The sequence below is a fragment of the Salvia hispanica genome, chromosome 6 (assembly GCF_029641045.1).
Source record: "Salvia hispanica isolate PSC_SH4W2 chromosome 6, Shi_PSC_v1, whole genome shotgun sequence".
Lineage (NCBI taxonomy): Eukaryota > Viridiplantae > Streptophyta > Magnoliopsida > Lamiales > Lamiaceae > Salvia > Salvia hispanica.
Genome location: NC_142697.1, coordinates 43,481,993 through 43,584,021, shown reverse-complemented (window position 1 = coordinate 43,584,021; position 102,029 = coordinate 43,481,993). Strand labels below are relative to the sequence as shown.

Below are 102,029 nucleotides of genomic sequence, written 5' to 3'. Positions count from 1 at the left end.
TTTGCTACAGTAAATTTTAGGGTAAACATACTAATAATCTGTCAATTTGGGGATGTGTTTGAATAGTACTCCAAAGCGTGTGGAGTGGACTAAGACTAAGACTTTTTAAGTCCACCTCAATCCATTATAATAAAACGTGTAAATCCAATATGACACGTTCGATAGATCGTGATAGAAAGGTACGGCACTAATAGTGGGTGTTACACAATGGATAAGATAGAGAAAAAAGTGGTTAAGAGTACGTTAGTTGACAACCTCAATAGAAAGTTAGACATACAAAAAGTAAAAGTGGAAGGTAACAAAAATTTTTTTTGATGAATCAAAATTAAGGTTGTTAAGAAATAGTATAATGCAGAAAATATAAGGTTATTGCACAAAGTACAGACGGGGAGAATTATAAATGCACTATTGTAATATGCTTGAATGATACTCTCTCTGTCCTACATAATTCGTCTCAGTTTTCCATTTCGGTTCGTTTCACATAATTTGTCCCACTTCACTTTTATCATTTTTGATAGTAGACCTCATATTCCACTGACTCATTTCTACTCACATTTTATTATAAAACTAATATATAAAGGTCGGAATCACATTCCACTAACTTTTTCAACCCACTTTTCATTACAATTCTTAAAATCCGTACCCGGTCAAAGTGTTATCTGGGACAGAGGGAGTATCTGTCAATGGTTACACATCATTTTATAAGCTCCCGTTCTAGCTATATATGGAAAATATACTCTAATTATACAAATTTTTTATTGATTTGATTTTCCATAATCTTTAATTGATTTTCTTCATACTTCTTGCCATAATTTCGTCTTTTGCTTTCTTGTTCTCCAATTAATTGATTTCTCCGTTCGAATATTTCCCTTCAAGTTGTGTATTGAGTTTTTTCGACACTTAACTTGCATGGTCTTTACTTTGAAAAAATAGTTTATACCCGTATTCAAAAGTTCGTAATTCAATTTTCATTGATAGCTTATGATCGTATCATAGAGCATCTTCAATCCCTCATTGTTAGTTTATACTCGTATGAGGGAGTTATCTTTTCTTCACGGAAAGTTTAGACTCATTTAAAGGAGCTTCTTCATTTATCTTCATTGAAAGTTTAGGCTCTTATAAAGGAGCTCTTCATTCATTATCAGTGAAAGTTTAGACTCGTTCCAAGGAGCTTTTCAACTTTTTGTTGACAGTTTTAACTCGTGTCAAGAAACTCTTCAACTTGTTGTTCACAATTTTAACTCGTGTCAAGGAGTCAATCTAGATAGTTTTTACTCATGTCCGGGAGTCACCTTAGACAGTTTTAGCTCGTATCCAAAAGCCATCTTAGACAGTTAGTTTTAGCTCATATCCAAGAGTCATCTTAGATAGTTTTTGCTCGTATCCAGGTGTCATCTCATTTTTTTAACAGTTTTTACACGTATCGAGAAGCTTAATGAGACAGTTTTGACACGTGTCAAGAAGCTAATTCTGACAATATTATTAAATTAATAATATATAAATGATATTATACATTGATTTTTTTATAAGAAAAAAAAAGTTCCATTTCAGCTTTTTTCTCCTAACCATGCCTAACAGAATAACTGAAAATTTCATCGAATTTTAAATTTTCGGATAGGATATTCGGGTTTTGGATTTTAATACGCCCAAATCAAATTAGATTATTGATTACAGAAGAACTGACTATAGTAATTAATTTGACATGGGGTACAAATATAATGGCAATAAATGAAGGGATTAATTTTTGTAAAACAGATAAAAATGTAAGATACAGTACAAATTTTTCATGAGCCTCGCAATTTCGGGGCAAAATGTAAGAGCACCTTTGGAGGATGTTTCGTCGAAACAATACTAAAACTACTTTTTTTCCGAGAAATTTCGTTCACAAGCGTCACATTACCCTATCACAATGTCACACGTCTTTTTAAGAAAAGTATTTCCATAAATAAGAAATGAGATATAAAAGTCAAAATACAACAACGCGTATATATAATGTTATTTCAACAAAAAGACATTGATATAGATTTTGCAAGCTCAATTTCCCAAAGTAGTCAAGTAATTAGAATATATGTTAAAAAAAAATCTATTTTAATCATCCTGTTAGTTAAGTTCGTCCACCAAATTCAGGAGCACCATCCATTTTTCATCATTCTAATTCTATATGTTCCAAACAAAATATTTGGAATTGGAATACAATTCTTTGTCAATTAGTACAAATTATCAAATAGTACAATATTTGATATTAAATTGGAATATTAACTTTAAATTTAATTTCATGAAATCACAATTACGATATAATTTCAATTACATTATACCAATCATCATAATTCATAAATTTACAATCACGCAAAAAAAAAAGAATAAAATATGGAGGTTTATTATTCTTCAACTACATCCATAGGCCCAAAAATAATTAGGCCTGCATGGAATTATCTCGATCTCGATAATGTTATGTACTACTACTATAGTAGGCCTTCATACATATCTACTTGAGCTCAAGCCCAGTAATCAGTAAATTTACAAAAATTTATTAAATGGGCCTATTATCGAATAAGACTTCATAGTATTTAATTTAACCGTCTCAAACTTTGCTATCCATTTGTTTAAAGTGGGCTGAAGCCCATTACTAACCATTAGTAATCTTATACTTACTATTAATTATTCCTTAGACAAAACAAAATAATTTACTTTCAATCACAATTAGTTAACCATTAGGCAGTAATTATTTTACCTCCTACTATTTGTCAATGCATTATTGGGGTGCTCAGCTACTCAAAATTAAATTAGCTCAAGACCAATCAATACGAAATTAGCTCAAAACTCCCCGTTAAATAATCTTACCTTAGGAAATTTTCAAAGCTAATAAAAGGAAATTTACGATAAATAAAGCCAAGTCCGTTCAATCACAATAGTACTCCCTTCGTCCCAACTACTTTCCTTTTTAGCTTGTCCAACTAAGATGACTCGTTACTTAAAATGAAAACACCTTTATCTCTACTTTATTTCATCTTTCTTACTTTACTCTCACCTTACAACACACGAAATAAATTTGCATAAAATTTCATGCCGCCCAAGAAAAGGTCATCTTCCTTGAGACGGAGGGAGTATAATCTTGACGCTAATCCACCTAATCGAATATTTGCATAATAAATGAAGTGGACCAATCAGGTAATTGGAAGGGAAAAGAAAAAATGGAAAGGGAGGAAATGACGAAAATGGGCTCAGGCGATTGTTGGGTAGGGGAGGCAGGCTAGAGTCCAAGAACTAAGAACGACAGTGACGTGTTAGGGGGTTAAGTGGGTCCCAGGAGACGTCCTTGGTCCGGTCAAAGGGTCAGAGCCAGTCAAAGGAGGGGCTGGCCCACTCTGCTGTCCTAGCTGGCAAGATGCAAAGCATAAAAAGTTCGATGACGTGGCATCCCCAGCTTTAAATGCCCTGACTACCCCCAGCAGCTGAAACTGACGCCTGTATTTTTCCCATTGCATCCAATTATTAACTTTCAACTCTTTTTTTTTCAACCTACATTATCTTTAATAAAATACTTATTCCTATAATTAATGTCGTCTTACTTTAATGACTCTAGACTTCAATTTTTAAAATGTATTTGTAACTTCATTAGCACGTACTCCATCCGTCCCCGATTAGGAGTCACACTTTGAATGGGCACGGATTTTAAGAATATAAAGAAAAGTTGGTTGAAAAAGTTAGTGGAATGTGGGACTCATTTTTTTATATTAGTTTTATAATAAAATATGAGTGAATTGAGTTAGTGGAAAGTGAGACCTACTTACTATTTATGGTAAAAATGAAGTGTGACTCTTAATTGGGGACGGACCGAAATGAAAAAGTGTGACTTTTAATCGGGAACAGAGAAAGTAATATATGGACATTTCAAGTTCATAACATAATACATTCATTTATTCAAACTCCCTCTATCCTCTACAAAATATATTTAATACTCTTAGAAAAAAAAACATATACTACTACTCTCTCTGTTCCATAGTAATAGAGTCATTTTGCCATTTTGATACGTTCCGTAGTAATAGAGTCATTTCCCTTTATAGTAAAAGTCAACACATTTTTCCACACCTACTTTACTCTCTCTTACTTTTTCCTCTCTTCATCTCTCTATCTTTATCATTTTCCACTTTATTCTCCATTTACTTAACTCAACTAACACAATTTTTCTTAGTCTCCATGCCGAAAAGAAACGCATTCATTACTATGGAACGGATGAAGTACTTTTTTATCTCTTAAAAATGAAACATTTTCTAGGATGGAAACAATATCATCTCAACTTTTTCATTTCTCTTATATTCTCTCTTCATTAACTTACAAAACAATACTACATAAAATCACGTGTTGAAAAGCAAATGTTTCATTTCTAATGGGACGACGGAGTATTTCCTCTCACTTTAAAAAAATGCTACTCCCTCCGTCCTACTCAAGATGACCACATTCTTGAGTGGCACGAGATTTTAGAAAGTGTTGTTAGGTGGAATAAAGTAGAGAGGAAAAAGGTAGTTGAATATTTTAATGAGGAGAGATGAAAGAAAATTGAAAAGTGACCATTTTGATTGGGACAAAAAAAAAAGGAAATATAGTCATCTTGAATGGGACGGAGGGAGTATATAATTTGTGAACCTCACGAGTTTAATTGCGGTAATGATAAAGTTTGAAAGGAAGATAAAACAATAGGTAAAATTGGATTGAGAAAAAATTATGAAAGTAAATTAAAACAAGACTAATTTAGGTTAACGTACCAAAATGAAAAATATGACTATTCTTATTTGGTGTTACATAACTTAGTCACCAAAAAGGATTATTATTAGTTGCACTTTTGATGTCGATGAAACTTATAATAACAACATCGTATCGTTTGTATTTGTAGTTTCTAGTATTACATGCTCTCTAATTATTTATCTCTCGTTACTCATCTTCTTCTTCTCTCTCTCTAGATCCTCTATCGCACATGTTGCAATTATCTTCAACGATACATACATAAAATTTACTAGTACCTCACAAGTATTAATAATAGCTCGAGCCCTCTTTATTAAAATTCTGGCACCGTCATTAGTACATTGTTTGTATCAGTCTATGGAAAAGCATAAAATCACATTATTGTTTACGTATGATCAACCATGCATGTATACAAATGAATAACCCAACGGGTAATGTGAAGAATCAATAATTTAATGCGAATTAAAGTGATAAAGTTGCACCTATAAAGTACTAACTGTGACCACTTTTAATGTTGACTCTTACTACCTGGCCATGTTAATTAATCGCATATATAATTCGATAAAAATTAAAATAAAAAAATTGATAGCAAGAAATCTTACATGGTCAATATAGTGTACGAGAAAATATTAATATCCTTATAACAAAATGAAATTCCATAAATATGGACAGATTTACTTAATAAAATCACGCACATTATTATTTTCACGACTTTTTCGATTCTCACACACAACGAAACGAAACAATGTTAAAATCATGGCTACGCTTTTTGACGAGGGACGGATGAAGTATTAATTTTATTACTCCCTCCGTCCCGCTTTAGGAGTCCCGGTTGAGTCGGGCACATGTTTTAAGAAAAAGTGTTTAGTGTGTAATAAATAAATATTGTAGTGGATGTTGGGATCCACTTTTAGTTGAGTGTCCAATAAATAAATGTTTTAGTGGATGTAGGGACCCATTTTTAACATTTTTTTATTAGTTGCAGTGGATGTTGGGACCCACTTTTAGCACTTTGTAGACATTTTTTATTAATTTATTTCAATCGGGACTCCTAAAGCGGGACACCCAAAATTAATCAACCGGGACTCCTAAAGCAGGACGGAGGGAGTATCTAATAATGAAATTAGACTTATATGAGTAATACAATATAATTTCCCCGGTAAAAGAGCGTATACAATTATGATTATTGGTGGAAAAAAATTGAAATAGATTTTATTAATCAATTACTATTCGACGTAGCTACAGTTCGTATCTTCTGTTTTATTTTTTGTGAGATGCTCATGCAGTATATTTCATGGATATATAGTATTAAATTCATGAAAAGACTAGAAAGGAATCATACAATAGTATTAAATTGAATACAATCTATGAGCAGAATCTACATCATAAATGGCAATGCACACTTTAATGCGTAACATAATCATTTACTACAATGCATCTACGTCCCCATATTAGTTATTGGATTACGTTACCTAACAAATGATTAGTGCACTATCACTGTCCCTAATCTCTATATATCCAGAGAGAGAGAGTTAGATGTGAATTTTTATTGGACAACAACAGTTATTCCTGTGTTTGTTTTTGAACAAAATATTGCATACTCTTTCTAGCAACCTCGTATCCATTAACTTAGAGATTAAAAGTTGTGACCAGTTTGTTAGATAAAATAATAGTGTAACTAAAATATAAGCTAAAATAAAGTTTATCCAGAATAAAATTAGTTATATGTGTGGAGGTCATATTTATAATCATTAGATACAATGGAATTTTAGCACTATGGAGACAGACTAAGATACATTGTTACTATGAAAAAACATCTGAAAAATATTTAAAATTAGACATGATCATTAACCACAAGTGAATATGACAATCGAACACACTTAAATGTCCTTAACTCTATACAAACGATGATTATTTACATTGCTCGCAACATTCTATTAGACTTGATGCGAGATGAGACTATTTGTACAATGTTAGTCAATAAATAAAATTAATGGCCATATTTATGCAATATTATAAGCATACAATGATTTTAAAATCGCACGAAACTTGTAGACGCGCAAGGAATCTCCCTCGGCACGCCTCTTGTTCTCAGTGCTGGTGCATGAAGGATTTTGGTCATCCAAAGTTACTTAAGGACGAAAACGTTAATTTACTATTCTACGAAATTTATTTTATTGTTCAGAAATTTTTCTATGTTCTTTTTTAGCTGTTTAGGGTTTATAAACCTCATCTAAATCTTGTGTTTCCAAGAAACAACTATTTCATCTAATCTATAGTAAATTTGTGGAGGGAAGGATTAGTGTTTGTTGTTAAGGAAAGGGAAGAAGAAAATGATTGCCCCTTTTGAATGTGGCCCTCTGTGAAGTGTGACTGTGTAGTCGTCAGTCAGTCAAAATTCATAGTGTTTCTCTCTCTCTCTCTCTCCTGATCGATCTACCCCTCTTTCTCTCTTTCAATTTGGGTTGTGGGGATGTGTCAGGTTGAATGGATTTCCTTGGCCTTTTCTTATTGCTAAATCCCAACGCTTTTCCTTTCTCACTTTGTGGCCTTAGTGCTTTGCATTAGTAGTTTTAGATTTCCCCTTTTAACTTTCAAGATTTTTGTTAATTTTTAGGTTTCAATTCAATTGAGAGAGAGAGAGAGAGAGAATAGTCATTTGTGATTAGTGATTTTACTGATTTGCAATCTGTGTTTATATATATGTAGAGAGAGAGAAAGGCATAACATAACCATGTTTGCATTAAAATCCCTAAATCAGTACTGAGCACAACGTGTTCGATGAAAAGATTCATACAGTATTGATCAAAAACTGATTCACAAAATAGCCCCTTTTTTCTCTCTCTCTTTCTCTTGCATGGATCTGACAGTGGCGAGCCAAGGTGGCGGCGGCGGGGTGGCTCAGCGCGACTACAGAAAGGGGAACTGGAACATCAAGGAGACGATGACGCTGATCGAGGCGAAGCGGATGGACGACGAGCGGCGGATGAAGCGGCTGGGCGACACGGCGGAGAGGGGGAAGCCGGCGGAGCTGCGGTGGAAGTGGGTGGAGGACTACTGCTGGAGAAACGGCTGCTTCCGGAGCCAGAATCAGTGCAACGACAAGTGGGACAATCTGATGAGGGATTTCAAGAAAGTGAGGGAGTTTGAGCGGAGGAACGCGGCGGAGAGAGGAGGCGGCGGTGGAGAGCAGGAGAAGTCGTATTGGAAAATGGAGAAGACGGAGAGGAAAGACCAGAATTTGCCCTCGAACATGCTGCTGCAGATATACGAGGCGCTTGTGGCGGTGGTGGAGAGGAAAGGGCAATCAGCCGCGGCGGCGGGAGGTAGTAGTGGCGGTGGTGGAGGTGGAGGTGGGGCCGGGAGCTCTATTGGAAATGTGGGGATTCCTAGTGGGCATATTTGGGGACAGCAGCCTTCAATGCCGTCTCCTATTGTTCAGTGCCAGCCTCCTCCTTCTCCGGCAAGGCTGACGCCGCAACCGCCGCCTCCGGCGGAGGCGGAGCCGCCGGCGTCACTTCCATCTGCTCAACCATTACCCACAGTAGGTATTTATTCCTCTAATTAATTTAAATTGAAAAATTTAGAATAACTAACTCTACTCTAGAAGCTAAATGCAGTTGAAAATTAGAAAATGGACATAGGTTTTTAGAGATGAACACTAGTGTTCTTTATGGTACAATCAATCTTATTTCTTGATCATGGGCTTATCCTTATTTTCTAAAAACCCCAATTGTTTTGATGAAAACCCTTTTCTTAGTAAAATATCTATGCATGGATTTGACATGTCCTCTTGAAATGATCATTGATAAAAATCCAATCTTGAATTTTGTGGGTTTCTTGATTTCAATTTAAAAATTCAATCTTGAATTTTGTGGGTTTCTTGATTTCATTTTAAAAATTCAATCTTGAATTTTGTGGGTTTCTTGATTTCATTTTAAAAATTCAATCTTGAATTTTGTGGGTTTCTTGATTTCATTTTAAAAATTCAATCTTGAATTTTGTGGGTTTCTTGATTTCATTTTAAAAATCCAATCTTGATTATTTTGTGAGTTTCTTGATTTCAACTGAATACATTACAAAGGTCATCCAATTCTGTGCTAGCCAGATTCCGACACGAGCGAGTACTCGGGCTCACCGGCAAAGAGAAGGCGGCGAAGAGGCGGAGGCGGAGAAGGAACGAGCGGAGGTGGCGCCGCCACACTGCAAGAAGTAGGGTCTGCGATATCAAGGAGTGCTTCAATCATAGCAGAAGCAATTCAATCATGTGAGGATAGAGAAGAGGAGAGGCACAAAGAAATGGTGAGTTTGCACAAGAGAAGGCTCCAAATTGAGGAATCAAAGGCTGAGATCAATCGGCAAGGCATCAACGGCCTCGTCGACGCCATCAACAAGCTCGCAAACTCCATGCTTGCTCTGGCAGCCAACAGAAGCCAGCCCTCTTCCAAATAAATTAATTACTTCATTTTATTGGTGATCATCAATTCTTATAATTATATTTATATGTATCTATATAGTCATGGTGCATAAATGTAGAGAAAGAGGGAGCTGGGATTGATTTTTCATTAGGTTAATCATCCAATAGTCTGTAATTAATCTTGTTATTTCATGTCTAATGATGGATTAATTAGAAGAAAAAAATGTGGGTTGCCACGTGGGAAAAGGTGATGGTCAAAGAGGGTTAGGAGTCAAGATTTCAAGTGTGGGAAACACTGCAACACCATTGCGCAGAGTGGCCATTTATGCGTTATTATTGGTGTCAGCGTTGTTGTTTTGTCAAGGGACTGCCTCACTGTGTGTTGTGTGTGTGAATTTTGAAAAAATTTATTTAATTAATTTCAAGAATGTGAAAAGAAAAGAAAAAAGGTGTTTGGCCTTTCTCTTTCCCATCACATACACCGTTGATTCTCTTTCTTCTGCTTCTCTCTCATGGGTATTTCAGCTTTTTGCCTTTTGAGACCCATTCGTGAGACCGACTGCCACCAATACTTATATCACTGTAAATTCATTGCACCATATTGTGCACACATTTTCGAAGCTACGGAGGAATAAGTTTATCTTTTGGTATTCAATTTCATGGCATATATATATGTACAATCTCATATTCTCATTCCTTTGTATTTAGTGATGTACTAATGTTTTTTTGTGTTTCATGATATGGGATTTTGTCTAAGTTGATTTATTTAATAGTTTACGTGGTGGCAGATCCATAACATAATTTTGAGAGGTTAATCCGTGTAGAAAAAAATTATCTGCAGCCTAAAATGAATGAATTAGAGTCAGAAAAGTCATAATTTCACAATGTATATTTTTTAAATCCTAAAATGTTATACTCAAAGAGGTGGTCATGATGTGTTCCTAATCGACCCTAGGTTTTCTTCTTCTAAAAAGATTCTGCAGGTCGAGGATTGGTAATGGTATTTTAGATCGACCTTAAGGTAAAATTTGGCCTCTTGTCGGTCTTGGAGGATCGGTGACCCCCTCCCGCTCCTTAAATATGCAATTGGTTTAATTGACGAAAAATTTCTATCAAACTCTAGAATTTCGAAGAAAATATTATTTCCTTCGTCCCGCAAAATAGTGCACGCCATATTATTTTGAACATCTAAAATTATGCCTGTTTTTCAACTATCCATTTTTCCATCATAATTTTCTTACATTTTTTAGCCTTCGTTCATTTATTTAGTAAAAACCTAAACAAGACTCACAAGAGCTAACATATAAAACAAAAAACTAGTGTCTTTTCCCGCTTGGAATCAGTTACTTAACTTTTACTAGTACACTTGAGTACGTACTGTTTTGTGGACCAAGTTTGATTTTAAATAGTTATATTATCAATACTATGTTTTGCAATGTATTTCATTTTTATTTCATATATATGTGTGTGTGGACATTAGTGCAAAATGTGAGAACGAAGCACAATTTTTATCTTTTACTGAATGAGAGATCCAATAAGTTCGCTCTATTTCATGTCAACCAACAAGAATTTTTCGAACATATATACATATAGTGACAATATTATGATTAAAATGGAAAATGAAATATTGGAGTATTAATTTAGCACTCAATAATTGCAGTGATATCATGGCATCTAGAATCCTCTTACACTGTCGGGCTGGCTCAACGGGCCCTAAAGCCCAAATCCATCGGCCCACATCTTGTTTTGACCTCTTTGACCCAATCACTTACTATGCGGGCCAGGCAAAAAGGCCCTCACATGAATTAGCATGGAAAATGGCAAATTAAGCTAAACATGTAGTAATATATTCTATACTAAACTTTTAAAGAGTTATAATCACTAATATTAATAACTTATTTTACTTTCCAATTTTTTACATAAACTTCAAAATTGATGAATAAAAAATCACAAACTTTTATGTAATGATTTTAGTCACTCTTTCTTTTATTATATCACCATTATCTAATAGAGGATTAATAATAGCTCCTCGTTTAACTATAAAATTACTTAAACTCTCGATCTTTTGAATGAAGGAGGAACAACTTACCGACTAAACTACATTTGATTGTCTTTTTACATAATAAATTAATTTAAACTTAAAAAACTGCATTACGAAACTCAAACTTTAAACCTTTAGTCTAGGCATTAACCCCTCTCTATCGTTTGGCTAACACTTACACACAAATTTTAGTGTCTTTCTACTTATATACATTTGTACACTCTAGTATGTCGAAAAACCGTCTCGATTAATTTAGGAAGGATGGAGTAGAAAGCCATGGTAGTAACTATTTTGATGGTTAATTAAGAAGGATTTATTTTGAGAGTCAATATTTTTTTGAGAAAGTTTCGATGGTCAATTTTATTGTGCTATCCCCACGTAACCTCCAAGAAAGGCACATGATTTATTTAATGGGTTATTATGGGTTAGAAAATCATTGTGTTTGACCTTTAAATACACTTGGTATCTAAAACGAATTCTAAATATGAACTTATATGTAAGATGTTTGTCGGTTGCGATTACTTTTAACAATGTTCAAATATGTAGTGACTTCTAGAGGAAGGTAGGCCATAAACTTTAAGTTAGGCCACCAAAGTCTTTACCCTTTACATTTATATCCCTATATTTAAAATAAATAAATAAATAAAAAACCCTACTCACAACATATTACAAAATGAAAATTTTCATATAGCATGCATTTTAGATGTTCAAGATAATTCAACATTTAACAAAAGCATTTAATTTTGGAATATATTTTGCGAGGACAAATTGCATATTTTCTTTCAAATTCCCACACAACAAAAGTTTCTCTTTATTTACTCATTTGAATTTTTCAAATGCAAATATATATCCATGAAATGATAAATAGGCGATTAAACAGAGAAGGGCTATTTTGCAAAAAGAAATCAATTTGAGGGGTCATTCGGTAAATCTCGAAAATTGGGGGATCATCTCCTGCCTTTTTTTGGCAGTCAACTGATTCATAACCATTGCAAAACCACAACGAAATCCCTTCGTTTCAATCAAATTTTGTTCGGACCAATTCAACTGCGAGGTTCAATTGCTACTCCGCCGGATTCGTTTCCTGAATTTTCCCTAAATTCCTAATGGCGTCGAGCGCAAACAAGAACATCAACGCCAAACTGGTTTGTACTTTAATCCGATCGTGCCCACCTTTCCCCCAATATTTACATCTATTTCAGCTGCATACTTCGTTGAAAAATTACAAATTTAAACCTGTGGTTGGTTTAATTCGTCACGAACATGATGTGTTTGTTAGATTTATTGCGAATTTTGAGTTTTGTGAAGTTTTCAGCTGTAGGTATTAGAGAATTGTGTCAATTTGGATAATTAGGCTAATCGCGGGTTATTTCTGAATCTCTGATGTGAGAAATCTTTGCCAGAGCTGTGTGAATGATTTGCTTGTCTAGATTGTACTACTACTAGTTAGCTATTAGCCTTCTGAATTGTTTATGTATGTTCATTAAGGTGTTGCTTTTATGCATTAACTGCTGGTTATTCAATTCATTTTATTGAATAGAGAAAAGATAAATTCAAAATAGTTTGGTTGTCCAAAACCAAAACCATGTTATTTGAACAAAGCAAGTACTCCATTGGAGTTCTTTCTATTAATTTCAATTTTCAAGAGTGAATTTATTCGATATGTCGATACGTGTAAATCAGCATTTATGAGGTAGAATTGGTACTTGTTTTCATATGATAAGATCGCAGACGAATTTTTGGAGATGATTTTTTGGAGGATTCAATTACCTTTCAGTTTCCGATGGGATGGTATTTTATTCTTATGTATTTTGCTCCCTATGTTTTAAGAGTACATTTTATTAAAGGTCTTATCTGAAAATTTAAATGAGGTTTGTTGAAATTTTCTCCTATTTTAGGTACTCCTAGGAGATGTTGGAGCCGGAAAATCTAGTCTAGTGTTGCGTTTTGTGAAAGGGCAGTTTGTTGAGTTCCAGGTGGGTACATAACTAATGTCAATGATTGGATATTGTGTCTTGTGGGCTCTATTGTGACTCAACTGGTCTGATGTTTTAGGAATCGACAATAGGGGCTGCCTTCTTTTCACAAACAGTTGCCGTTAATGAAGCAACTGTAAAATTTGAGATATGGGATACGGCTGGTCAGGAGAGATACCACAGCTTGGCTCCAATGTATTACAGAGGGGCTGCTGCAGCCATCATTGTCTATGATATCACAAACCAAGTAAGTCTGACTGGTTAGCATATATAACTGAGCCAAAAAATGGGTTCTAATTACATTCTTGTCAACTTTGTAGGCCTCATTTGACCGAGCCAAAAAATGGGTTCAAGAGCTTCAAGCACAAGGTACTTTCATTACTGTCTTAGTTGTAAAGAGCTGATTGCTGTGTCGGGGTTGTCGTTGCAGTGGGTTGGGGGACAGTTTTGACATCATAAATGTTGTTGAGTAACTTGAGTTTATATCAGAAAAGCAGACATTTTTACTAAACACCTCAAAGAGGAAGTATGAACTTCCATATCAGGGAAATAATATTGAATTCTACATTATGTCTTGAAAGTTGTTACTAGGAGCATGCTATATAGACTTGATCTTTAATTCAGAATGCAGTATTTCCCTTATAATTGATTTAAGGCTCTCTTTTGCTTTGTGGCACAAGGTAATCCAAATATGGTTATGGCACTTGCTGGGAATAAAGCAGATATGTTAGATGGACGAGCGGTGGCACCTGAGGCAAGCATTTTTCTTTGTCCTCTCCTTCATTTTATGTGATTACTGTGCCTTGGTGTTCTTAAAATTTTAAGCAGAAGATACATGGAAAAATGTTCTTCATTTTTAGTTTTCAAGATTCACCCAACTCATGCTACCATAGATATTTGAGAATTGAGATCTTAAATGCATCCTATCTACTATCACGTCAAAATGGACCAAGCTTAGGCTGGAGAAATACATTCAAACACCCGTTTCTTCCTTGGTGCTAGAATGTGTAGGAGATGTTCCACTATAATTTCCCCTCATTTGGACCTGTTCATATTAAGTTCTAGTATGTGTTAGGAACTTATTTAGATTTATAATTTTTTTTGAGTTGAAATCAAGAACATATAGTTTATCCAACACAGTTTGGTCTTCAAATGACAGCATTGAAGTTATACGAATATGGACTTCCGTTGTTTTGCAGGATGCTAAAACTTATGCCCAAGAGAATGGTCTTTTCTTCTTGGAAACTTCAGCAAAGACAGCAGCTAACGTTAACGAAATCTTCTATGAGATAGGTAAGCATTTTATTTCCTTTAACTAGTCCATACTCATTCTGTGTGACACAGAGAGAGGCACGGTAACAACTCTGTTGCATCACTCATTTTCTTCATATAAACTTGTGTCGTGCTTTACAGCAAAGAGATTGCCGCGGCTGCAGCAGACACCGAACCCGTCAGGCATGGTCCTCGTGGATCGACCAACAGAAAGGGCAAACAGTGCTTCTTGTTGTTCTTGAAAAGTCAGGCATATACAGACATCGAATCGTGTTGTGTCCATACTAGTGAGAGATTAATCGTGTGTGCCCTCCAGATTTGTACATGAGTTCAACTTTCTATATACACTTCCCATGTAGTTGAAGAGCCTCTGCTCAATATGTTATTGTCTAACATGAAAAGTCTGTTTCTTGTATTTGAATTTTTCCCAAATTTATAATAATCTCACCAAGTCTCTGTTTAGAAAGTTTGAAAATCGTTGGGGAACTAAAGATATCTGTTCAAGACATCACAACAACGGAATTGTTTGAATATAAAGCAGAATTTAATGTTTAGAAAATGTACTAATTTCTGTTTCATGAATGGTAGTATTTGCTATAATTTGGCGAAAATATCATATTCTGGGTAAGTATCAGCAATGGAATCTCTATTCTGTTACCTCCTCTTTTGCCTCGGTTCGTGCAGCCAAAAACGAAAGAAAAAACGACATCATTTTACCAGTGACTAATACAGACAGAAGGTACATATCGAAATGTGCTCTTTACATTCTCCCCCACAGCTCTGTTTTCCCTGCTCAATATAAGCCAACTATACAACAGGAGGAATTAAATGTAGAGAATCATATCATCTTTGTTTTGGTCTTTAGACATTGAACGTGGTCAGTTGGAAGTATTGCCAGAATGTTGATTTCCAGCACCAAGTGTGTGAAAATCTATCTGACTTTTGTCTATGTTGTTGGATTCGCCTCTTTCCCTCAGAATACAGTCTCATCGAACAAACGGCGGGGATGTCTACAGCATTACCATGTCCTGGTGGAGTACTTTACTATAGATTGTCATGTCTTTTTCAATAAGGCCTTCTTCAAACCCTTGAGGATCTTCCCAAACCACATCACGTTCATGATCGCGAGTGCCACAGGTACGACAAACACCAGAAGAGAGCCAGCAGTGTGCATCCTCATCACCTGCACAGAGTTTTGTAAATTCTATCAGGCATCTAGACAGATTCCTTTCTATATAGAACCTATCAAGATAGAAATTGTTTAGGGTGTCTAAGACTAGATAGCATGGGAAAGTAATGATTCGTTAAAGTTCGTACAGTACATTTTTACAAATGAGAGACGAGACACAACCTTCAAATTCAAAATACTATGAATAGTTAAAGAATCCTCAGCTACGTAGTGCATGTCAGATGCTCTTAAGGGGAATGCCAAGGAAAATGGAAAAATATACGAGTTCTAGAAGCACTATATCTGTGAGGGGATATCTCACTTGAAAAATGAAATGTGATAAATGACAGATGTCACAATGAATAGTATGTATAGTGTATACCTGGCTGTGGTGACGATAGACGTGGTAGAACATGTAACCAAACAAAAGAATTCTTGCCACCTGCATTTCCAATAACAACATCATCAAGTGATTGTTTAAAATTATTACTACAAAATGAAACGAGAAAAGAAGCTTCAATATGGCAAGAGATGTAATTGATTCTATTTTAACCATATGGTATCAATCATGTACGACACAACCAATTCTATACACCTCCTTCTAAATCATCAAAGTTTTAAATTGCAAGTAGAAGCATAGTAGTGACTTACCAACCAACTAAAAAATATAATGACTCCGTTGATAATATATGCACTGGATCTCTTCAATCCAGATACATCAAGATACCTGCCCAAATTTGAAGGCAAATTAATAAGAGTTCTAATCAGTTTTCCTCCTGTTCCATCAGCTTCATTCCAGAAAACTTACCATCTAATATTGATCCAAGGTGTTGTTACCTCCGATATCAGTATCATAAATGTGTAGAGCTGACCCTCCCCCATATACATGGCATATGCAACTGCAATTGCCGCAAGCGAGTGATGGAGAACCTGGGAATAACAAGCACATGTTCAAAGTGAGATTGGTGCATTGGGGCGATAAATTAAGTCTAATAATTGGCATTCTAGCTGCCTACTTACATACTCAAGTCCACCCAAAGAAGGATACCGCCAACAGATCATCGCAAGATCAGACAAGAAGTATCCAACAGATAGCTGCCAAAAATCACAAAAGCAAACAGAGAAAATGAATTACCCGGGTCATGGCAACCCACCACCACATATATCATCAGAACTGAACAAGAACCCCTAGTGGAAATGCTTCACTATCAAATTTTATACCTTTCCTTGAATTAAAATATGTTATAACAAAACTAGAAACTGTGAATGTGGCCCCTATTTTGATGGAAAATGTTAAGGTCATAAACTCAATAGAGATTAACGAGTAATAAAGCCGGGCTGCTTTCCCAGAAAACACAGCAGAAATATCTTAAAGTATATGATGAGTGATGAGTAAGGCATGACCGAAAAGAACTGGGCCAATTCAGTTGATTTTAGGAAGTGATACTTGATCGAAATGTAGACTTTTGCTGACATATGTTACTGAACTAAATATCTATCAACAAATGCAGCATGTCTAAGAAGAAAAACAGAAGATAAATTAAGATTTTAAAAGGCATTTCAGTATTTTGTAAGAATACAAACACAACAGAATACACATATCAGGAACTTACCCCAAGTGCAAATGTTGAGATAGATGAATTTCTGAATGTAACTAATCCAGAATGGCTTTTATCAGAGAAGAGTTCAGACCAGAATACAAAGTACAAAGACATAATCGAAATAAAAACAGCATGAAGAGTGGAAATGCCACTGCAAGAAAGATAATATAACAACCGTCAGCAGTGTACCAAATTAAATACAAATGAAAAGGCAAAACTCAATACAGCAGAGAAAAGTAATTCACCGGTTGTTCCACTCCGTCCTTTGAATCTTGGTGAGGGCATTATAATTTCTGGAATAAAACGTGCTGATTATCTGACTCATATCATAGGCCTGCCAGAGGGCCAAAGAATGACTTTCAGTAGAGTCTTGGAAACAAGAGAAAGCTGAAGAAAATATATCAAAATGGAAAACATGATATTTTTCAATGTTTCATTGCCGCATAAAGAATTAGATTTTTCTAGATGTCGTCCTAACCTAAACTATGGATATATGGTTGTTCCTATATTATACGATGCAAAACAGAATAAGTGCAGGACATTCACACTCAATCACTACAGCTTCCAAATGTAAGAGAATATGATCTGGGCTTTAAAACTAATGATAAAGCAAACTAGAAGCAATTGGGAAGGAGTGACGTACCAATTTGCAAGTCAATATTCCAAGAACAATAGAAGTATATGGAATGTAAGGATCCGCTAGTACATAGTTTTTGACCAACACACCAGCCTGGTATTGATAAGCTTTAAGTGTCCCAGCAGTTCTTAAAGAACGCCCCATCACTCTGAATTACTGTACCATATAGAACTTGATAATACTCTGTCTCCTGGAAACAAATTCACAGTTTCAGACTCGGTAGATAACCCAATCTGCATATGGATTATCGTAAACAAAGAAGAAAAGAAGCGAGACATTGAACCTATGAAAGACACCCCTTCACCAACATAACAATTAGCCTCTACGTGCTTAATCCATTATTATAACCTCAAACAACAACCAGCAACAGGGAAAATATAGTATTAACACTCAAAGTTAGCAAATGAAAAGATAAGCACCAACCTTCCAAATGAGCGAACACAGAAACTATTTGACCTAATTTCAGATAAGGTTTTAAACGGAATTATCAAAGTCTATTGAGCCTTGTTAGACATAGTTATCAAAAGGTCTTTTGTGCAGTTGCTTTCATGTGCTTATTTCAAGAGTCTGCAGCATTTACCAGAATTCTTGGTGTACCATATCATCAATGCACATAAGGAAGTGCATGAATTAAAGTTGCATCAATTAAAGGGATACAATCATGTGCTTCTGGAACTACATCACGCAGTCAATATATGAAAAAAATGGAACAATGAACAACACAAATTAGGACCACCTATTTCACTGACAGTAACTAATATCTACCTCTCTCCACATAGAAATGCTAGTCATCACACAGTACAGATTCAAAACCATAACCATAGACATCCATATCCTTTATATGCAGAGATCATTACAAACAAAACTCATAATCTCAAACCAATTGCTATTCTAATCCTAAAATCTCACACCGAAACCTATTGATTTTTCTAGAGAAACCCTGATCTGAACCAGTGTGACAGTGTGAAGCTCGCAAACCGAAAAGTACACAATCAATACCGCGATGTACAACGCTAGATCACGGTGAGGCCGTTAAACCCCCTTGCCGCCAAATCAAGCAAAAAACACACAAATCTCAGCAAATGCAACTGGAGATCGCAACATTACTCAGCTCAAAACTCATTAATTTCGAAAAATTAACAACTCAACAACAAAAATCAGTAAAAATGAAATATCCAAACTGTATACCGAAAAAAAAGTTTTCGCAATACCTAATTATTTGAAAAAACCGCAAAAAACCCTAGGGCAGTCAATCGCATTCCGCATTCAGCCAGAGGTGGATATGGAAATGATCTGTGTTTCTTCCTGGGTTTTGGAAAAATACTGATAACAGAGAAGCGAATATTGGGGGAAAAGAGAGAATGGAGAGAGGTTGAAGTAAGCACGAGAAAGGAAAGCAGAATCGATGCAAGATTATCGAGAAAATGGTAAGTGCGTGTGTGAGAATTCGTGAATGCTGCTGCTTTTTGGTTTTCTCTGTTGGGTGCTCTCTCTTGCTCTGTGTGTGAGAGAGATAGTGAGAGAGGAGAGAGAGATTAATAATGTTAGTAAACAATTAGTAATTAATAATTTAATATAATAATTTATTAAGGTAGTAATCCCACTAAAGAGGTTGTTTAGAGGGTTAATTAGAGGAGTAATACACACGTGGTGGCTATTGATTGGCTAGATCATTGGGCCGTGTGTGGATGGCAATGTAGATTAATCCTTTTTCCAAGATAAGGTGAAATGTGAATGCACCACTGCAAATGAAAAATTTTCGTTTTGTTGCCACTTCGTATTTAATGGATTAAATCATTGAACAGTAATAAAATTGGAAACTTATATATTATACAAAGTTTAATTATGATTTTGATCGTTAAAATATTTCAACAGTTGACAAAGTAGTAGCATCAAAAAATGTTAACACAGTGTCAACACAATATCAACACAACATTAATATCAACGGATTTTCCATCTTGTAGATAAGGCTGTATTGACATTTTTTGTTGCTACTGTTTTGTCGTCTATTGGCATTTTTTTAACAATACAGATCATAGTTTGAAATTTATACAATATTTAAAGTTTGCATTTGATTACCTCGAACAATATTAGCGACAAACTAAAAAAAGCATATAGTAAAATAGAATTCTTGTTAGTATGAACAAACTAAAAAAATCACTGTTAGCGACAAACTAAAAAAAGCATATAGTAAAATAGAATTCTTGTTAGTATGAACAAACTAAAAAAACCATATAGTAAAATAGAATTCTTGTTAGTATGAAATGATTATGCACAAATCTGTCTAAGTTGGTTGCATACATGACGCGTGAAATTCATTGATTAGCTGTATATAGGCTGTCAAAATTTAATTTAAAGTGATAACAAAAAACAAAACAAATGGCGAAAACGTGAAGCTACAATATTATTATTGCTGATTATTTTTGTAGTACTATCCAGTGAAGAATTAATGACTTTAGCACATAAAATAAACCTACATTCTGTAGTTACAAGGTTATACATTACCAATACTTTCAACACGTAAATTATTACTCCCTCCGTCTGCGAATAGGAGTTTCGTTTTTCCATTTTAGTCCGTCCGCGAATAGAAGTCCCGGTTCACTTTTACCATAAATGGTAATAGGGTCACACTTTCTACTAACTCATTTCACTCACATTTCATTTAGAGCATCCTCATCCGTGCTCTTAAATAAGAGCACGGAGGTGGGCCCGGATCCAATTTTACTCCTTGTCCTTAGACAAGAGCACAACACCCACATCCGTGCTCTTCCGCAAGGACAAGCTCAAGGGTCCCACTATTCTATTATTTAATTTAAATATTTCAATTTCTAAAAACATTTCTACAATATAAAAATATATTAAAATATAAAAATTACATAATTAAATCCTAAAAAATAAAAAATACATAATTAAAATTCTAAAAAATAAAAATACATAATTAAAAAGTGAATTTTGGGGGGGGAAATTGAAAAATAAATTAAAAGTGTGTAGAAAACGGATATAATTTATTGAGAAGTGGGAAAATATTTTTTTTATAATTAAAAAATGATTTTTAAAATTAAATTCGAATTTTTAAAAAAAAATTACAAAAAGAAACGAAATTGCCGTTGGCCAATCGTGTGCCGCCGCGTAAGGCTGCTCAGCGGCACGGACGTGCTCTTAGCTAAGAGCAGCGCCGTGCCGCTGGCACGGACGGACGGACGAACTCGTGCTCAGCGGCACGGACGGACGGACGTCACCTGTTGCGAACAGAGTAACTTTGAATGATCAAGAACGAGAGGATTGATAGAGAAGAGAAGATTGATAGTCTATTTGAGAGAGAACCGAAATCTTATTCAATATCAGTGGAAGTTTACAATTCTAGATTACTCTCAACAAATGAGCCAACTAATCTACTTATACTATCAAGAAGAAAACCAAGTGAAGAGCTTCACTCAGAAACGGTTACAACAACTCAAATGGCTAGTGGCTCAACTAACTTTTGAGCTTCTTGATCCTATGGTGTAATCCCCAACTTTAGCTCCCATACACCCTCACTGCTACGCTCAGCCATACTTCATAACAATCTCCACCTTGGCTGAGATAGCAAAGCTAGAAGTCTATTGCATACAAACTCACAAGTCTGCAGCAGTAATCAAATTTGTCCTTGCTCAGAGGTTTAGTGAGCATATCAGCAGGGTTGTGAGCCGTATCAATCTTGATCACCTTCACCCTTCCGCTCTCCACCTCATCTCTGATAAAATGCAGCCTCACATCTATGTGTTTGCTGCGTTCATGGAACATTTGGTGCCTAGCAAGACACAGTGCACCACTGTTATCACAGTGCACTGCCACACTTTTCTGTTCCACTCCAAACTCAGACACAAGTCCAAGCAGCCACTTGCTCTCTTTCACTGCTGAAGTTAAAGCAATATACTCAGCCTCCGTTGTTGAAAGTGCCACCACATTCTGCAAACTTGACTTCCAACAAATAGCTGATCCAAACAAGGTGAAAATATACCCAGTTTGTGACCTTCTTGTGTCAAGGTTTGCCGCATAGTCAGAGTCACAAAAGCCAACCAGAGGTTCCCCATCAGCTCCACCTTCATCAGTGAACAAAATAGCCAGCTTATCTGCACCTCCTAGATACCTCAAAGTCCACTTCAATGCACTCCAATGCTGTCTCCCAAAACCGGCCATGTATCTGCTTGTTGTGCTTATAGCATGTGCTATATCAGGCCTTGTGCATATCATCATGTACATCAAGCTGCCAACAATGTTGGAGTAAGGAATCAACTCCATTTCTCCCTTCTCCTCATCTGTCTTAGCCTTCTGATCACTTGACAACTTGAAGTGCATTGCCATTGGAGTAGCTACTTTCTTCATGTTCTCAACTCTGAATTTCTTCAAGGTTTTCTGAATATAATCAGTCTGGAACAACCATAGCTTTTTCTTACTCCTATCTCTGACTATATCCATCCCTAAGATCTTTCTTGCATTGCCAAGATCCTTCATCTCAAAATTTGCTTTCAGTTGCATCTTGACCTTTCTGACTTCCTCAACATCTGGACCAGATAACAGCATATCATCGACATATAAAAGCAGATACACAGGTGCCTTCTTGTTCTGCTTCTTCACAAAGACACAGCTATCATAAAGAGATCTACAAAATCCCAACTTTGCCAAACTTTCACCAAACTTTATATACCACTGTCTGCTGCTTTGTTTGAGGCCATATATGCTCCTTTTAAGCATGCACACCTTATGTTCTGAGCCATGAACTTCAAACCCCAAAGGCTGAGCCATATATATAGTTTCTTCCAGTTCCCCATTAAGGAAGGTTGTCTTCACATCCAACTGCTCCAGTTCCCAATCTCTCTTGGCTACAACTGCTAGCAACACTCGAATGGAATTATGTTTCACAACTGGAGAATAAACCTCATTAAAGTCTATCCCTTCTTGCTGGTTGAAACCCTTTGCAACAAGCCTAGCCTTAAATCTTATTTTCTGAGATCCAGCTGACTCTATCTTCTTTTTGTACACCCATTTGCACCCAACGATTTTTCTAAATTCAGCTTTCTCCACCAGAACCCAGGTCTTGTTGCTAATTAGTGACTCAAACTCTTCTTTCATGGCTTGTATCCACAGCTCCCTTTCTGGCCCACTTACTGCCTTAGCATAAGAACTAGGCTCAGCAAGCTCTATCTCCTCAGCAACATGTAGAGCATAGTATAGCATCTCATAATCATTGAACCTAGCTGGAACCTTGACATTAGCCCTTCTAGGCCTGTCCCTAGCTATCTGATATTCCTGCGGGGAAGGGCTCTGATGATGCTGCTGAGTCCCATCTGTACCTATCTGATCTCCCTGAATTTCATCATCCTCATCAGAGGCTGACTTTCCATCATCTGGGAAAATATCAGCCAAAGCCTCTGCCTGAGTGTGACCAGAATCTGCAGCTTCCACACCAGCCTTTTTCTTTAATAATGGCATGTTGTCTTCAATAAAAACAACATCTCTGCTGATAAGTATCTTATTGTTTCCAGGCTCAATGCACCATAGCCTATATCCTTTTACTCCTTTCTGATACCCAATCATAACACACTGCAGTGCTCTTGCATTCAACTTTCCCTGCTTCAAGTGTGCAAAAGCCTTGCATCCAAAAGGCTTCAATCTAGAATAGTCTGGTTTAGTTCCATACCATCTCTCATCCGGTATTGAACCTCCAATCCCAGAAGAAGGACATTTGTTGATTAAGTAGGCTGCTGTGGATACTGCCTCTGCCCAAAAATGCTTGCCAGCTCCAGAAGATGACAGAAGACACCTTACTCTTTCTAACAATGTGCGGTTCATTCTTTCTGCAACCCCATTTTGTTGTGGGTTTGCAGGGACTGTCCTATGCCTCCTTATCCCTTTTTCTAGGCAGAAGACATCAAAATCTTTAGACAAATACTCTAAGCCATTGTCTGTTCTAAGCACCTTAGGAGCAATTCCCTTTTCATTCTCCATTTCTTTGCACCAAGTTTTAAAAGTGGTGAATGCTTCAGATTTTTCTTTCAAGATATATACCCAGACTTTCCTAGAGAAATCATCTATTATGGACATATAGTACTTCCCTCCACCTAGACTCTTAACTTGAGATGGGCCCCATAAATCTGAATGTATGTAATCAAGAGGTGATGTTGAAGTATGATTACCTGCTGGAAATGACAGTTTCTTGGCCTTTCCAAGCAAGCAGTCCTCACATTTCTCCATTCTTGCTGTGCTTCCTACTTCAATCACCTTCTTGCTGATCATGGCCTTAAGAGTACCCTCAGCAGGATGCCCAAGCCTCTGGTGCCAGCTGCTCAAATCATTTTTGACAACAGAGTGAGACTCTCCAGTAATGACAGTAGCCTGCAGATAATACAAGCTACCTGCCCTTTTGGCTACCATCTTGACATCTTGCCCTTTACATACTTTCATCTCTCCATTTTCAGAGACAAAACAATAGCCCTTTCTTTCAAGAGTCCCAAGAGACACAAGGTTTCTCTTGACTTCAGGGATGAACCTCACCTCAGACAGAATTATCAGAGAACCATCATTCATTCTGAGCTTTATACTTCCTACTCCTCTGATGCTGCAAGTGTTCTCATTCCCTAGCAGTACTGATCCACTGCACTCAGCCAAATCTTGAAACCATTCTAAGTGTGGGCACATATGGAAGGAGCATCCAGAATCCATGATCCAAGAATTCTTCTCAATTCTGTCTACCACATTCATCACTTCAGCAGCTTCATCTCCATCACTGCTGATTACATTGGTATGGGATTGACTTTCTGAGGCCTGCTTCTTCTTCCAAGCATAGCAGTCCTTCTTTAGATGCCCAGGCTTCTTGCACCAGTGGCAAGAACGAGTCTCTTTAGCTCCAGAATTCTCAACCTTGGCCTCCTCAACTTTCTTCTTGAATTTTTTCTTGTTGAATTTCTTGATGTTGAGAGACTCAGGGTGAGAATCATTAACCTTCGAAGCTCCCTTCTGCAACTCCTTGGCCATGAGTGCAGCATGAACTTCATTTAGTGTAATAGCCTTATCCCTTCCATAGAGAATGGCATCTCTTAACTGATCATATGAACTTGGTAAAGCATTGAGTACCAAGATTGCCTTGTCTTCATCACTGATCTTGACATCAACAGCCTCAAGATCATCAATAGACTTACTAAAATCTTCCAACTGTTCGACAATAGACTTATCATCAGAAAAACTATATGAATAGAGCCTCCTTTTCATATAGAGGCGATTGGCTAGAGACTTGGCCAAATACACTTCATCAAGCTTCTTCAAGATTTCAGATGCGGTTGTTTCCCCTTGAACTTCGCGCAATACCTTATCCCCAAGGCATAGAATCACCGCGCTATGAGCCCTTAACTGCATCTCATCGAGCTTTGCTTGAGCCTTCTCATCTAAGGCCGGTGTCTTCCCTTTCTCCTCTGAATCCGCAGAAGTCAGAACTGCTGCCAAGCCTTGCTGAACCAAAACCGCCCTCATCTTCATCTTCCACAAGCCATAATCGTTCTTCCCAGTGAACTTTTCTGCCTCGAGCCTTGCTGCCATGGCTGCGACGTTGATCAATCAAGCTTCCCACAGACGGCGCCAATTGTTGCGAACAGAGTAACTTTGAATGATCAAGAACGAGAGGATTGATAGAGAAGAGAAGATTGATAGTCTATTTGAGAGAGAACCGAAATCTTATTCAATATCAGTGGAAGTTTACAATTCTAGATTACTCTCAACAAATGAGCCAACTAATCTACTTATACTATCAAGAAGAAAACCAAGTGAAGAGCTTCACTCAGAAACGGTTACAACAACTCAAATGGCTAGTGGCTCAACTAACTTTTGAGCTTCTTGATCCTATGGTGTAATCCCCAACTTTAGCTCCCATACACCCTCACTGCTACGCTCAGCCATACTTCATAACATCACCGCTGCGGATGCTCTTAAAACTAATACATGCAAGTGAGACTTCCCCCTATTCCAGTAACTTTTTTCCACCAATTTTTCTTAACATTTCTTAAAACCCTGCCACTATGAATGAGACTTCTAATGGTGGACGGACGGAGTACTATAATAATAAATGACACGAATTCACGAAACCACAAATAGAAATGACACGAAAATCCAATTCAGTTAATTTGACATTTCAATGAGTATATATTTGGGCTATGGGCGATCGTTGATTTTGGTGCACTAATATTTGAATGATGACACTCACGCACTTATTTAACTATATCGATCACTGATTAAATTAATAAATCAATAGACATATAAATGAAATAAAAGTATATATAGTTGGATAGTTACCTCATGATATGTCCCACAATGTTAGGCTTAGATTAGATATCACGAAAACTGTATGCTTCTTTTGTCACCGTTTCCCATACCAAGAAATGAGCAAATTATTAGTGGATTGTAAACAAAGCAAGCTTTGCAACTTGCATGTACTCCTTGCTCGTCGGTTTGTACCTTTCTTCCCACTATTAACCTTAGCAAAATAGTGCCCACTATTAACCTAATAGTTTTGGCCTTTTGGGAGAACTAAAAAATCCTTTTTTTTAGGCAACAAAGGAATGATATTTTGTTTTTTGAAAAAATACAATGTAAAAAATTGGCTAAATTGCTGGTGGTGCATGCTATAACTTATAACTATGAGATCGATTAGTATTATGAAATTCACTGATATAATACTAAAATGTTATGTTTTTCATTACGACTTTGAATTTTTTGACGAAATCAGGCGAGAAGTTTGATTGATTTATTTTTTGTACTATAACATTTTCCATTGATTGTTGCCATTGCAACTCTGGTTTGTTTATCAAAAAGTCTGTGATGTAGAAGATCGAATTTTAAAAAATAGGGTGTAGTACTTTTTAAAATACTAAAAAATAAAAGTATATTAGTATAAAGTTGTGCTCTTCGTTTAGAAACAGGAATTTGGGCCTCCTCTGGCTTATTGGATCTATTCCACGATATTTGGGCTTCAAAAGTCTAGCCCAACTACATTATCTTGGACTAATATAGCATTCCTATATAACAAATGTTCAAATTTCTAATTTGAATAATGAATAAATCCACAAGAAAAACGACCAGTCGATAAGAAAGAAACATTCATTTAATTATTAAAAAAAAAGATAAGAAAGAAACATAATAAATCACCACTTACAGACAAAAACTCGAATGACTCCTTTCATATGCAGTACTACTGGTTTTCAATTTTCAAATATTATACTAATATGCAATTTCAAATTTTGAAAACCCTTATTTCATACACATTCATTTTTTTATACTTGTTCGAATAATTTCAAAAAATTTATATATAAAATCTGAATGAAGATATGTTAGACAACAAACGTCAAACTACTAGTGGGCACGAAAATAAAAGCATATAACCCATGTAGAAAATGAACACCGGAAAAAATAAGTAGGAATATTTGCTCGTGTGTGTGTGTGTGTGTGTGTGTTTTAGAGAGAGAGAGAGAGAGGGAATTGGAAACCACTATCTCTGAGTGGTTTTTGTCATATCCCATTGGCTGGAGGCCAGCAGTTGGACTCTTTCAGCTGTGAAAGAATTCCAGTGGCAGAAAAGTTTCTAATTATATTCAAGCACTTGGTTCCATTTGACTCCATCTTATTCCATTTATAGCTCACTTCTTTTCAAATCTCATAATAATAATTTTGGAGTAACTATATTTATTGCTTCAATCTTGATATAAAAGGATAGAAAAAGAACAACCTTGATATCCATGCATAGTGTTACCCTACACATCATAAGTTTTTTACCCTACACATACACATAGTACTAATGTTAACCCTCAAACTTGTATGAGCCAGAATTTTAACGCTAGGGACTTGAGGAAAAAAAAAATCAAAATTGAACCTAATAGTTGAAACAGTTACATAATAGTTTCATTGCTAACATAACAGTAGTACATTCATAACATAACAAATAGTACCGGCTCGAGAGTAGACAGTCGAATCGGCCCGTATACACAATTATTCGAGCTCAAATGGAGGTGTACCGGAGTTAAATAGTGTGAAGAGAGGGTGTGTTGCATTTATAAGGAATGATTACCTTAGAAGGAGGGAATGTTAGGACAATGGAATAGTAAATGGTGGGGGATGGGGATAGGTTGAAACAATGAAACCCATCACATGCAATGAAAGTAGAAGGGGGTTGATGACAAGGGTTATTTAGTTTAGGTCGACATCAACTTTTTGGGACAACCAATATTGACGAAGCTCATTACCTATCAATACAAAACTCAATCACACACATGTACACTTCCTATTTTTATAAGCGTCACCACTTCTTCCTCTTCCCAAATACTGTTAGATTAGATGCGTTGCCACTTCAACATCATTCACCACTCATTCACCACTCATGCACATGCTCTCTCTCTCTCTCTCTCCTTTTCCTTGCTTCATGAATTAATTAAACCTTTTGAATTACTAAATTGAACACCCTCCATGTATCCTAAAATGTGCATATTCTTCTTCAAGTACTTTGCTTTAATGATTTTTCAATTTGCTCGGCACACACCCATTTAATACTTAATGTCTATAATTAGTAATCTCTTTCTTTCTAAAATTAGTAGAGATCTTTTTGATGATTTCATTTTTTCGTGTATCCTACTCCCAAGTTAATTAGGAGTACTATTTAACAAGTACTAATACCTAGAAGCCGGTCGTATTATCCACTTTAAATAGGACAATTAATCACTAAATCTATTACTGGATTATGAACTTATTTAAAGAATAATTCACAACTAAATTTATTCTTATAGTTAATTAAGAGATAGCAAAATAAAAAGAGTATCTATTTGTTTTTATCATTTGCCTTATTATTGGACGATGCAAAATTTAATACTACTACTATAAAATTGATAACAAGATAGTACTAGTATTGGGGTTGGCAAATTTCGACACGACACAATACTCCGACATGAATCCGCACAAAATTATTGAGTTTAGGTCAAGCCTTATTGAGTTCGTGTCCTTATCGGGTTGACCCATTAAAAATCTGATAATTTCGGGTTGGATACGGATAACCCATTGAGATAATAATATTATTTTTATTATTATTTTAAAAAATATATATATTACTTTCATTTATTTTAATTCTTGTAAATTCAGGTCTAAATGGTATAAAAATGGATTTCAATGGTGTAAATTAGGTTGAAAAATCAGGTTTAATCGTGTGATATCAGGTTCATGTCGTTATCGTGTCGGGTCAACCCATATTATATCGTGTCGTTAACAGGTTCGTGTTGGGTGTGGGTCGTGTTCAGATTTGAAGATAGCAGGTCGAGTTCGTGTTCGAGTTAGGCCTTATTGGGTTGTGTTGTTATCAGGTTAGCCCGATAACGACCCAATCCGCACAATTTGCTAGTCCTAACTATGATTGAAAAATTAAGAAAGATGAAAGTAGATTGATTTTTGTGGGATGCATTGACACAAATAAACCAACCAACCGTCCCAAAAACCTCAATAGTAGTAAAAAACTAAAAACTCATCTAAAACAAAATTAAATTACCAAAAAAAACACAGTAAAAACACATTGTTTTGGAAACCAAATAGAGGTGCAAAATTTGTCGAATTCTACGTGAATTGATTGGCTCTCTTAAAAAAACAATGCCCACAGGCTGAGCTCCAAAACCTACGCCCATGGCTTCTTCCCTCCATAACCTCCTCTCCGAAGACGGCTTCCCCCCTCGCAAACCCCCCAAAAAACCCAACCACATTCCCGACTCCGCCCCCATCACCCTCCCCATCTACATATGCCACGATCGCCGCAGCTTCGACTCCTCCTCCTCCCACCGCCCCCGCTCCGATGCCAACTCCATCTCCGACCCCGCCGTCGACGCCGCCGCCACCAAGGCCATGATCGCCATCCTCACCGGCTACATCGCCCAGTTCTCCCGCTCCACCGCCTTCCGCGCTAATATCCGCGACAAATCCACCAAAATCCTCAAAAAATCTGCGGCGGCTGCGGCGGAGGATGAGGAGAGCCGCGAGGCTCTCAAGCTCGCGGAGATTGGAATCGAGAGCGTCGAGAGACTAGCCGACGGAAACAGAGAGAAGAAACTGGACTTGGAGGCGCTGCAGCGGTGCATCAAAATCCTCGACCGCGCCGCCGCCGCCTCGGGCCGGAAAACGAGCTCGCGCGTGGCGGCATGCGCGCGCCTCTACCTCTCCATCACCTACAAAATCGCGAGAAACGACAAGATTGCGGCGCGGAATCTGCTGCAGGTCTTCTGCGACGCGCCGGCGCTTGCCCGCACGCGCCTCCTGCCGGAGCTGTGGGAGCACTTCTTCCTGCCGCATCTCCTCCACCTCAAGATATGGTACACCACCGAGCTGGAGAATCTCGCCGGATTAATCAACGGCGCGGAGAAGGAGAAGAGAATTAAAAGCTTGAATCATCTCTACCGCGAGAAAATGGATTCCGGCACCGTCGAATTCGCTTTGTATTACACAGAGTGGCTCAAAACCGGAGCTCGAGCCCCTTCCGTCCCCGCGGTTTCGCTGCCTTCGAAGCCGATGTCGAAATCGAGAAGGAAATCGTCGGAGTCTACGAGCTCTTATCACTCCTCCAGCAGCAAACTGCTGTGAGTTTTGAGTTTTTTTTTTCTGCCATTTTTTTTTTCATTTATTATTTTTTTTGTTAGAAAAAAAATTAGTTTACAAATTTTTTTAATATAGATATCAAGCAGTTTTTGGTGCTAATGTGAAGCGGCAATCAATGGATTTTGATTCGAGAAATGTATGGGATTTTGTGGGAGAGGATGTCAAGCATTGCAATTATATCCATGTAAGTAGCAAATCCTAATCAATCAATTTTGATTCAATTTTTAGTTATAACCGTTATTCAATTCCACCAGAAAAAAGCAGTTTCTCACAGAAGATCATCTAGTTTAAAGGATGAAATGCAGAAGGCAGAGTTATTATTACCAGACACCAACAAATCAGATTACTTCAGATTCCTAGGGTGTAAGTCTGAGCCAGCAGAGTGTTTCGTATCGAAAATCGAGAAAATCAGCGTCGATGATGACGTCAGCGACGTCCCGTCGCGGTCGAGCGACGTGGCGGGGGCCATCGCGGCGGTCTGCTCGTCCGAGAGCCTGGCCGACTGCGAGGCCGCGGTGCGCGCCCTGAGCAAGGCCTGGCTGGCTGCTCAGGGCGACGCCCGCCTGCAGCTCGAGGCATCGCTGTCTCGAGCTGCTGTGATACAGGGGATGCTGGAGGTGTTGTATGTGTCGGACGATGATGAGATACTGGAGCTGGCCGTGTCGATTCTGGCGGGGCTCGCGGCCTTGAGCGAGGCCAACCGGCGCTGCGTCCTGGCCTCGGATTCGCAGCTCTCCGTGGGGTTGAGGATGCTGAGGAGCAGCAGCCTCTTCCTGAAGGCTGCGGCTCTGCTCTACCTAGTGAGGCCGAGGGCGAAGCAGATGGTGTCGATGGAGTGGGTCCCGTTGGTGCTCCGGGTGCTGGAGTTCGGGGATCAGCTGCAGATACTCTTCTCCGTGAGGTGTAGCCCTCACGAGGCGGCGTATTACTTCCTCAACGAGCTCTTGACCGGGTTCGATGAGGACAGGAATTTCGAGAATGCGAAGCAGGTGATTTCTCTCGGGGGGTTGGGGTTGGTGGCGAGGAGGATGGACGAGGGGGACGTGTCTGAGAAGAGGCGCGCCGCGTCTCTTCTTCGCCTCTGCATACGGGCGGATGGGAGCTGCCGGCATTTTTTGGTGAAGAATGTGAAGGAGGCCATTTTGGCACTATTAGTGCTTGAGAAGAATCAAGAGAATCATGCTCTTGCTTTGCTTTTTGAGTTGCTTTGTATTAGCAGGTTCTGATTTTACTATACTGCTACCATTGATTGATCTTTACATGATTAGTAGTTTTGTTCATTTTTGTTTTGTTTTGTTTTGTTTAAGGTTAAACAAGAGGATTGAGTTTCTGTCTGGGCTAAGGGAGGGGTGGGAGTGCTTGAACACACTCCACATTCTGCTGCTGCGCCTCCACAAGGCGCGGCCAGAAGAGAGGCCACTCGTTGCTGTCGTGCTGCTTGAGCTGGACCTTCTGGTCTGAAGCTGAACGCTTTCTCCAATTATGTTTACTAGATGTGGCGCTGACACGCTTCTCCTTTGCTGCTAGGGCGACGCCTCTGGGGGCAGCGTCTACAGAGACGAGGCAGTGGACGCGATCATTTCAGCGCTGGACTGCTCCGTGTTTGAAGAAAGAGTCCAGCAGCAAGCAGCCAGAGCCCTCTTGGTCCTCGGAGGCCACTTCTCCTACACCGGGGAGGAGGAAATCGAGCAATGGCTCCTGAGAAGAGCGGAAATCAGAGACATCTGCGTCGGCCTAATGGTAACGATACGAGCAGTTTATACATTCTCACCACCTCGATCACTTTTGTAATGTGCTTGTCGTGTTTCAGAAGGAAGACGAGAAGATGAGAGAAGACTGGCAGGGGAAAGCAGCGTTAGCGCTCCTCACAAGCGGAAACACAAGGCTTCTCACTGCCTTATCCGAGTCCATTGCAAACAGCATCCCAAGTCTAGCTCGGGCTTGCCTCGTTACCATCTGCTGGATCAGCAGTCATCTCCCTTCGATCGGGGACAGGGATCTCCGCCTTGCAGCATGCTCGATTTTCACCCCACGATTGATGGAATGCTTGATAGATAACAGCAACAACCTTGAGGAAAAGATTTTAGCCTCATTTTCATTGTACAGTCTTACAAATGGTACAGGTAAGAAAATGTGGCAAATTTTTGATTCACCTTTAGCATTATGCATCACTTATTACACATCGTGACTTAATATTTTCGCAACGAAACTTGTGCCAGATTATTTTTCGCAGCAGCCCAGAACCGAGAACGAGGTTATGAACTGCTTGCAGAAGCTGTCTCGAGCGACATGGACAGCAAAGGAGCTAGTTTCTCTCATCAAGAACAGTTCATCATCTGTAAGGTTTCTCTCTGTCTAAATCTTGTCTTAAAATGTGAGTGTAATTAGCCATTTTGTGTTCTTGTATATAATGATCTTTGTAGTAGAGTATTTGCTAGGCTTTCTTGATTCATTTGTGCAAAAATAATGCTCTGTTTTGGACTCTTGAAACCTAAAAAGGTTGTCTCATGTAATAATCGAAAATAAAACAACATTGAAACGTGATTCTAATAACACAATCTGTCTTTATTGAACAAGAAAATACCAAACAACGCAGAAGATTTCATCCAAAACACACTTCACGCAGCAAAACAACAGAGTTCAACACAAACACCAAAGCAAATAAAACAGGCAAACACACTAGCAAAAGAAGCAAAAATGGGAGTTGCTTCATGTGGCTGACGCTACGATACACGAAGCAACACCCATTAGATTCACGCACAAACCCCTTCAAAAGGAGATTGGACGTCTTCATGGGTGTTCTCCGTCTCCCACGCTCTACACGAAGAACATGTTGTTCAGCAAATCCGTGTGCATGCTATAGAAGCTCTGATCAAACGAGGCCCCTCTGTCTAATGCGACCTCTTGGAACATCCGGCCCCGGTAAGCAACAAGGTCAGCATAGTAGACGGGAGGAACGAGCGACACAGGCTTGGTGCAACGCACGAAGGTGAAGCACATGTCATATATGAGCTTCTGCAAATGGTTGGATGTGAACTTGTTCTCATCCCAAAGCACGTAGTAGTGAGTGGGCTTGCTCGTCCCGATCCCCCCATAGTGGCTGCACAGATAGAAATCAAAGTCATGAGGATGAACGATTGTTGTGTCCACCACGGTTCCCGGAGGCACGTTCCCCGTCTGGCCACCATCGTTCTTGTTCTCAACAAAGAGGCGTGTCTGGTGCCGCTTCTGAGCAACTATCACTGTGATTGGCGGCTGGTAATCATCTTTGTAAATGGCATCCTTCAGATCAAGCAGCTCCTGCCCGAGCACCATCTCAAACTGCCCCTCACTAACCCCATCACGAAACACCACAATCTTCCTCGGCCTAACCCTATTGAGCCGAGCATAGGCATCCACCAGATCCTTACACATGGCCCCGAAATTCTGGATAGTCTCACATCGATGCTTCTGGGGACTCACCCTCGCGGCATAGCGATTCGCAGCAGGCCAATTCACTGTACCAACGACAGCAGCTATAGACGGGCACTCCTTGTTCATAGGTGCAGGGTGATTCACATCAGCCCCTATAAACATCACATGGTCAGTCGGCTCGAAACCCGAAAGCTTCCCAGCTACTTCAAAGTTAGTCCCTCCTAACTTGGCATTGATCTTGAGACAAATATTAGCAAGATATTGATCTTGTCCCTTGTTTGCAGGTTGAGACAAACAGCACTGTGTCACAACACCAATCTGTGTCTCAGAAATCCACTTAATATACTTGTAACCCGGATCCCTTCCACTCATCACGCAGACAATCATCTGCGGCTTCTTCCCCTTGCTCAATGTGGACGCCTCACTCACGGTCTCCTTGAGAATCTTCTCGAGCCTGTCCACAGAAGAAAGATCCTGCATCCGATAGAGACGATACACAACAGGCTTGGCCATCTGAATGCCCAGATTCCTGCTCCGACCTATCAGATTGTTTAAGAAATTACCCACCATCAGCGCGTTGAAACGGTCACCTTGCGTGAAGTCTAACAAGGCCCAACAGTCCATAGACTTCGCATCCAGGAATGATTTCCCAAGAAGGTTCCATTGGCATTTCTCAGCATCCACTCTTACTGGACGCGAACCACCTACTTTCAACTCCGGAGCACCAATCACTCGGCCTCCAACCTTCGTCATGTTCGTATCAAGACTGATTCCAAAATTCCTAGCAATCTCCCTACAAATAACCAATTCAAACAATCAAATTTAAACCACTTTCATCACATCACAAACAAGTAATCAAATCCACAGAATATCCTCTAACAAATAACTACTACATCAGTATATCTACTAAAAAGCATTTACTATCCAAACTTAAACAGAAAAAGCACAATCATATAAGTTGAGCACACAAAGTAAACATCTACAAATGTTAGGAACAAACAATTATACAAAAACACCAAATAAAAACACTTGATCACATATATAGCTTATATATCTAGCAAACAACATTACACTATCCAAACATTACCAAGTAATCATGTAACAATGTAAGAAAGAAAAGACAGAATTTCATACCCAAAACATCCATCATTAGCCTTCACCATTTCACAAATGTTGTCCCTTCTCTCCGAAGGCTTAACAAGAGTAAGCCTCTTCAAGTAAACAGCAGTATCCTTCTCCAAATTCTCCTTCGGAAACCTCTGCCCTTCAGCCAACACACAGAACTCCATAGGTATGACATTCGGCTTGTTCAGTTTTCCCACATCCAAACACGGAATATCCCGGTGCACTATCTCCCTCCCCCATTTCTCCCTGAAATAATCAACAAGATTAACCCTCCTCGGCGGCGCCCCACCCTCTTGATCAACCAATTCGAAAAAATAATCACGAGGAACCTCCCTCGTCAGCCCCCGGATCGTGTACTTCTGATTCGTACGACGGTGATTCACCTTCACTTTCAATCCCTGAAGAACCTTGACGATATTCCTCAGCACCCTCGGAAACTCATCCACTCCTCTCAACTTCAAATGCTGCTTCAGAAACTCAATTACAGGCAACGGCTTCCTAAACGCGAGAACAGAGTAGTCGATACATAGAGACAGGCCCTGGCCCGTGGGCTTGAGGCTCGGGATAAAGCCTTTGTAAGCTGCAAGGCCGTCGCGGAGATCAGCTCCGTTTCGGTCCGAGAAGAAGCTTCTACTGCCGAGAGCGATCCGCGTCCTCATCGGATTCTCCTTCATCACCAAATCCAGCCCCTGCAGCGTGTCGCGAGGCACCTGAGCGACGTTCCCCCTGAGATAGTCTCTGAGCTTCGAGAGGGGGAGCTCGTTCACGAGCTTGATGGTGAAGAAGTACGATCCGGATCGGACGTCCTCGCCTTCGGGGACGACGACGCGGTACTTGCCCTCGTCGAGGCGGACGGCGCTGAAGACGTTCTTCTCGCCGTCGTAGACGGTTTTGAGGAGCTCGGCGCCGGGGAACGCGAGGTCCTTGATGAAGCGGAGGTCGGATTTCCGGAGCGGCTTCTTCGCCGGACGGCTGCCGTCGGTGGAAACCGGCTTCACGTCGACGTCGTAGTGGTAGACGGTGGCCTCCGCGTTGAAGGAGATCGGGAAGTGGTTGACGACGAGGTTGATCCTCCGGACGGCAAGGGTGCCGTGATCGGGGCGGCGAATCGCCTCAATCTGCCCCTCCTTGCTCTTCGTGGAAAGAGGCTTCTCAGATTCGCGCCGAATTTCAACTGAGAAATTGAAAATCACACCAATTAAGGAATGGATTCATCAATAAATACATCAATCGAGGTATAGATTTTTTTGTTAACTAAAAACACATACCAGCAGTCGCCGGCGCCGGCGCCGAAGGAGAAGCTGCAGAAGCAGAAGGAGAAGGAGAAGCAGGAGCAGGAGCAGGAGGTGGACGAACGGGTTGAGCGGAAGGAGGAGGTCCCCACGGCCTTCCTGTCCACGTGGATGGCCCCGCAGCGACTGCCTGAGCAGGAGGCGGCTGCGGCTGCGGCTGCGCCGGTCTGTATCCCCACGCCGGAGGCTGATTCGACTGCGGCGGAGGCCGATTAACCCACTGCTGCGGCCGAGCGGGAGGCTGGTTGTAGGATCCACGGCCGGAGCCCTCGTATCCTCTTCCGCCGCCGTAATAGCCGCGGCCGCCTCCACGGCCTCCTTGTTGCTGATCGTCGTAGTTACCGTGCCGACCGCCGCCGCGTCCACGGCCACGGCCGCGCCCGGAGTTGCCGCCTCTGTTACTTTCCATTTTTCCGATGAATCAGAGCAAAGCAAAGGGTTTTTCGAATTTAAGAGCAGAGAATTTGGGAATTTAGAAAGCGATGATTAAGCGGAAGAGGATACGCCTATTAATTAAGGTACGATGTGGAAATTCATTTGACGAAAAAGGGCTCTTGCTTGCTGAGAAAGCATGAGTGAAACTAATGAGTGATTTACTAATTTGATTAAATTTTGGCGGGGTAAAATGGGAATAGACCTGGGACATTCTAGAAAGATCGGTTAAGGAGCTTCAGAATGAATGTAGTGTGAGGGGTCGTGGTGGCAGTGGTGGGCCCTGATTAGTAGGATGTTTTTTTTTAATTAATTATTCCTTATAGGTAAGTTTTTAAATAAAAGTTCATGTATTGTATGGAATATTGAATAGGTGACATATATATTTAGTCAATATATTTCGAAGATAGGAATCATAATTAATTTGTAAGGCATGATTTATTTATGGCACTTGCCCACTTTGGTCATGAATTATTTCTATGGATAGTTGTTTTTATTACATGTCCCATGAATATTTCAAGAGAATTGTATTGAATGTGAGAAATTGTTACATGTATTTTTCCAAAAATATCCGATGTAAAAAGTAAGGAACATTAATTTCTACTTCATCAAAGTAAAAAGTAAGGAACATTATAAAGAATAAAAGTTGCGTTACAATATTGTTCCACTAGAAATTTTGCATGTCACGCATATACCAAGACTTTTGTAATTGACTAGAAATTGACGTAATAAACGACAAAAATAGTTGTTTACATTCAGTTTCGTAGATACTTCTCGTGAGAGTAACAGAATCATATTCTATAATTCTAAAGTTTAAAATAGAAGACGAAAAAGATATGACTACGTGGACCCCAAAGCGTTTTTCTTCTATTGTAAATAAATTTTGGACCTGTTCTAAAATAGAAATAATGTATAAAATTATAATTTTATAAAAATTCATTAATTTCGGACCTACCTATTTACTCTGATTTTAACCAGAATATATCGAAAATCACACTTCCCGAGGATATCCTAAGATGATTTTTGAAAATGTCTGATTAATTCCACAAAATTAATATGTAAATTATAAAGCAAATTTAATATATTTCCGAATCCTTTATTTTGTTTTATTTTTAATTTTTAGATTTTTTAATTCGCAAGCACTAAACGAATTTCAAATCAATACGATACAAAATATTTTTTACGCGTTTTTGATATCACAATGTCTGCGGTTAAAACTACGTCATATAATAATTAAGGAAAGCTAATAAATTATTAACACATGGGCCCCATGTGTTTTTTTCTTTTTTTTTTGCACACTTCGAAATTATTAAAAGAGTAAAGGCCAAAATAATTTTAAATTCCGGGACCAACTATTTACTCTGATTTTACTCGGAAATATCGAAAATCACACTTCCCGGGTATATCCTAAGATAATTTTTGAAAATGTCTGATTAATTCCACAAAACTAATATGTAAATTATAACGCAAATTTAATATATTTTCGGATCCTTTATATTGTTTTATTTTTAATTTTAGATTTTTTAATTTGCAACCACCAAACGAATTTCAAATCATTACGATACAAAATATTCTTGACGCGTTTTTATATCACAATGTCTGTTGTTGCAACTACGTCATATAATAATTAAGGGAAACTAATAAATTATTAACACATTGGCCCCATGTGTTTTTTTCTTTTTTTGCCCACTTTGAATTATTAAAAGAGTAAAGGCTAAAATAATTTTTAATCTCGGGACCTACTATCTACTCTGACTTTACTCGGAAATATCGAAAATCACATTTCCCAGGGATATCCTAAGATAATCTTTGAAAATGTCTGATTAGTTCCACAAAATTAATATGTAAATTATAACGCAAATTTAATATATTTTCAGATCCTTTATATTGTTTTATTTTTAATTTTAGATTTTTTAATTCGCCAGCTACAAACGAATTTCAAATCACTACGATACAAAATATTTTTGACGCGTTTTTGATATCACAATGTCTGCTGTTGAAACTACGTCATATAATAATTAAGGAAAATTAATAAATTATTAACACATGGGCCCCATGTGTTTTTTTCTTTTTTTGCCCACTTCGAAATAATTAAAAGAGTAAATGCCAAAATAATTTTAAACATCGGGACCTACTATTTACTCTGATTTTACTCGAAAATATCGAAAATCACATTTCCCGAGGATATCCTAAGATAATTTTTGAAAATGTCTGATTAGTTCCACAAAATTAATATGTAAATTATAACGCAAATTTAATATATTTTCGGATCCTTTATATTGTTTTATTTTCAATTTTGGATTTTTTAATTTGCAAGCACCAAACGAATTTCAAATCACTACGATACAAAATATTTTTGACGCGTTTTTGATATCACAATGTCTACTGTTGAAACTACGTCATATAATAATTAAGGAAAACTAATAAATTATTAACACAAGGGCTCCATGTGTTTTTTTCTTTTTTTGCCCACTTCGAAATAATTAAAAGAGTAAATGCCAAAATAATTTTAAACATCAGGACCTACTATTTACTCTAATTTTACTCGGAAATATCGAAAATCACATTTCCCGGGGATATCCTAAGATAATTTTTGAAAATGTCTGATTAATTCCACAAAATTAATATGTAAATTATAACGCAAATTTAATATATTTTCGGATCCTTTATATTGTTTTATTTTTAATTTTGGATTTTTTAATTTGCAATCACCAAACGAATTTCAAATCACTACGATACAAAATATTTTTGACGCGTTTTTGATATCACAATGTCTGCTGTTGAAACTACGTCATATAATAATTAAGGAAAACTAATAAATTATTAACACATGGGCCCCATGTATTTTTTTCTTTTTTTGCCCACTTCGAAATAATTAAAAGAGTAAATGTCAAAATAATTTTTAACATCGGGACCTACTATTTACTCTGACTTTACTTGGAAATATCGAAAATCACAGTTCCCGGGGATATCCTAAGATAATTTTTGAAAATGTCTGAATAATTCCACAAAATTAATATGTAAATTATAACGCAAATTTAATATATTTTTCAGATCCTTTATATTGTTTTATTTTAAATTTTGGTTTTTTTAATTTGCAAGCTACAAACGAATTTCAAATCACTACGATACAAAATATTTTTCACGCGTTTTTGATATCACAATGTCTGCTGTTGAAACTACGTCGTATAATAATTAAGGAAAACTAATAAATTATTAACACATGGGCCCCATATGTTTTTTTCTTTTTTAGCCCACTTCGAAATAATTAAAAGAATAAAGGCCAAAATAATTTTAAATATCGGGACCAACTATTTACTCTGATTTTACTCGGAAATATCGAAAATCACATTTCCCGGGGATATCCTAAGATAATTTTTGAAAATGTCTGATTAGTTCCACAAAATTAATATGTAAATTATAGCGCAAATTTAATATATTTTCGGATCCTTTATATTGTTTTATTTTTAATTTTGGATTTTTTAATTTGCAAGCACCAAACGAATTTCAAATCACTACGATACAAAATATTTTTGACGCGTTTTTGATATCACAATGTCTGCTGTTGAAACTACGTCATATAATAATTAAGGAAAACTAATAAATTATTAACACATGGGCCCCATGTATTTTTTTCTTTTTTTGCCCATTTCGAAATAATTAAAAGAGTAAATGCCAAAATAATTTTAAACATCGGGACCTACTATTTACTCTGATTTTACTCGGAAATATCGAAAATCACATTTCCCGGGGATATCCTAAGATAATTTTTGAAAATGTCTGATTAATTCCACAAAATTAATATGTAAATTATAACGCAAATTTAATATATTTTCGGATCCTTTATATTGTTTTATTTTTAATTTTGGATTTTTTAATTTGCAAGCACCAAACGAATTTCAAATCACTACGATACAAAATATTTTTGACGCGTTTTTGATATCACAAATTCACAATGTCTGATGTTGAAACTACGTCATATAATAATTAAGGGAAACTAATAAATTATTAACACATGGGCCCCATGTTATTTTTTCTTTTTTTGCCCACTTCGAAATAATTAAAAGAGTAAATGTCAAAATAATTTTAAACATCGGGACCTACTATTTACGCTTATTTTAGTCGAAAATATCGAAAATCACAGTTCCTAGGGATATCCTATGATAATTTTTGAAAATGTCTGATTAATTCCACAAAATTAATATGTAAATTATAACTCAAATTTAATATATTTTCAGATCCTTTATATTGTTTTATTTTTAATTTTGGTTTTTTTAATTTGCAAGCACCAAACGAATTTCAAATCACTACGATACAAAATATTTTTGATGCGTTTTTGATATCACAATGTCTGCTGTTGAAACTACGTCATATAATAATTAAGGAAAGCTAATAAATTATTAACACATGGGCCCCATGTGTTTTTTTCTTTTTTTGCCCACTTCAAAATAATTAAAAGAGTAAAGGCCAAAATAATTTTTAATTTCGGGACCTACTATTTACTCTGATTTTACTCGGAAATATCGAAAATCACATTTCCCGGGGATATCCTAAGATAATTTTTGAAAATGTCCGATTAGTTCCACAAAATTTATATGTAAATTATAACGCAAATTTAATATATTTTCGGATCCTTTATATTGTTTTATTTTTAATTTTAGATTTTTTAATTTGCAACCACCAAACGAATTTCAAATCATTACGATACAAAATATTCTTGACGCGTTTTTATATCACAATGTCTGTTGTTGCAACTACGTCATATAATAATTAAGGGAAACTAATAAATTATTAACACATTGGCCCCATGTGTTTTTTTCTTTTTTTGCCCACTTTGAATTATTAAAAGAGTAAAGGCTAAAATAATTTTTAATCTCGGGACCTACTATCTACTCTGATTTTACTCAGAATATATCAAAAATTATAGTTCCCGGGGATATCCAAAGATAATTTTTGAAAATGTCTGATTGATTACACAAAATTAATATGTAAATTATAACGCAAATTTAATATATTTTCGGAACTTTTATATTGTTTTATTTTAATTTTGGATTTTTTAATTTGCAAGCACCAAACCAATTTCAAATCACTACGATACAAAATATTTTTGACGCGTTTTTGATATCACAATGTCTGCTGTTGAAACTACGTCATATAATAATTAAGGAAAACTAATAAATTATTAACACATGGGCCCCATGTGTTTTTTCTTTTTTTGCCCACTTCGAAATAATTAAAAGAGTAAAGGCCAAAATAATTTTTAATTTCGGGACCTACTATTTACTCTGATTTTACTCGAAAATATCGAAAATCACAGTTCCCGGGGATATCCTAAGATAATTTTTAAAAATGTCTGATTAATTCCACAAAATTAATATGTAAATTATGACGCAAATTTAATATATTTTTGGATCCTTTATATTGTTTTATTTTTAATTTTGGATTTTTTAATTTGCAATCACCAAACGAATTTCAAATCACTACGATACAAAATATTTTTGACGCGTTTTTGATATCACAATGTCTGCTGTTGAAACTACGTCATATAATAATTAAGGAAAACTAATAAATTATTAACACATGGGCCCCATGTATTTTTTTCTTTTTTTGCCCACTTCGAAATAATTAAAAGAGTAAATGTCAAAATAATTTTTAACATCGGGACCTACTATTTACTCTGACTTTACTTGGAAATATCGAAAATCACAGTTCCCGGGGATATCCTAAGATAATTTTTGAAAATGTCTGATTAATTCCACAAAATTAATATGTAAATTATAACGCAAATTTAATATATTTTCAGATCCTTTATATTGTTTTATTTTTAATTTTGGATTTTTTAATTTGCAAGCACCAAACGAATTTCAAATCACTACGATACAAAATATTTTTGACGCGTTTTTGATATCACAAATTCACAATGTCTGCTGTTGAAACTACGTCATATAATAATTAAGGGAAACTAATAAATTATTAACACATGGGCCCCATGTATTTTTTTCTTTTTTTGCCCACTTCGAAATAATTAAAAGAGTAAATGTCAAAATAATTTTAAACATCGGGACCTACTATTTACGCTTATTTTAGTCGAAAATATCGAAAATCACAGTTCCTAGGGATATCCTATGATAATTTTTGAAAATGTCTGATTAATTCCACAAAATTAATATGTAAATTATAACTCAAATTTAATATATTTTCAGATCCTTTATATTGTTTTATTTTTAATTTTGGTTTTTTTAATTTGCAAGCACCAAACGAATTTCAAATCACTACGATACAAAATATTTTTGATGCGTTTTTGATATCACAATGTCTGCTGTTGAAACTACGTCATATAATAATTAAGGAAAACTAATAAATTATTAACACATGGGCCCCATGTGTTTTTTTCTTTTTTTGCCCACTTCAAAATAATTAAAAGAGTAAAGGCCAAAATAATTTTTAATTTCGGGACCTACTATTTACTCTGATTTTACTCGGAAATATCGAAAATCACATTTCCCGGGGATATCCTAAGATAATTTTTGAAAATGTCCGATTAGTTCCACAAAATTTATATGTAAATTATAACGCAAATTTAATATATTTTCGGATCCTTTATATTGTTTTATTTTTAATTTTAGATTTTTTAATTTGCAACCACCAAACGAATTTCAAATCATTACGATACAAAATATTCTTGACGCGTTTTTGATATCACAATGTCTGCTGTTGAAACTACGTCATATAATAATTAAGGAAAACTAATAAATTATTAACACATGGGCCCCATGTATTTTTTTCTTTTTTTGCCCACTTCGAAATAATTAAAAGAGTAAATGTCAAAATAATTTTTAACATCGGGACCTACTATTTACTCTGACTTTACTTGGAAATATCGAAAATCACAGTTCCCGGGGATATCCTAAGATAATTTTTGAAAATGTCTGAATAATTCCACAAAATTAATATGTAAATTATAACGCAAATTTAATATATTTTTCAGATCCTTTATATTGTTTTATTTTAAATTTTGGTTTTTTTAATTTGCAAGCTACAAACGAATTTCAAATCACTACGATACAAAATATTTTTCACGCGTTTTTGATATCACAATGTCTGCTGTTGAAACTACGTCGTATAATAATTAAGGAAAACTAATAAATTATTAACACATGGGCCCCATGTGTTTTTTCTTTTTTTGCCCACTTCGAAATAATTAAAAGAGTAAAGGCCAAAATAATTTTTAATTTCGGGACCTACTATTTACTCTGATTTTACTCGAAAATATCGAAAATCACAGTTCCCGGGGATATCCTAAGATAATTTTTAAAAATGTCTGATTAATTCCACAAAATTAATATGTAAATTATAACGCAAATTTAATATATTTTCGAATCCTGTATATTGTTTTATTTTTAGTTTTGGATTTTTTAATTCGCAAGCACCAAACGAATTTCAAATCACTACAATATAAAATATTTTTGACGCGTTTTTGATATCACAATGTCCGCTGTTGAAACTACGTCATATAATAATTAAGGAAAATTAATAAATTATTAACACATGGGCTCCATGTGTTTTTTTCTTTTTTTGCCCACTTTGAATTATTAAAAGTGTAAAGACCAAAATAATTTTTAATCTTAGGACCTACTATCTACTCTGATTTTACTCAGAATATATCAAAATTACAATTCCCGGGGATATCCTAAGATAATTTTTGAAAATGTCTGATTGATTCCACAAAATTAACATGTAAATTATAACGCAAATTTAATATATTTTTGGATCCTTTATATTATTTTATTTTTAATTTTGGATTTTTTGATTCACATGTACCAAACTAATTTCAAATCATTAAGGCACAAAATATTTTCGACGCGTTTTTGGTATCACCACGTCTACTGCTGAAACTACGTGGGCCCCATGTGTTTTTTTCTTTTTTTGACCATTTCGAAATTATTAAAAGAGTAAAGGCCAAAGTTGGTCCTGAACATATGTCTATTTTACGATTTTGGTCCTAAACATTATCTTTTGAATTTTTGTATCCCAAACATTTCAATTCGGATCACAATCGTCCGAAACTAACATTTCCGTTAAATTTTAACTGCCAATGTTTTTAATCCTGATTTTGACCAAATTAAACCGTTAAGCATAATTACTAACTCCCTAATTATATCAGGAGGCGGTTGGATTCCACATTTTGACGAAAGATAAATTTCCAAACATATGCAAATGGGGTGATCAATTAGGGAGTTAGTAATCATTATTAACGACTTAATTTGGTCCAAATCATGATTAAAAACGTTGACCGTTAAAATTTGACGGAAAAGTTAGTTTTGGACCGATTGTGATCCGAGTTAAAATATTTGGGATGCGGAAATTCAAAAAATAATGCCTATGACCAAAATCGTATAATGAGCATATATTTAGCACCAATTTTGACCTTTACTCTTATAAAACAATATATTTTGTGTAAAAGTAGTGTTTTATGGTTGAAGCCAAAAGTTTCAAATTTTGTGACTCTATTTCGTATTTCAATAGGATTCAATTGATTGCATGCAATTTCAGTAAAAAAAAATATGACAACTTGTAAATAATGTTAGCCGATAAGTATAATAAATTGGACCAAATTGTAATTATTTTAATACTTCTGAAACATATTTTTTAATTTATACTGTCAAATTAGAATTTATAAATGAAAAACGGGATTTTTATTCGTAGACAAACTAAAATGAAAAACGGAACTCATATTCGCGGACATATTATTCCTTTTTAAATCGATAAGCCGTTAACGTTTGTGGATAAAAACAGCGATATTATCATCCTACAAACTTGATCGTTGCTACTTGCTTAAAAATTGTGATCATCTCAATCTTCTTTCGGAAAAAGTATACATTGTTCTTCAAAGAAGTTTGTATCTTTGCTTAAAAACTATTTATGTTATTGTGATCTCCTTTCAATCCATAGTTAATTAATCTAGCATTAGAGCAACTTCTTAACAGCCTATCAGAGTGCAATATGGCTTACTAATAAACTATTAATAGATATATATAACTCAATCTTATCGTATTTTATTTATTTGTTTTTTTTATCAAACTGCCACTTAATTATTTAAACAACTTGTACTAACTACCAATAAATACTCTATTACTGGCCACAAATAAATTGTTTTCATTTTGTTTCATTAATTAAAATTAATTTCATTTATAAATTATTTTACATCTTTTTTCCATCTCTCTCATATTTTACTTATTTTTACTCTTTCTGATGTTTTACTAATTAAGCATTAAAAGATAGATAAATTTCTGTAATTGTCGATAATACTAAAAATATGATAATAATGATTCCATAACCCGAATTCAATCGATTTAGCGGATTTTGACATTGATGAAAATGAAAAACAAACACACACACAAATATAAACATGTCACACATTGGAAAGTCACTCAAACTTGGACCTAGTCCAATTAGATTCACGCACAAACTACTTCCATGCATAAAAACGTGTCTTTTGCGGATAGCACGAGTTTATGCATAGGAGAAATGTTGACACATGACGGCTCGCATCATCACTCTCCCGGCGAGTAGCTCAAGGAGATCAACCAGCGGGCCCACCACTGCAGCGATATCGACAAGCAGAATTCTCCTAGTCCACATCCGCGAACTCGAATCAACACTTCGTTTCCTGCATAGTTCAACAACTAGTCAATTAAATCACAGAATTTTGTAATCAATTGAAGATCTGTAATCAAGAGCAGACGCAAAAAGATACTTTGGTAGGGTCTACGTTCACTAGTAGTAAAATTTATTCGAAATTACTAGTATATTTTTAGGTGACGTAGATTGTTGATAGGAGCTTTTACCTTATAATTTACTCCCTCCGTCCCGGATAATTCGACCCAGTATTCCATTTCGAGCCGTCCCACATAATTTGTCCCATTTCACTTTTACCATTTTTGGTAGTGGACCTCATATTTCATTAACTCATTCCTACTCACATTTTATTATAAAACTAATACTTTAAAAGTAGGACCCACATCCCACCAACTTTTTCAACTCACTTTTTATTAGATTTCTTAAAACCCGTGCCGGGTCAAAGTGTCCCAAATTATCTGGGACAGAGGGAGTACGTAAAATTTGCATAAATCAAACTACTTTATAAGAAATGAAAAAAAAAAGATTAATTAGGGGCTTAAGCCCTTAATTGGTACATGCACGTGTTTCCGCCATTGCACGTTATTAACTTACCGTGCTGTGGAGGAGGCTGATTCAGCGGCGGGGGCTGGTTTATCTGAACCGGCTGTGGACTGGGAGATCCACGCTCAGGTGCGTCGTGGTTACGATTCGGTTTATTCTGGCTATGCCGGCGTCCTCCTCTTCGGCCACCGCCGCGGCGTTCGATGTTGCATCTGCCGCCGGCCATTATGTTTTTGGGAAAATTAAGTGGAAGAGAAAAAAAATTGATCTGATTAAGAGGGCTGAGAGTGTTGAGGAATGTATGATAGCAAGAGTTAGTTAAGTAGGGAAGGGAAGAATGTACTAATATGCGTTGCTTCTTTCAAACGATTCTTAATTATGAATACACTTTACGCGGGAAAAGTATTTATGCGTTGCTTCTTTCAAAAGAAAACGTATTATGGATTATGGATTATTATAAATATAAATAATATTATTAATTGTTAATAAGTTCTTAAACTCTCCAAATTCCGACTCCATGTCAACTCTAAAATATTGTGCAATTGTATTGATTTGTTAAGTTTTGCAACCAAAATATTGATTTATTCTAATTTTGCGGCCATCAATTACGTTATTTCAGTTGATGTCGTCAAAACATGTTTGTCCAAAATTTCTAAGTTACTGTGCAGTAGTACTAGTAATTCATCCTTCCCAAATTTATAGTCATATTTAGTTATGACACGGGTTTTAAGAATTGATGGAGTTTGTAATTAATGAAGTGAGATGATGAAGTGAATTGGTTGAAGGTGGATCCCTCTTTAACTTTTTGGTTTTTTATTTTTGTTTTAGTTTATTTTTGTGTTGATAATGGCATTTGGGTGTAATTTTAGTGAATAATGAGATAAAATTTTATGTCCAAATATGAAAAATTCTAAATGTGACTATAAATATGGGACGAACTTTTATGGCAAAATGTGATTATAAAACTAAGACGGAGGGAGTACATAGTAAAAAATGTTTTTAGAAATTTACAGTAGGAGTAGTAAGTAAATAGCCAACAGAAAAGGAGTGTTGACTGCAGATTTCGAAAAGGAAAGGATAGATAACGAAAGTGCGTGGAAAATACAAAAGGGACTCAGTTACTTGCATTGATTAGCAAGCTACAGTAGAAAGGAAATGACTATGAAACGACAAACACCGCTGTAGTTTAAGAAGATGACGTGAACTTTGATTGACTAAAGTTAGGTATTATCATGGGACCCACCGACCCCACACATACTCTTTCTTGATAATTCACTTTATTCTATTCTTTTACTTAAAATTCCAAAGTATTATCCCTAGTCTAATCACTACCATATCATATAATAAGATGAATACATTATTATCAAAACTAAAAATAACAATTTGTGCATTTTCATCGTGATTATTCTCCACGTCTTTAGATTCACACACAAACTCTACAAGCACATCAAACGAAAAACATGATGTTCTTAAGATCAGGGTGGAGTTGGTAGAAACTTAGATCGAAAGTGTGAGGCCTCGAAGAATGAGATTGGAACTCCTTTGCCGCCTCTTGAAACAGACGCCCGCGGTAGGCTACGAGGTCCGCGTAGTACACGGGAGGGACGAGCGACACCGGCCTCGTGCTCCGGGCGAATGTGAAGCACAGGTTGTATATGAGCTCCTGCAGTCGGTCGGACGAGAAGGAGTTCTCGTCCCACAGCACGCAGTACCGCACGGCCTTGCTCGTCCCGATGCGCCCGTAGTGGCTGCAGAGGTAGAAGTCAAACTCGAACGGGTGGACGATCTTCGTGTCGACAACCGTCCCGGGAGGCACATTCCCGGTGGCGCTCCCGTCCCCGAGATTCTCGAGAAAGAGGCGCGTCTTGTGTCTCTTCTGAGCCACGACGAGGGTGATTCTTGGCTGGTAATGATCGTCGAACACGGCCCTCTTCAACGCGGATAGCTCCTCGTTCAGCACCATATCAAACTGCCCCTCGCTCACTCCGTCGCGGAAAGCCACGATTTTCTTGGGTTTAATCCCGTTGAGCTGGTGGTACGTGTTGACGAGATCCCTGCAAATGGGACCGAAGTCCAGAATCTTCTCGGTTCTGTGGTCTTGAGGCGAGACTCGTGCAGCGTAGCGGTTCACAGCAGGCCAGTTAACTGTGGCGACGACGGCAGCTATAGAAGGAGTGGTCGATTTCTTTGAGAGGGGATGGTTAACATCAGCACCAACGAACATGACATGATCTTCCTCTTCGAAATGAGGGAGTCTTCGAGTGAGCTCCACGTTGCTTCCTCCAAGCTTCGCGTTAATCTTGAGACAGAGGTTCCCAAGAAACTGATCGTCTCCTCTGTTTGCGTGGTTGGACAAGCAACACTGAGTTACAACCCCTACTCGCGTCTCAGATACCCATTTTAGGTATTTGTATCCATGGTGTTTCTCGGCCATGACACAAATTATTATCTGCAATTTGTTCCAACATTTTTTGTTACCTTCAAGAACAACATTTCTGAGAAGCTCTTCCAGCCGGCTCACTGAAGAGAAGTCACGCATGCCGGTTGAATGGCAGAGTAAAGGCTCTTCCATGACGATTCCTAAACTCTTGGATCGATTTCTCAGATTGCTGATGAAATCCTTTGCTCTGAGCTTTGGAAAATCTAGATAGCTGAAATCAATCAAGGCCCATCTATCAATTCGTTTTCCTTCCACAACAGAATTCTCAGCCAGGTTCCATTGGCGTTTCTCGTCTTCAACTCTTACTGCATCAACAGCACCAAGCTTCAAATCCGGTGGGCCAATTATCCGACCTTCTACAGATGTCATGTTCTTCGCAACTTGAAATCCAAAATTTCGAGTGACCTCTCTGAGACAAAAAAAAAAATATTGAAGAGTTTAATTGCGAGCTTATATTTCACGTTTTATTTCAAACAATGCCATCAAAGAGACATCGACAAGCAGAATTCAAGTCAAGATAATAACTATTTCCTCAAACCAACTACAGCAATAGTACCAAATCGAACTACATATATGGAAAAATAGATGAACTAGACGGCACATAAAGGATTAAAATATGGAGATGGAAAAAAAAACATGCGAATCAGCTTGCAGAATTGATGCTAGATGCATATGATAACACACAACCATGAAGAAAAAGTTAATGAAACTCACCCACAGGGTCCATCATGATCTTGCATCATCTCACTGATTGTTTTTCTCCTTTCTGGTGGCCGAGGCAAACATTTTTCTTTCATTTTCTCCTGTCGGGATTCATCCAATAGCTCCCTTCTGTACCGCTGCCCCTCAGTTAAGATGCAGAATTCCATCGGAACATGATTTGTCCGATTATTTCTGCCGAGAATCAAGCAAGGGATATCCTGGTAAACAATCACCTTCCCATATTTCTCCCTGAAATATTGCACAAGACTGACTTTGACAGTCGGATCCTTTCCTGTTGGATCAACAAAATCAAACCAGAGATCACGGGTAATTTTTCCAGTCAACCCAGCTATAGTGAACTGCTGTTTGGTGCGACGATGAGTTACCCTAACTGTCAACCCTTTCAAAGCATGTGCAACCCTTCGCCTCAAGTGCAAATCAAGAAATGCTCCATCAAATTCAGGTATATGCTCCTTGAGGAACTCTACAACTGGCAACGGCTTGCGGCATGACATAACCGAGCAGTCCAAGCACAATGCAAGGCCCTGGGCAGTAGGCCGCAAAGTTGATTGGAAGCCTCTATAAGCTGCCATACCACCCCCAATATCATCTTCGACCCTGAAACTGGAAGTGTAAAAGTATCTATCAATGGATATCCTATACCTCGAAGGATTCTCCTTCATCACCATATCCATCCCTTGCAGTATGTCACGAGGAACATAAGGCACCTTACCACTCAAATAGTCTTCCAGCTTGGAAAGCTTCAGCTCATTCATTATCTTGATCGAAACTACATATGTCTGAGTAGACAAGTCTTCAGCCGAGAGCTCCACTCTGAATTGGCCAGTGGGTAGCGAAACTGCACTGTAGAGATTCTTTTCACCATCATAAGCAGTCCGATTAGCTGGAAACCGCGCTTGATCATCGAGGAAGAGTTTGTTCAGTATCAAACGAAGTCCACTCGTGTTCCGCAACCTTCTTGCTGGTCTTTTGCCATACGATACTAATTGCCTGATATCCAAACTATAATGGTATATGGTGTTCCTTGGGTTGAATTTGACAAGAAAATGGTTTACTAGTAGGTTGACAGATCTTCCGGCAATGGCCCTGCTGTCCGGCCGCCTAACAGGTAAAATTCTGTTCTCGGATTGTTGTGACGGTGGGCTCGACAGGGGCTGCCGTTCTGAAATGCTCAAAATTCAAAGTTTCCAAGTTCAACACTAGCCAGAAAATTACTATTTTAATGCTATCATACAAACAGAATAGAACAAAGGAATCAGCAATTACACACACAAAAATATAAGCAAAAAGAGAGAAAAATCTCAACAACAATAAATCAATCATAATAACAGGCAAGTAAGCTATCACAGTAATAAACTGAAAAAATGGAGAGAAAATCACTGAATCAAGGTAAAATGCATCGATTTGTTACTTTATAGAGCAAAATTGAGGGGAAAACAGCAAAATCATACGTATAGGAAGTAGAGAAGTTCGCTGGGGAGTGGGAGCCGGAACGCTCTCGCTAGACCGGCCCACGCGCTGCCGTTGAAGCGGCGGAGGCTGATGCTCGCCTCCGGCATTGCTAGACTGCGGGCTCCGGAGGTGCGGTGGTCTGTATTTTGTTTGCGGCGCCTCCGGCTGTCAGGTAAAAACATTGATCCACTGTGTTAGGACTATCCGGAATAACAGTAGCGGAATCATCGAGACTCACCGGGAGGCGTTGGCCGCTCGGTCTCTGATCGCCGCCGCGGCGACTGAGGCGATCGCCGTCCATTGAAGAAGAATCAGTTGCAGAATTAAGGGTTTGAAGTTGCAAAATTATTTTATAAAAATGATGTATTTTCTATAATTAATGTGAAACTGTAGTAGTATTATTTTACCATATGGATTCCTTAGAGCATCTTTAAGGGTAGAAGGTATATAGAAAATGTACTATATTATATTTATCTTGTTAAAGATAAAATAATAGTACAGAATACATTAAAAAATATAAAGCGTAATATTTTCTCAAATACCTTTTCTTTTTCCTTGTAAAACAGTTTTTCATGGGAGGTAAAGATACCTCTTCAAAATGAGAAAAGGTATAATACCTTCTCAAATACCTCTCCCTTTTGGAGAATGATTTCTCATCAAGAAAAGGTAAATATGATAGTTATATTAGTTTACCTCTCCATTTACATCTCCCGTTAGAGATGCTCTTACTGACGGTCTTACTATAGTTATTAAAATATTAACAAAATTTAATTTAATTAAATATTCATGTCTAAAATAATTTTTTTTAGAGCATCCACAATAGTGGATTAGCACGCGGACTAGCGGTTAGTTCGCGTGCTAGTCCACTATTGTGGGCGGCGAACGGGTGACAGACGTCCCAGGAGGACGAGAGGTCGTCTGTCGTAAAAGGCGGACGTCCGTCTCCTTGTTCGTGCGCTCGTCCGCTATTGTGGGTTGGCGACTGACAAGAGGTAAGACGTCCCATTTTTTGATTTTTTTTTAATTTTTTTTATTTATACTTAATATTTACAACTCATTGCACTTCATTTTTTTGTATATTTGATAAACACCAACAATTAAAATGAATTAATCGTATTAGGGCGTCGGCTAGTCCTAGTGCTAGTCCACTATTGTGTAGTGGAATGTCCTAGTGATATGACAGCGGGGTGAGAAGTCCTAGTGACGTGGCAGAAGGTGTTTTTGGGAAGTCTTAGTGCTAGTCCGTAGGAAAGTCCTTCCTATTGTGGATGCTCTTATAAGTGAGTATTTGTAATAATACGGAGTAATATACGATTTTATTAGTTAAAAACATATTTTATTAAGCTCAACTGTTCAAATAACATAAAAAATAAAAATAAAAATCTTTAATAATCAAAACAACGAAAATATTGTTCAGAAATCCGATCAAAACGGAAATACTAGTTGAAACTTATTATAAGCTCACATATGAAAATATTCTATCAAGCTTATTTGACATTGTATGAGTTCAAATTTATTTGGAGTTTAATAGAAAAAACACATTATAAAACAAAATAGAAGTACAACATCATTGTAAGCCATGTAGAGTGAGTATTCCACTATTCCTAATGTATTGCTAATTGTGTAAATTATATTTTTAGGCTCTATACTTTCAGCGATAGCGATAATTATTTGTGGTCCCTATATTTGTAAAATATCATTTGCAGTCCTTAGACTATATCACTTGCTCGTTTTAGGTGTTTTTTCACTTTTTGACCATATTTTGGGATAAATATGCCCCCAAAAGCCTTAGGGTATTTTTGAACACTCACTATCCAAAAGTAGGTACTTATTTTGATATTTATGTTAGATTGAGTACTTGAACTATGATTTGTGTTTTATTTGATAATTTTTGTTTGGATTGGTTATAGTGTGGGAGTAAAATTTCATGATCATTCCATACCATGATGGCAAATAACTTGGCGTGCCTCACCATTAATTTAATTCTTTGACAAATGGAATTGAATAAAGCTCACTGGCCACGTCAATTGTAGAGAGATCCATTTAATCATTTTATATAAAGTGGCATAATATTAAATTTGGAAACTACCATGAAATTAATTGGAATGCCATATATATACGAAATACACGGAATATGTATTTGACATTGTGATAATATTATACGTACATATAAAAAAGTAATCATGCATTTACAATATTGGCGTACCATTATTTTGTGTATATATTACTATTAAACACATAAAAAGTTAATCATATTGCATTTAAAATAATAATATTATTATGTAATCGGTGTGCCATTACTCTATGTATGATAATAGGAGTATTATACACGGTAAAAAATAATATAAATTACATAAGTATAATTTATTATGCTAAATTTTATGCGTAAATTTTTTGTATATATGTAAATATAAAACAAGAAAAAAGAAGTCTTATCCATAAAATCCAAAATAGCGCTAGTACTATTAAAGAATTGTAATATAATTTTTTTTTCTTAACTTGAAAAATAATATTATATTTTTATGTGTATAATATTATCGTATTATGTTGTCAATATAAGTATATATACTATAGTAGTATATGGCAATCCAATTATTTATGTGGCCATTTTTAAATTTAATATTTACATAAATATCAAAATAAGTATCTACTTTTGAAGAGTGAGTGTACAAAAATGTCCTTTAGACTTTGGGATCGTTTTTGTCCAAAAATTTAGTCATAAGGTGAAAAAGCACCTGAAATGAACAATTAGTATAGTCTGGAAACCGCAAACGTTCCAAAACGGGTCATTAACAAAAATAATAACGCCGTCTGTGGGAATCGAACCCACGACCACGTGGTTAAAAGCCACGCGCTCTACCAGCTGAGCTAAGACGGCTTTTGTCTTTTTTTAATCGGATTTATTATTTAGGTTTAGTGATGGGTAGAGAGTATTGAAAATTCTTGCACACGCATTCTGCATTGTATCTTCATTGAATCATATCAATAATAAAGATCATCTTTGTCTCAGGGATGTATGTTTTAAACTGGATCACATAAATTCTTCGTGTGTTCAATGTCACGTGCATAATTACATTACTATCAACTTGATATGGAATAAAGATACACAAATGTAGCAACTGTTGTATCACTACATCATAGCGACATTCTACATGTAGATGCTCCAATCCAGTACGTGGACAAACTTGTTTTCGCTGTTGGAATATAAGGCCCATCAAGGTAGTTTAACTTGTACTACAAGCGAAGAAATAACGACGGTAAGAGTGTGTAAATCGGACGAGAAGAAAGGATGTAATGTATAGATTATTAGGACTAGCGCCTAACGCATTGAAACAGAAAAATAGAGGACATAGGAGTGATATGATGTCGTTAACTGAACTAAAATTTCAATATGGTTAAATTATCCCACCAATTCGATGGGTTCAAATAACCCGCGGATCCCTCATACCGAAGATTTAATATGGACCTGTTAATTTAACTTGTAAACTAAACATAAGTAGAGGCATGATAATTTTATTTATACCAAAACGGCAAAAGAAATATGATAATTTTATTTATCTTGGCAAAACATATCTACCAAACGGGCCTAAGAGCATCTCCAACCATTCCACTAAACTCAAACTTATTTTAGTGTAAATCTCACACTAAATATTGATTTTACTCCAACCATTTACACTAAACTCAAACTTAAAAGAATATTCTCTATATTATGCCCTTTTTACTCACAAAATTTGAAAAACTTTTAGGTATTGGTTAGTGTACACCTAAAAATAGGTATTTTTTTTCTCAAAAACCAAAAATAGGATTGGTTTTTAAGTGCTATTGGAGTTAAATACCTATCTCATTTTAGGTTTTAGTGTATCCTTGGAGATGGTCTAATACATATAGCCGGGAAGAGAATGCGATAAGAAGGTGCGTAGAACATAGGTGGAAATTAGGTTTGGTCAAGCCTGTTTATAATCTATTAATCAATTATGATTTCGAAATTGAATTTTATACTGTACTTCACTAATCTTACCGCCAAACTACCGCTTTTTAAGTTATAAAAGATTGAGTGAAATTATTATGAACACGTATCACACTTATAAACAATAATTTGAACCATGAAAGCGTATAGGTATGCATGATTAAGAGGGAGAAAAAAAATACCGGAATACCATTCTTATCGTATTGCCAAATATGTACTAAATTTTTTTTGGTATACTATAATTTTCATTTGTAACTAGTTGAAAACATCAAGACTGAAGAGCCAGTTCCTAAAGACGTTGTTATAGTCATTATCTTTTATTTTGAAGATTTAATAGTCCTTCATTCACTTTCATAGTCGTGGTGACTCGAACTTCGATCTATTAGTCGGAGGTATACTTGTTACAGATTAAGAAACTACCCAGAAAATGAAATGTATTTATTTCCTTTTCTATTTTGCTTTTCAATGATAACAATATATTTTCCTCTCATATCTCTCCTCTTGAATCTGTTCATCAAGAATGCGAAAGAAATCTCGATCATTATGAAGCACGAACACGAGCACGAGCACGACTGCACGAGCTCGGTATATGAAGCTAAAGCAATACCGAAAGGTAGCCGTGAAGGAGTGAGAGTGAGGTGCTCTACCTCTCCTTCCAGCATCATTGTATGTAGTCTTCGTAGTAGTTATCGCTTATAACCGACACGAACCTCTCGAGCCATGGCAGCTGATGCAGATCCTTCATCGCATCCGCATACGAGTCCGTACACTGCGGGGGCGCTTGATACGGATTTTGGTCGCTCAGACCGAACCCTCCAGCAAGGAACCTCTGGATCAGGGCCAGCTGTGACCGCTCTTGATCCGAGTACGCGTCCATCGTCATCGGGAGCGACGCAAATGAGTCCCACGCCCACTGCTCCAGCTGCTGGGTAGGGTACGCGGCCATCTCCTCGGTGTTATCATCTTCCCAAAACGCGCAGTGGCATGTCTGCAGCCCGTCCCTGTAGTCCGCCCCACACGAGTAGCAGAACTCGTGGCCGCACCTGAAATTGGGAAACGGGGATGAGAATCGAGCACACAATATTGCCTCGTCCGTCCCTTTTAACTTTTAACCGTAACAACAATAGGAATCCACACGAGCAAAATAAAACTCGTGGCGTTTTGAAAGTTTCTACTTTTAAGGGACGGAGGTAGTATCAATTTTGGTACTGATTAGCTACTCTAGATCAAGAAATAATTTTACCAGCATGTCATGTGGTAGCAACCATGAGCTAGCTCGATCACCGTCCTGCACTGCACGCAGCGTCTCCACCTCTTGTTCCGAGCCAGACGATGCAGGGTCAAATCAGAGGCATCCCTGTCCTCCAACGGGAGGCGTTGATACTCATCGCAGGTCATGGAAGAATGCCACGGCACCTCACAATCAACGCAGATGAACCCTTGACAGACGGGGCACTCCACACAGCTGTTGTCCGACTGGCTCGACGAGCTTCCCCTAGTCGACAAGCAGTCGTAAGGGTCAAGCAGCACCGAGCAGCTAGGATACGGGCAGTACATCTTGTTAGAGCTCAACACGTCTGCTTCTCCGAGGGCTCTCTCCAGAGACTCATAAGAGGCAACGGGAAGAAACGTCCTGCACTCTGAAGCCGAAATGCAGTACTTGCATCCCAATTGAGGGCACCTGATTGGCACTTGACTGTAATCCACTTTCCCCTCGACGTAGGTTTTCATACAGTGGGAGCAGAACCTGTGGGAACATTTGAACGAGAGCATCATCGACGAGAGCTTCTCCTCACAGCAGATCGAGCAGTTCTCAATTGGTTCCTCCCCGCTACAACGAGAGGAGACTATACCAACCGCGACTTGAGCTAAACTTAACGCCTTGAGTAAGTCACTAGTTGGGACGAGTTTTAGGACAAACGTCTCGAAATTACATGCTTGTTCCATGATCCGTTGTCCCAATGCCGCCAAAAGAGGACTCTCAACAACCTTATTATCAACAATCTGAGAAAGAGATTCACAAAAGATTCAACATTGAATGCATCAAACAAATTCTTGATCAATTCATTTAAACAATCAATTCTGCAAGAACATGAATTTGGGGGTTTAGGTTAGCAGCTCCCTCACCTGACTATGCAAGATTTCAGAATCCGTGAAGGCCAAAACGCGCCTAGCCTCGTGCTGAGCAGCCTCAGAGAAACCATCCAGCAATGCCAAACACTCTGCAACCAGCTCCTCTACATAGAAATCAAGCCTCTTCTGGACCTGAACCAAAGTCGAACATCCCGGCCTCTCGATCACCACCCCGATTCCAGAAATCCTAGCCCCCGAATCACCGGGGCAGGTAACAGACACACCCTTAAAATACATTTTTACTACATTCTCATCTAAATCCACCTTCACATGATCTTCCTTCTCCTTCAATTCATCCTCATCTTCGCAGCAGCTCTTGAAATCGTCTTCATCTTCCTCCACCCTCAAACCCAATGCTCCACCCCCACCTTCCATGTTCAAATTCCTGCCAAGAACTCCCTCTTCCACCATTGCCATCTACTAATTTCCCCCAATCACAAAAATCCCTTTATTTCCAGATATCTCAGATTCAAAAATCTCCCAAATTAGAGATATATCAAATCACTCTTCAACCAGATACAGGGGAGGAAATGAATGGCTAAGAAATCAAGAAATTTCCCCAAACATCAACCAAAATCTTATCAGCATTCCAGATTATCTTCAATCCTCATACCGAATTCTGTACGGATATTCAAGAACCACACATCAGCTCCAAGATCCAATTTTTCGAAATAAAGCATACATATACAAATATAATATGCAGCATAAAAATTAAAGAAGCTCCCCCACCACCAAAAAAGGGCATGCAACAAATTATTTTAATTTGTTCATAAACCCAACAAAGCAACAAACCCACATCGCCAATTCTGTATGCAGAAATAATTAATCCACAAATTTTAAAACAAAGCAGAAATATGCAGAGAATTGGAAGAATCACCTGACACTGTATCTGAGAGAATTACTTTGTTTATTAATAAACATGTATGTACAAATGTTTGCATACACAGAGCCCTAATCCGGCAAATCCTGCCTTGTGTCTGCAAAGAGGCGTTCCCATAATTTTTCTTTCTTGATTGCAGAGAGAGAGAGAGAGAAATCAGTTACGGTGGCTCTTGGCAGAGCTTAATACTCCTATTTTGTTGAATTTCTATTTAACAAAGTTAATTTTTTGCAAAGCAGAATTTTGAAGCTTTTACCAGTCTGTGGAAATGGCTAAAGAAATCCAAGATATTAGCCACAAAATATGATCTTTAACAGAAAGAGATAAAGAAGTAGGAGTATAAAATAAATATTCTTATCTCTTACTTTTGTCTAGTATTTATTCTCCCACTAGATTCAACTCAAGCACTACTGAACTATATTCTCTTTTTATGTCACATAAATATAATAATTTAATAAATTCATAAGTTTGAATTCCGAGTTTATTAGAATCCAAAAATGAAGGTTAAATTATAATTTATTTTTTTTAGGTTAAATTAGAATTTATTCGTGTATGATTTGCTAATTTACTCAATTTATTATTTACTGTGCTTTATTTAAGTAATGGAAATGAATTTCTTTTTTTGCATTAACAAACAGCGCTCAATTACAAACTGTATTGGGGCCCACACGTGATTAAATTAACGACGTGGCAGCTTGAAAAGGCGGAGGTGCATGATTTAATTTGGAGGTTAGCGCATGGAATGTGAGCCCCCCATTATATTCTGTTCACATGATTTAGAAATGACGCAATTAATTGCCAGACAAAAATATAACTATTATTAAATTAAATTAAAGATTCGAAACAAACAGCAGAAGCACATGTCCTTTGCGTTTGTTTCAAGCCTAATCCGAATACGTTGTTTGACTTGTTTGCACTTTTTACATTGGCTTTTAATAATTTATATACTATAATAGGAGTAGTAGTAATTTTTAAATACCTATATTGCAATTATTTTGAAATAATGCTAGTTCTGGTGGTTAGGTTCGAGTCGATCGATCTAATTGTTTCCTCATGAATATTGATAATTAAAGAGACAATTAAGCTTCAAACTTAAATAGATTTCATTTTTGTGATTTATACGTTTGGAATATTTCAAAGATTATAGTAAGGTTCGGATTCAAATTCGTTTGTATAAGATGAGTATGTCGGGTACCAATTTATGTTTTAAGATAGTTCAAATATATATTTCATTCGTTCTACAATAAGAATTACTCGACATTTTATCATTTTGATCTGTAACACAACAAGAGTCATATTTCACTTTTACTAACAAATGGTACGTATATATCACATTCCACTAACTTACTTCACTCTTATTTTATTATAAAACCAATATGAAAAAATGGGACTCGGATTCTACTAACTTTTTCAGCTCACTATTTTTTACATTTATTAAAATTCATGTTCACACCAAATATGATTTCTATCATGGGACGAGAGGAGTAGTGAGTTTATAAAAATTATACACATGAGTATGTAAGTTTAGTTTATTCTTTTATGATTTATACTTTAATGATGGCAATAAAATTTGTAAACTAATGTGAAGGTCTATATGTCGATATAAGAAAAAATAGAGAGTGAAAATTGAAAAGACAAATATGTGTAGCTCACCTTTCCATCATATTTCCAAATTTACATGAGTGGCATTTGAATCTGATTTTGTATATACGAAAACTCCCCTAGTTTTCAAAATTATTAGTTTCCTTTCTATAAAAATATAGACAATAAATATAGCACGAGAATTAAGACAAAATCAGTAAAATAAAAAAAATGAGAAAAATGATAGTTAAAATAGTATTAGTGGATGGTGAGACTCTTATTAAGTAGTATTTAATAGTGATATTAGTTGTAATTGATGTATAAGGATAATAAATTAGGATAACTTTTAAAAAATGAAAAGTATATATCTTGTTGGACATACACAAATAAAAAGTTCACATATTTTTATGGGACGGAAGAGTATAAAATATTAATAAAATTTGAAGTAATGACCGCTAATTCGATTCGAAAAGTGCAGATCACCTTTTCATGATATATTTACAGTTCTAACCAGCTGTTGTTACATGTTTATTTATTGTTTAATTATCCAATAGTTTGATTGGGTTGTTTAAATATTTGGTAATCATGATTATGGCATCCTTAAAGTGGGACTAACATTGATGTAATTTAACTACTGTTTGCATGTCAGAAGTCAGTACTTGTACAGGAATGGTTTGACCAGTATTTCTTTCACAAATTTAAATATACTAATTGTCAGGTTAAGTAAATCCGTCTAATTAATAATCCTCTCTGAAATAATTTGGAATTTACTTCAGAGTTGGTAGTTAGTTGAACGCTTTTGACCATTTTTATTTTTATAAATTGCAGTTAATGATGCAATTTGTTTATTGGAATAATAGTATTGCATGAAACTGACATGAATATTGAAACAGTGATTTAGTGAATACAGATTGATTCAATCTTTGAATTTGATTTTTTTTTAAAACTATTTTCCAAATTTGGAAACATAAATTATGAATTTATTAAAAAATAGGAGTTGTAAGTTGGCACAACTCATCAACCCCAATCATAGATGATTATTAATTTATTGTTAAAATGTACTATATGAAAGAAGTAGTACAAGATGATTTCATATAATTATATTTGTTTGCTTTTATTACAAAAAAATGTGGGGTTAGTGATCCATTGTAGTACAACATTGAACTGTCACATTCATTAAATAAAGTGAGTATCGGAATATAATGAAAATATGTTAGTAATGAGTCCACTCAATCACATTTTCTGGTAAACAGTTGGGTATGGTAGGTAAACAATTGGAAATTAGAGAGAATAAGCATTTAGAGAGAGACCACCAAAATAATTGCTTTTGTCATTATTTCCTCTTTTATATCTTCACCTGTAACTCTTTACTCACTAGTAATGGCGGATTTCTGTATTTTCCGGGGTCGATCGATCGTACCACAAACTTATCGTAAAAATTATTGAATCTTGTATTTAAAGTTAACATCAACTCTAAAATATTGCAACTCTACTCAACCTATCTGTTTATGTGCTTCATCTGTCATTAATTGTCGATGATACCAGTTGCAAACTTCCTGTCCTTTGACATCATTGACGACCTTCTTCACTATGTGAGCCAACGAGTTTCGATTTACGATGTTTTAGTATCACTACAGCATTAATTTGGGCTGGAGGCTATTTTAATATTGGGCTAATTTTGTTGAACATTTTGGTCAACCACAATTCACAATAGCGTGGTTAATTAGTAAATGGGCTTTCTAAATCCAAAAAGGCCCATCTAAATATGATAAGCCCATTAATTAAGATTGCCCAAACACTTTGTAGTGCTCCTATGATCCCATCAAAAATATGGGCCTTAGTTTGGCCCAAAACATGATATTAGCAGATTAACAAAAGCTCAAGTTTCATTTATTTTTATATATTTATGTTGAAAATTACAAATACATATATCTAAACGCAATATCAACTTAATTAACAAGATATAGCAAAACAATTATTAACAAAACAAAACTTATCTCTCTTCAAATCAACCGACAAAAACAAGTCAATCAGCACTAATTGCCCTATCACTATAACTACTACACATAATGTCCACATACAATGCAAAACACATCGACACCAAAAAATGGTAACATCACAATCACAATCCAATAGAAACAGCAACAACAACAAAAAATCATCTCAAAGAAAGTGAATGGGCTAAGATTTGTATGTGCCCCCAAAGCCATAAAAGGTTGAAACCCCTCACCCCACCCCCACCCCCCTAGGGTCCCCCACCACCCACCCACCACCCCCCTGTAATAGGGGTCAATTTATTCATTGCCTTGTTTTATCCACTTTCACATATGATCCACCTAAGAAAATGGGAATGTGGGAATAAATGTGCAAAGTGGACAACTTTTTGTACAATCACTTTCTATTGGTCCCACAAAAGCTCTCATCACAAATCTGTACATAAACAAACATGGGCCAACAATACTGGGATTCTTTGGTTGGGTCAATTCTTGATGGGGGTTGGGGTGGGGCCCAAGAAGTGGGAATAGGTATAGTATAAATATAATTGAACAATAAATTCTTGAGCTTTCGGTTGTCAAAATCATGGGGAGATAAAAATGTGGGGTTTTTGTTAGGTTGGCATTTTCATGATATTGTCTATTCTTGAACGCCATTATAATTGTTCCATCTAATTCTCAATTATTTGTCTTCTTCCATCGATTCATGGTATTTTATTGCAATGCATTCGAGTGGGTTTTTTCTTATCTTTTTCACCTTTGTTTGTTTGTGTTGTTTTGCTCACCTTAATCATAATAGTGTAGATGTCTTCTTTTGAATCTTTTTCACCTTTCATACAAGTGTGAAATGTTTCTCATTGTTAAGAAAATTCTCCTTAATTTCTCTCTAGCATGACATAATATAATTTCTCCATTCTCATTTTTCTTAAATCTCCTATATTTATGGTGTAATATTCAAAAGTGCCAAACTACGAATTAAATAATGAAAACATTTCATACTAGTATTTACTAACGAAAAAAATATTCAATTTACTTTTATGTAATTATCTTCCAATGGTTGTGCAATATTCTTATTACTCGTTGTTTCTTAATATTTCTCATGTTGAGATCTTTTCTTATTAGAATGATTTAGAGATTTAAGAGTCTTCAAAGTTTCAATTTGATGATCAAATTTTCTTTATATTAGCCTTGTAATTTTAAGATTTGATTAAATATCAAAGATTTGTTAGAATGGAATTGAACTCATCTCATGTCAGTGTCATATCTCTCTTTCTCCTATATCATTGAGTCGAACTAGATTTGATTCATATATATTAAAAAAATAATTTCAAGAATGTGATAAGATTACTTGATGGAAGCATATGCCAATCCTCTCTTTTTCCCATTATCAATTGAGCAATAGAAACCAAAGAAGGATCTAGTGGAATACTTTGAAAATTGTTTAAAAGAAGAAAGTGGTAGTCAATTAATTAGATGAAATTTGTTAGTGTCAAAGCATTATATTGAAAAAAGTGTAAGCAAGTTTCGACTACTCATTTAATTAATAACTTTACCAACAAAAAGTGAATTTATGTGATAATATAGACACTTTAAATGCTTTACCACGAGGATAGCAAAAGCCATAATTTCATTCACTTCAATCATATCTTAGACTTTTTATTTAGTGTATTTTATTTAGATTTCATCTTTAACTTTTGCTGAAATATTCATTTGATATTCGAATTAAAGATCATATATTAATTTATAAAATCCAATCCTTCTATTGACAAAGTAAAAAAAATTGATATTATTAATTACGTTAATAAGAAGAGGCAAATAAATATGGAGTACTTTAATTTTTAGTCTTCCTCAAATTGAAAATTTATAGAACTATTCAAGTGATAGAAACATGAGACATGAACGTTGAACTTGACCAAAAAAGTTAGTAAATTGGGCGTTGGAATAGTATAATAAGTTCCGTTCCTTTCATTATGCATTATTTGAATTAGAAATAAATAATTTCTAGAAAACGTTACTACAAAATATGAAAATTGCAACTTCTAGTATTGACTTAATTATACCCTATAATACTATATTCATAATATCGCATTAACATATCTCACTTTCACAATAGCAGTATAATACGTAGATTGAAAATTAGATGAAATCGTTGAGGTAAACCTTTAGCTTAGTCAAATTAATTAGGCCACCCAACCTTAATTATTGATATTACAGCACTATTACTAAATAAACAATAAATTATGCTTATTAACTAGGAGGGACGTGCTATGAACCTTCATTTCGTCAAACAAACTAGTACTTCTATAATTTAAAATACTATTTCAAAATTAATTAATGGTTGAGTACTGTACAAATTATTACGGTGACTATGTATGGTCAAATTCATCAACATTTTCAGATTTTCTATACGAGTGAGATAGTACATATACACACATTATTTGAAAAAACATACTATAAAAAATCATTTTATGTTCAATATCATACGGAGTGTATATTTTGATTATAATAATTAGATTTATTAATTATTTTAAATAAAACTCAATTTGTTACTGTCTTTTACAATTCGAAAAGTGTAATTAAATATTAATAAAAGTAAAATATAAATATATAACCCAAAACTAGCTAGAGTACTTTGTTTTGTGCTGGACATAGAGGGACAAACCTGTCCCATTTCGTGGGGTCCACATTTAAGATTTCCTCATCAGTTTAGCCATCATCGACCAGTCTATGTGGGCCCAATCACTATGCTTTTTTTTTGTACCATAGAAGTAATTTTTTATTATATGCAATATGTACTACTCCTATAGTCTACCCAAAATTAATAGGAGTATGTTGACAGATCACTTTAGACTAATAGGGGAGGAAAAATCAATAATAATGGTGCACATGAGCATGAGGCAACACTAATTGTGAAAATGATATAAAACTAATAGCCATCACTTTAATCTAAACACACTCAAAATTGTGATAAAGATATTTGAATTTATGAAACGTGATTACTCAAAAAGCACTAAAAACAAACCATACTAAATTTCCAATCTCTTACTATTGCTAGTGGGCCCTCACCTTGTTTCTAGGTTGCAAAATTGTCTAAAGTTATCCTCTTTTTAATTTATGGTCAATTATACAATATTTATGTTTCATCATGGTGTAAATAAATATTTTACTTTGTTGAGAAGGAAATAAGAATCTAACCTATATAGATGAATATCTATTTAAACAGTTTCTCCAATTTTAATCATTAAGGAAGATTTCTTATGTTATATTGAGTGAGAAATATATAGACTACGGTCGAGAAAAAAATACCGAAAATATGATATATCGCTCTGATCGTATTAAAAAATATCGATAAATTATCGAATTTTCGGTATATAGTAATTTTCGACACGATACAGTTTTTGACACAGTTTATATAGTTTTCGATATAGTTTATTAATTTTCGATACTGTTTTCGATACAGTTTATTAATTTTTGTGTTATCTTTCAGTTTTGAATTATATTTTTTGATGTATAGGTATTCGATACGATAACGATATTGATATTATCCATATCGAAAGTTCGATATATCGAAACTTTCGATACGATAACGATATGAAATTCTTTCATATCGATATTTTCGATACGAAACACGATACAACGTTTTCGATACGATATATCGTATCGACCCACCCCTAATATAGACTAAAAATAAAAATATATTGTCAGAAGAATGGATATTTATAGGGATGAGAGTTTATTTGATTCACGAAAAAAAAATTACGTAATCAATTAATTTATAAAAAAAAAGTGTATATTTTTACCTTTGTCGCTTTTGTTTCATTATGTCGGCAAAATCTTGAAAAAAGGTTATCATTTTGATCGTCTTGATTTTAATAACTACTATTATACACATTATATGTAGGAAATATTTGGTAAGTAATTTAACAATCAATTGAATTATTCACATCGAATCAAACTAATAAAACGTTAATATGCTTTAAAATCTCGATCTAATCATAAATAAGATCCAAATGTTAAGCTTCAAACTCCAACGATTTCGATTAGAAAATACAGTAATTTACAAAATTGAAAATAAAGAAAAAGGAAAAAGAAATGCATCGAGTACAACGTCCTGACGCCAGGACCACTAACGTACGCTTGTGGGGTCACTGTAGAGTATCGGCGCTGTTTAAGGGTTCTCGCCCTACTCGGTGCGCCTGCGTGGTCCCCACAGACAACTGCTTCACCAAACTTAATTAAGTTTATTTTTCAAGATTGGCGTTGATTTTAATACGACAGCTAAAATGCGCCCTGCCGCTGGCGCACACCAGCAGATATGATACGAAGTGATGTTCGTTTCACACGTTGTGGGCCTCACTCACTATTTTTCCTTTTTTTTTTTTTTTTTTTTTCTCTCTTTTTAATTTCTGAAAGTGGAGTGTCAGAATCTTGGCAGCCACATGGCACGTGCTAATCAGTTGGGCAATTTTGGATATAATTACACACATTTGTCTAATTTATGGTCCCTAAAATGGAATTCTGGTTCATGTATGTTTCTGGATTGGGTAATTAAATAGAGGAGATATTATAATGTCTATGCTTTTTTTATATAAAAAAATTGTGAAATACTTTAGGTATTTTTATGGAATATTCTCTTTAATTTCAAGTTTCGCCAGCATATTCTACTCATTTCGTTTGTAATTAATTATCTCATTTTCCTTTTTTTCATTCGCGGTTGAGTAAATATCTTATTTTATTTTTTTAATATTTGGCGAATATGCTCCATATTCCGCTGACTAATTTTACACGCATTTTATTATTTTATCAATAGTCCATATAAAAGTCCAACATTCCATAATTTTTTTCCAAATTATTTTATACAAAATCAAATGTCCCAGCTAAGATGACACATTCTTTTTTTTCACTTGTTTTGAAAAAATGATGATAAATAGTTGAAATAGAGAAAAAATAAAGTAAGTTAGAGAATATTGTAGAAGACACCATCTTTTATACTATTATCTTATTTACTTTATTTTTTCTGCATTTTAAATATTTATTATCATTTTCTCAAAACACGTAAAAAAAGTAACGTGTCATCTTAACTGGGACGGAAGGAGTATTAAAATCCATACTGTTTTAAAAATAAGATATATTATTAGAAAATATTATCGTATTCTCATTAATTATGTTTCAACACATTATGTTATGAACACTTAATTTATTTTTCGTGGGAAAATAAATAATAAATTATACGTATGTTTCTTTATATATATTATTCGAAAATTGATAAATACTAGTATTAACTAATATTAAAATATCTATACCTAATAATAGTAAAGATCTCATTGAGCTTTAATTATATCATCAAATTAAAGATATATACATTGACTCTCTCTTCTAACTAATAATAGTGGATTCTAGCTTCCAAAAACAGTTAATAAAGGCGTCCAGATTTTGCGTGGTCCACGTTCAAATCTGGAGGAATGATTAATTATTTCGTTAATAAAAACAACCCCAATATAATGTGATTGCAGTGAAATATAGAATAAAAATACTATATAAAAAAGACAATCATCATTACCTTACTGTAATGATTCCAAATGTCACAGAACAAATTAATTAAAAATATTGAAAAAAGCCAGAGACTCAGGATATGATGATTCCAGGAAAATGACTCCACTCTTGGACTATTATATGCCTTTCAAAATCTTTCAACACAAAAAAAAAAAGTTGATGAAATTAATTGTTATATGGGTAGATGTGAAATGTGAAGGAGAAAGGAAATTGATAGAAGGAAAGAGGAAATTGGCCTTTTCTTGATAGATTTTATTGGAAATTTAAATAAAATTTAGAGAAAGAGAAATGGGAGCCACCAGAATTGAAGAAAGCAATAATAGAGAATGTGAAAGTGTTTAAATTTCCAGTGACATGCTTGTCTTCATTGCACCTGTATTTGTGCCCCATAAAGGAAAACTCCAACACCAAATTATAGTGTGATATTTAATGACAAATGTTACGGTCTATATACGTTACATATATAACATATTTGTTTAAATTCGGTAACAAAAATTAAAAGCAAGATTCACTATTTTACCTTGTTATTTTTCACACAAATATGTCAGATGTGTCTGTCATTTACCTAATACATTAAAAGTCACAATCCATAACTTAATTTGAAATTATGAATCCCATAAATACACTACCGTGCCAGACTTATAAAATATAAACTAGATAAGTGCAATAATGAAAAAAATATTCAACCCTAATCTCCACCAATTTAGTCCAGCCTAATTAAATTCTGGGATAGCCTATTTTCCCTAAATGGAGTAATTAATATCATTCAAAACTTGTAGATACATAAAACAAATTGCATAGTATTTTATTTACAAATAGATAAATATTAATGAATTGCATATTAATTTATTCAATAATTTAAACGCCATGGTTTATTCCCACAAAAATTAATATACACACACATAACTGCATTCACACAATGTATATGTGGTTGAAACGAGATAATAAATACGACGCATGTTGAAATTGACTAAACATAGCATGAAATTTGGCCATAAATAAGTGAGGTGTGACATTAAATGACATATATAGTAATAAATAATCACCTAAATAGTTGACATAACCCAATGCCTATAGATGACTTGACTATGCCACTTTTTTCACGGGTAGATGTGATGACAAAAACCCATGAGCAATCAATATTACTACTCCTACTGTTATTATTCACAAATCAATCAATAAATAATTCACCTATCTTTGAAAGATAAAAAGAAAAGAAATTTTATTTTGCATTAAATTTAGGCTATAGTCCCAAGGCATGATTTTTCAACTTGGTACTCTCTATCAAATATCAATCCAATAAGTTGCTTTCACATGGCCTGACAAATAATACTACTAGGGAAAAGAAATTAAAAAAATGGTCCCTCACCTTTTATTGCATTATATATCACCAAAAACCAAAACTACGACCATTGACATCATTTTTGTCTTGATTGTCCCAACTCAATTTGATTTTTTCTAAAGAATAATCTCAATTGAAAAAAAAAAACAATTTGACATGATCCATAATTATTAGTATATATCTAATGAATCTTGGTCACAAATAACTTCAATTTAAAATGATCCATAACTAATATTCACCATGCTATCGAATCTCCAAAATTTTATGCATAATGTTATGTCAAAGGGTTGATAAAGCAACCGAGCAAAGCCTTTCTATGATTTAACCTAAACCTACTTAACCAACCTAAAAGGCTTGACCACATTTAAATGTAGACCTTGTAGAAAAACGAATACGAGGCACAACACATAGACACAAGAGACTAGCTCGGGAGTGAATTCTACCATACTCCCCCACACAATTACCGTAAGATTTAAGTAACACGACCCGAGCCATCTCTACTTAGTAATCAATTTAAATTCTTAATTCTGAATAAATTTTTCATATGGTTAAAAGCTACGCGAGGTTTGTAATCAGTATTTACGTTGATAATCGAATTAGGTAGAACCAAGGACACCTAGTTGTTTTATCAAGACCTGAAGCGAATTGCACAACGATAATAGCTAACTCGACTCAATCCAACCCGAGTGGATTTATCAAGACCTGAAGCGAATTGCACAACAATAACAACTAACTCATAACAGCTGACTCGACTCGATCCAACCTGACTTAGCTTAATGAACGAGGGAACCGCTCTTTAATTTTAAAAAAGTGGTGGCATTTTTTTCACAAAATATATGCAAACGACAGCCCCATTAATGAGCACAAACGCTTATGCCATTGTGCTTGTAATCAATGCCCACTACATTATCTTAACCCACCTAATGAAACTTCAATAGGACCACACCACAATCAAGACTCAGCCGGTTAAAAAGCGTCACGAGTAAAAAATATTCAAACAAAAAGTGGGATTCCCAACATAAGTTGTCACCATCTGAATCATGACTTTATTTATTTTATTTCAATTGGGAATACATAGAAAGAAAAAGAAAAGATAGAAAGATTTCATTTCACTGTTTGACAGTTGACGTGTTTTTGCCAACAAAAGGTAATGGTATCTTTTAAAAGCTTTAAAGTATGGCACAAGATTGTCCACATTTCACCATGTAAATCAATACATAAATAAACTTAATTTATAGAAAAAAAAAATCATGAATTATAGTAATAAAAGAATAAAAGATTTCAACTGTTAATTTACATCCAAAAACCTATAATCCTGATTTTTTTTTTGGTTTAATCTAATCCTTTTTCCTAATCTTCGCCGGAAAAAAAAATCATGACATGTTAACATGCAATGTGGCGGTCATGCTAACGTTACACACGGGGCACGACTGCAGCTGGTGGGACCCGCTCCCGCATACGGAGCAGAGGCAGAGATGCCGGCACGGCAGCAGCAGAACACACGACTGTCTGTCACCGCAAAGCCTGCACCGCCGGTCACTATAGCAACTGCTGCTGCGTTCCTCCTTCTCCTGCGCCTCGGCGTCGTTGCTGCCGCAGCACGACTCGGCGTCGTCTTCCACCGCCGCGATGCGTTCCTCTCCGCCGCTGCCGACGTGCTGGAGGACTTGCTCGAGATTGATCCGCAGCGAATTCGCGGTGGCTTCGTTCGATTGCGCCAAATCTCTCCATAGCTGATTCTCGACGTAGAGGCTTTTGACTCTCTCTTGTAAGGCGAGATTCAATTTCCCCATTCTCTGAATCTGTTCGTCCTTTTCCTTCAGTTTCTTCATCACGCCTTCGCCGATCGCCGCCGCGAGCAGTCGAGATTGCTGCTTCTGCCGCTCCTCCAATTCGAATCGTATCTTCTTCGTCTATTGAAAATTAAATCTCAGATTAGATCTCGGAAACTCTCGATTTATCGGAAAAAACGATTGAATTGAATTGAATTGAATTAAATTAAACACGTACATGTTGTGAGATTATCGCGTCGATCTCGAACTGATACTGCTGGATTTGCGCCTGCGGCATGATTTCCTCGCCGGCGAGCGTCGGCAGTTGATTGAGCCTCTTCTGCGGCGCGAAATTCTGGACGGCGTTGAATTGAGCGAAGGAGCGCTTCCTCGGCGCGGAGATGTTGTTATACGTGACGCCGCTGTCGGTGTTGACCGACGTCTTCGCCTGCGACATCCCCGCCGCTGAGTGGTGGTTGTGGTGGTAGAATTGATTCTCCGGCAATGCCGCGGCGGAGGGGATCCCGAGGAACCGCATCTGCTGCGCGTTGTACGCGGCGGAGGCGCCGTTTCCTTGACTCATCACGTTCAGATTCATCATCTCTCTGCAAAATCGAAAAATTCAAAAATCAAAAATCAAAAATAAAAATCGATCTGATCGGTAATCCAGATTCGAAACGGAAACAGATTGATAAAAATCACCGCACCTGTCTTGGATGAGCGGAGGCGAGAAGAGATTGTGAGGCCTTGCATCGACTGCCATTGAATTAATCACAGATTTCGTTTGTTTTTGCGGTTTCTCAATTTCTAGAGAGGGAATTGTCAATTGCGAGAAAGGCATGCAGTGTTTGTGAAGAGAGTGAAATGGATGGGGTTATGGATTTTATTTAAAGAGTTTGGTATTGGAGGAGAGAGAAAATACTTGGGAAAGTCAATTAATTTAGAGAGAGAAATGGGGTCAGTTTGTTATTTTATTATTTCAACATTGAATTCAGCAAACCGTATGGCTGATTATGTATATAAAGTAAAGCAAATATGTCACATTAATTCACACGATAAATTAAAATTTGTTCTTAGAGCAAAATCAGCACATTAAATAGTTTCCCATTCCCTAAGTCAGCACTATTTTCATACCGTTATTCTCTTATTCATTTACATGATTTTGAATGATTTCCATTTCAAATATACTCATCCTTTTTTAATTTTCGTAAAATACGTAATTTACTTAATTAGTCGTACCCATGCAATTAGAGCAATCTCATCGAATTTTGTCCTTTATTATGAGTGTATTTGATGGACTTTTCATAAAGTATAAAGTGGGTGAACTCAATCCTATTTATATTAAACTGAAAAAATACGTTTTTGGGAAAAAGATATGTCGAGAATTAGTCCTTATTTAGCAATATTTGCGTATTATGTTACATGAATTATCGAATCCGAAAGTTGACTCTGTCTTAATACACGAAAAGAAGGCGCTGATTTGTTTTATTTTAAGCTTTTTGGTTTTGGATTACTTCAAATAATTTATACTTGAAATCAGAAAAAATAGCTAGATAGATCTATACCAATTAATCATGAAATACGATTTATATAAATAACATTATCGTTGATTAAATTCAATATTTATTGATATATTCCTTCTAAAGAATATACTCCCTCCGTTCCACAGAAATAGAGCCGTTTCGTTTTGACCTCTCGTTTTGAAAAAATGATAATATATTGAAGAGTCTTATCTATAATATTAATATATTATTTCTATCACTTTACTTTCTCACCATTTAAATATTTATTGTTATTTTTTAAAATAAGTGCTCAAAATGAAACATCTCTATTACCATGAAACGGAGGGAGTACCGCCATGCTTTACTTGTAAATGCGGTACTATTAATATTTCTTGTACTAGTAAAGATAAAAAAGCATAAAATAGAAAGTTGACGTGGCGGAGAGGGCTGATACGGTAACTGACAGAATGGTTCTACGCCACGTTGCAGATGCAGGTACTGGGGCCCACCAACCACCCGTACGCCACAGTTTCCTTATTTTTAAATTAAATTAAATTTAATTCTGAAAAGGAGATGCGGTTGCAGAAACGTGAGGGGTGAGGCAGGTGGGTCCCGCTTGAGTAAACGGAGCACGTGTGAGGGGGCGTGTGTATGCGGACAGACAACAGTTGATTCTCAACTTTTCTTTTTTATTTTATTTTTTTTGTTTTTTTTATTAAAAAAAAAAGGAAAAAAAATGAGTGTATTTTGATATGGTTGTTTGGTGAGAGAAGGCCGTTGCGTGGGGCCCAACGGTGATTTTTTTTTTATGTGCAGTTTCCCGCTTTAGATACTTTGTCTCCATTTCCTTAACTTGTGCGTGACTTAGCCAGGACAACCTCGACCCCTTGGGTTTCTTCTTCCTGCTCCGCTGGTGCACCTGCACCGCCAATCACAATTTGATTTTTTTTTAAATTTTAAAGTTAATAATGTCAATATTAATTATTAATGTACTAGATTGTAGCAAAATTGCTGAAAAGAAGAAATGGTAATGTGCATTTAATGATAATGAAGGTCGTCCTTATGTAGCATGACAATTTTACATATATATTTATTGAATCACACTATTTCTACACATAGATGCGGTGAGTAGGATATGAGTGGGAATTTTATTCATGGATTAACTTTTGTGATAATTCATGGGATGGGATAAGTAGATGGGAATGATGTTTATGGAATATATATAATAGTCAGATCTTGTAAAATCAATTAATTAATTAGCAAGGACTATTTTTTACATTTGAGTGATATCGGTTTCTTTTATGTGGAGGATAGAATTTATTGTTGAGTCATGGTTTTAATAATATTTATGTTCTAGATTTTTAATAAATATTCAAATATTGTAACTAGAGGAAATAATAATACAATTCGAATATTGTTTAATTAGAGGAAGGTCTCACTCTCATATATATGTACTAGTATTAATGTATTCATACCATTCAAATCTCTAAATATAATAAATATATACTTCCATGTTTTATTAATTCCAATGCATATTAATCTAAATCTTTTACTTCCAAATTCTAATTTGATTTTGACTAAAAAATCATCTTTCTAACCATATTGTTGTACAAGTCACATTTTCCGTGTTTATCTTCAAATATAGGGAAAAAGTTGGAAAGGAAAAACTGAAAAAGAAATGTTGGTTAAAAAATAAAGAGCAAAAATTGGGGTTGAAGTAAAAGCCAAAAGATATGATGATTCTTTGCCGTGTCAAATTTAGCACGCTAAAAAATCGGCATGGCCATATTATATTTTTCTCTTTCTAAATGAGTATATTTATATATTTGTTGTGTGTTTTATTGTGATGGCTCTTTTCACTTTGTGTCATAATTTTCGCAACAAACAAAAGACTTTGCTCGAAATCATGCATTTTATATTCGGAAAAAAATAAGTGGAAAAGAATAATGAATTCGTCAAAATCTTGGAAAACCACTTCTTGAAACTCATCACCTTATCTTTTGTACAACCGTCCATATCCCAATGTCGTATTAGGATTCACAAAAAAAATAAAGAATAAATATGATTTTTAATAATTAGTTTGATTCAATAATTAGTTTCTCAGCTGTATTTTGGCATATATGCATTTCGTCGTATGTATTTGAGTGGTCCATTTGTATACGGTTGAATAATCAATTGCAACTCAAGTGCATTTTATCATGCAATTTTTCCATGTACTACTATAACTACTATTTGGTCGTATTATTAAAGATCAATATATAAAAATTGAATTAGCGTACAAATTCAAATCTTTCATTTCATATTATTATTTCAAAGTTATTATAGCATGAATAGTTTTTATCGAATTGAATTATGTAAAAGCTATTAATCCCACTAATTAATTACTTTAAATTCTTTATTTACTTAAAGTAATTGATTTGAAATATCATCATAAGAAAATAGTTTTGGTTTAAAGTTTAAACGGTACCTTAAATTTAATCAATCTATTAACCGGAAACATTTTTTGGTAGTCAAATTCATGCTGCCAAAATTGATGAAAGAAATATTTATGTGACATGTTCAAGATTAATTGGACTCAATATAAAACTGCAAATTTTAATTAATACTCCCCCTTGGAATATCACATGCCCAAATATTTTTACTTTATTTTATTCCTATTGATGATAAGAACGTCACATTCAATTAGACGCATTAATTAAATACAGATTCATTAAGTTGGACTTGAGTGATTCGTTTAATTATTTTAATATTCGCTGTCACGTAGATACATTAACTAAACCAATTTATGGAATAATATAATTATTTTTATGCAGTTCAACAACTCTAATTGAGTATCTCATCAACTGCTAATTTCTTATTAAGGGATGACTGATGAGTACAGATCAAGAATATATTCTTTAATAATATCGTGAATAATAAAATATATTCTAAGTCTTGTGAGTTTCAGTCAATGATTTAGGTTCATTTTATGTTTATGGGAATAAATGTTTAAGCTATCTTTCCAATTTATTTATCTTTTGAAAGGACAATTGCTCAGAACATTAAAATCTAATATAAACTGAGTTTTCTTCCATATTTTTTGGGCAAAAAGAAACAAATATGCAGGGATCATCACATGTAAATGTACTAATTTTGTGTTGGTCATCCAAAGTTTAATCAACAAATTAACTTTTGTGACAATCAAGATTTTTGTTATTATGGAATTATTATATAGTCAACAACAAGTTGTAGGAATCATTTCACGACATATAGAGTTGTCTACAAGGCATCTCCACCACTAATGTCCCTTATAAGCCAATATGATTCACTAATTAAAAGTGAGAAAATAATATAAATCGAAACAATACAACCAATTAGTGCCATTTCTAATGCGGTCACAAACAATGTTGTTTAATGAGAAGATATCATTTTGCTTTTTATTCTATAATATTGTACTTAATTAGTTCTGTTACTTGGTTACTTTGTTTGACTGATCAATGTTATAACATGTATTTTGTGATAGTATCATTTGTGTTATCTCATTCGTAATGAAGGTGTTGTAAGAACACTTAATCTTTGGTAGATGAAGTTGACGAATAACGCAAGGGTGTCTACTATATCTTTGCTATTGTATTTTGTGATCGCTCGTCAGTTTCGTTATGTAGTAATTTTATATAGAGCCTTTGTTTTTTTCTATATGTTACTATTGTTTATATTCTAAACTGATTTCATAGTATTGCTATATGGCTCATCATATTTTTTGCTTGAGCATTTTATAATGCGAAAACCTACTATCAAATAAGCATTAGCTCAAATTATTGTCTACTTTGGTTGCTTAATCACCGGGATTAAACAATAATATCCGTTGAGTGGTTTTGCTTAAAGATTATGATTAAAGTGTTGGTCACATAACCATGTAGACAAGATTCTTAATTTTATCTCTCTTTTTTCTATTTGTTGGCCAATCAAGTCAAATGTAACATGAGATTAAGGTTGGTGGGACCCTCCTGAAATTCTCCACAATATAAAAATAGAGTGCGCATCTTCACACGTTCACGGACATCATTACATATTTAGAAATAATTTAGACAGGAATATTGTATACAATTATTTTTTTTTATTGAAGTTGGTCACTACATTCGACAACGACTGAAATTGATTCTAATGTGGTTGGCAATCTTGAAGTAGATCCCCTCTCTCAATTAGTGGTAATTAATTATTGCAAACCACTTAATTAATATAATAATTACCAGATAACTATGTCATCCATCATATATTAAAATATGTTTTGCATTTTTTATGCCTAAACACTTCAAGTATGAATCTAGTGTTTTTTTAATCGCATTCTTTGTCATGGCATTAAAATTTATAGTTTTCAATATTTTGCTTTTATTATTCTTTAAGGATTTTAATTAATTCCCGCGGCTTTATACATTTATCGGAAATCTATTATTAGTAAATATATTAGTAATTCTCAACAATTATAAAATGACAGTAGTTTTAACCTCTACGAACTTATAGAGGCAAATACAGTGATTATAGAGTATTTTAATAACAAACTTATTGAGTTTGATTTTTACGATTAAAACATTAGAATGACATCAATGAAATAGTTGACATCTTTTAAAATTGTTTTATTTTGCCGACTTATATTAATAATATTCCCCAACTTTTTCTCTCAACCTTAATGATTTGCGCGTTTGGAAAAAAAATTAAGTGGTTAATCCATCACCTCGTTTGGATATAAAAAAATTTCCTTAATTATTTGAATTCCATGAAGAACATTTTTTTAAGTTTATTTAGTTAATTTCAATATATACGCCGCCTATTTTTATTTAACATCGACAATGTATGCAAACTATTTTAGTTCCAATTTATTTTATTTTATGTTATTGCTTATAAGTAAGCTCGTCAACATAAAATAAGATTATCCAAACGCCCTTAAGTCCTTTTCATATATTAGGTGATGCAATTATTAATTTATTACTTATTTATTCAATTCTATTTTTATATATATACCTAAATCTCATTCTAGATAGCTTAACAACTTAGCCAAGAAAGTTGGCTCGAAATTTCTTTTACTTTACTTTTCTATGCCTCTCTTTGATCTATGTGTCTAACCTTTGACAATTAATACAAATGAATCGAAACCAAACAAAAGCAGACGAAACGTTAACGTTGAATATTGCACATTATATTATTCAAATAAATCCACATTTTCTATACAAATCATCAAACATCTAAACTAATGAGGCGTAATAGCTCATCAACTGATTAGTCTACTTGTTGTTTCTTCACATCTCATTCAAATATTTAAATTAAATCAACTCTCTCAATACAGATGTACCTAAGAATTCAAATGAAACATTCCAACTTTGAATATAACTCGAAATTTATTACTAGTATGTCTAATAATTGGATTATGCACGTCAAGTTACATGCTTAGTGAGTTGCACCATGCTATCACGCATCCAAATTTGATAATATATCAGTCTCACTTATAATTAACTATGCATTTTTTAAATTATTGTATGATGTCTTCATTATTATCCAAGTTCAAGTACATCTAGAATTTTTAAGCGGTAATATATTGCAAATCACTTGTATTGACAAAAAAATTTGAATTTTTGTCTCATAAATTTTTCAAATGTAACATAGGTGGGTCAATCAACCCACCACTGATTAATGGATATCACCGATAAACTCCATTAATCAACCTCCACCTCTATGTTAGCTCTGACTCGGGTCCTAAATCTTCTCATTGGGTTGTACAAAACGACAATGTATCGAACGTGGATGATTGAGATAGAATGCAACAAATAAAATGAGTCAAATTCTGATGATGTTCTGAACTAGAGTATAACTTATTGTTTGAGCTTGTTTATTTAAGAATTAACTGCTTGAAACATTGTCAAGATTCATAACAATTTATCTGTCTTCTAGCGACAATATCCTTCTATGTGAGTTTTGATTTCCCGAGTTTTATAAATTTCATATATATAACTATACGTAATTGAATTCACGTTCAATTTAACTGTGAATCATATTTCATGGAGTTAATATTATGTAAAATCTCATATAGATAACTCCATACATTCAAATAATAACAAAAAGTCTGACAATATAAGAAAATACCATTAAAAAGATGTGACATTTTTTAAAAAAATTTATGAATAGACAAGAAAACCACACACACGATTCCGAGTTACTATCATCTTCCACAATCACAATAAATTTAAATTTAATTTCAATTTCAAATTTCTTGCGATGGGCCCAACTCATGTCACATTTTCATATCTGTAAAATGCAATATGATAATTTAGAGTAATTTGTATTTATGTGGTGCCATATTTTCTGTTTTGGCTTAAATGAAAAAACAATAGTGGCGTTGTGTTGTTCAATCAATTTAAAGCATAATTAATAAGGAAACAAAATAATAATACGGGTCGGCGCCCCGCAACCCGTATCTTGGACCACGACTACTTGATTATGATTAAACAAACGTATATTTGTGTTCACGCCATGCACGTTGCTTTGCCCCATTTTCATTTATTCAATTGTCGCATTCAACACACATTATTTAACTAATACAATTATATTTATTTAATTAATTTATTTTGCCAACCAAATGTCTAGAGTGAAATCAAATGAATGATGGGTATAAATGCTTAAACTAAAAAAATTTCAAGCTAGTAGTGGAGAAACAAACTAAAATACAAAATGGAGTAGAAATATTGTAGCTAAAGTTAAATACATGAATTTTTTTTAAAAAAAGAGGAGTAAAAAAACAAAATCACAAAAGTAAGAAACATAGAAAATTTACGAGCTACATGTGTCATGCTTCTGAAATAGTAATTGTTGACACTCTAAGACGACAACTCCTTATTTGGACCTATCGGAGATATGTTCACAGTGAAAAAACAAGACACATGTGCATCTGTATATATTATACGAGGACCAAAAAATGCCTATAGCCTCATAGTTAGGTCAAATCGTTATCATAAGTTCGTATAGAATTCCACAACAATGCTGTAAAAGTTGATGGTTTTTTCTTCCATTTGAAGGGAAAAAACACTCTTTTTGGAGATTGTCAAATATGAAGACTTGACCTTGGCACATATTTAATTAACATGTGAACTAGTTGTGAATCATGGCATATATATATGATACATCGAAGAATGGTTTTCTTGTCAACTTAAGATTAAGAATATTTGGTCAACATGGCTTAAGATGCCATGAACTTTCTCCCTTTTCTAAGAAACCCATATAAATATTTATTTGACTAAAGTAATATTATACTACATATAATTAAATTTGATATAACCTAAACCAAGAATATCTTGTCCCACGTCATTTATGATAGATGTGAACCTTCATTACGTGATAAAAACAACTAACAAAATGCTATTTATATAAATTAGGCAAGCAATTGTCCTTTTCTTAAACAGTTGCAACCCCTTCGAATAATTGATGTCACTCACTCCCACAAATGATACTTTTCTTGACTTTAGTAAAAAAATTAAATAACTTACTTTAAAGCTGCATAGTGATATTGAACTTTCAAGAACGAGTCTCACCTGTCCTTGTTTATGAATTATTTTTACAAATAGCATTTATTTCTTTCAGAGAGTTTTAAAAAAAATTAAATCTTGATTAATTTATTGTGTATGGACCGTCGTTTATTTTGTGTCAGTTTTCATATTATTGACTTAAATGTCACCAACTCTATGCATATCCAAAAAGCAGCCATGAATGCAACAAAATAGCAGTGACAAACGTGGAATCAAATAACCCCAAAATCTTGAAATAAAGTTTGTTGATAATAAAAGGAAACCAAACTTGATTGTGACTCTGTGGTAATGTGTTTGTTTGATGTTTATCTGTTTGGGGCTGCGATTAAATAAAATAATTTGATTTATGGCCTCATGTTTGAGCAGATTTGTTGCCTTGGTCTGGTCAGCAATCACCCACTTATAATAAGTTAACAACCAATGCCACTGTTTGTGGGTCACCCTAGAAAAACAATATTCCAATTTGTTGATGATGTTGAAACTTTTATTTAGATTTTATGTGGTTTATTCAAAATTGAAGTCTTCCTAATGACAATGAGGGTTAGTATGCATTGAACTAGGGCAAGGGCTGCTTGAAAAGAGACGTCGTCTAGTAGTCGAATCGGGTTGGGTCAAAAATCGGCCGGGATTGAAAGAATGACCCAAAATCGAGCTGCTTGAAGCCGTTCAATAGCTTGGTATGAATATTTCTTTGGGACTGACAAAGTTTTGTCGTGTTAAAAAGATTGTCGACCTAAAATCTCCCAATAGTTTCTTTAAAAATAAAAAGATCAATAGCAATGAGTCCCAGTGGCCAATATGATTAATTGGAATTAAGAGTTAAGATTAGCGGTACAGGATTGTTATAATACCTTCTCCATATTTTCTCCAAATTGTACTAGCATTTCGTTGTACTTAAGTTGAAGTGCATGCTACTACAAACCCATTATTGGGCCAGCATGCTACCAACTAATTATGATTGCTCATCCACTTTTTTGTGACATTTAATTGGGCTTAATTTAAATGAGACTATTGATTATCCATGTGCCTCTAGCCCTACAGATTTGGACTCTGTACTCGATATGGGCCGAATATAGGATTATGGTACTTTCGAAAATACTGTTCTAATTTAAGATTTGAGTCTTACTAGTGTAAGTTAAAATCAAGATTTGAGTCTTAGTAGTTACAACTTTGGTTTTTCGGATTTGTGTTTTTCCAAGCTGACAAATTTGAACGTTTATATGTGCGAGTTTATACGAGGATGTTAGTTGGAATTTGAATTTCTGTTCCAATATTGTGTACTTGATCGATCCATCCCGCTCGTGCATTGGACCGAAGATGAATCTTGACTCGTCAGACAATCTATCGTTTATTAAACGAGAGACGCTCTAGTTTATAGTAACCATAAAGCCAATCAATAATGGCTACAGTTATCGATACACACGTGAGTCGGCATAAATAGGATACATTATCAGATAAAAATGGCGTTAGGGGTAGCAGAATATATGATGATAGTTGTTATTTAAATCGGCACAACTAAATCAAAAAGAGGTCTCCTAGCAAACATGGTATAGTTTTACTGCTTTATACACGTACAAAAGATGCACTCGATGATTCAGCACACAAGATCTGCAGATGATATGATGAGTGAGTAAACGAATGAATTTTCAACAATGGAACCCCTTGCAGACCGAGAGAACTATTATGAGGATCAGCGCAATGATGATCGCCAAAACGATCAGTTTGATCTTCATGTTTTGCAACCACATTTTTCTCCTGATTTGCGTTCCGGTGTTTCTGAAGTCCTGGGCCTGATCCAAAAACACAGTGAAGAATAGATAGATGTGACTATCTTTGCACAAAAAAAACACACACGAAGAAGCAATACATTAAAGACAACTCATATTAGAGCAGCCACAAGGAGGCATGATATGAAGTAAAGTCACGAAGAAAATATGTTTGAATAGAAACTGGATTGGGATATAACTTGACTCGAAATACTGAAACAAATAAAAGAGACAATCCTCCTAGGAGGCCAAATAATCCTCTCACCGAGGTCTACGGTATACACCGATAACAATCGATCTTTTCTGGATACCTTCTCAAAAACCTCCATAGTTCATATAGGAGTTCACAATATAATAATCCCACCAAACTTGCACCTAATAGATTCCAATCAATTCCCAATTGATTCAAATCACATCTTATTTATTCAAATCCCTCCAAATCCTACTTAAATTAGAGAAACATAATGCATAATCAAATCAATTCATAGTCAACACTTGTGCTGATTTTATTCCTATTTATTTGCTGATGCCTTTATTCCTCAAATACTCAAATCATGTTACTTCAAATCTTCTTTATTCGATGCATTGGGATTGGTATCAAGGCATCTAGGTGTGTTCCAAGATTGTGGGAAAACCGGGAGTTTTTAAATTAGTGTTGGGCTGAAAATTGGAGATGGATTTTTTTATGGTCGGATATGTCAGGGGGAAATGAGGCAAAGAAACAGATATTGTGTGTAAGAGATTAGTCACATACGAAAGGTTAAAGCAACCAGTACCACACAGCTGAAAACAATACATAATGGCATAAACATTGATACAATAAACACAAGGCGTGTGCAGATGTATCTGCACACAGATATACCTGATGATGAAGGTTTTCACTCTTATCCACCAGAAGCTCTATCTTCTCACCGCGATCTAGAACCTGCATTAGACAATTACGAAGAAATGGTATCTTAGTTTGAAGATGCAGCCTTTTCTGGTTCAAGTGAAACATATAAACTATAAAACAGATATGATATTCATAATCCGACAGGCTGATACTCATACTTAAAGCTAAGAATAAAGAAATCACAACTGATGAGCTACCAAATCATATGAATATTTAGACTTCTTTGTGTGTGTTTGTGTAGAGGATGTTATATTATCCTACTTCAGCATGCAATCCCGTATCGATTTAACAAACACACCAGAATAGACAAAAACAGTTCCACCTGCATATGAGCTAAGTGATGTCTCAGTCAGAGCGACTGACCAAAATGAATTAATTGAACATACAACACCTAGAATTCAGGCTTCCTGAACAAAGTTAACAGCACATCAGCCATAGAAGTCCTTGTACAAGATGCAACAGTGGTCTCTATACCTTCTCGATATTTTCCATCATAACACCTTTCACTTCTGAAACCTGAGCCTTGACCTTTGCAAATTTGCTAATCTCCTCAGGGTGCTCGACGCAGTATAGCATTTGTTCCTTCAATTTTGGTCTGCAACACAAGTTTTCCACATCAATTTCAATAAACATACTCATTCAGTGAACAAACAGAGAACACAAGTTATATCAGAAATTTATGCACCCAAATTCTTTGTTAAGGCCATTCGCAGGAGCTGTTGCAGCCTTCCCTCCACCATATTTCGCTACAAAGTCATCCTTTATGCGTTCTAGAAAAGCCATAGGAAGCTGCCTTCCAGCTGACTCTTCAGCAACAACACAGTAAGCTGCATAGAAAGCAGAAACTAGTAAGTTACGGCTACAATTTAACTTTATTGCTTGATAATGCACTTGTTCAACATTAATAAGGTGCCAAATTAGCATTAATAGCAAAATACAACAACGAATTAACGACTCGTTGTAAATGATTCAATCACTTCGGCAGAGATGGATCTATGTTAGATCAAGTTTTCACATCCATTTCATGAATCAGTTAAAATCAATTATGATACTGAATCATATAGTCGTTTATACAGCAAGACATAGAGTTAAGACTAACCATAATTCCACCTCAAATTATTGAAGATTGCGATATAGGAGTACATAAATAAAACATAGAAATCATTGTATGGATCAACAGCTAACAAATCCACACGAGCATATAAACTAAGCATTCGCATCAATCCAACCAAGTAGCGATTCCAGAAAAACAAAACAAATAAAATCCAGCATCTTCCGATTCAAACCGAACAAAACGACAAACCGCATAAGAGCAAATAAGCTATACGATAACAACAATAAACGAAAACTCCAAACCGTATCAATCAACAAAGCTATACGATAACAACAATAAACGAAAAATCCAAACCGCATCAATCAACTAGGTTGAAAACAACGATGATCAGGCTTACTGAATCCGTCATGAACGAGGTAATTGAAGGTGTGATTGTCGCAGTTGTAGGTGAACTTGTTGTTGGAGGCCGGAAGCTTCTGGAGGCACTGATACGCTATCGAATTGAAGTTCCCGCTGAACTCCGTGTACTCCGCCAGCACCACCGGCGGCGTTCCCCGCGCCACCAGCGCGTAGATCAGCGTCTTCCGGCTGTTTTGCCCCATTTTCAACTGTATTCAGAGTCCTGATTCAATTCGCACCGCTGCGATAGGGTTCTTATCGACCGCACAAATTCCTTCCTTGCTAGATCTCGAGATGAATCACTTTAGTTGAATCTCAAGAGAGTGGAACCCCCTTTTCTGCTCCCCTCTTTCTCTCTCTACCGCTTTCGTTTGCTTTTGTATTTGGGAAAGTGAATTTAGAGAGAGAGAGATATAAACAAGGAGACCGTCGACGCGGGTAAAGCAATAAATGATTTTCTCGACTATGACAATTATAGCATTTATAATTAATTTCGGGTGCTTAAATATTTTTAGATAAATCTTAAATCGGAAAATTATGTTGAAATGGTTTGAACTACAAATAGAGATTTGACTTTGAAGTTCTGAAATTTAATGTTGCTTATATATTCAAACTTGCATTTTTTTCAAAATTATTTAGCGTTGAATATTTCGGAGGTACTCCCTCCGTCTCATAGAAATTAGTCATTTAGAGTTGACACGAGTTTTAATGCGTAATTTGGTAAAGTAAAAGAGAAAGATAAAAAGTAATTGAAATTGTGTAGTGGATGGTGGACCCATAAATAAAAAAGTAAAAAAGGAGAAAAATGTTACCATAAATGGATATGGCCAATTTCTATGGGACGGACGAAAAAGAAAATATAACTAATTTCTATGGGACGGACGAAAAAGGAAATATAACTAATTTCTATGGGACGGACGAAAAAGAAAATATTTAAGTTATGCTTAAATATTTTTTAGATAATCTTGATTTGACCAACATGTTGAAAATGTTTGAACAGTATCAAAAATGCAGTTCTTGACCTTTTAAATACTTTAATTTATTGTTTGTTCGGAAATGTCTATTATCTAAATCAAAATTGTTAAGTTAAGAGGTAACTAGGTTACCTACAGTTAGTAACTCGACTTATTTATCAAAAATCACCTTCTTTTTCTTTATATTAATTCAACTATTTAGATTGGAATTTTTTGGTTTGGATTAAGTTGCACGGTGGCGTATGGTTTACATCAACGTTACATTTCTTCCACTTCGTTTGAAATTACTAGTATTTTATTTCTTTTTGTGTAAAAAATAAATTATTTTATTTATTGTGGTACACTGCTAATAAGTAATAACCGTTACTATTATAAGTACTAAAAATTATGTAGCATGCAATCCAAAAACATTTTTTATTTTCTAAAGCACAATTTGATGAGTAACTTATCCTCATATTTATTGAGTTCAATTGGCCGATATTAATCATGTAACTGGAAAAATCAAGATCTATAAATCAAGACCATACTAATTTCATTATTCTATATGATGTGTGACAGCATATGTTTATGAATCACAAGGGACGGATATATATAAGAAGACATCATATTTACATCACATCCAATAACAATGTCGGCACATCCGTTTTGAGGAGTTATCGAAGTGCGAAACGGAGTACATTTGCTAATGAATAAAATGGTGATAAATTTCAATCCACTAGCTGTAGCCTGCTACAATAATGATCAGTACATGTGTAGATAGTTGTTTTTTTTTTAAATTATGTCAAATACTTATTAAAAGTTACTAAGAATTTACGATACTTATTAAAAGTTACTAACAATTTGAGTAACAGCCAAAACAAAATTATATTAGCTATTTTGATGTGTTAATTAAATAATAAAATCATAAATATAGTTAGTTAACAAATTAAAAATAATTTATTAGTCTTTGGCCTTATTTTCAATTTTTTATTTTTATATTTGAATTATTTTTCATTATTTTTCAAATTTGAATTAAAGTATGCATTAATTATATTTTATAGTTCAAAAAAATTTAAAAAATTATACTCAAAAACCATAATATTATGCACATTCCTTATACAATATATATGTATACACTTTTTAATTAAATGCATAAATAAATTACTTTTTTTCTCAAATAAACCAATTTTTGGTTGTACAAAATTTGGTTGCATAGACTTATTGTAACAATTTACGACTAAATTTGATGCGAATCCAGATAGGTCTAAACCAAGGAAAGTGAGGTGAAAGGGTGATAATGAGCCAAGCCGCAACTGGGGTCAGATTTGAGCAACGATTCGCCTATCCGTATGATGTCAAAATGCTCTTCAAAGACCACCATTGTCTTCCCCACCGAAATAGCTTCGCGTGGGTATCTTGCACGACTCAATCGGAGCTTGGATGAAGAAGTTATGGTCGTTTTACGAAAGTCGCGCAGTAAAAAAAAGGAGGCTCCAGAAAGTTCATGCGGACGGGTGTTTTGTTGCATGAAAACACCCGACCGGGCAATTTGTGTCCGAGAAGAATTCAAAAGGCGGGATTTTGAATTATTTTAAGTGTCTTTTCATATTCTAACTCTAGTTTGAGTGACTTTTCATCTTCCAATCTCCCACATCTATAAATAGGGCCTTTTGTAACTTTTGTAATAGATTAGAGATTAGATTGAGTTTAGAAAAAGAACGTCTCCTTTGTGACAGTCCCTCCCCATGTTGGGTGAGATGAATGTTTGGAAACCAAATCCATAGCCGGGCTATGGTTATTTGGTAGTTAGCCCGAGGTTAGCTACTTGGTATGTTTGCCTTGTGGTTGGTCCGGGACTAGCCACTTGACAATCTTCACAACTAGTCCCATGTATCTAGTGGCGGAGCTTGAGTGAGAGTATACCTTAGGGGCGGAGCTCGAAAGAGTATACCTCTAGTGGTGGAGCTCAAATGAAAGTATACCCTAGTGAACAGTGTGACTAGCCGGTGGAGTCGATAATAATGGTTCTTTGTAGCCATTTGCTCACTCCCCAATTTCTTCCATTTCGACCCCCCCATCCATTCTATTTTTGTTCTATCTTTTTGTGGGATAGAACACCTATCCTTTTAGTGTAATGCTTGTTTAATGTTTGTTGTAATGTTGTTTATGTTGTTGTTGTAATGCTTGTAGTTTTTAGTTGTGTTGCTTTTACAAGAACAAGCCTTGAGCTAATTTTGGAGATCTCATCAAAGTTGAAACTTATTATAAGCTCACATATGAAATATCCTATCAAGCATATTTAACATTATATGAATTTAAATTAATTTAGAGTTTAATTGAAAAAACACATTATAAAAAAAATAGTTAAACATCAATGTAAGCCATGTAGAATGAGTATTCCTCAACTCTATTGCAAATTTCATTAGTACTTAAAATACATGTTATTGAGTTCAATAACTGAAAGATTATACTCTCTTTATTATGTGGTAGTAGAAACGTTTCTTTTCGGCATGCGATTTAATAAAAATTATGTGAAGTGGGGTTAAGTAAAAAAGAATCAAATAGGAAATTAAAAAAATAGATGGATAAAGAGAGAATAAAATAAGTTCGAAGAAATGTTTTGATTTGTACTAAAAAGAGAAACGACCACATTACTATGTAACGGAGCCGTCTAAGAATACTAAATGGAGTTCATAATAATAAAATGCCGTCTGTGGGAATCGAACACCCGCGGCCCGTCTAAGAATACAAAAGGGAGTCAATAAAAATAAAACGCCGTCTGTGGGAATCGAACCCACGACCACGTGGTTAAAAGCCACGCGCTCTACCAGCTGAGCTAAGACGGCTACATGTCAAATTGACTGAATGAGTATAATATGTTGTCGTTTAAGTGAGATTAGAAAAAGCCGAATCAGAATCACCCTTCTTACACTTCATAGATTCTCTCACTCCTTCAAAAATACGTTCTTCAACCTCGCCGCCTCCTTCCCACCTCTTGTCTCTAACTCTATATCCAGAGAGCGGCAGCGCAAAAGATTTCAAGAAGCAAATTCCAATAGCAATTACATACCTGTCAATGGAGACCAACCCGCCCCAAATCGTCGACGTGGGCTCTGTGGTGGAGGCAATTTCGGCCGATGATTTCAACGCCCCCCTCTACGAAGTCGAGAGCCTCTGCATGCGCTGCCGCGAAAACGTATGCTTTGTTCGATTTCATCAAATTCATTGTTGTTTTAGCGCATTGGCTTGTTTAAAGCCATCGCTTTTCGCAATTCTCGTGTTCTTTATTACGCATTTGCTGGCGATTCTTCAATACATCATCTGGGTATTTCTCTAGGGTTGCAAGATTTGTTTTTTAAACTTAATTTGAATTTATGTTGTATTGCTTGTTTAGACTGTGGGGAAGGCGCACAAACATGTAGGTTGATTTGTCAAGACTATATCTCTTGAGGGTCCTTGCTAATTTTTTATTTTAGCTATTTCTCTTTTCTTTTTTTGTATAGATTTGATAGGTTCAAGCTCTCTTCTGGCTTGTTGTTTGAGTTCTTAAGTTTTTTTTGTTGAATGCTTCTGGAAACTTACTGCAAAGAATCAAGCTTCATCTCCAACCGTACACCAAACTCAAACCCATTTTTGGTGTTTTTTGTGAAACAACACCATATTTGGTGTTACTGCAAACGTTTTGTGAGACAAAATCCCAAAAATGGTGTAAATCGGAACATTGGTGTAAATGGTTGGAGTAAAATTATTTTTTGGTGTGACATATCCTAAAAAATGAGTTTAATTTTGGTGTAAATGATTGGAGATGATGAGTCCTTTAATTGATTTCATGAGAAACGTAGTTGGTGTCTAGTTCTTTATTTGTCTAGGCTCTTAATGTTTAAGAGATAGATTAACTTTTTATATGTGTAAAACAATACTTGAGTAAGTGATCCTTAGGCAATGTGGCTGTTTACCTTTTCATGTTTTTCGTTTTCCTGATGAAATACTTTTCTGCAGGGGACGACTCGGTTCTTGCTAACCGTAATTCCTCATTTTAGAAAGGTGAACTCCCTTTCTTCGTTGTGCTATCTTGGTCAGATTTTTCTACTATATCAGAGATGTGTGCGTGTAGTATGTTTGGGCGACTATCTATATTATATGCTAAGTTTTTTCTTTCCCCCCTTTTTTATATCTTGTGTTGCAGATATTGCTATCAGCCTTTGAATGTCCACATTGTGGTGAGAGGTAATTCAATCTAGAAGGGTACTGGTTGATATTATCTTCCGCGTTTTTTTATTTGTTGATGCTTATTCCCTTTTGTGTCTTTTATCTCAAGGAATAATTTTGTTCAATTTGCCGGTGAAATACAGCCTAAAGGCTGCCACTACGTACTGGATGTTCCATCAGGTGATAAAAAGGTTGTAATCTCGAGTAGTTGGATTTGTGGGTTATACTTATTTAATGGAGATTTTGAAATGATCTGAGTTCGTTCTATGAAGTTTGCTGTAATGCAATTTTTTGGTGTTCGATAACTGTTATTTATTTGATACTAACCGAAAAATCTATGACCTTAAACTCTAAATGATAATGTGTATGTCTTTATATGCAGATGTTCAATCGTCAAGTGGTGAAATCAGAGACTGCCACAATCAAGGTAGTTTTCTTTTTCACTTTACTGATTCACTACTGTGCTGTCTCTTGCGAGATGCATGGATACATTATCTTGTAGTATGAAGTTACTCAACATGTGTCATGCATTTAATCTCTATTCCTCATTATCACGATATAGCATTGACGGCTCCTTCTATTTCTTTTCTTAGTTCTTCTAATTGAAGATGCTTTTCTGTTTTATCTCGTTGATTCTGCAGATCCCTGAATTGGAATTTGAGATTCCTCCAGAGGCTCAGCGTGGTTCCTTGTCAACGGTATGCTTTTGGTATCTCTTATTTCACATGGGAATGCACTGCTAAGTTTATTTTCTTTTGGTTCTACTTCTCCCATATCTCGAAATCAGTTTACATCATCTCTGCTTAATTTGCAATATTTCCCGATGCATGTATAGGTAGAAGGGATACTGGTCAGAGCTATAGAGGGGTTGGAGACCCTTCAGGAAGAGCGGAAGGTAAACCTTGCTCATGTTTCCTTACTGACTGTCAGGCATTATAATCATCCTAATAATGATAATTTCCTTTTGTTTCAGAGAGTCGATCCTGTGACAGCTGAAGCAATCGATAGGTTCTTAGTGAAACTGAGAACTTGTGCATCCGGCGAGTCGCATTTTACCTTCACCCTCGACGATCCTGCAGGAAACAGCTTTATTGAGAATCCGTAAGAGATCCCCTGATTCTAAATGCAATATATGGAATGATACATAAAATAACTCTTTCAAATGAATCTCAAATGTCGTTGTGTGTCAGATATATATCCTATGATTACTTCATATTGTGACGATGCAATCTGTATAGGTGCGCTCCGTCTTCTGATCCACATTTGACTATCAAGTTCTATGAGCGAACGCCTGAACAACAAGCGGCCTTAGGGTATGTTGCAGACCCGTCAGAACGAGAACCCGGTGTTGAAAATAACTTAGACAGCTCAAACAGTGTTTCTGTAACACAAGAGGAACCACATGGCTCGGTTGGAGCAATAGGCGGCCGCCGAGCTATTGCACAGGGTAATAGTGCAGAAATAGCAGATGCTTTATTTCGGTATTCAGCCCCTGAAGAGGTACATTTTCCCATTTAGCGAATCAACTCCAAATATTGGAGTAAATATCATAACACTTTGTCATAACAGGTCATGACTTTTCCTACCACTTGTGGTGCTTGTGCCGCGAGCTGTGAGTGTCGCATGTTTATGACGAGTATCCTTTGCATTCGGTGTTGTCTCAACTCACATGAAGTGCGAATTTCGACATTTGATTAACCCTCTGTCATTTCAAAGTTGTTAGCTTAACTGTAAACAGATATCCCTTACTTCCAAGAAGTGATTGTTATGGCTTCCACATGTGATGGCTGTGGATACCGTAACTCGGAGGTTCGTCTCACTACATGCCTTGATGGGTTTTGGCCTCGTAGTTTGTCCTGTTTTCTTATATCATTCTACCAATGATTTGATCTTATACATTGCAGGTCAAGCCTGGTGGTGCTATACCCGATAAAGGGAAAAAGATAGTTGTTCTTGTGAAGAACGCCAGAGATCTTAGTCGCGATGTGATAAAGGTACAAAAGCAGTTATTTATCCCATTGAAGGCTATTTCATGTTAGCTTTGCTTGTATTGCTATTCCTAATTATGCCCTCACCATTGTAGTCGGATACGGCCTCCGTTGTAATACCAGAGCTCGAGCTGGAACTTTCTAGTGGCACATTGGGCGGACTCGTCACAACTGTCGAAGGCTTGATATCCAAGATCGGTGAAAGTAAGTTTTCTCGTACCTCTTATGCACCATCTGGTCTCTAGCTTCAACGCTTATCTTCAACTCCCAATTGCAGGCCTTGCGAGAGTGCACGGGTTCACTTTTGGTGATAGTATGGATGATGACAAACGGAGCAAGTGGAAAGAATTCCAGGCCAAAATCGAGCAGGTGCAGATTCTTGAAATGATGTACTAGCAAACTTCTATCATTGGATCTCAGTTGGATTATATCGATTGATTACTTGCTTGGTTTGTAATTTACAGCTGAAAAGGTTGGAAGAGCCTTGGACTTTGATTCTCGACGACGCACTGTCCAATTCTTTCATCGCCCCTGCGACCGATGAAATGAAGGACGACGCCCAGTTATCATGTAAGTTCGTCCCCGTTTTCCATTTTCTTTAGATTTTTTTAAACTTATAAGTTGTCTCCACGTCCTGGTCCTGCCACTTGAATGTCGTCGTGCTTGTGTTCAGTCGAGGAGTACGAGAGGTCGTGGGAGCAGAACGAGGAGCTCGGTCTCAACGACATGGATACGTCTGCTGGAGACGCTGCTTACGAGTCTGCTGATGTTGAGCCAAATGAGAAGGCAAATGATGCATGATTGCTCTTTGCTTGTACCAAATTTTGTTATTTATAGTATTTTTTTGTAACTTATATTTGTTGGTTTTGTCTGAGTTTTGATTTGGTATATCACATTAGTACATTTGTTACCTTGTAACATCAATGTTTTGATCTTTACTATAGTTATGCGACTTATGTCCCTTTTTAGTTATTTTTTTGGTCAGTTTTTCTCCATTGTAGCATCTGAATTCAGCATGATTAATTATTTCACCATATTTAATTATTTCACCATTTTTTGCAATCTATTTGAGGCTACTTTTTACTATTTAAAGCATCAGTGTGGTCAAATCTCCAAAATGTATAAAAAAAAAAAATATCCCTTTTCCTCGATTTAGGTTGAAATGCTTATTTCCTGTTAAGAAAGATAACTTTCTTTTTTATAATTTATTAAATACTCCCTCCGTCACTGATTAAGGGTCATACTTTTTCATTTCGGTCCGTCTCCAATTAAGAGTCACACTTTATTTTTTCCATAAATGATATGTAGGTCCCACATTCCACTAATTCACTTCACTCACATTTTATTATAAAATCAATATAAAAAAATGGTTCAAACATTCCACTAACTTTTTCAATCAACTTTTTTTAACATTTCTTAAAACTCGTGCCCGATCAAAGTAGGACTCTTATTAGGGGACGGAGGAAGTATCTCTTAAAAAGTAATCTTGGGATTATGTATTTGCAGGTATATAATGATAGATATGTTATATAATTATATTCAATTGATCACCAAGTTTTATCTAATACAGTAAAATTATTATGGACACTATTCATTCTATAATTTTTTTCTATAACATCAATTTGATTCAAATTTGAAGTTTTATGTAATCTAAAAAATTAGTACTACCAAGTCTTGTTGGGCCGAATAAAGCCCCAAATTTAAAATAAATTAACACATCAAAACTAAAATTTACAAAAAAGTTTAATAAATTAAATGAGATTAGTAAAAAGTGATCTTTACTTTTTCAAACCAAAAACCTTTGCTAAAGCGAAAACTAGAACCCTGCTGCCGAGTGCTCGATTCTCCACTTGATTTTCAGGGCATTGCTTCGATTCTCTCTGCACTTCACTTCTCTGCAACTTCGCCTCGAAAGCGGAATAAAGAGAGGATGAAAATGGTGGAAAGCAGCGAAGAGGAAGATGATTTCCCCTCCATGGAAAGCGTCACGCCTCAGTCCAAGATCGACACCGTCTATCAGTCCAAAACTGAAAAGGTTCGAGGATAAGATGATGGAATTTGAGGCACAATTTGGATCTCTTTCCATTCATGATTTGAGAAGTTGCTCTAATGCCTTTTTTCTTAGCTGAATCTGTTTGAATTTGACTTGAGCTGATGAATTACGGAAAGATGAGATTTTGGGAATTTTTTCTCTGTTTTTTGGAGGCGAATTACTTGAGTCAAGGATGATTTTGATGTTCCTGGTTGTATTTTTTTTTACTTGATTTATTTTTTAAGCTGCTTGATTTAATTGTCTAGCAACTGTTTTCTGGTTGTTGAATTGCTTCCCTTTTCTCCTGATTTTCTCTATCGATTAGGAATGTGTTATTTCTTCTCTTGCCCTCGGGTTTTGGGGATTGCTTAAATTTAGATGCATTTATGTTGGAATTTTGTGGGAAAATTATCCATTCAAAAAGAAATGGAGACACTTTTTTTTATGTTTACTACTGAGATTTTAACTTTTTCTGTTAGAGATTATGTTTCTTGTTGTTTTGTTTGTGTTTAATGCTTCATGGTCTTCTGAGTCTGCTTAAGAGTGAATGTAAATACTAATCCTCTCCTTTTTTGTGGCAATTTCAACTTAAATTGATGCAGGGAATCAGAAAGATCTGTTTTGAGCTATTGGATTTGAAAGATGCAGTTGAGAACTTGTGCAGCAATACTCGAACAAAGTATTTGGCCTTTTTAAGGTGAGTGAAACGGCTTGATTTCTGCTCGTATTATGGCTATATCGTGAACGATGTTATGTAGATTTTGCTCGTATAATCAGCTCATACACATACATCTGCAAAGATTTATAAGAAAAAGTGTATTGCAATCTTGAATGGTATTTAATGTAAGCTTTTTAATACCATAAATTTTACATAGGAATAAGCTGAATTGGCTTAAACGCATCACTTTCCGATAAGAAGATTTGGTTCCGATTTAGTCTCTTTGACCTAAAGCTGTTATCCGAGTGTATGCCTTTGTGTAAATGGAGTATCTTTTTTTGGTAATTGTAGGTTATCTGATGAAGTGGTTGAAATGAAGCACGAGTTAAATGACCTCCAAAAGCATATCTCTTCTCATGGGATTCTTATCCAGGATTTAATGAGTGGCGTGTCTCGTGAATTGGAAGAATGGAGTGGAGCTGGTGGAGATGTCTCTGAGGCTGAGGACCCTCTAACTAATGAAACTGATGGAATATTCTCGACTGAAGTGGAAGATCGACGAATGCTGTTTTTGGAGCATGTGGATGTTCTACTGGCAGAGCATAAAATAGAAGAAGCAATAGATGCAATTGATACAGAAGAGCGAACTTACCCCGAGCTGAAAGGGGCGGGGGATAGTACAACTGATGAAAGCTCCTCTTTCAAGTCTGCTCTCTCGAAGAGAAAAGCCATGCTTGAAAACCAGCTCGTTGAGATTAGCCGACAGCCCTCAGTTGGTATTCTAGAACTGAGGAAGGTGTTGTCCAGTTTATTGAAGCTTGGGAAGGGCCCCTTGGCACATCAGATATTTTTGAAATCTTACGGTTCTCGTCTCCAGAGAAGCATTGAAGATTTTCTTGCACTGTGCCCTTGCTATCCGGAAACGTATTCTGCCACTCTGTCTAATCTCGTCTTCTCTATGATTTCATTGGCAAACAAAGATTCTGGCCAGATGTTTGGCGATAACCCTCTTTATAGTAACAAAATAGTTCAATGGGCAGAATGGGAGATAGAATCGTTGGTCCGATTGGTCAAGGAAAACGCCCCTCCTTCTGAGACATCTTCTGCTTTGCGCGCAGCTAGTGTGTTTGTTCAGGCTAGTCTTAACCACTGCTCTGAATTGGAAAAGCAGGATCTGAAGCTAACGAAGCTACTTCTCGTGCTCTTGCAACCTTACGTTGAAGAGGTGCTTGAGTTAAACTTCCGAAGGGCCAGAAAATTGGCTCTTGATTTGGTTGGAACTGATGAAAGCATGCCTCTATCACCTCGTTTGGCATCTCCTCTTTCTACATTCGCAACTTCATCTGATCGTCTGCTTGTTGATTGCGGGATGAGATTCATTTTTGCTGTCAAGGTGAGTTACTGTCTAATTTTCATTGAATCTTTCTACCTTCTGCACAAGTCATGTAAGAGCACCGACAATGTTTTGTAATCAAGTAAAGTAACATTTGAGGAACTTATTTAAAATGTTACATTCACGAGATTTAACCAAACCATTTACTTGTGTGCGTCCAGGAGATAGCCGAGCAGCTAACTCGCTTGGTCATCCTGCACTTTGGAGGAAACATACTGACGCGTATATCAGAGCTTTTTGACAAGTATGTTGAAGTCTTGATTAAATCCTTAACCGGTGCAACTGAAGATGACAATTTGACTGACCTAAAGGAACATGTGCCTTTCAACGCGGAGACAGACTCTCAGCAGCTTGCGTTATTGGGAACTGCATTTACAATTGTCGAAGAGTTATTGCCTATGGTAGTGTCGAGAATCTGGAACGCGTTAGGTGAAAGCAAAGAATCGGGAGATGGTCTAACGGAGAATGCAATGACTCCTATTAACAGTAGTATCGATCCTAGAGAATGGAGGCGTCAGCTTCAACAATCTCTCGACAAACTAAGGGATCATTTCTGTCGACAATATGTTTTAAGTTTCATTTATTCAAGAGATGGCGAGACCAGATTAGAAGCGCAGATATATATCGGTGGAAAAGGAAAAGATTTACTCTGGAACTCCGATCCTCTTCCTTCGTTGCCATTCCAGGTAACCATCCAATTTGAAAAATATATGATCTGGTCGGGTTCAATCGTGCCCTTTCAAACTGGTAATTTCACAAGCTACCATTTTTGTCTGCAATGCGGTCTGTAATTTGCTATATCCACAGGCATTATTCGGGAAGCTGCAGCAACTGGCCGCGGTGGCAGGAGATGTTTTGTTAGGAAAAGAGAAGATACAGAAGGTTCTACTGGCTAGGTTGACCGAAACCGTGGTGATGTGGTTGTCGAATGAGGAGGAATTCTGGGGAGTTCTGGAGAACGAGTCAGCTCCTCTTCGCCCAGTTGGTTTGCAGCAGGTTCGGGTTCTAAACACCCCTTTTTACTGATTTAGCAACGACAAATCTTCCCGACTATGAAGCATAGTTTGACGTGCTAACTGAATTGTGATTAATAACACTACTACGTCTCCACTGCAGTTGATACTCGATATGCACTTCACCGTTGAGATTGCACGGTTTGCTGGCTATCCTTCTCGACACCTCAACAAGGTATCGTCAGACATAATTGCCCGCGCTGTCAAGGCATTCGCTGCTAGAGGAGTAGATCCGCAGAGGTAATGGTTTTTCCTCCTTAAAAACTTTGGTCACTAGTCTATACTTTATATATCTGGCGCTGACGAATCTTTGCTTCCGACAGCTCGGTTCCTGAGGATGAATGGTTCGTGGAAACTGCAAAAGGCGCGATAAACAAGCTTCTGATGGGGGGCTCCGGCTCGGATGTGTCGGAGGTTGATGATGAGGAAGACGACGAGCACCACATCATCATGGACGACGAAGTCGTCTCGGACTCAGACGATTCGCCCTCTTCGCTGTCGTCGGTGGAGAGTGACGAGTCATTTGCTTCTGCACAAATGGAGGAATTGGATAGCCCTGTTTTGACTGATTCTGAGAATTGATGCTTCTGAAATGTTTTGTAGAGACAATTGGTATTGTATGTTGTTTTAGTGCAGATTCATTGTGTAATGGTAGTACTAGTATTTATTGTCTTGGACAAACAAGCAGTCAATGCTGTAATCGTAACCCTATATATACATGTATGTATGTATATGTTGTAGCATTTCATGTTTAGCATATTTTAGATTATTAAAGTTATTTGATGCAGGGGTGCATGGTTAAATCAGAACGTTCAATCATGTTTTCTTGATTGGCCTAATTTCTGATCTATAATCCAGTCTTAGTTTCGAACCGGAAACAGGTAGACTAATAATTTTTGTTCAAAATTAGAAAAAAAATTGACAAAAAGATAAAGTTTAGGATCAAAATCGTAAATGATCATGTGTTTAGGATCAATTTTGGCCTTAACTTTTACAATAATCAACTAGTCACTTGTTTTAAACCGGAATTGTAAAATATGCAGTCGGAAATACCAAATTTTCGATCGAAATTTATAATTTTAGGACCAATAAGTCTAAATTTTAAAGGGAATTCTAGATAATTCAGGCAAATTATATCCAAGGTACTGAAAAGCGCGGGAAACAAAAAGGGGTTGTATAAAATTAGGGTTTCTTTAACGATAGAGTGTAGAGTGAAAGCGATCGTTGTTTCCTTTTGCTCTTCGATGGACGGTAAAGATGAAGGATCATTGGAGATGTTGGCGCCGATCGCCGTGGATCTGAGCAGAGGCGGTGCCGCGGCGGACCTGACGGGGAAAGTTCATCAGCTGCCGTGCTGCATCAAGCACGATGGCCCCACCCCTGTCTCTCACTACTTCAAGCCCAAACCCACTGGTACAAAATTCCGTGAATGTACAACTCGTCTATGCAGCTTATGCTAATGTACAACTGATGTATGCACTGAGCACAACGCTTTGAATGCTTCAATTGTAGAAATGGAGGTAGATGGGCTAAAAGTGGAGGAAGCGCACTTCCGAGGGAGGAAATTGCACGGAACCACTGTTGCTCTTCCACGTGGCTATTCTGGTAACTGTGATTGCCTTCTCTTATTCTCAGATTTCCGCCATTTTTTTATTAGGTGTGATTCTGTGAAGAAATGGTTGACCTAATTTTTACGCTACAAATTCTGCATAATTGGGCATAAATTGTGCGTTCTCTGTAATTTATATCTGAGTATATTTAGCAATGATTGCCTAATTTTGGTTTTTGTGCTTTGATTCTTCTTTTTGACTTCACATTGGAACAATATCTGATTTGTAGTGATATATAATCTGTAGTGCAGCCAAAAAGTTCCAATAGGATTCCGCCATAATCAAATTTGATCGTAAACGTCCAAACATTTTATCACATTAACTTGAATCGATTGTGCTATAACTCTATTATTCTTTCTAGGTTTCATCCTAGGAAAGAAAGGTCATGATCAAGGGAATAATGGCACGAATTCGCAGTGCTGGGAGACAGCTGCGACTTTTGAAGATATCACGATCTGGAATCATGACGCAATCCCTTCAAAAGATGATGCATTCTTGCGCGCCTTTCATTGGTTTACCGCTGCCAATGCTGTAAGTTTGCGTTTGATTATGTAGTTCTTGATGAAGTAGGTGTAACGTGGCAAATATTTTGTTAAATATTTCTGGCTTCCATGATCAAAGGATTCTCTTTGTAAACCTGCAGCTGCATCAAACTGTAACTGCTGAAGATCTGGAATCCGCGTGCGTTGATTAGGAGCTGGAGCTGGTTTGATTTTTCTTAGCTAAATATAGATTATAGTGACAACTTGACTAGGCAGGAATGTGCTTTCAATTTGTCTATGCCTTACAGTATGCACAATATGATTCTCCATCAATAATTGCTGTGTTAAATATGGCTTGATTCTCTTTCTTTTTGTTTTGCTTTTTGATTGAATAAGTGTTTAAGTTATGCTTTCCACCAGTAAGACAAGTGGACCTACTAGCGCGAAAATTTGAATGCAAAGTAGTCGAAGTCCACGGTCCATAGCTCTAGAAGAAATAGTGGCCGGCTCTTTAGTATAGATGCATTAAGCTTACGGCTCCACTACGTTTATTTATTCTCAATTCCTTTGAAGCATATCTTAAATTGTTTACAAATACTTGTGACTTGATGCAATGGATGAGGCCACTTTGATGCAAATATTATAATCAACATCTATAGGCTGTGTGTGTGTGAAGGAGATGAATGTGTGGAGGTCTGTTGGTGTGGGGTTGAGACGAGGAGATCCTCTGTTCGAAATTCTTATTCGGTCTCCTCTTCCAACAACAGGATTCCCGCTGTGTATTTAAAAATATCCGTACATTTTGCTCGTAATTTCTGGAAGGCCGACAGTTGGAGTAGGAGATTGAATATTATTTTGGAACAAAGGATCTCGTCTGTCTCCGGAGGCAGGGAATCCATTCTGGACGCGGGGGCCTGACTCGAATCCATCTGTATGGTTGTTGAGCACTACTGCATTTTTATATGTTGCGAGAGTACGTGTGTGATGCTCCTGAATATATTAGACATATCATTGCCCAGAAAAAAACCGTGACATAATTGGGGAATGAATGCAGTGGGATTCATTTAACTGTAAAGTAGATTCATGATAACAATTTGGAGTATAATTTTATTCATAATTTATTCGGATTTTAAATGTCCGGGCTAACAATTTGATTTAAACGTGATGATTCAGTTTGTTAGTTTTTTATGTGGACCCAAGCTTTATAGTAGCACTATTCAATTTTTATCATTTGCAGTGAAAATTTGGACGATTTGGATGCATTTTTGCAGATTTCATTACTCTTTTTTACCTTTCTTATACAACTCCCTATTTACACCTCTTTTCAGAAAATGCAAAAATCACAATTACTGGATAATTGAGATAAACATACGAGATTTGATACTACCTCCACTATTTTTTAAAATAGAAATTTTTAAAACGACACGAATTTTAATGTAAAATTAGTAAAATAAAAGAGATAGAAAAAAAGTGTATTACTTGAAAATAGGTCCCACCTCACAAAGATAAACTAAAATGAAGAGTTTTTATTATTTGAAAATAAATTAAAATGGAAAGAATTTCTATTTTTATGAAACTATTAAAATAAATGTCGAGTATCTCTCTATGTTATTCTATATATATGCATTTCTCCACATATACCGAGCCATTGGTCATGGCGAATCCAAGATTCTTCTCTTCTATGCCGGATCCGCCCGTGGTCATAGACTAAACTCAAATTTCGCTACTAAGCTGGACCAAATTGACTCGAACCTCAATTCAATTTATAAGTTGGAAGAAAAATGCCTAATTATCTACGGTCTATATTTTGTCCTCCTACTCAATAGAATACTACCTCTGTCCCACATTTAGTGTGGACACGAGTTTTAAGAAATGTAAAGAAAAGTGGATTGAATAAGTTAGTAGATTATGAGTCTCACTTATATATATTAGTTTTACAATAAAAATGTGAGTATAATTGGTTGATGGAATGTGGGGTTTAGGGTTTAGGGTTGTACCATTTATGGTAAAAAGTGAAATGTGTCTCTTATTGTGGGACAGACCGAAATGACAAAATGTGACACTAACTGAGGGACAGAGGTAGTATTTCATTAGGAAATGAAATATCTTGACCGATTCCAGCCGTTTCTATAAAATAAAATGCCACTTTTTGGCATCTCCATCCACATCAAATCATCTCCATGTTTACGTACGTAATGACAATTGACATACATGTATTTAGCTGGAAATGTAAAGTAAAGTAGTCCAACTTTGGATGCTACTATAAGATTAGTAATTATCAATTCACACGCACAATTTATTCGATACAATCACAACACATAAGCAATTATTCTTTTTTCATTGCCTTTCGCCGTTATTTCCCCAACCAAATTTCAGAATAATTAAATAAAAGATATTCCTTGTCTTTTAAGAGTCCCCTATACGTATAAATATGAGGGACTCCAACCAAATCCATACCAAACAATCAAATTCACAACTCTCCAACTCATAAACAACAACATCCTTTTCTTCATCTCTTTCTTCTGATAATTAATTTGTTTCAAGTTAGAAATGGCCTCCAACACCACCCCTCACCATTCTGGAAATTCTTCACTAAAATTCACCAAGGTACAAACACATTAATTCTATACATTCTTTATTATTTCAATTTTCAGTGTGTGCATATATATATCTAAATAAATCTTGATGTGTGTAGGGTGCTCAAGGAATGAAGATTTATCCTAGAAACTTCAACATTGTATGGGGAAACGACACTCGCTATTGGAACGTACCAAAAAACACGTGAGTTTTTTTTTTTTTTTTTTTCATACTATCATATAAAATAGAAACTATTTAAAAAAAATTAATGTTTTTTTTTTTTGGTGGTGGTGGTGTAGTGATTTGGCGGCGGAGCTTTGTCAAGTGAGCTGGCTGGAGGTGACTGGTGGCGTGGTGGGAACAAAGGCGGGAAAGAGCTATGAAGTAGGGTTTAGCGTGTCGTTGAATCCGGACGCATTTGGGTGGGGAAAATATCCGATTTATATCATGATCAAGAGAGGGAATGAGGAGAAGGCTACGTGGACTAAGATTATGATCAACCCTAATCAGAAAGGGCAGTTTGAGATTAAAGGGAGATTGACGAGAGGATCCGATCATCAAATTGAAGGCTCGGACGATGGGAAGCTCAGCTTCGGGTTGTACGAGGTTTGGAGTGGGAAGTGGAAGGGAGGTCTCAAGATTCACCATGCATATGTGAAGGAGTGTTGATTTGATAATTTTTATGAGGGTTGATATCTTTTGTATTGGTTTGGCAATTGCTTCATTTCATTTGAGGATGTTTTGTATCTTCATATAGAGATTGATGGATGTGTGTAATTTCTAATATCTATTTAAAGATTGAACATTTTATTGTAATATTTTGTGAATTATTTTTTTTTTGTATCGGAATATAATTATCGATGTCATATTCATATTTAGTTTATAACTTTTTTCAGTCACAAATTCGTCATTTCAGTGGTATACACATATTTATGAATTTGTACACATGTATTTTATTGAAATTTAGCAAGATTCAAAATAAAAGAAATATTCTTTGAAGGGTGAAAATGACTAAAGGTGATGTTTCTATCCTAAGTGGTACGGAATGGTTTTCTTGAAATGACGAAAGGAATATAACTCTTTTTTGAAGATAACAAAGCATAACAAAACTTTTTTTGCAAGGACAACAAATTAATTATGTGTATATATATTTCAAATGAGAATAAATTGTC

The 102,029-nt window shown here is 35.8% G+C and overlaps 14 protein-coding genes and 2 non-coding genes across 19 annotated transcripts; 7 read left to right on the top strand and 9 right to left on the bottom strand.

Moving 5' to 3' along the window:
• The first annotated feature begins 7,007 nt into the window (after window positions 1-7,007).
• On the top strand, window positions 7,008-9,913 carry LOC125207841 (uncharacterized). Of its 3 annotated transcripts, none has more exons than XM_048107341.2 (2): window positions 7,008-8,284; window positions 8,845-9,913. In XM_048107341.2, the coding sequence occupies exons 1-2, from the start codon at window positions 7,598-7,600 to the stop codon at window positions 9,190-9,192; spliced, it is 1,035 nt and encodes a 344-aa protein (XP_047963298.1). In that variant the 5' UTR covers window positions 7,008-7,597; the 3' UTR covers window positions 9,193-9,913. The 3 variants fall into 3 exon arrangements, with proteins under 3 accessions (XP_047963298.1, XP_047963297.1, XP_047963299.1); XM_048107340.2 differs by having other exon boundaries at window positions 7,008-8,288; window positions 8,849-9,913; XM_048107342.2 differs by having other exon boundaries at window positions 7,008-8,288; window positions 8,845-9,157.
• A 2,266-nt stretch (window positions 9,914-12,179) lies between these two features.
• LOC125205678 (ras-related protein RABF2b-like) lies at window positions 12,180-14,912 on the top strand. Its single transcript, XM_048104744.2, has 7 exons — window positions 12,180-12,343; window positions 13,097-13,174; window positions 13,254-13,421; window positions 13,495-13,543; window positions 13,855-13,928; window positions 14,374-14,467; window positions 14,588-14,912. The coding sequence occupies exons 1-7, from the start codon at window positions 12,305-12,307 to the stop codon at window positions 14,686-14,688; spliced, it is 603 nt and encodes a 200-aa protein (XP_047960701.1). The 5' UTR covers window positions 12,180-12,304; the 3' UTR covers window positions 14,689-14,912.
• Window positions 14,913-15,075: 163 nt separating this feature from the next.
• Window positions 15,076-19,374, bottom strand: LOC125205677 (uncharacterized). The gene is made up of 9 exons (XM_048104742.2): window positions 19,064-19,374; window positions 17,859-18,042; window positions 17,461-17,549; window positions 17,228-17,366; window positions 16,635-16,709; window positions 16,423-16,544; window positions 16,266-16,341; window positions 15,997-16,056; window positions 15,076-15,629 (listed from the first exon to the last, which is right to left on the bottom strand). The coding sequence occupies exons 2-9, from the start codon at window positions 17,994-17,996 to the stop codon at window positions 15,501-15,503; spliced, it is 828 nt and encodes a 275-aa protein (XP_047960699.1). The 5' UTR covers window positions 17,997-18,042; window positions 19,064-19,374; the 3' UTR covers window positions 15,076-15,500.
• Window positions 19,375-29,508: 10,134 nt separating this feature from the next.
• LOC125203483 (putative E3 ubiquitin-protein ligase LIN) lies at window positions 29,509-32,945 on the top strand. The gene is made up of 7 exons (XM_048101834.2): window positions 29,509-30,478; window positions 30,573-30,681; window positions 30,752-31,716; window positions 31,805-31,952; window positions 32,025-32,237; window positions 32,308-32,620; window positions 32,717-32,945. Exons 1-7 carry the CDS (start codon window positions 29,535-29,537, stop codon window positions 32,854-32,856), a joined length of 2,832 nt encoding a protein of 943 aa, XP_047957791.1. The 5' UTR covers window positions 29,509-29,534; the 3' UTR covers window positions 32,857-32,945.
• A 96-nt stretch (window positions 32,946-33,041) lies between these two features.
• Window positions 33,042-36,822, bottom strand: AGO2 (Argonaute family protein). The gene is made up of 3 exons (XM_048101833.2): window positions 36,305-36,822; window positions 35,046-36,210; window positions 33,042-34,704 (listed from the first exon to the last, which is right to left on the bottom strand). Exons 1-3 carry the CDS (start codon window positions 36,735-36,737, stop codon window positions 33,315-33,317), a joined length of 2,988 nt encoding a protein of 995 aa, XP_047957790.1. The 5' UTR covers window positions 36,738-36,822; the 3' UTR covers window positions 33,042-33,314.
• A 9,253-nt stretch (window positions 36,823-46,075) lies between these two features.
• On the bottom strand, window positions 46,076-47,234 carry LOC148923859 (uncharacterized). The gene is made up of 2 exons (XM_089059895.1): window positions 46,994-47,234; window positions 46,076-46,430 (listed from the first exon to the last, which is right to left on the bottom strand). The coding sequence occupies exons 1-2, from the start codon at window positions 47,166-47,168 to the stop codon at window positions 46,315-46,317; spliced, it is 291 nt and encodes a 96-aa protein (XP_088916021.1). The 5' UTR covers window positions 47,169-47,234; the 3' UTR covers window positions 46,076-46,314.
• A 1,044-nt stretch (window positions 47,235-48,278) lies between these two features.
• On the bottom strand, window positions 48,279-51,902 carry LOC125203532 (protein argonaute 2-like). The gene is made up of 4 exons (XM_048101897.2): window positions 51,796-51,902; window positions 51,557-51,722; window positions 50,097-51,267; window positions 48,279-49,791 (listed from the first exon to the last, which is right to left on the bottom strand). Exons 1-4 carry the CDS (start codon window positions 51,856-51,858, stop codon window positions 48,390-48,392), a joined length of 2,802 nt encoding a protein of 933 aa, XP_047957854.1. The 5' UTR covers window positions 51,859-51,902; the 3' UTR covers window positions 48,279-48,389.
• Window positions 51,903-54,362: 2,460 nt separating this feature from the next.
• Window positions 54,363-54,435, bottom strand: TRNAK-UUU (transfer RNA lysine (anticodon UUU)). The gene has a single exon. It is a non-coding gene; the product is annotated as a tRNA-Lys (tRNA).
• A 1,506-nt stretch (window positions 54,436-55,941) lies between these two features.
• On the bottom strand, window positions 55,942-58,853 carry LOC125208077 (E3 ubiquitin-protein ligase RSL1-like). The gene is made up of 4 exons (XM_048107632.2): window positions 58,535-58,853; window positions 57,652-58,276; window positions 56,768-57,528; window positions 55,942-56,567 (listed from the first exon to the last, which is right to left on the bottom strand). Exons 2-4 carry the CDS (start codon window positions 58,072-58,074, stop codon window positions 56,186-56,188), a joined length of 1,566 nt encoding a protein of 521 aa, XP_047963589.1. The 5' UTR covers window positions 58,075-58,276; window positions 58,535-58,853; the 3' UTR covers window positions 55,942-56,185.
• Window positions 58,854-70,238: 11,385 nt separating this feature from the next.
• LOC125203843 (BOI-related E3 ubiquitin-protein ligase 1-like) lies at window positions 70,239-71,673 on the bottom strand. Its single transcript, XM_048102328.2, has 3 exons — window positions 71,487-71,673; window positions 71,018-71,384; window positions 70,239-70,920 (listed from the first exon to the last, which is right to left on the bottom strand). The coding sequence occupies exons 1-3, from the start codon at window positions 71,618-71,620 to the stop codon at window positions 70,381-70,383; spliced, it is 1,041 nt and encodes a 346-aa protein (XP_047958285.1). The 5' UTR covers window positions 71,621-71,673; the 3' UTR covers window positions 70,239-70,380.
• Window positions 71,674-81,259: 9,586 nt separating this feature from the next.
• On the bottom strand, window positions 81,260-84,387 carry LOC125205948 (vesicle-associated membrane protein 721-like). Its single transcript, XM_048105172.2, has 5 exons — window positions 83,941-84,387; window positions 83,175-83,316; window positions 82,964-83,084; window positions 82,460-82,522; window positions 81,260-81,621 (listed from the first exon to the last, which is right to left on the bottom strand). The coding sequence occupies exons 1-5, from the start codon at window positions 84,143-84,145 to the stop codon at window positions 81,478-81,480; spliced, it is 675 nt and encodes a 224-aa protein (XP_047961129.1). The 5' UTR covers window positions 84,146-84,387; the 3' UTR covers window positions 81,260-81,477.
• A 3,281-nt stretch (window positions 84,388-87,668) lies between these two features.
• On the bottom strand, window positions 87,669-87,741 carry TRNAK-UUU (transfer RNA lysine (anticodon UUU)). The gene has a single exon. It is a non-coding gene; the product is annotated as a tRNA-Lys (tRNA).
• Window positions 87,742-87,842: 101 nt separating this feature from the next.
• On the top strand, window positions 87,843-92,064 carry LOC125206891 (uncharacterized). 2 transcript variants are annotated; one of them, XM_089060277.1, is made up of 16 exons: window positions 87,843-88,091; window positions 88,895-88,939; window positions 89,082-89,122; window positions 89,214-89,295; window positions 89,487-89,531; window positions 89,746-89,802; window positions 89,940-89,999; window positions 90,078-90,205; window positions 90,343-90,604; window positions 90,674-90,740; window positions 90,843-90,913; window positions 91,009-91,098; window positions 91,188-91,296; window positions 91,370-91,461; window positions 91,557-91,662; window positions 91,766-92,064. In XM_089060277.1, exons 1-16 carry the CDS (start codon window positions 87,972-87,974, stop codon window positions 91,891-91,893), a joined length of 1,503 nt encoding a protein of 500 aa, XP_088916403.1. In that variant the 5' UTR covers window positions 87,843-87,971; the 3' UTR covers window positions 91,894-92,064. The 2 variants fall into 2 exon arrangements, with proteins under 2 accessions (XP_088916403.1, XP_088916404.1); XM_089060278.1 differs by lacking the exon at window positions 87,843-88,091 and having other exon boundaries at window positions 89,214-89,284.
• An 817-nt stretch (window positions 92,065-92,881) lies between these two features.
• LOC125207769 (LOW protein: exocyst complex component-like protein) lies at window positions 92,882-96,931 on the top strand. The gene is made up of 7 exons (XM_048107247.2): window positions 92,882-93,127; window positions 93,727-93,821; window positions 94,134-95,175; window positions 95,337-95,861; window positions 95,983-96,171; window positions 96,292-96,428; window positions 96,512-96,931. The coding sequence occupies exons 1-7, from the start codon at window positions 93,023-93,025 to the stop codon at window positions 96,768-96,770; spliced, it is 2,352 nt and encodes a 783-aa protein (XP_047963204.1). The 5' UTR covers window positions 92,882-93,022; the 3' UTR covers window positions 96,771-96,931.
• A 388-nt stretch (window positions 96,932-97,319) lies between these two features.
• Window positions 97,320-98,631, top strand: LOC125208286 (uncharacterized). Its single transcript, XM_089061290.1, has 4 exons — window positions 97,320-97,601; window positions 97,701-97,793; window positions 98,160-98,329; window positions 98,442-98,631. The coding sequence occupies exons 1-4, from the start codon at window positions 97,433-97,435 to the stop codon at window positions 98,490-98,492; spliced, it is 483 nt and encodes a 160-aa protein (XP_088917416.1). The 5' UTR covers window positions 97,320-97,432; the 3' UTR covers window positions 98,493-98,631.
• A 2,097-nt stretch (window positions 98,632-100,728) lies between these two features.
• Window positions 100,729-101,673, top strand: LOC148923857 (protein PHLOEM PROTEIN 2-LIKE A9-like). The gene is made up of 3 exons (XM_048102166.2): window positions 100,729-100,887; window positions 100,976-101,061; window positions 101,157-101,673. The coding sequence occupies exons 1-3, from the start codon at window positions 100,831-100,833 to the stop codon at window positions 101,524-101,526; spliced, it is 513 nt and encodes a 170-aa protein (XP_047958123.1). The 5' UTR covers window positions 100,729-100,830; the 3' UTR covers window positions 101,527-101,673.
• The last annotated feature ends 356 nt before the right edge of the window (window positions 101,674-102,029 follow it).

Bases quoted from the DNA above. Each gene is read 5' to 3' on its own strand.
- LOC125207841 (XM_048107341.2), top strand. From the start codon at position 7,598: ATGGATCTGACAGTGGCGAGCCAAGGTGGCGGCGGCGGGGTGGCTCAG. The intron at 8,285-8,844 runs GTAGGTATTTAT...ATTCTGTGCTAG, and splicing joins CTGCTCAACCATTACCCACA to CCAGATTCCGACACGAGCGA.
- LOC125205678 (XM_048104744.2), top strand. From the start codon at position 12,305: ATGGCGTCGAGCGCAAACAAGAACATCAACGCCAAACTG. The intron at 12,344-13,096 runs GTTTGTACTTTA...CTCCTATTTTAG, and splicing joins AGAACATCAACGCCAAACTG to GTACTCCTAGGAGATGTTGG. The intron at 13,929-14,373 runs GCAAGCATTTTT...GTTGTTTTGCAG, and splicing joins GACGAGCGGTGGCACCTGAG to GATGCTAAAACTTATGCCCA.
- LOC125205677 (XM_048104742.2), bottom strand. From the start codon at position 17,996: ATGGGGCGTTCTTTAAGAACTGCTGGGACACTTAAAGCTTATCAATAC. The intron at 16,545-16,634 runs GTAAGTAGGCAG...TGTTATTCCCAG, and splicing joins CTTTGGGTGGACTTGAGTAT to GTTCTCCATCACTCGCTTGC. The intron at 16,342-16,422 runs GTAAGTTTTCTG...AAATTTGGGCAG, and splicing joins CCTTGGATCAATATTAGATG to GTATCTTGATGTATCTGGAT.
- LOC125203483 (XM_048101834.2), top strand. From the start codon at position 29,535: ATGGCTTCTTCCCTCCATAACCTCCTCTCCGAAGACGGCTTCCCCCCT. The intron at 31,717-31,804 runs GTTCTGATTTTA...GTTTTGTTTAAG, and splicing joins GAGTTGCTTTGTATTAGCAG to GTTAAACAAGAGGATTGAGT. The intron at 32,621-32,716 runs GTAAGAAAATGT...AACTTGTGCCAG, and splicing joins CAGTCTTACAAATGGTACAG to ATTATTTTTCGCAGCAGCCC.
- AGO2 (XM_048101833.2), bottom strand. From the start codon at position 36,737: ATGGAAAGTAACAGAGGCGGCAACTCCGGGCGCGGCCGTGGCCGTGGA. The intron at 36,211-36,304 runs GTATGTGTTTTT...TCAATTTCTCAG, and splicing joins GCCGGCGCCGGCGACTGCTG to TTGAAATTCGGCGCGAATCT. The intron at 34,705-35,045 runs GTATGAAATTCT...GGTTATTTGTAG, and splicing joins GCTAATGATGGATGTTTTGG to GGAGATTGCTAGGAATTTTG.
- LOC148923859 (XM_089059895.1), bottom strand. From the start codon at position 47,168: ATGGCCGGCGGCAGATGCAACATCGAACGCCGCGGCGGTGGCCGAAGA. The intron at 46,431-46,993 runs GTAAGTTAATAA...TGAACTATGCAG, and splicing joins TCAGCCTCCTCCACAGCACG to GAAACGAAGTGTTGATTCGA.
- LOC125203532 (XM_048101897.2), bottom strand. From the start codon at position 51,858: ATGGACGGCGATCGCCTCAGTCGCCGCGGCGGCGATCAGAGACCGAGC. The intron at 51,723-51,795 runs GTGAGTCTCGAT...TTTACCTGACAG, and splicing joins CGAGCGGCCAACGCCTCCCG to CCGGAGGCGCCGCAAACAAA. The intron at 49,792-50,096 runs GTGAGTTTCATT...TTTTTGTCTCAG, and splicing joins GATCATGATGGACCCTGTGG to AGAGGTCACTCGAAATTTTG.
- LOC125208077 (XM_048107632.2), bottom strand. From the start codon at position 58,074: ATGGCAATGGTGGAAGAGGGAGTTCTTGGCAGGAATTTGAACATGGAA. The intron at 57,529-57,651 runs GTGAGGGAGCTG...TCTCTTTCTCAG, and splicing joins CTGAAATCTTGCATAGTCAG to ATTGTTGATAATAAGGTTGT. The intron at 56,568-56,767 runs GTAAAATTATTT...TCCCAATTTCAG, and splicing joins TGCTACCACATGACATGCTG to GTGCGGCCACGAGTTCTGCT.
- LOC125203843 (XM_048102328.2), bottom strand. From the start codon at position 71,620: ATGCCTTTCTCGCAATTGACAATTCCCTCTCTAGAAATTGAGAAACCG. The intron at 71,385-71,486 runs GTGCGGTGATTT...TCGATTTTGCAG, and splicing joins CCTCCGCTCATCCAAGACAG to AGAGATGATGAATCTGAACG. The intron at 70,921-71,017 runs GTACGTGTTTAA...AATTTTCAATAG, and splicing joins ACGCGATAATCTCACAACAT to ACGAAGAAGATACGATTCGA.
- LOC125205948 (XM_048105172.2), bottom strand. From the start codon at position 84,145: ATGGGGCAAAACAGCCGGAAGACGCTGATCTACGCGCTGGTGGCGCGG. The intron at 83,317-83,940 runs GTAAGCCTGATC...CTTTCTATGCAG, and splicing joins CCTCGTTCATGACGGATTCA to CTTACTGTGTTGTTGCTGAA. The intron at 83,085-83,174 runs GTGCATAAATTT...CTTGTGTTGCAG, and splicing joins GGCCTTAACAAAGAATTTGG to ACCAAAATTGAAGGAACAAA.
- LOC125206891 (XM_089060277.1), top strand. From the start codon at position 87,972: ATGGAGACCAACCCGCCCCAAATCGTCGACGTGGGCTCTGTGGTGGAG. The intron at 89,532-89,745 runs GTAGTTTTCTTT...TTGATTCTGCAG, and splicing joins CAGAGACTGCCACAATCAAG to ATCCCTGAATTGGAATTTGA. The intron at 91,297-91,369 runs GTAAGTTTTCTC...TCCCAATTGCAG, and splicing joins GATATCCAAGATCGGTGAAA to GCCTTGCGAGAGTGCACGGG.
- LOC125207769 (XM_048107247.2), top strand. From the start codon at position 93,023: ATGAAAATGGTGGAAAGCAGCGAAGAGGAAGATGATTTCCCCTCCATG. The intron at 93,822-94,133 runs GTGAGTGAAACG...TGGTAATTGTAG, and splicing joins AAGTATTTGGCCTTTTTAAG to GTTATCTGATGAAGTGGTTG. The intron at 95,862-95,982 runs GTAACCATCCAA...CTATATCCACAG, and splicing joins TTCCTTCGTTGCCATTCCAG to GCATTATTCGGGAAGCTGCA.
- LOC125208286 (XM_089061290.1), top strand. From the start codon at position 97,433: ATGGACGGTAAAGATGAAGGATCATTGGAGATGTTGGCGCCGATCGCC. The intron at 97,794-98,159 runs GTAACTGTGATT...TATTCTTTCTAG, and splicing joins TCTTCCACGTGGCTATTCTG to GTTTCATCCTAGGAAAGAAA. The intron at 98,330-98,441 runs GTAAGTTTGCGT...GTAAACCTGCAG, and splicing joins GGTTTACCGCTGCCAATGCT to CTGCATCAAACTGTAACTGC.
- LOC148923857 (XM_048102166.2), top strand. From the start codon at position 100,831: ATGGCCTCCAACACCACCCCTCACCATTCTGGAAATTCTTCACTAAAA. The intron at 100,888-100,975 runs GTACAAACACAT...TGATGTGTGTAG, and splicing joins CTTCACTAAAATTCACCAAG to GGTGCTCAAGGAATGAAGAT. The intron at 101,062-101,156 runs GTGAGTTTTTTT...GTGGTGGTGTAG, and splicing joins TGGAACGTACCAAAAAACAC to TGATTTGGCGGCGGAGCTTT.